Genomic DNA, 140,893 nt, shown 5'->3' with positions numbered 1-140,893 from the left:
GCCGACTACGGACTAGCGGGATTAAGTCCTAACGCTTTTACGGCTACGCGGGATATGCTAAATGTATAGCAGGAATACTAGCACGCGTTAGGCGTAACGATCTACGGTAACGATAACTAGGCAGACTAAATCGCTATAGCGGTCGAGCGGTACCCGGAGCTTTTTACGGATCGCTAAATAGTAGTCGATATTCCCGAGCACGATTATATGCCTATCCTAACCGTGCTAAATTACCTAGATCTGTTACCGCCCCCCTGTATAATTAACCTAGGTAAGAGGGATCGTAAAGTAGTAGACAAGATATATAACGACCTATACCGCTAGGGGAAGATGTAGTATACAACCGAGCCTACGCCCTTCGGCTTTCTAGTGTTTGTCGTATAGAAGCGCGTTACTAACGGTAAAGGTAGTATAATTAATAAGCCGCGGGCGGTAGTCGACATATGCGCCTTAAATAAGGTAACGATCCCCGACAGCTATTAGATACCGCTCTAGGCGGATCTCTTTGCACAGTTAGTAGGGTGCTAGTATATTAGCACTATAGACTGTCTAACCTTCTTCTACTAATAGGGCGTAAAGCCGGAGGATCGTTATAAATTAACGATTAATACTTATCGTAGCTAGGAATAGTATAAGGTCGCTATTATAGGATATTCGAACAGTGTCTAATTCGTATAGCGGAAGCTAGATTAGATCCTTCGCGACTGTCGTAGCTTTGCGCGAGCTTATATCGACAATATCGTAGTGTTTTTAAAGACGTTGCCGGAGTATCTCGATTATCTAGAAGCGGTCTTCTAGAGATTAGACGCCGTAAGGATTAGTATTAGTCCGAAGAAGACTTTCTTAGGCTTCCCCTCTGCGACCCTTTTAGGCTAGTACGTTAGCGGCCTCGGTCTAGCTACGAGTAAGGAGAAAATCGCGGCGATTACCTTACTTTAGTTCCTAGAAAACGTATAGAAGTTAGAGTATTATCTTAGTCTAACTAATTGGTTGCGGCAACACATCCTATACTACGCGCAGATAGCGGCGCCTCTATAGGCGGAGAAGACGCGCTTATTAAAAGGGGCGCTAGTTACCGGTAATAGTCGTCGCTAGCACGTCGCCGTTACGACGCTAGGTGAAAACGATTAGCACCGCGACGAGCTAGTAAAAGCGTTTCGCTTATTATAGTCGATGTTCTACGAGCCCTCCTTCCTATACTATTTCGACCCTAACCGTCGCTTATACGCTAATATAGATTCCTCTAAAGAGTTTAGCTATAGCGCGGTACTCTACTATATCGATAGGGACCTAGACCCTATTCTATCTAAGGGAAAGGCGCAGTTGTTTCCTTATTACAAGGTTTAGCCTATTTTGTTCTTAAGCCGAGGCCTAACTTAGGCGGAGACACGATATTAGCCGACAGAGCTCGAATACTCGGGAATCGTATAGATAGTAAAGAAGGTAGGCTATTTAATATATACTTTATCGAGGCCGACGACTATCTTTACAAACTACTATACCGCGGTCGGTCTTACTAACTCGGTATCGATAACTACGACTACCGATATAGGCAAGTAGAACCTGAAATTAGTAAGGGTATCGATGTTTCTTTCCTAATATCGAGTCGATATAGTTTACCGTCTAGGGCGGATATACCTAGTTCTAGACGCCCTTAGCCGACTTCTAGGGGATACGGAGTCGCCTAAGCTAACGCCGGACGAGGAGAACTTAGACCCGCTCTCTTACTATACCGATACTACGCCCTCTTCGGCCGATCTAGAGGAAGTAGCCTACTTCTATACGATATTAGTAGAGCTAGATCCGGATTTCCGACGTCGGTTAAACCGAGCGTACGATAACGACGAATATTAGTCTAGGGTTTTGCGACTAGTTCGATAAGCGTAGGCGCGGAATGCTTTAGAGCGTCTCTATTCGGAGAGAGCTAATATACCTTCGGTAACGAAAACGCTAGTTCGGTATAAGGGTAGCAAAAATCCGGACCTATTCGTAGGTAATAAGTTTAATAGTCCGCTAGATATTCGATTCTTCGAGAGGGACGGCCTCTTGTATTTCTATAACTAATCTTTAGGGCGCGAGCGACTCTATATCCCTCGAGCTTTAATAGGCGAGATCTTCGAGTAGGCTTACGATAACCGTTGCTACTAAGGCTTTTAGCGCGTCTTCGACCGCATTTAAGCTTCCTTCTTTATATATCGACTCGCTCGCTACCTTCGCCTCTATTTAGATTATTGTTACTAGTGTCTCCTTTTACGCACCCCCCGATACGCTCCTTACGGCGAACTTTACCCGATCTAGAATACGGAGGGCCTATACTATACTATAACGATAGATCTTGTAACCGCCTTACCGGTTACGACCGATAGATTTAATATACTATATACGATTACTTATAAGACGTCTAAGCGGGTAGTAGTCGTCTTAGGCAAAGAGAACTAGAAGGCCTACGACTAGGGCATCGCTCTAATCGATAGGCTTTACTTAATAGATATAAGTATGCCGGCAGTGCTTATCGCTAATCGTAATCCTCGCTAGCTAAGCGACTTCTTTAAGGGCGTTTTCTCGCGCCTACGCACGAAGCTAGCTACGTCTACGGCCTACTACCCTTAAACCGATAGTTAATCCGAGCGAACTAACTAAACGGTCGAGACGGCGATTCGTTACTAGTTAGCGGATTATCCTAGCGAGGATTAGACGACGTTTATCCTATAGCTATAGGCTACGCTTAACAACTCCCGCAATACGACTACCGGTTAGTCGCCGAACGAGGTTGCTACGGGCGTAAGGACGAATCTCGACTCGCTCGATATACTATACGACTATCCGTATAATAGGGCGGTAGCGCGTAGCTATATCTAGAAGGAAGTCTAGGACGCGATTGCTTAGGCGAACGTAAAAATAAAAGAACGGTATAATAGCAAGTATAAGCCCCTGTTTCTTAAGCTAGGTAACCGTATTATACTTCGCCTATACCGTAGTTACGAAGTGCTAGGTTAGTCGTATAAGTTTGGCTACCGTTTTAAAGAGCCTTTTACAGTTCTTAAGAAGGTCGGACGACTAGCCTACCGTCTCGAGTTGCCGCTATTAATGCGTATCTATCCGGTAATATCGGTTTCGTAGTTAGAAAAAGCTCCTAAAGACCTAGATCCTTTTAAGAGAACTATTAATTACGAGCCCCCGCCTGTCGTAGCTAAGGATAGTCTAGGTTCTAGCGACGAGGGCGACTCTTACAAAATCGAGCGCTTTCTCGGGCGACGGACCGTCGTCCGAAGAGGCTAGCCCGTTCTCTAATACCTAGTAAAGTGGAAAGGGTATAGGAGCGCCTATAATATATAGTATAATGTCGACGACTTAATAGGCGCGGACGATCTACGTAAAATCTACGATAACGTATACCCTCTAGAGGAGGCACTGCTATCCCGTACCCTCCGTAGGGTAGTAAAGCGGACGAGAGCTCGCTAGCCTTTTTTAGAAGTTGCTAGCTCCGCCGATAAAGGCGAGGCTAGACAATCCCTCGTAGTTCGTCGCAAATCGATACGACTCCGCGGCGCGACTCCTCCTTTAGAGTCGTAATCCGCCTAGGCGTGCCCTTATATCGTTATCGTAACTACGTTACTTAGGCAACCGTTATACATAGACGCGGGCTATCCCTTATTTAGCATCGATCTTTCCGGACGATAAGAGAGCTTTCTATTAATTACCGACGATAATTAGAAACGGCCCTCGAGCGCGATAACCGCGTCCGTCGCGGGGAACGTAAAGTAGTAGCTTTTCGGCAAAAATTTCTATAGTACCGATCGCGACGTAAGCGCCTAAACGTTATATTATACGAGGCGGAGTTATAGCGCGCGTCTCGCCTATACCGTAAGGCCGACACGCTCGACCTCCTCTAAGGAGCAATAGCTAAGGAATATTATAGAAGCGAGGATCGAGACCCTTAGGACACCGCAATAGGGAACAGTAAGATTAACGCTCCTCGCGGGGAACTACTACTATTAGACGGTCTAGGATCGGCCGGACAGTCCTTATTTGTTACCGGCTCGACGCCTACGCTTAAGCTAGAGAGTAAGGCAAGCAATAAGGATATAGTATTAGATACTACGGTTAAGAATTATACGGCCGCGCCTAAGCTAGAGGACCTAACGGACGAGGCGAATATAGTATTAGATACTACGGTCGAGAGTCGTACGGCCGCGCCGGAGCTAGAGAATGTAACGAATAAGGAGGATACGGTATTAGACGAAACGGTCGAGAATCGTATAGCCGCGCCGGAGCCTAGGGCCGTAACGAGTAGAGAGGATATAGCCTTAGACACCCCGATCGAGATTCCTACGCTCGCGGCTAAGCTTAAGAATATAACGAACAGAAAGGATATAGCGCCTAGCGCTACGGTCGAGACACGTACGGCTACGCCTAAGCTAGAGGATATAGAGAACTCGATAAAGGATTCGGTAGGTAGAGAAGACGTAATAGCGGATTAGATCGGCGAGCATCGTAGGGAGATAGATAACGCTACGCTTAACCCGCAACAAACGCGTCTAGAGGAATACGGTATTAACCTAGCGTAGACGTTAGAGGGCTTTACGATCCTCGCCGCGGCGGAAGGCAATCTTCGATAGACCTTTCGTAAGGCGCTATCGCTTATTTCTACTAACGGCAGTTTAAGCACTAGCGAGGTTTAGGCGGTATTAAGCTACGCTACTAAGAATAGATATATGCGGCCTTTCCTAATGTTTATCGAGGACGGATTAGATATAGAATTGTACTACGTATTAACGGACTCCGGCCGATAACTGTTATAGCGATACGCACCGTTATTCTTAGGCCGTAGTCGCATTAACGATACGCTAATAGCGAGCTTAGCACTGTTGCCCCCGGCTAATAATATAGACAGATCCGATTTCGACTTACTCGAGGTAATAGCTCGCCCGCAATCGTAGGGGACGCCGGGTAGCGAGTTTAGTACTATATAGCGTTAGACTATTGCTAGCCTGTCGATAGTGCTTCCGAATCTAGACTATCCGCTCTCTAATATTAGACGATTTTCCTTTCTAAAATATTGCGTACCGGCGGTTATCGCGGTAGTTAATCTAGATTACGTTTTCGATAGGAAGTCGTTTATATAGGCGGTTACGGCGCTTACTACGAAGAAGAAATAGTTAGCGGAGCTAGCGAAGGCGTTGCTAGGCGAGGGCCGACAGACGGGCCGAGCGCTCTATAAGGCTATAGCCGACTACTTTATCGATAACGACGACCCTCCGCCGTACTATTTAGGTAAATAGGAGTTTGTTTAGAAGGGCAAAGCGTTATAGGTCGAGATCCTAGAGGCCGAGAAGCTATAGGACATCGTGCCGGGCTTCTTTGCCCTTTACCGAGACGCCGCTACCTACGCGTCTAGTAGCCCGGCTAACGGTACGGAAAGCGGCCCGATTAATCCCGTTAGCGCGTAGCCTCTTAATGCGCCTTCGGCTTTAGAATCGGTACTACCGTTAACAATACCCGCAAATCGACCGGCTTTACTAGAATTACTATCTCCGCTAGCGCGTATACTTCCTAATTTACCGCTACTATAGGCAACCGCCTCCCTAACGCAGGCGCCGAGTAACGGCTCGCTATAAGCGCCCGTACTAGCTCCTCCTAAGCTCCTAGCTACTCCGATCGAGTCGGTTTTTAAGGAACCTCCGGTCCTATCCCCTAAAGAACTTAAGTTCGAGCGGTAGCGGCTTCGAGGCTAGCGCGCGCGCTAGACTTTAATTAATAAGCGTCTCCTTCGCGCTAACGAGACGCCCGAATAAGCTATAATCCGGTAGTACGTAGAGTACGAGGACTATAATAAGAAAGTCGATACGCTAATCGCCGCTAATCCTATAGAGCGTAATAAGAATAGAGACGTACGCTTTATCTAGGCCGCGAAGCTCGTACGTAACGCGTACGCTAAGGACGCTAACGGTCGGCTACCTAATCTCTTTCGCCTACGCCTATATAAGCGAATAGTCGAACACTATTTAGTAAGGCTTTAGTATTACCTACATTATCTGTACCTTATAGCTAGCGATCGGCGCTTCTAGATTCTACGCGAATTGTATTAGTATATAGGCAAGCTAGTTACCGATTTTGAAAACCTACTCTTTACGTAACCGTGCTCCTTCCGAATCGTAAACGACGATCTCGCTCGTAAATACTCTATCTTTAGGACCGACCTCTACTCGGACGGTTACGATACGTAGTAGGAGATTTACGCGATACGCTTTAGCGAGTACGTAGCGCTTATAACGGCGGGCGAATTGAAGGAGCTTCCTAACCTAGCTAACCTCGATACGAATTTTCTACTAACTATTACTTTCTACTACGCGAAGTTGTAGTACCGACTCCTAGTAAATATTACCCGCTTACGCGAGAACTTCCTCGGCTTAAGTACCTATACCGGCGACTTACGATTCTAGCTAGCACCGTCTCTAATCCGTAATAGAGCCGTCGGTCTTGTAGTACGCGCTATCTTGCACTTCCTATAGACGGTCGACCTCGTATAAGAGTAGTTCTACCGCTTCGTCCTAAAAGAACATCGCGATAGCATTATAGTAGGCGGTTACCTAGTCCTATATAAGCGTAGCGAGAACGGTAAGGATGTCTCCTACCGCGATTACGGTAAGGAATACTAGAAGACGGGCAAGCGACCTGTTAGTAAATACGTCGGAGCGACTAAGCATTATAAGATCGACCTAACTACTTACGGCGAAGTCTAATTCTTATAGATAGTAGCTACCGGACGACTCTTAATAGTGCGCCTGCCTCTACTAGACTCCTAGCTTAAGAACTATACCGTTTAGCTGCTACTAATCGGTATAGAGCTTAGTGCCTAGTCGGCTATATAGCTCTATAAGTAGTATAAGTCCTCCCTAAACTCTAGCGGTCTGCCCTACCTATACCGTCGCAACCTAGGTCGCCTAGCTATTACCTAGGATGTCGTCGCTTACACCTAGCGGTATATTACGGTCCGTAACGCCTATACGCTCCGCGGCGAGGGCTATACATCCGCCCTCTGCACTAATAAGGCGCTTGCGGATACGAAGGCTACTAATACGTCGCGTACGGAACAGTACGCTTAGCTTATAGGTAGCGGTCGCTACTAGAACGGTACCTACGCCGCTAATAAGGGTAAAGGTATGCCTCTGCTACTCCTTAACCGTTAGTGCCCGGTAGACTTTAGCCTAGTCTACTAGCTAACGTAGATCGATCCGGTATACGCCTTATCTACCTTTATCGCCTATATCTAGACGCTTAAGGACAGCGCTATCCCTAATAGATTATAGCCCGCGCTAACGCTACAGTTCTATAAGTTACTATAGACGGCCGCTACCGATCTAGTCTTTGATCCTTTAGGCGTCTAGGAGCGTATTATATAGGGCAATACCATTTTCAAGTACGATAAGATAGTAACGAATAAGAATTACTAGTAGTACAATATCGACTATACTTAGGATCCTATAGGCGTATTCCTAGTGCCGTTACCCGACTACTCGCTAGACGAGACCGACCTTACTAACGCGCGCCTCTTTAGCAAAATCATCCCTCCTAAGCTCGCGGCTCGGGCTAAGCCGCAACCTCCGGCCGTTGCCCCGCTAACTAAGGCGATCTAGCTAAATTCCTCGCGCGTATTACTATCGACTAAGTTAAACACTTACTAGAAGCTAACCGCTAGCCCGTTCTTAGCGCCTCGCCTACCGTCGAAGATGCCGCTACCGTCTAACCTATTCTCTACGCCTACGAGGGCTCTAGTTGCAGCTTAGCTACTACCGCCTAACAATACGGTTGCGTAGCTATAGTACAAGCTCCTATCGCTTCCGATACGCTTACTACCTTTGCCCGCCCTATAAGAGAATACTATAGGCGCCTACGGACAATACTAATATAATGCAACGGCAATTAGTATACGCACGCTTAACTTATAAGCTCTCTACTATATACGCTAGTCCGAGTTAGCAGCAACTGAGGTATACTAGCTTTAATAGATACTAGCTAAGGTACAGATCCGCGAAGCAACTAAGCGCTAGATAGCCTAGTAGTATCGTCTTTCCGCTACGGTCTTAAAGGAGTCGCTTACGCTATCGCTAACCTATCTTTACTACGATTTCTTACGCGTCGCGCCGTAATAGGCAATCCCTATACTATACCTAATCTACGAGGACGCTTTTAAGCTGCTCGGCGGCGTATAAGGTAATACTACTAAGGATAAGATCGCGAAGCTTAACGCATAGATAGCCGACTACTTTAAGCTATACGGTGCTATGCGCGACGCCGATACGCTACTGTTACTAGGTACCGACTTCCCTAACATCCCTATCGATTAGTTAGACCGCGCTGCTACTATAGCGGACGCAGTTAACACCTCGCTATCCGATAATAAGACTATGAAGACCGTCGCGCCGCAGCCGTAGCTAAAGGCGGTTTAGACTATACCGACTAGCTTACGCGACGCCCTTCGTAACCGTCGCAATAAGTAGGTATAAAACCGACGCAGTTATTACTAGAGAGACACGATTCTGCACCTAGCATTACCGTTCTAGCATACTGTTTAGGCTTAGCCTTTATACGACGCTATTACGCTCTTTTGCCTTAAACCTTCCTACGGTGCGGCCTACTAAGGACCTTTGTTTTAGGACACTATAGACAGTGCCGACCTTTTTTGTAGAGGGGGAGGCTATTACGATATAACACTATTGTATATACGATAGCAGGCAGCGGTCACTATCGACCGCTGCGGTCGCTATTGCTACTAATAGTAGGACTATTATATAGATAGCTTGCCTCGCGGCACCTTAGAGAATGCATTAACTTTTATACCGCACAACCGTTACGATACCTTCGTACTATGACCGTGTGCCTAGCACTCGCGTAGGTAATATAGCTTAAGGAGGGATATATAGAAGGTGTTATAGATAGTATAATAAGGAGGAAGCTACAACTAATAGGCCTACGCGGAGGAGCCCTTAACTTCTCGAATACGGAATAGACTAATGTATCTTAGTACGAGCTTTGGCCTTGTTTTGCTATTAGGGGATAGGTGCTTGCGGATACGGAGGTTCTTAGTACTTAGTATAACTATATCGCCCTACTTAAAGGTTATCGGTATGTAGTATTTGTCGTAATAGGCCTTCTAATAGGCCTAGGCCTTCGCTAGTTTGTTAGCTATCTTAGCGTAAATCTCTCGCATCTTTTGAACCCTCTTAATAGCCGCTAGTATCTTAGGTGTTAGTACTTAATACGCTTCCCTTTCCTTGCGCTCGGCCTCGAGCGATAGGGGGTCTTATAGTAGCGCAGGGTTGCTTCCTATTATAGCGAAATAAGGTAATACCTTAGTAGATAAGTAGACACTATTGTTGTATACGAATTCGGCTAGTTATAGGAGATTAACCTAGTTATTAGGGTTCTTATTAATGTAGCTACGCAGGTACTGCTGTAGCGTAGCATTCTGCCTTTCGGTCTAACTATCTATTTATAGATAGAATGCTATAGACAGGCGATACTTAAGTCTTAGCTATAGGCAAATCTCACTCTAATAATAAGATATAAATGTCGAGCCTCGGTTAGAGACTATCCCTTTAGGGGTCCCCTAATAGGTATAGAAGATATTGTTCTATAGCGCTTCTGCTATATTAATAGTAGTCTAGTCTTTCCGCGCCGGGATGTATCGAGCGCCCTTAGTAAACCGGTCTATAACGGCTAGGATAGCGTTAAAGATGTCTTTACTTCCTCTTCGCTTAGTAGGGGGAAGACCTATAATAAAATCTATTATAAGCTCTACAAATAGCTTATAAGGGATTAGTAAGGAGGACAACTCGCTAAAAGGCTAATACTTTAGTACCTTAACACGTTAGTATACGGTATACGTGTTAACGTATTCCTTTATATCCCGCTTACTATTTAGCTAGTAGTATATACGCGATAGTAGCTCGTGCGACCTCTCTATACTATAGTAACCGGCAAGCTTACTATTATAGTGTCGCTTAAGAAGTTCTTATCGGATCGAATGTTTAGCGGGGACATAGTATCTGCCCTTAAACTTCAAATAACCTTTGTTATCGATCGACTAGTTACTCTTGCTAGATCGAGTCTTTTGCCTACTTACAAGCCTATCGATACGTTTAGTAGCAAAGGCGTCCCTCTGCTAAGCACGTAACAGCTCGTCTATAAACGATTAACTATCCCTATTTGTAAGGTTATTTAATAGCACCCTCGCTATTAAACGAGGTACGTATTATATATATCTAATAGCACTAGCAGCCGGATTAACTATATTAGTGCTTTAATCGCTGTTACTATATATAGCGATATCGACTAGGGAGTTATTATAACTTCTCCTGTCTGTGTCCTTAGCCCTTGCCTTAACACGCACTGTTAATATAGCAAGAGCATTAATATGCTTTAAGCCGTCGCGGAGTCCGGTAAGCCGCTTATCCTACGCTTGCTTATTAACAATACGGGCTATAGCAATCTTATGCTATAGGGTTAGAAACAAAGAATTAATATATTAGGTTTCGCCGTCGTAATCAGGTCGCCTCGATAGGCTATTAGTAGGGTTGCTTACGCCTAGCCGATATAATATATTAAAATCAAACCTAGCGAGGTAGACGGCCTATCTAGCCTATCGACCTATAACCCTAGTAACCTTAGTAATGCTACGGAGGTTGTTATAGTCTATATAGACCTGAATTGTATACTAAGCACTATTAAGATAGTAGCGCTAATACTTAAAGGCCTCGACAATAGCTAGGAGCTCTTGCTCGTAGGTCTTATAGCGACGCTCTATATCGACTATCTTTCGTAAAAAGAAGGCAATTAGGTGCTAGTAATTGTCCTTATCTGATTGCTATAATATAATAGCCGATATAGCGAACTGTAAAGCGTTAGTCTTAATACGGATCTGCTTACTTAGTACGAAATAGTATAATAAGGGGACTTCGGTAAATCGCTTCTTTAGACCGTTAAAAGCGGCTTATGTTTTGTTAGTCTACCTAAACTCTCTAGAAGGGTTTGCCTTAGTCTTAGTAAGCTTAGTTAATAGCATTACATGCCTCGAATAGCCCTTAATAAAACGGCGGTAGAAATTAGCGAAGCCGAGGAACGATTAAAGCTCCTTAATAGACGTAGGGACAGGCTATTTAGTAATTGTTTTAATCCGGTTAGGATCAGCCTTAACACTATTAGTTAATACGATAAAACTAAGGAAGGCTACCTCCTTAGTAGCGAAGGTGCATTTAGAAGGCTTGCAATATAGTCTATAGGCTCGTAGGCGGTCGAGGACCTTGCGTACTACGGCCTAGTGTTCTGCAATATTAGGTGAATGTATATAAACTAGGATGTTATCTAGGTAAACTATACTGAGATAGTCTAATAGGCCTAAAAGGGCCCGATTAATATAGGACTAGAATGTTGCAGGGGCATTAGCTAGGCCAAATAGTATAACTAAGTATTCGAAATAGCTATAACGAGTACGGAAGGCTGTTTTCTATTTATCGCCCTTACGAATGCAGATACGATAGTACGCATCCTTAATGTCTAATATAGTGTAGTAGTAGGTACTAGAAAGGCGGTCGAGGGTCTTATTAATAAGCGGGAGTAGATAGCGGTCTTTGATAGTAATAGCGTTAAGCCTACGATAATTAACACATAGGCGTAGGCTACCGTCCTTCTTTAGTACGAATAGGATAGGTGTACTAGCAGGGCTGTTACTGTATCGTATCCGGCTATTAGCTAGGTTTTCCTCTAGATACTTACGCAACATAGCAAGCTCTCGTTTACTAAGGTTATAGAGGGGGCTAAAAGGAACCTCCTTGCCCTCTATAATATTAATCTTATAATCCGTCTCTTTAAACATAGGCAACGTCGATACTAGGCAGTGTTCAAACACATTAATATAGGTCTCTCGAACAGGCTCTAGTATACGCTTAAGCTATTTAGGGTCTATACTATTAGGGGGCATAGGTTTATCGTTATTACTACCGAGCAGGTCGGCAGTTAGATTAGCTAAGGCGGAGGCTAGTATTGGGTTGCTAATAGGTAGGACCCTAATATTATTAGGACACTCGCTAATATTAATATGTTTAATGTCCTCTTTTCTAGCGATTCTAAATCGCTATTGCTAACTGCCTAAGTCTATAACTATAGTATAGTACTTAAGAACAGGGTTACTAATAACAATGTCGGATAGGAGGCTGTCTATGTCTACCGCGTAGGTAGTAAAGTTTAGTAGGCGTTTATTTCCGAGGTCGTCTTTTAGAACTATAGGAATATAGTAGGCCCTATAGGTTAAGTGCCGAGCGTTATTAAACTAAGCAAGGGTTAGCAGGTTAGTCCTAGGCAGTTGTCGAAGGTCTAATTGCTTAGCTAGGCGATAGCTAATAAGGGCACTAACTGAATTTCCTAGATCTAGTATAACCTTAGTTTAATAGGTAGTACCCTTCGTATCCTATACAAGGCAGGAACGTATTATAGCTAGCACAATGTCGATAGTCTTACGCCGTACAAGGCTAATAGTTAGTACGGCGCTTATTCTTTTTTCGACTAATAAGAAGGTTAGCCTATAGGGGTAGCATTAGCGGCTAAAAGGTGCTTATAGTGCTTAGCGGTAGTACGGTCGATTCGGGCCTAGTCCTTAGGTTTGTCGCATTAGCCTAGTAGATAGCTAGTGCTGTTATAGTTAAAGCACTTCAATCCGGTTAGTAGACTGCCGTAGCTGTTGCTGCTATTATTAGCCGAGCGGTTAGTATTATAGGGATACGAGCCCCTTCTACGGCCCCTATCGCGGCCTCCTCTATATAGCCGCCGGCTACGGCCTCTTCTACGATCGTTACTGTTCCTATTGTTAGCATTGTTGTCTTAGTAGGAACCTTAGTTTCCTCCGCGGCTACGGTTGCTACGGTTAGTACTAGCTAGTCGGATCCTCGATTCTAGTCGTTACTAAAGCTAGACAGCTCGTTTAGCTATTTCTACTTTAACTATAAATTGAATACGTATAAGATTAGCCTATTCAAACACACGGCGGCGGTCTAATTTAAGGACCAATTCCTATCTCAATTTAGGGCGTATTTCGGAGATCTAGATAGAATTAGTTTTAGTCGGGAGGTTATCTTCGAGGGTCTTTAAATAGGCCTTAAATAAGCGAGCCGATTAATTAGTCTTTTGTTTAGCTCGAAGGTACTAGTCCTAAGCGTATTATTGCCTTAGTATAGGGTTTCTAAGGGTGTCTAGCATAATAGTTTTGTAGGTCTGCTACTAAACAGTAGTCTAGTTATTAAGGGAGTCAAAATGGTTATTCTAGGTGCGTTTTAGGTCGCCGTTAATGTACTACATAGCATAGACGACTAGTAAGTAGTTATTTAGTAGAGCCCTTAGTACGTTTCGTTAGTTAAGCTTACAGTTACGAATGTAGTCGTTGTATTGTTTTCGACTAGAGCTATTAAACATAGTATAGTCCTTAAGTTTAGCATCCTTCTTCTAGACTAGGACTAGTAGTAAGGAAGGCCCTGCTATCGGCTTAGTATTAGTTGTTAGGGCTTCCTAAAGGCGGCGAATTTCGAGGAGGTTATCCTTTAGCTATTGTTCTTAACGTAGGGCAGTAAGCCTGTTTTAGGTAGCTTCTTAGAGTCTCCCTACTAGTTAGGGGCTAAAGGCTAGCTAGCTATATCGTCGATTAACAATATTGTTAAGAATGTTGTTAACAGGCAATTCTAGATTATTACCTAGAATTACAGGTTCTTCTTTAATAGGCTCTCCGGTAGGCTCTTTAGTAGGAGGCACTTTAGTAGGCACTTTAGCGGGGACTGTGCTACTAGCGTTGTTATTGCTAGCGCTGCTAGCGGCAGTACGGTTGTTATTTCGTAATAAACCGGCTATTATAAGGGGCGACACTAATAATATATTATTAGCCCCTAAGATGCGGATATAGCGGAATTAGTAGATATCGGCTTAGTATGCTTAACTTAGTATAATAGGCCGTATAGAAGGCCTTGCTTAATAATTAGTACGGTTGTTTCGATAGAATAGTACGTATAGGTCCCGTTCTTCGGGCGCAATATAGTTAGATTAGTCTTATTCGTAGCTATACCGCTAAAAGCTTGAAATAAGGACTATCTAGCTGCTGCCCTTAAAGGGTAGATCGAATACTATATAAGAAGGGTATATTAGTAGGTAGATAGGGTAGTAATAGGTATAGGTAGTATTCGATAAAGATCTAGGAGGAGAGGGAGGAAGGTAGGAGAGTTAGCCTAACGCTAAGCGCTAAGCCCTGCCTAAGGCATTAAGACCCTAGCTTTACTCGGCCTAGTTACATACTAATTACGTGTAGCCTCTTTAGCCCTAACAATATACCGCTAGCGCTAGTATTTAAGGTCGTCGACGTAAGGGAGGTACGCGAATATAGTACCCTCGAGCGGTTTTAATATCCGGGACTTCGTACTACGCCGAGGGCGTTTATTAGAGGAGTTATTACTAGTTTCCTTACTAAAATCGTCGCTTTCTTCCTCTCCGGGCGCGTCCGCTATATCCTCGTCGCCCTTAAGCGCGAAATCGCTCTAGGTAGCCTCCGCTATAACCTCTGCCGCCGGCGCTAGTAAATTCGATCGAATAGAAGCTATATCGTACGAAGAGGGGGCAATATCGATAAATACTAGCAATCTTAGTAATAGAAACGATAAAAGAGCTAGGTCTATAGATACGGAAGAGTATTAATAAAACAATAGTACGCGTCGCGCGTAGGAGAAGCTAGGCGGAAGTCGGGCGGACCTTTAACTATTTACCGATACTGTACGTACGGACTATATACGCATGCGGTATTATATTCGCCTCCCGTATATCGTCGTATGTCGTCGTAGTTTAGTCGGATTTTCTCGGAAACTAGCTTAGACTAGCGGGGTAAAAAACCAAACCGGAACTAAACCGGAGGGGTACTACTAAGAAACTAAACTATATACGTTCTATAGTTCGCAAACCGAACTACTACGGGGTCTAAGAGGGGCCTAAAAGGAACCTCCTTACCCTATATAATATCGATCTTATAGTCCGTCTCTTTAAATATAGGCAATGTCGATGCTAGGTAGTATTTAAATATATTAATATAGGTCTCTCGAATAGGATATAGTATGCGAGTAAGCTAATTAGGGTCTATGCTATTAGGGGGCATAGGTTTATTATTATTACCGAGTAGGTTAGTAGTCGGGTTAGCTAAGGTTAGGTTACTAATAAATAGGACCCTAATATCGTTAGGGCACTCGCTAGTATTAATATGTTTAATGTCCTCTTTCCTAGCGATTCTAAATCGCTACTATTAGCTACCTAGGTCTATAGCTACGGCGTAGTGCTTAAGAATAGGGTTACTAATAACAATATCGGATAGAAGGTTGTCTATATCTACTACGTAGGCGGTAAAATCTAGCAAGCGTTCGTTGCCGAGGTCGTCTCTTAGAACTATAGGAATATAGTAAGCCCTATAGGTTAAGTGCCGAGCGTTATTAAACTAAGCAAGGGTTAGTAGGTTAGCCCTATTTAATTATCGAAGGTCTAATTGCTTAGCTAGGCGATAGCTAATAAGGGCGCTAACTAAATTGCCTAGGTCTAGTATAACCTTAGTCTTATAGTTAGTGCTATACGTGTCCTATATAAGATAGATACGTATAATAGCTAGTACAATATCGATAGTCTTACGCCGTATAAGGCTAATAGTTAGTACGGCGCTTATTCTTTTTTCGACTAATTAAAAGAGCCGATAGGGATAGTATTAATAGCTAAAAGGTGTTTTCGGTGCTTAGCGATAGTACGGTCGATTCGGGCCTAATCCTTAGGTTTGTCGCATTAGCCTAGTAGATAGCTAGTACTGTCGCAGTTAAAGCACTTTAATCTAGTTAGAGGGTTGCTATAACTGTTATTACTACTATTATTAGTCGAGCGGTTAGCATTATAGGGATACGAGCCCCTTCTACGGCCTCTATCGCGGCCTCCTCTATATAGCCGCCGGCTACGGCCTCTTCTATAGTCGTTGTTACTATTCCTATTATTAGCATTGTTGTCTTAGTAGGGACCTTAGTTTCCTCTACGAGTACCGCGGTTGCTACAGTTAGTACTAGCTAGTCGGATCCTTAATTCTAGTCGTTACTAGAGCTAGATAGCTCGTTTAGCTATTTCTACCTCGACTATAAATTAAATGCGTATTAGGTTAGCCTATTCGAATACAGGACGGCGGTCTAATTCGAGAATAAGCTCCTACCTAAGTTTTAGGCGTATCTCGGAGATCTATATAGAATTAGTCTTAGCCGGAAGGTCGTCTTTAAGGGTCTTTAAATAGGCCTCGAATAAGCGAGCCGATTGATTAGTCTTTTACTTAGCTCGAAGGTACTAGTCCTAAGCGTATTATTGCCTTAGTATAGGGTTTCTAAGGGTGTCTAGTATAATAGTTTTGTAGGTTTGCTACTAAATAGCGGTCTGATTATTAAGGGAGTTAAAATAGTTATCCTAGGTGCGCTTTAGGTCGCTATCGATATAATATATAGCGTAGACAACTAATAAATAGTCGTCTAGAAGGGCCCTTAGTGCATTTCGCTAGTTAAGCTCGTAGTTACGAATATAGTCGTTATATCGCTTTCGACTAGAGCTATTAAACATAGTATAGTCTCTAAGCTTAGCATCTATCCTCTTCTAAACAGATAATAAAGGCTCTACTATTAGTCTAGTAGTAGTTATCGGGGCTTCCTAAAGGCGATAGAGTTCGAGGAGGTTATCCTTTAGCTACTATTCTTAACGTAGGGCAGTAAGCCTGTTTTAAGTAGCTTCTTAAAGTCTCCCTACTAGTTAGGGCCTAAAGGCTAGTTAGCTATATCGTCGATTAACAATATTGCTAAGAATATCGTTAACGGGCAATTCTAGATTATTACCCGAAATTATAGGTTCTTTATTAATAGGCTCTATACTACTAGTGTTGTTATTGCTAGCGCTGCTAGCGGCGCCGCGGTTATTATTACTTCGTAATAAGCCGGCTATTATAAGGGATAATACTAATAATATATTATAGGCCCCTAAGATACGGATATAGCGGAATTAGTAGATATCGGCTTAGTGCGATTAATTTAGTATAATAGGCCGTATAGAAGGCCTTGCTTAATAATTAGTACGGTTGTTTTAATAGAATAGTACGTATAGGTGCCGTTCTTCGGGCGTAATATAGGTAGATTAACGGTTTTCGTAGCTATACCGCTAAAAGCTTAAAATAAGGACTATCTAGCTACTACCCTTAAAGGGTAGATTAAATACTATATAAGAAGGGTATATTAGTAGGTAGATAGGGTAGTAGTAGGTATAAGTAGTGTTCGATAAGGATCTAGGAAAAGAGGAGGGAAGGTAGGAGAGTTAGTCTATTACTAAGCGCTAAGTCCTGCCTAAGGCATTAAGACCCTAGCTTTACTCGAGCCTAGTTACATGCTATTTACGTATAACCTCTTTAGTCCTAACATAGCGCGACACTATTATCTTCGTTACCGTTATTCGTACGCGCGCGCGCGTATCGCCCTTATCGATCGCTTAGGCCTTAGGGCCTCGATAGAATAAAGGAATAAGAGGGGGCGCTAAGAGAAGGGTCTTATAGAGTGCGCTAGTAAAGAGGTAGATTCTATAGTAGTATAGTCTTATTGTCCTTTATTGCTAACAATTGCTTGCCTCTAATTAGTTAGCTAATAGTACCCTAGGGGTAGCATTAATCCTAGGCTTTTCTAGTAACATTATAGCCCCTTAGCCTTCTTCTTGTTCTTTATACTAGTCTAATACTCGTCTAGCAACTTAGTTATATCCTTAAAGGAGCCTTTAGCTTCCTACGAGTCCTATTTAGGTAAATAGCCTTACTATCTTAATAGGTATTCCTTCTTACCTTACCTAGTCCGGTGCTTTAGAATACGTTCTATAGACTATAGCTCTTTGCTATTAGCTAAGACTTCTTCTAACTTAGCAGGCGCTTTATCGCCTCCGCGCTAGTAGTATAGTTTAAAAAGGGAGATATAGAAGGTATTATAGATAGTATAATAAGGTAGAAGCTATAACTAGTAGGCCTAGCTATTACTCTTCGGTTCTCGGATATAGAATAGGCTAATGTATCTTAGTGCGAGCTTAGGCCTTGTTTTGCTATTAGGGGATAGGTATTTGCGGATACGGAGGTTCTTCGTACTAAGTATAACTATATCGCCTTACTTAAAGGTTATTAGCGTATAGTGTTTGTTATAATAGGCCTTCTAATAGGCCTAGGCCTTTGCTAGTTTGTTAGCTATCTTAGCGTGAATTTCTCGCATTTTTTAAACCCTCTTAATAGCTACTAGTATCTTAGGTTAACCCGCTTCCCTTTCCTTACGCTTAGCCTCGAGCGATAGGGGGTCTTATAGTAATATAGGGTTGCTGCCTATTATAGCGAAATAAGGTAATACCTTAGTAGATAAGTAGACACTATTGTTATATACGAATTCGGCTAGTTATAGGAGGTTAACCTAGTTATTAGGGTTCTTATTAATATAGCTGCGTAGGTACTGCTACAGCGTAGTATTCTGCTTCTTAGTCTAGCTATCTATTTGTAAATAGAAGGCTATAGACAGCCGATGCTTAAGTCTTAGCTATAGGCATATCTTACTCTAGTAGTAAGATATAAATATCGAGCCCCGGTCGGAAACTATTCTCTTAGGGGTTCCCTAATAGGTATAGAAGATATTAGTCTATAGCGCCTCTACTATGTTAATAGCAGTCTAATCCTTACGCGCCGGGATATATCGAGCGCCTTTAGTAAATCGATCTACTATAATAAGGATAGTATTATATACGTCCTTACTATCTCTACGCTTAGTAGGCGGAAGGCCTATAATAAAGTCTATTATTGTTAGAGGTTATACGTAATTAGCATGTGCCTAGACTAAGTAAAGCTAGGGTCCTAATGCCTTAGGTAGGGCTTAGCGCTTAGCGTTAGGCTAACTAGCCTACCTTCCTCCCTCTCCTCTTAGATCTCTATCGAATACTATACTAATTTACTACTACCCTATCTACCTACTAATATAACCCTTCTTATACAGTATTCGATCTACCCTTTAAGGGTAGCAGCTAGATAGTCCTTATTTTAAGCTTTTAGCGGTATAGCTACGAAAACTATCGATTTAACTATATTACGCCCGAAGAATAGGACCTATACGTACTATTCTACTAAAAACAACCGTACTAATTATTAAGCAAGGCCTTCTATACGGCCTATTATACTAAGTCAAGCACATTAGGCCGATACTCGCTAATTCCGCTATATCCGCACTATAGGGGCCTATAATATATTATTAGTATTACCCCTTATTACAATAGCCGGCTTATTACGAAGCAATAATAACCGCGGCGCCGCTAGCAGCGCTAGCAACGACAACGCTTGTAGTACAGTGCCTACTAAAGTGCCTACTAAAGCACCTATTAAAGAACCTACTACTAGGCCTACCGAAGAACCTATAGTCCTAGGTAATAACCTAGAATTGCCTGGTTAACGATATTCTTAACAACATTGTTAATCGACGATATAGCTAACTAGCCTTTAGCCCCTAGCTAGTAGCGAGACTCTAAGAAGCTACCTAGAATAGGCTCGCTACTCTACGCTAAGAACAAGAGCTAAAGGATAACCTCCTCGAGATTTACCGCCTATAGAAGGCCCTAACAACTAATACTAAACTAATAGTAGGACCTTCCTCGCCGCCTGTCTAGAAGAAGGATGCTAAACTTAAGGACTATACCGTGTTTAATAGCTCTAGCCGTAAGCAGTACAATAATTATATACGTAATTGTAAATTAAACTAGCGGAATGCACTAAGGGCCCTACTAGATAACTACTTATTAGTCGTCTACGCTATATAGTATATTAATAGCGACCTAAAGCGTACCTAGGATAACTATTTTGAATCCCTTAACAATCAGACCGCTGTTTAATAGTAGGACTACAAGACTATTATACTAAACACCCTTAGCAACCCTATATTACGCTAGTAGTACGCCTAAGACTAATACCTACGTGCTAAACAAAAGGCCGACTAAACCTCTCGATCCTTCGAGGCCTATCTAAAGACCCTTAAGGACGATTTGCTACCTAAGACCGACTCTATCTAGATATCCGAAATACGCCCTAAATTGCGATAGGAATTAGTCCTTAAATTAGACCGCCGCCGTGTGTTTAAGTAGGCCAACCTAATACGCATTTAATTTATAGTCGAGGTAGAAATAGCTAAACGAGCTATATAGCTCTAATAACGACTAGAATCGAGGATCCGACTAACTAGTACTAACCGTAGTAGCCGTAGTAGCCGCGGAGGAAACTAAGGTTCCTACTAGAACGATAATAACGCTAACAATGGAAATAGTAACAACGACCGTAGAAGAGGCCGTAGCCGGCGGCTATATAGAGGAGGGCGTAATAGGGGCCGTAGAAGGGGCTCGTATCCCTATAATACTAATCGCTTAACTAATAATAGTAGCAATAGCGGCTATAGCAATCCCCCTACCGGATTGAAATGCTTTAACTATAATAGCACTAGCTATCTACTAGGCTAATGCGACAAACCTAAGGACTAGGCCCGAATCGACTATACTACCGCTAAGCACCGAAAGTACCTCTTAGTAGCTAACGCTACCCCTATAGGCTAACCTTCGAAAAAAGAATAAGCGCCGCACTAACTGTTAGCCTCGTACGGCGTAAGACTATTAATATTATACTAGCTATTATACGTACCTATCTCGTATCGAACTCGCATAGTACTAATTATAAGACTAAGGTTATACTAGATCTAGGAAATTCAGTTAGTGCCCTTATTAGCTATCGCCTAGCTAAGCAATTAGACCTTCGACAATTGCCTAGGACTAACCTACTAACCCTTGCTTAGTTTAATAACGCTCGGCACTTAACCTATAGAGCCTACTATATTCCTATAGTTCTAAGAGACGACCTCGGCAATAAGCGCTTACTAGATTTTACCGCCTACGTAGTAGACATAGACAACCTTCTATCCGATATTGTTATTAGAAACCCTATTCTTAAGTACTATGCTGTCGCTATAGACTTAGGCAGTTAATAATAGCGGTTTAGAATTGCTAGGAAAGAGGATATTAAACACATTAATGCTAGCAAATGCCCTAACGATATTAGGGTCCTATTTATTAGCAATCTAATACTAGCCTCTGCCTTAGCTAATCCGACTGCCGACCTACTCGGTAGTAATAACGATGAACCTGTGCCCTCTAATAGTATAGACCCTAACTAACTCGCTCGTATCCTATAGCCTATTTGCGAGACCTATATTAACGTGTTTAAATACTACCTAGCATCGACGCTGCCTATATTTAAGGAAACGGACTATAAGATTAATATTATATAGGGCAAGGAGGTTCCTTTTAGTCCCCTCTACAACCTTAGTAAACGAGAGCTTGCTATACTACGTAAGTACCTAGAGGAAAACCTAGCTAATAGCTACATTCGGTATAGTAACAGCCCTACTAGTGCACCTATCCTGTTCGTACTAAAGAAGGATAGTAGCCTACGTTTATACGTCGATTACCGCGGACTTAATGCTGTTACTATTAAAGACCGCTATCTACTTCCGCTTATTAATAAGACCCTTAATCGCCTTTCTAGCGCCTGCTTTTATACTATACTAGACATTAAGGATGCCTACTACCGCATCTGTATTCGTAAGGGGGACGAATAGAAAATAGCCTTCTATACTCGTTATAGCTATTTCGAGTATTTAGTTATGCTATTCGGCCTAGCTAATGCCTCTACTATATTCTAGTCCTATATTAATCGGGCCCTATTAGGCCTATTAGACTACCTCTATATAGTTTACCTAGACGTTATCCTAGTCTATATATACTTACCTAACATTACGGAATATTAGGCCGCCGTACGTAAGGTGCTCGACCGCCTACGGGCCTATAGCTTATATTGCAAGCCTTCTAAATGCACCTTTGCTACTAAAGAGATATTATTCCTCCGTTCTAGCCTATTATAGCGAAATAAGGTAACACCTTAGTAGATAAGTAGATACTGTTATTATATACGAATTCTATAGGCTATAGGAGATTAACCTAATCCTTAGGGTTCTCGTTAATGTAACTGCGTAGGTACTACTATAGGGTAGCATTCTGTCTCTCTGTTTGACCGTTAGTCTATAGATAGAAGGCTATTAATAGCCGATGCTTCAGTCTTAGCTATAGGCATATTTCGCTCTAATAGTACGATATAAATATCGAGCCCCTATCGGAGACTATCCCCTTAGGGGTTCCCTAATAGGTATAGAAGATGTTAGTCTATAGCGCCTCTACTATATTAATAGTAGTCTAATCCTTGCGCGCCGGGATGTATCGAGCGCCTTTAGTAAATCGATCTACTATAATAAGGATAGGATAGGCTAGATAGCATTATATACGTTCTTACTGCCTCTACGCTTAGTAGGCGGAAGGCTTATAATAAAGTCTATTATAAGCTCTATAAATAGCTTATAAGGGATTAGTAAAGAGGACAACTCGCTAAAAGGCTAATGCTTTAGTGCCTTAATACGTTAGTATACGGCATACGTATTAACGTATTCCTTTATATCCTGCTTACTATTTAGCTAGTAGTATATACGCGATAGTAGCTCGTACGACCTCTCTATACTATAGTAACTAGCAAGCTTACTATTATAGTGTCGCTTAAGAAGTTCTTATCGGATCGAATGTTTAGCGGGGACATAGTATCTGCCCTTAAACTTTAAATAACCTTTGTTATCGATTAACTAATTGTTACTCTTACTAGTTCAAGTCTTTCGCCTACTTATAAGCCTATCGATACGTTTAGTAGCAAAGGCGTCCCTCTACTAAGTACGTAATAGCTCGTCTATAAACGATTAACTATCCCTATTTGTAAGGTCATTTAATAGCACCTTCGCTATTAAACGAGGTACGTATTATATGTATCTAATAGTACTAGTAGCCGGATTAACTATATTAGTACTTTAATCGCTGTTACTATATATAGCGATATCGACTAGGGAGTTATTATAACTTCTCCTATCTATATCCTTAGCCCTTGCCTTAACACGTACTATTAATATAGCAAGAGCATTAATATGCTTTAAGCCGTCGCGGAGTCCGATAAGCCGCTTATTCTACGCTTACTTATTAATAATATAGGCTATAGCAATCTTATGCTATAGGGTTAGAAACAATAAATTAATAGATTACTAAGTCTCGCTATTGTAATTAGGTCGCCTCGATAGGCTATTAGTAGGGTTACTTACACCTAGCTAATATAATATATTAAAATCGAACCCGGCGAGGTAGACGGCCTATCTAGCCTATCGACCTATAACCCTAGTAACCTTCGTAATTCTACGAAGGTTGTTATAGTCCGTATAGACCTAGATAGTATACTAAGTACTATCGAGATAGTAACGCTAGTGCTTAAAGGCCTCGACAATAGCTAGCAACTCTTGCTCGTAGGTCTCGTAGCGGCGTTCGGTATTAATTATCTTCTTCGAGAAGAAGGCAATCGGGTACTAATAATAGTCCTTACCCGATTGTTGTAATATAATAGCTAATATAGCAAACTGTAAAGCGTTAGTCTTAATGCGAATTAGTTCGCTTAGTACGAAGTAGTATAATAAGGGGACTTTAGTAAATCGCTTCTTTAAACCGTTAAAAGCGGTTTGTGCTCTATTAGTCTATTTAAACTCCCTAGTCGGGTTAGCCTTAGTTTTAGTAAGCTTAGTTAGGGGCATTACGTATTGCGAATAGCTTTTAATAAAGCGGCGATAGAAATTGGCGAAGCTAAGGAACGACTATAGCTCCTTAATACTAGTAGGTATTAGCTATTTAGTAAAAGTTTTAATCCGATTAGGGTTAGCCTTTATACTATTAGTTAATATAAGGAAGCTAAGGAAGGGCACCTCTTTAGTAGCGAAGGTGTATTTAGAGGGTTTGTAGTATAAGCTATAGGCCCGTAGGCGGTCGAGCACCTTACGTACGGTAGCCTAATATTCCGCAATATTAGGTAAGTATATATAGACTAGGATATCGTCTAGATAGACTACGTAGAGGTGGTCTAATAGGCCTAATAGGGCCCGATTAATATAGGACTAGAATATTGTAGGGGTATTAGCTAGGCTAAATAGTATAACTAAGTACTTAAAATAGCTATAGCGAGTATATAAGGCTGTCTTCTATTTATCGCCCTTGCGAATACGAATGCGGTAATAGGCGTCCTTAATGTCTAATATAGTATAGAAGTAGGCGCTAGAAAGGCGATCGAGGGTCTTATTAATAAGCGGAAGTAGACAGCGGTCTTTAATAGTAATAGCGTTAAGCCCTCTATAATTAATATATAAACGCAGGCCGCTATCCTTCTTTAGTACGAACAGGATAGGTGCACTAGCAGGGCTATTGCTATACTAAATTCGACTATTAGCTAGGTTCTTATCTAGGTACTTACGTAGTATAGCAAGCTCTCGTTTACTAAGGTTATAGAGGGGCCTAAAAGGAACCTCCTTGCCCTATATAATATCGATCTTATAGTCCGTCTCCTTAAATATAAGCAATGTCGATACTAGGTAGTATTTGAATATATTAATATAGGTCTCTCGAATAGGCTATAGGATGCGAGCGAGTTAATTAGGGTCTATACTATTAGGGGGTACAGGTTTATCGTTATCCCCTAATAGGTCGACTATTAGGTTAGCTAGGGTTAGGTTACTAATAAATAGGACCCTAATATTATTAGGGCACTTACTAACATTAATGTGTTTAATGTCCTCTTTCCTAGCGATTCTAAATCGCTATTGTTAACTGCCTAAGTCTATAGCGATAGTATAGTGCTTAAGGACAGGGTTACTAATAATAATAGTAGCTCCCCTATATAGGTTGTCTATATCTACTACGTAGGCAGTAAAGTCTAGTAGGCGCTCGTTGCCGAGGTTATCTCTTAGGACTATATAAATATAGTAGGCTCTATAGGTTAAGTGCCGAGCGTTATTAAACTAAGCAAGGGTTAGTAGGTTAGTCCTAGGCAATTGTCGAAGGTCTAATTACTTAGCTAGGCGATAGCTAATAAGGGCACTAACTGAATTTCCTAGATCTAGTATAACCTTAGTCTTATAATTAGTACTATACGAGTCCGATACGAGACAGGTACGTATAATAGCTAGTATAATGTTAATAGTCTTACGCCGTACGAGGCTAACAGTTAGTACGGCGCTTATTCTTTTTTCGACTAATAGGAAGGACCGATAGGGGTAGCATTAGCGGCTAAAAGGTGCTTTCGGTATTTAGCGGTAGTACGGTCGACTCGGGCCTAGTCTCGAGGCCTATTACATTTGCCTAGTAAATAAGTGGTGCTATTACAATTAAAGCACTTGTATCTAGTTAGGGCACTACTAGGTCCGCTCGAATTGGTGCTAGAATTAGATAAACGATTAGGGGTATATAGAAATAAGCCCCTTCCTTGCCCTCTTCCTTGCTAGGGGTTTCTACCGCAGTATCGGCCCCTGCCTCTTCTACGTTAGTAGTTGTTACTATTTCTATTGTTAGTAGTATTCGTTTAGGGAGTACTCCCTTAGTTTCTACTACGGCTACGGTTATTAGCGGCTAGCCGTATCTTAGATTCTAGTCGTTACTAAAGCTAGATAGCTCGTTTAGCTGTTTCTACTTCGACTATAAATTGAATGCGTATAAGATTGGCCTATTCGAATATACGACGGCGGTCTAATTCGAGGATAAGCTCCTACCTAAGTTTTAGGCGTATCTTAGAGATCTATATAGAATTAGTCTTAGCCGGAAGGTCGTCTTCTAGGGTCTTTAAATAGGCCTCGAATAAGCGAGCCGATTGATTAGTCTTTTGCTTAGCTCGAAGGTACTAGTCCTAAGTATATTGTTGCCTTAGTATAGGGTTTCTAAGGGTGTCTAGTATAATAGTTTTATAGGTCTGCTACTAAATAGCAGTCTAGTTATTAAGGGAGTCAAAATAGTTATCCTAGGTACGCTTTAGGTCTCTATTAATGTATTATATAGTATAGACGACTAACGAATAGTCGTCTAGAAGGGCCCTCGGCGCATTTCGCTAGTTAAGCTTATAGTCGCGAATATAGTCGTTATATTGCTTTCGGCTAGAGCTATTAAATACGGTATAGTCCTTAAGTTTAGCATCCTTCTTTTAGACTAAACTAGGTAGTAAGGAAGGCCCTGCTATCGGCTTAGTATTAGTTATTAGGGCTTCCTATAGGCGGCGAATTTCGAGGAGGTTATCCTTTAGCTATTGTTCTTAGCGTAGAGTAGTAAGCCTGTTTTAGGTAGCTTCCTAAAGTCTCGCTACTAGCTAGGGGCCAAAGGCTAGTTAGCTATATCGACGGTTAATAATATTGCTAAGAATGTCGTTAATAGGTAACGAGGGGTTATCCCCTTCGATTATAGCTTCTTTAGTAGGCACTCTAGTAGGCTCTTTAGTAGGAGGCACTTTAGTAGGTACTTTAGCAGGCACTTTAGTAGGCACTGTGCTACTAGCGTTGTCGTTGCTAGCGCTGCTAGCGGTAGCACGGTTGTTGTTTCGTAATAAACCGGCTATTATAAGGGGCGACACTAATAATATATTATTAGCCCCTAAGATACGGATATAGCGGAATTAGTAGATATCGGTCTAGTATGCTTAACTTAGTATAATAGGCCGTGTAGAAGGCCTTGCTTAATAATTGGTACGGTTGTTTCGATAGAATAGTACGTGTAGGTTCCGTTCTTTAGGCGTAATATAGTTAGATTAGTCTTGTTTGTAGCTATACCGCTAAAAGCTTAAAATAAGGACTATCTAGCTACTACCCTTAAAGGGTAGATCGAATACTATATAAGAAGGGTTATATTAGCAGGTAGATAGGGTAGTAGTGAACTAGCATAGTATTCGATAGAGATCTAAAAGGAGAGGGAGGAAGGTAGGCTAGTTAGCCTAACGCTAAGCGCTAAGCCCTGCCTAAGGTACTAAGACCCTAGCTTTACTCGGCCTAATTACATGCTAATTACGTATAGCCTCTTTAGCTCTAATACTATCTCGACTATAAATTAAATGCGTGTTAGGTTAGCCTATTTAAATATACGACGGCGGTCTAATTCGAGAATAAGCTCCTACCTAAGTTCTAGGCGTATCTCGGAGATCTATATAGAATTAGTCTTAGCTGGAAGGTCGTCTTTAAGGGTCTTTAAACGGGCCTCGAATAAGCGAGCCGATTAATTAGTCTTTTACTTAGCTCGAAGGTACTAGTCCTAAGCGTATTATTGCCTTAGTATAGGGTTTCTAAGGGTGTCTAGTATAATAGTTTTGTAGGTTTGCTACTAAATAGCGGTCTGATTATTAAGGGAGTTAAAATAGTTATCCTAGGTGCGCTTTAGGTCGCTATCGATATACTATATAGCGTAGACAACTAATTCTAGCGAAGCGGGAGGCTAAAAAACAGGCACCTAGAGCAACCGAGGAGCTTGCGACGAGTGTTATAGAAGGTGTCTGTTTTAGCCTTACGCGAGCGCGAAATAACAATCAGACTCGTACTTAGAAGGAGTATATAGCACCTGCTTATAGGTGCGTATCGCGAGGGTTCAATTAGTAAAAAGGCTCCCTATATAAATCTTAGCGCGCGATCTGATTAGTAGAAATCAAAAAGAAAGGTTACGTGCCGCTCTAACTTTACTGCAACTATAATAGCAGCACTACTACTATCCCTATATGTCTCGTATACGTACACGCATACGCATATACGGAAGGTCGTCGAAAGCACGCCGAAAGTACGCACCGAAAGCACGCACCGAATGCACGTACCGAAGAGAAGATTATACTAAGAAGAGATAGTTAAAAAGAAGATCCTACAATGCGCTAATAGCATAATGCGCCAATAGCATAATACGCTAATAGCATAATACGCTAACAGCACAATGCGCTAATAGCACAATGCGATAAAAAAACAGCAATATGCTACCCCTACCTACCTAAACCTATAGCGACCTTCTATAGCAAAACAAACCATTATCTATAGCGACCTTTAACAGTAAAAGCGCAATGTAGGAAGAGCAAGGATATACAATAAAGGACATAGAGCAATAAAGGACTTAGTAAAAAAAAAGAAGAATACTAAAGGGCAAAAAACTATAGACGGGCAATACCCGGAGTTACTCTTGCGGATACGATATAAACCTCGAGCTTTTGACCCTTTAAGACACGTTACGAATCAACTAAGTGAATATGCCTACTAGACTTCGACCTTATACACTTCCGAAGAAGTGCCGCTATAGAAAACCTGTCCCGGAGAACTAATTTCTTTAGGTTTAGACAATAGGCAGTTACCTCTACTAGTTTATTAGGCTGCTAGCTGCCTTAGAAAAGACCATTAAATAGCCTAAATCCCTTAGGTTCCCTACGTAACTCGATAACTAGGCGTAAAGGATTACTACAACTCTAATACCCGGTTGTAGCTAGGTATACGCTTCGTTATAGTCGATTGTTATTAGTTAATAGTCGTCTATTCTCGTAAGCTAATATACCCTTATTACTGCTGCCTACAGTAATAGCTTAGTTAGAAGGAAAGATAGCAGGTAGGTAGGTAAGGTTTAAGCACTATACTAGTTAAGGGTTTAATTCCGTATCTAGAAGCTATATTATCGACATTAAGTTAGTATCGACATTAACATCGCTACGCACTAAACTAGCACCTCCGAAGCCGATATAGTTAAGTCGATTAAGCGCATTTCTAGCAAAACCACGCTAGCAAAAGTAATTAATACGATAACGACGGCTGCCTTAGGCTCCGAGAACAGCTTCCTTTTAGCTAGGAGACTAACGTTAGCAAGATGCGGATACTAAAGCGGTAGGTATAGGGGGTTTAGGAGGCGTGCCGACTATCCCCTCTGCCCTAAGCGACAAGGCTAGTAAAAGAAGGGTACTAAAGTAGAGGGCAAGTTAAGACCGAGCCTTAGCGAGTGTTTAACTTGTCCGGAACGCTAACGTCGGACGAATAAGGGTACTAAAGTAGAGGGCAAGTTAAGACCGAGCCTTAGCGAGTGTTCAACTTGTCCGGAACGCTAACGTCGGATAAATAAGGGTACTAAAGTAGAGGGCAAGTTGAGACCGAGCCTTAGCGAGTATTTAACTTGTCCGGAATACTAACGTCGGATGAATAAGGGTACTAAAGTAGAGGGCAAGTTAAGACCGAGCCTTAGCGAGTGTTCAACTTGTCCGGAACGCTAACGCTAGTAAAAGTAATACGGATATCGATAGCGCTTACAAAGATACGATAAGGTATATAGTTAATTAGCAAGCGGATAGGTATAGTACTTTACTAGAGTCCGTATATTTACATATAAGAAGCCGCGCCCTACTTCTATTCCTAAATTAGTATAGTGCGAGGTTCTAGAAACAAATAGACAGCTAGAGCTTCTTCTTCTCCTTCTCGTACTCCTTTCTATACGCTTCGATATTTATCGCCCCTGTCGCGATACTATATACTACTAAATCGGCTAACACTCGATCGCTCTCTATCAAATCGCCCTATACGACGCCCTATACGAGCTATAATCGCATCGTATTAAGACGGTCGTACCCTCGAGTATGTTACTTAAGCCGCCTCTATAAGCCGATCGTACTAGCTACGCGCTTTACGGACATTCTAGCCGCGACCGGAAGCTATACATTCGCGGCTATCGCTAGCTTAAATAGACTATATGCGAGCAGTCGAAGCTACTCGCTAGTAAGAACTTCGTCGGTCGCAACTTCCGACGTACACTCGATATTATGCTTAAGAAGCTAGAAGCACGCTTAAACGCTAAACTAGTAGAATTGAAAGAGTAGATCTAGACAGTTAACCTTAGCGACGAGCAGGCATACAACTAGCTTATTTCCGCTCTTACCGACACTTATACTCGCCTTAATTAGGTTTAGAGTATACGTATAATAATACGCACTCGTTCTGTAGTAGCAACTAGCGGCGGACCCCCTAGTAGTAGTAGCGGTAGGCCTCCGAAGAAAAACGTTCTAGTAGACTGTATTAATATAGGGGAGGATAGTAATAGTAAGGTTAATAACGATTATAAGGGCGAGATAGATACCTATACTAATTGCGGTTATTAGAAGAAGCGGCGATGCTTTATAAAAGGCAATAGGAAGCTAAAGACCTATTCGAAATACCGAGCATAGACTACTATAAGCAAGAACAAGGGTAAGAGAAAGCTAGATACTAAGTAAGAGACACCTTTAAAGTGTAAAGGAAGTCGGATCGGTAGTAGTCGGCTATTATTAACGCCTGCTCTCTCTAACCCTCCGATTAGTATTTAGTCGACGCCGACTCCGCCTTTAAGCATCAATCCGAGCTTAGCCCTAAGCCCTATACCTCCCGATCGCAATATTACGGTCGCTCCTCGTATCGGTAATTTATAGTAGCTGTTACGGCAGGCACGGAACGCCGGGCCTATATATACTTCCGCAGGACCGTAGATACTCTTACTAATACTATACTATTGCCTGACTACTAATCGTCCCTCGCGTAACAATTAGTAGCTTCGCTTTAGTTAGATCCAAATCCGTTTAAACAGTATCCGAGTACTAGACGAACGGGCACCTTAAAAAACTAAAAAACGCGACTGCGAGGTCCCGTACTAGCGGCACCGACCTACCTACCTAACTATAATAACTACCTACGCTCGATATAGAGACGATTACGATAGTCCTCTAAATTCCGTATATTATCTTCCGTATATATACAGCTATACACCGATAGCCCTCTAATCGACGGCGCCCTATAGCCCTCTAATCGCTAGACTAGGCGGCCCGCCTTCCTTATCTAGGTTTGTTTACTCTATACTAGCACCTACCGAAGCGGGCACCGGTCGAGGCAAGAGCCTATAAGCACCCTAACAGTTTCCCGACTTTAGTCTAGTTCCTTAACTCTATACTTATCCTACATTTTTATAAGATTACTAAGCCTACGCTTATTCTATAAATACGCTAGCTTCCGCACGCCCCGATTTAGACGCCTACTCGTTAAATATCGCTTTTTGCTTTAAGGAGTTCTTAGCTAACGCCGGTTACGCTAAGTTAGTATACTAGAAGCAAAGAGACTAGCTTATAGCAGTCGTTACGAAAATTACTACGTATTATTAGCCCCTAGAAGAATACATACTACGAAAACTCTCGGATACTAGAGGCGGTACTACCCTTAGTTTCCCTTAGGATTAGGTAGTTAACCGCTCTTTAGTTACGGTAGTAGCGAAGACGCTGCTTGCTCTCCGTAACGAACTTACAGTTTTAGACACGATAGGACCTAACGACTTAGCGGCCCCTACTCTAGAGCTAGTACCGCCGTTACTAGACACAGTAGTGCCTACAAGTCTAAGTCCGGATACTAGCCTATAGCTACGTCGCCGTCGGACCATTTTAGTAGCTAGTATACGACGAGTTACGCATATACGTTATAGGTCCTTACCGATTGTGTTTCCTCTAGGCCTACGAGAACTTAGTACCTTAGAGCTGTTAGTCCCGAGTAGTCCTAATCTGTCCTTACCGGTTTTAGTCGGCCCTGAATAGCAGAGTCCTAAATAGCAAGGTCCTAAGCAATACGGTCCTAAGCCCGAGTACTAGGATACGGAGTAGCGGAGTCCCGATTAGTAAGCTCCGGAGCAATAGAGCCCTAAGCCCGAGCAGTAGGAGCTTCCGGCTACGAGCAGTCTAGAGTCCCTTTTATTAGGTACTAAGCCTTACTAAGAGTCCTCTCTATTAGGTCCTACGCTCTAGTATCGAGGTCCCGAGATATAGTAGTAAGGACCCCGATAATAAGAGCCGTTAATCCTACCCGCTTCTACTAAAGACACAGCCGACATGTCCTAAAATATAGACCTAGAATTCTAGCGTACGGACTTAGTATACGTAGAACCTAGTATCGAGCGAGACCTACCTTCTCGATAGTAGATATAGCGCTGTAATAGGTTAGTCGACGCTTTCCTAGGCACGGAGGCTAGACGTCTAGTCGCGGACCGCTAGCGTATACGCAATGCTAGCGCGGGACTATCCTCCTAAAACTAGCGAAACGGCAAGCAGCTAGCTTACGACAATCCCTAGCCTCAATGCCTACGAGAAGGCGCGCTACGCGAAGTTCTAGTACGCGAGAACTAGAACGCCGCTAGCGCTAACGCGGCCGCTAAAGACGCTAACGGCGAAATCCTAAATGCCGCTAATCTAGCCGTCCTACGTAACGAGATACGCTAGCTGTTTAGACAACTATCAAATTAATAAGTTATATAGACCTAATAGCTTAGGGACGAGATCCGGGATAAGATCGACTAATTACGCTAGAGTATCCCTTCGAGCTTAGTATAAGATAGGCTAGACACTAGAAGAGCTAAGCGCCTCGCGCGTACAGGTTTGAATAAACAGGTTCCGTATAAATAAGTTCTATTAGCCCTACTACCTAACCTAGTCGAGGCCTAGCCTTATTAGTTACGCCGTAACGTGACACGCAACGCCGAAGCTAGACAACGCCGCTATAGCTAAGGCGGTGCGGCTAGCGGAGGGCCTCTAAGCCCGAGCCTAGGTAATTCTAGTACCTAAGGCGGGAACTTTAGCCCTCGAGGTTACCGCTTTAACCCGTACTATATCGATAACTTTTAGTTTAGCCGCTTACCCTATTATAGCCCGTAGCGTTCTTAGCGCTTAGAGAGGTTCGACCCGACAGACATCGGGTACTTCTACCCCGACGCCCTATACGCGGACTTAGATAGCTAGGACATCTATACGTACGGCAATAAGGTTACATTTACCTTAGTATACCTGTTCTTAGACGCAGCTTGCGACTACGCGGCGGTTAATTACGTCCGTATAGTGCGTACTTAGCTTACGAAGTGCCTACGTAGAGCCGTATAGTAATAGTTTATCTACGAGCTAATAAGCAATAACCGCGATACTATCCGCGGAGGAGAGGGCATTAAGCGCTAGTATAAGGCATTAAGGGACAAGTTTAGTAGATCTATCGTCGAGGCCTAGGACAAGCTATACGCCGAATCCTATACGGTATAGGACGTACGCAACCGTAGAGCACCCTAGTAATTCATTATAAACTGTATCCGCTACGTACGTAAGGCAGGTCTCGAGACAGACCCTAATAGACCGTACGCCCTTCTCTACTAGGCATAGTTACGATTCGAGCCCCGCCTATAGGACAAGCTCGATAAGCCTTTACTAAGCGATACGATTCACACTTTTATACGAGCCGTTAAAGACAAGTATAAAGCATAGTGCCGTAGATATATATAGTCCGATAGCTACGGTATAGTACGAGGCCGCAATAGATATAACGGTAAGTTATAATACCGAAACGCTCGCAATAGCGACCGGTACGCCGATTCTTCGGGCGCGTATCGCGATACTTCTAGTCGCGGTTACGCTAGTAGGTTCGACGATCGGTACGCCGTAGTAGTACGCGGATATCGCGACAATTTAAGTCGCGGTTACGCCGGCGGCTACGGCAATAAGCGCCCTAGAAATAGTAGCTATACTAATTAAAACTAGTATTAGCGCCGGGATTAAGGAAACGATAGGTAAGCCCTAGCGGGGGAGGGACGCTAAAAAGAGTACGTTTCTAACCGTAACAATCGGGTAGAGCTACGTAATAATAATCGGGGCTACGAAGTACGCGGTAGCAAGAATGCTAATCGTAGACGACGACAAGATAGGGGTACGCGAAACGACATACGCGACACCTAGGGTTAGTAAGAACGCGGCCGCTAAGGTAATAAGGCCCCGCGTAACTATTACGCTAATAAGTAGGCACCGGAGCCTCTAGTCGAAGAGCCTATATCTACCCTATAGCCGCGCTTATACTTACGCCTACGATCTAGCTTACGCTACTCGGCGAGGCTAGTAAGCCCGCACTCCGTACTAGCGTACTTTAACGACTAGGTAGACATCTACTATAGATTAGACGACGTAGATAATAACGCCTCTTCTTAGGACTCCGTATTAGTATACTATAGCGAAGTTCCGCTACTATCGCCCTTTTCCCTATATATCGGCAAGCACCTTCCTCTAGCTATAGAACCCTTCGCTACAATACGGCCTTTAAAGTTCTTATACTCAAATTGTAGCGCGAAGTTCGATAGCAATAATCTCTTATAGGACTATAGGCGTACTAAGCACGCTACGGAGCTAACGCCTAAGAAGGATAGCGTAGAGGAGGACGCTAGGCTTATTAAGTCCGCTATATTGCTAAAGGTTAAGGGAGGATACGCGTTTCGAAGCTATTATTATCTACGTATAGTCGTGCGCCTATAGAAGGACGGCACGGAATACGCGGTTTGCCTAAATACTAGCGCTACCGTATTACTTATCGACGAAGCCTTCCTACGCTAGACGCGCCTAGACATCGAGCGTAAGCGTCTAGTAGCCCTACTTAAGGTTAAAGGCGTAGGATTAACGGACATTACGGAGTACATAGACCTCGATTTTTAGGTACCGGGAATCGTTAAGGGCTCTAAGGTTATCGCCTATATACGGCATAAGGTACACGTCGTTAAGAAGCTTAGCGCTAAGTTCCTTATAGCGATAGACATTATCGGCCCGAAGGGCATTAAAATTGATATACTATACCGTACCGCGACGATTAATTCTTATAAAAAAGCGAAGATTCCCCTACTAGTAGGCCGCAAAGATTACGTTAAGTTCCGTACGGTTATATACTCCGGCGATAAGAACGTCGTTCTAGTACCGCAGACTATAACCTTAGTGCCTATCTAGTTTAGAATAGACCTTCTAGCAGATCGAGACGTAGCATTCTACCCGCAAAACTAGGAGCTTAAGAACAAAGCCCTAACTATCTACGCCGCCGTCGTAGACGCCGTAGTAAATTTCGTATAGGTCCGTAACGATATAGATTAGCTACAGACTCTACTACAATATACAAAGATAGGGTATATACGCGAGTGCGACTACTATAGCTGCTACTATATAGCGCTCGAAGAGTACGCCGTAGCCGGCCTTCCGCTACCGGACCTACCGAACCCTACGAAGGAGAGGCAGCTTTTTAATAGAGTAATAGCGTATAGTACTAAGGAGCAGGTATAACGCATCGAGGCCGTAGTAAAGAAGCACGAGGACCTATAGAGGGACAAGGGCACTACGGTAGACATCCCTAAGTCCGATTTCCTAGAGGTTACGCTAAAGCTAGGCTACGAAAATAACAAAGTCCCTACGGTAGCGTACCTACTCTACGGCCCCGACGAAGAGGTCGTAAATAAGACCTTCGACCCTCTATACGTATAAGGAAAGATATCCTTTACTACTAAGCCTACTTAGTTCGGGTTCCTAGTTTTCGTAGTCTAGAAGACGACTATAGTAGATAGCAAGCTAGTCCGTAAGGGACGTACGGTCGTAGATATTAGAGGCCTAAACAAAATTATAGTTAAGGATTCTTACCCGCTCCCTAGATAAGAGGACATTATTAAGGCACTACGCGGCTCGACTTATATTATAACGGTGGACGCAGTATCGTTTTTCTATTAATAGGCAGTAGCCGAGAAGGACCGTAGCAAATTTGCGATTAATAGCTACCGCGGCTAGGAATAGATATATATAGCTATTATAGGTTTCTCGAACAGCGTACAACATATCTAGCGCTAGCTTAATAAGATACTTAAGTAACACAAATCCTACTGCCGCGCGTATATCGACGACATTGTTATCTACTCCCGTACCTTCGAAGAGTACCTATAGTATCTAAACGCGGTATTCGAGTACCTAGCAGGCAAGAACATTAGTATCGCACCGCATAAGTCGTTCCTCGCGTATCTATCTACGAAGCTTTTAGGCCAACGAGTGTTAGGACTAGGATACACTACTTATAAGGAAAAGGTCTAGGCTATCCTAGACTTGAAATTCCCTACGACCCTAAAGGACATCGAATTTTACTTAGGGCTTACTAGATAGCAACGATAGCATATTCTATACTACTCTACGATTACGATGCTATTCGAGAACCGCAAGAAAGAGCTCTTGCGCTTTAGCCTAGCTAATAAGGGCAATAAGCGAAAGCGCTACGTAGCTAGGACCCTAGCCTTCGACGTAGACGAGGCACTAGAAACCGAGCATAAGGCCTTTAATATCCTAAGGCAGATATACCGCGATATTAAGTTCTCCTATTACGCGGACCCTAATCGCCCTATATATATCGACCTAGACGCCTATATAGGAGGATTCGTAGCGGTAGTGTACTACGTTAAGGGAGATCTAGAGCCGACTATCGAGAATAGCAAGGCTGCACGCTTCCCGGCAGATTAGGTACAAGTTATTATATACCTTAGCAAAGCCCTTACGGACGTAGAAAAGCGGTACCTAGCTACCGAGCTTAAGGTTGGCGGACTAGTCTAAACAGTACGGAAGGTACGAATAATCCTATAGGCGGCACGCAAGCCGGTATATGTGTTTTCCGACTACATTGCGGCCCTAGGCATTACTACGGTAGCGAGCCTAGCGACGACTACGTCTACGGACAAGCTTAACCTCCGTCTAGTGCGGGCTAGTTAGTACCTCTCTTAGTATCCTAAGCTTAAGGTACACTACCGCCTAGGACGCCTCTATAGAATACCGGACGCCTTAAGTAGGCTCGTAGCGGACCTCGACCGAGCGGCAGATTAGGCATACGATACACTAGATCCCCTAGCATACGACGATCCGGCGCCTACGAATAATATAATCGACGCGTACTATATATACCTATACGAAAGCGAGGGTGCGATTTACTTTTACGCTACTATAATCGACGAGCACTCCGGCCGAACGTATACCTCTAACGAGCCTATAGTTTTCTACTCCGTACTCGTAGAACTCGCTACCGAATTTAAGGACGACTTAAAGGCGGGATATGCTAAGGACCCCTATTAGTCCGTAATCCTAGCTTAGCTAAACGCCGTAGAAGAACGCCGCCTACGAGCCGCCGCTAAGAGGACCTTAGACGCTAACGATAGCCCTAATTATAAGGAAGCTAACATTATAGGCGAGGCCGAGTCGAGCCTATTAGGACTTTGTTTTTTCTTACGCGACGACCTTATCTATTTTAAGGACGATACCGACGGTAGAGAGAGACTATACATCCCCCGCTCCTTATATAAGGAGGTCTTCTAGATAGCCTACGATTATTATTACTACGTAGGTTATTACCGCACTTACGCTCGCTTATACGCTAGTTTCTATATACGCCGGCTCGGACGCGAGGTCTCTAAGTACATCGCTTATTACTCCGAATACATCCTAAACTAGACGCTCCGCTATCCTCTATACGGCGAATTACAGCCGATTAAATGTTAGCCTATTCTATAGTACGCTATTACTACGGACTAGGTTTACGGCCTGCTACCCGACAAGGATAGCTACGATAGTTTCCTTACTAAGACGTATAAGTACTCTAAGCGCGTTATGCTACGTAAGTGCAAATTAACGTAGACGGCGTAGCAGCACGGCAGCGATTAGATCTAAGGACATATCGAAATAGAGCGCAACCTTCCGGCTATTATAATCGGCGACCGGGACCCTATTTAGCTTAGTAATTTTATAAAAGCAGCCTTTAAGAAGTTAGGTACGAGGTTCTTCGCAACGACAGCGTACTACCCTTAGTCGGACGGCTAGTCTAAGCGAACTAATTAGACCGTAGAGATCGTACTACGATTCTTCACCTCTAATTATCCGGACGCTAATTAGACGGACGCACTTCCGTATATCTAGGCCGAGCTTAACAACGCTAGAAACGCCTCGACTAGAGAGGTACCTAATATTCTAATTTAAGGATTCAAGACTAACTTAGACGCGCTAAACCCCCTTACCGAGCTCCCTACTAAGGACTACTTAGTATTAAAATAGGAGGTACGCGATTAGGCTATAGACTCTCTCGCGTAGGCGGTAGCAATAATAAAGGACCGATACGACCGCAAGCATCGCCCTATTTCCTTTAAGACGGGCTAGAAGGTACTGCTTAAGCTATATAAGGGATACCGCCTACTAGGGAACTCTAATCGCAAGCTCTCCGTATAGCGTACTAGACTATTTAAGGTGCTACGCCTAGTTAGCAACCTCGCGTACGAGCTCGATCTCCCCCTAGTAATGCGTATCTACCCGGTAATCTCAGTTTCGCAGCTAGAACTATACCCTAAGGGCCGTAACCTATACGACCGAGAGATGCTAGAGCTAGGCCTAGTAGATAAAGCACCCTTCGATAACGACTACCTATACCTAAAAGCGCTACATTACGAGATTGAAAAGCTCCTCGGACGTAGAGTCTCTAGAGGCAAGACGCAGTATCTAGTTAAGTAGCGTAGCTACGGTTACGCGTACAACGTTTAGTACGATATCGATAATCTCCGCGACTCGGCGGAACTTGTCTAGGAATACGATCGCCTCTACCTATAACAAGCGTTACGACAGTAAGCGTTACGTTAGCAGGCGGCACGTTAGCAAGCGCTATAATAGCAGGCACCGACAGCGCCGTCCCTAAGCGCGCCGTAGTTAATAGTAGGAGAACTGTAGGCTTAGCCTTCTCGGAGGCCTAGCTTGCGTAACTTCTAAAGAACAGCTATATAGAAGGTTAACTAAGCAGCACTATACGCAATAATAGGCATCTCTATCGCGGTATATTACGTTATAGCATTATTATCTATAATTGAATCGCACTCTACTTTACTTCGTTTTGAAACGCAAATAGTTTACTTTATTGTTCCCCCCCTATTATCGCTCTAAAGCGCGCGGCGACGCGCCTTATTATTATTATTAACGCAGGACGCGTCCTATTATCGGACGGGCCGTACCGCATATATAAACGGCGCGGCGCAAGCGAGGTAAAGTTTGCGTTATAACAAGCGTAGAACGCCCTAGCAACGCCGCAAATTCTTAGTTGCTACGTATACGCAATATACTAAATTCTCTCCGCTTATTTATTAGCATTACTAACATCCTTACTAAGTATACGCCGCCTTAACGACTAGCCCCGATAACACTATCTATTCCTAAAATAGAGCGTACTAAGCGCTACTGTCCGCTAGCGGGCGAGCGCGGCCCTCCTATATAATAGCAATACGCCTATAAAGAAGACGAACTCTTAGAACTAAGCTAGTAGTAGCTACCTTAGCGTCGCAAGGTTAGCGGCCTGCTATTTACCGTAGCACTACTACAAATCGAGTACTACGAGGACTACGTTAGCTCGCCTAAAAACATCGCGTAGGCGAACCTTAATAACATCCCTTATAATAAGGTCCCGGTAGAGTTGTACCGCGAGCTCGACCGGCCGCTACTAGAAAACATTAGTAACTTCGTTAACGCTACGGTGTAGGTACGAATCTATCGTACGCTAGTGCCGCGCCCGCTATTACGCGGAAGAACTATACGGGTAAACCCTATTACCTTCGAGGACTTCTTCCTAAAGCACTACGGCTCCGATAGGGTATATATTATACGTATTCGCTTAGTCGACCTCTCCGAACTTACCTACCTACTACTACTACTACTCGACCCCGAAGCTAATCTAAAGGACCGTAACACCTTACGCCGCATCGCTATCTTATTATAGTAGGGCGCTAGCATTAACGGCTACGAAATAGGTAATTACGCTAGCTAGGCTACGTTTTTCGGCCTGCCGCAGTTCTATTAGTTCCTAGACGCTAAGCTAGACGTCGCTTAGGACGGCTAGCGATACTGCGTTATTGTCCCCGATCCTTAGTACGCTAAATTGTTTTGCGACCTAGTAGAGATCCTAGACTAGGTCCGCAACTACGACATCTACTACGCGATCCGGACGCTCGCTAAGCTCGACCTTACTCTAACGTCTTATAAGGAGAACGGTATACCCTTCGCGGTACCCTATACCTAGACCGCCTTTTAACTTATAAGCGCCTTAGCTACCTACGGCTTCGTAAAGAACGCCCTCGATAAGCTATACGAGATCCTTACTAGTATACTAGGCTAGGACGAGACCGAACTAAACCTTATATCCGTATACGTATAGATTATACAGATTGTAGTACGTACGGTAGATAGACTAGAAGACGAAACACTAGAGTAGGCCGACGAGCGCCTTAATTAGACTACTAATTGCTACAACTTGCTAGGCTAGTTCGAGGAGGAATAGGACGTTACTATAGAAGCGATAGTCTAGTAGCAGACAGCCGCGATATACGTAAAAGTATAAGAGAAGATTATTATACTCGAGCCCGTCGACCTAGTTATATTCGATAGTACCGATTTACTAGAAGCCTACCCTAAGTAGTACGCCGCCTCCGCGCGATTCTAGACGGAATACCGTTACTAGAAAGAGCGCACCGTAACTATAGTACTTAGCCCTACTAAGATTGTTAAGATAGTTAAGCCTAACACCTAGTAGATAGACTACTATAACGATTAAGGACAGGTATAGGGCGATAAGGACCTTCCTAAGCGTCTCGGAGAAGCCGCAAATTAGTACTAATATGCCTCGGACGCCGTAGCAGCACGCGACGCTACCGCGCTTAACGCCGACACTAGCGCCGCAGAGTTAGCTACTAAGCGCCCTAAGGGAAAGGCGGCCCTACGCCCTAAGGGATTACCTATGCTCTAGCGATATAAGAAGGAGCTTAAGGACCCTAACGACGCGGCATATTAGGATACTATTATAGTAGAAGAGTAGGAACTAAGAAAGGTAATCGTAGATAAAAAGCAGGACGTAGAAAAGATAGACGTCGATAGCGAGAACGTAGTAGGGAAAGAAGAGTAGGAAGTAGGAAAAGTAAGCGTAGATAGAAAACAGGACGTAGAGAAGATAAACGTCGATAGCGAGAACGTAACGGAGAAAGAGTAGTACGAAGTATAGAAAGAGAAGGCTATAGGAAAGAATATCGGTATAGGTAACTCTAGAGCTAAGGACGGCGATAGCCCCGCTCCGCTAGATAATAAAGGCAAGGACGAACTTTAGAGTAAGGCGATAGACGCTATCCTTATCCGCGCCGACGCCCTAATAACCGTACGCTAGGTCGTAGACGCCGTTTAGTTAGCCTTCCCGAACCTCTACGCTACTAAGAGCGCGGAAGATACTAAGGAATTCCTTAACGCTAATAGTGCCGACGTAGGCTTAGATCCGGACTTAATCCGCATTTCTAACTTAATCCGTAAACAAGACAGCAACGGTATATACGTCTATAAGCTTAGCACCTTTAGCCGTAGAGCCGCACTCTTACGCAATACTAAGCCCGCCTTTAGTCCTATATATAGATACGATATTACCGTATACCTAGTAAAGAACTCTACCGCTAGGGACTCCGCTCGAGATAAGGTAGCACCTCCGTAACAATACCCTACTAAGTAATAGCAAGGTAAGACGCAACCGACTACGCTAGGTAAGGCAAAGCAGCGCGACGGAAGCAAGTAGAACGACGAAGGCGAATAGAATAGCTCCGACGGAGACGAGGACGACGACGCCCTACTAAAGCCTTATCGTAAGCGCCTCCCTTTAGCATCCCTAGACATTAGTAAGGAGGTACGCGATACAGTTACGGCTTTAGGCGCGCATTAGCGCGCGGCAAGCTACGCCTTTACGGCGGCCGTAGTAGCAATTATTAACGCCGTACGTAAGGACGACTTAGCTATAGACCGCCTTGTTTAGGTTAACAACACAGTACGCTAGACCTATACCGCCTTAAACCCGGTACGACAACTTAGCTTTACGAGACGTACGTATAAGGAGGACACTACGTAATAGCGATATAAGAACTTCCTAGTAGAGTATACCGATTCTCTAATAGGCTCCGACCTACGTAGCGCGCTTATAGCGATATTCTATCGCGTATAGACTATAAATAAGGGCAATATAGAGGAGGGCACTTCCCTACCTTTCCTCGGATAGAACGCTACGCTATAGCTATTACGCGAGGCAACGCCCGACGTAGGACCTAGAGACGCTAGCCTATCTTACCGATAAGAGGACGACGAGATTCTAGAAGAGGCACCTATAGACGTCGACGCTTAGGAAGAGGCCCCTACGCGAGTTATAAATATCGAAATCCCGATCCTATTATTAGCTACGACAGCTACGCTAACGAGCGCACAAATCGCTACCCCGATAAGCGTACGCACGCCGACAGATAAGAAGGTTCGTTAGGGCGCTACTAATATAAATAAGGACACTTACCTATAGCGTTCTAGAATGCAATACCCCGACGTCGAGTAATAGCTCAAGTCTAGCTACTAAGCGGATACTACGGTACCGATCTATAATATACTAGGCTTCGTTACGATTAATTGTATACCGCCTACGGGTACGCGACTCTTAGACCTCAAGCTTAGTAATATGTTCTAGATAATCGACGACGCTACGATCTCGTTAAAGGAGCTCGGTACCTAGTATACCTATTTAGTAGAGGCGTACGGCTTCCCGCGTACTAAACGCAAGCTAATCGGCCCTCTATACCTATACTATATAGCAAACACGGACGGCAGATACAAGATCGCTCTAATCTATAGCCGGTATATCCTTATAGGCAGCGCAGTTTTCCGGCGTAAGGTAGCGTACTAAGTCTAGGTTACCTCTATCGACAATGCCCTAGATTAGGCGATAATCTCTTAGGTCCCGATAGACATCCCTAGTAAGACGGAGCCGCTAACAGCCGTACGTAACTAGTAGAAGCGTTAGAAGAAATACTGCGAGGATCTAGTATACCCGCTCTACGGTAAGTAGCTAAAGACTATCTCGGCCGGACAGCTAACCTTTAAGGACGACTAGGTTAAGTAGGCTATAGAAATTAACATCGTCGCGGTGCCGGACTACGTCTTAGAGAACATAAAAGCAGCCCTTAACCGTAAGGCAGACGCCGGTATTATAGACACGGCCCTAGACTACTTCCTCCGGATAGCGCATCTATAGTTATAAATAGGCTGTATACTACGAGAGGATCGAGACTAGATACTAAGAACGGCCTATAAGAAGGACGCGACGCTACGCCTAAACGATATCCTATATAACTACGACAAGGAGGACGACGACCCTATCTCCCTCTATCGAGGACTAGGACTAAAAGATATCGCCGGACGCTACGGAGCGCTTATACCCTAATAGCAAGCCGATCCGTACCTATATATTCTAGACGAGCTCGCCGTAGCAGTAAAAGCTATAACCTACGTTAGTACTGTAGCAATAGACGAGCCCGGCTAGCCTCTATAGAAGACTCGCGCTATACTAGCGTAGGCACTAGTACCGCAGCTACCGACGCTAGGCCTATCTAGACGCAAGTCTAAGTACGCGGCAGTACCTAAGGACAAGCTCGCCCTACCTATAAAGCTACCTACCCTATAGGTGCTACTAACAACTAAGACAAAGGCGCCTGCACCCTAGCTGTCGCCGCTAAAGATCCCTATATAGCTAACGGGCACGCGCTAAGCTAAGGCTGCCCTAGCTAAGACCGCGGGCACGCGTACATCTAAGCGTAAGGCGGCCGACGGCGACTCGTCTATAAAGAAAAAGATGCGCAAGTTGCAGAGCTTTACGGAGAGCAAGGCTACTAAAGCTAAGGCTACTAGCTCTAAGACGGAACTAGAATTAGTTAACTCCGATAAGTAAGACTAAGCCGATACGATACGAGACTAAAGAAGGGAGGTAGAGATACCCTAATATATATAAAAAGGCATAAGCTATACGAGATACATTAGGCGAGGAGAACGGAATTCTAGGAGGAGTACGGGCACGGCTGTCTTAGTACGCTAGCTTTCGTTCTATCGGACGGGGGTGCTATTATAGCAGGCACGGAACGCCGGGCCTATATATACTTCCGCAGGACCGTAGATACTCTTACTAATACTATACTATTGCCTAACTACTAATCGTCCCTCGCGTAATAGTAGCAGTCTTCTATACTACCTCCGCCTCGACCTTCGCAATTGCTATCTTCGTCTTAGCGAACAGAATCTTCTATAGGTGCCGCCGGTCGCCGCCGACATAGCTAGCATAGCAGTAATAACCTAGATAGGGCTACTATACGAACTACCTAGTACGATATCTCGCGGTCCTATCGTTAGCGTCGTCGTACTAGAGACAAGGATATATTACAAACACTAAGTATTAGCGATATACTCGCTAGGTATACTAAACGCGTATAGAAGCTATCGTAATACGGCGACAACCCTAGCAGCGACAACTTTAGTAGTAACAACTTCGGTAGTAATTTTAATTTGCCTAAGACCTTCGGTAGCAATGCTAGCGATCCTAACCTAGATTAGCGACTAGATAACTAGTTATAGTTCTAATACGAGATCTGCGATATTCCGCGTGCAATTGCGCGTATTACGGCTCCTTACGCATCTACCTGCTAGTATTATACCTATATAAATTTCGACCGAGAAACGCAGATAAAGTAGTATTAGTTAGGTATCTACGAGGTAGAACGAGTGCTATTCTTCGATAAGCATAACGATAAGATAGAATATAAATACAATTGTCGACTATGCCGCCTATTACTAGATAGCCGTACTACTAGACGTCGCGGTTAGGGTTATAGTACTCGGCTTATACGTACTCGTTCGGAAGAAGATAAGACATACGATAACTACTTCCTAAATAGTAAAGATCCTAAGCTTATATTCGATCGAGACAACCTCTATACGCCCGCTTTGTACGACATCGATATAGAGTTAGTTAAGGAGTTCTTCGGCAAGCTTAACAATAAGAAGATAGAGCACTACTAGAATAAGTATATATAGAGAGGCTACAAAGAGCGCTAGTTTAATATAGAGTTAGATACGAACCCGGAATCCGAAACCTTTAAGGTCTATAAGCGTTGCCGTGCTTCGAGGGATTATAACAAGCTAAGAGGCTTACCTAATCTTATATCTCGCAGTAACTATATAGACCCTAGAGCGTAGCCTATTAATATAGACACTAGTAAGCCTTTACTAACGTTGTTAGGCATAGAGGAGATACTTATTGCCTGTGTCTATATATACGTAGAGATGCGTCTCGTTAAGGGTATATAGTAGCGTTATAAGAACAACGTCGTTAACTTTCTTCGGGATATTAGCAAGGTCTAGAAGGAGCTACCTCTCGTGCCTAAATACCTCGAAACTGTCCTTCTTCGACCTGCTAACGGCGACGACACGACTAATCGTATCTTCGTTACGGACTTTACTATACGACGATAGGTAGTAAAGGCGTAGCTCGATTACTTAGTCCGTAACAATCTAGAATATGCTAGTGTTGCTATTAGTAAAGAGCGCCTATCGCAACTACCCGACAGCTAAGAGGGTAAGTTAGTTATATATAGACTAAACGCTCTTAAGGAATACGACGAAGATAAACTGCCCCCGCTACTATAGAGCGAGCTTAACTAAGATTAGTAAGACAATGCGAGTACCCGTTCAAATCCGGAAGCAGGCACTTAGCCCGATAGTCGCCTAGGCACGTAGCAAGAGCAGGACAGCCTTGCTAACTATCCTTTCGAGGTAGCGCTACTATAGGCTTATATTCCTAAAGGTGCCCGTACTACTATCTCTAACATCCTAGAGGAATAGGAGTAGTAGCGACAAGCATAGGCCGATCGTGCGAACAATAATCTCGCCGCTATATAGATAGATACGTCGTCCGAAGCACCTCCGCCGCAGCAATACTAGCTTACACTGCCTAACTTCGATCTAATTCCTCTTAACGAATTTAATAACACTTAGAAGCTCTATACTCGTGCATTTCTAACGCTTATACTATAGGGTATTAGCGACTACGTAGAACCTCGACTACGTAAGGTTTCCTACGACGATTAGATTAAATATATAATTAAGTAGGATAATAGTACTAGCCCTATCCGACACTGTTTTGCGAGTTATTCTCGATTCCGTTATATAGCTCTTAATACTCTTATAAGGAAGCAGACTCGCAAGAAGGCCGATTATATTATATAGTAGAACCCGGATTTTAAGGAAATTACCCTTAATAACCTCCGTAACGCTATTAATAGCGATAATAAGGAAGCTAAGCGATTGCTGTCTACTATCGTACGCTACGGGAATACGCTGCGAGGCATACGCGCGTATTAGATTACGAAGACGGCTAAGTTAGAGAACTATATTAAGGCTATTAGCTGCCTATACCTCTTCCTTACCTTTAGTGCTATAGACTTATACTAGGCCTACTAGCAAAAGCATATGCCGACAATACTAATAGGTACTAAGCACGAGCGTGTTAAGACTGCCCGTAAGAATCTAAGGCAAAATCCTGCTATCGCTATATACTACTTTTATCGGCGTTATTAATTTATTATAGAATTGATACGAAAGAAGTTTGGTATTATAGACTACTAGAATCGCTATAAGTTCTAGGCTCGTAGTAGCTCCTATAACTACGGATTAGTATAGCTAAAGCCTCGCGAAGGACTGCCTCTCCCTTAGTCGTTTACGGAAGACGATCGCAGTGCCTTTACTCGATTTTGGTCTAAGCATATTACTACGAGGAATCTAGACCCTACGCGTACTAGACTAGTTGCTAGCGAGCCTATAGTACTCTAGATAAAGACGTCTAAGGTCGATAGTAGTTAGTACTAACTAATGCTTAATGTTAACCGAGTATAGCGTTATATATACGGCTATAAGTATTGTTAGCGCAAGAATAAAGACACTAGCTAGATTATATACCGTTTCTATTTCCCTCGCGATACTTACGATAAAGGCATCGTTACGAAAGGCCTCAACCCCCGATATTAGATATACGATAGACCTCGTAATAATACCCGTATAAATAGGTACAATCGCACTATCTAAACCGCCTAGCTTAGTAACAATAACATCGCTGTTTGCACCGATAAGGGTACTATAGTAGACTACCTTAGCAAATACTACACTAAGCAAGAGAAGCGTAGTAAGTTATTCTTAGAGATTAGTAGGAAGGTCGTACCTAAGATTAATATAGTAGGTACTCGGCTAATAGTGTCCTTTTTCGTAAAGATGCTTAATAAGCTTATCGGAGAGCGGGATATCTCTATATAAGAAGAGATGCACCTACTCTTAAACCTTCCGCTAGTATAGGGTTCTCGATTAGTCTAGAAGTTCGACTGCCGCAAGCCTAAAGACTAAGCTAAGGCTAAGCGTTTCGATAAGGAGGTAGGCGAGCTTGTTACTTAGGGCAAGTCGCCGTTGCTAAAGTATATCGAGCGCTATAGTATCGAGGAGTCGAAATTTGCTAAGTCTAATCTAGTTAGTTAGCCTAATCTAACATTGTTTGAATTTCTAACTAAGTAGGACTTCCGCACTTATAAGAAGCGCCTACGCGCTAAGCTAAGAGTTATTAGTTAGTATCTAAAGTATAGTAGTATACCTAACGGCGAAGATAGAACCTACTAGGATTAGTGCCGGACTAAGATCGCCTTATACTATCCCTTTAATAGCGCGTACCCGTTACTTGAGAATAGCTATATCTTTGCAGATAATACTAGCGATACTAACAATCCTCCTACGATGCACACAACATAGTCTAGTGCCTATAATTAGTATAAGACAAACTATACCTATCTAGACGACTATATAGGCGTAAGCCTACTAGACCCGACAGCAGCTTTGTTCGAAGAGGAATATTATAACGAAGAATTAGAGCGAGTAGATAAGGCCTTGCTCGCCGCTGCATTGCCTACGCGTCGCCTAGGTAAGCAGCTCGAGGATCTTAACGACCTTAGCAACCGACAGATTAACCGTAAGTATAACTAGAAGTCTTATATTAGGCGATACAGTCTTAGAGCGTCCGATGTTAAGGACTTTTAGAAGAACCTCCGTAGTATAGAGCGAGCCTAGCGTGTTAGAGTTCCTATAGATCTCGCTTAGCGCATTGCTAGCTTAGCTCCTACTTAGAAGCTACTATTTAACTACATTGTCGGTTACTAGAACGACTAGCTTACTTACCCGACAGATCGCTAGTTCTTGCTTAATATCGATAGTAAAGCGGGGGTTAGGAAGTTATTCGTTATCGATACGTTGTTGTCCGAAATCGAGCATATTATAGATTAGTTTAATTAGACTAACTAGCGGGAATATAGCAGTGCTACCCTTACGGTCCTAATTCCAATTATTCGCCTAGCTCTAACTAAATCCGCTGCTAACGGTATTAAGGGTCGTACGATACACTCCTTCTTTCGACTTCTATTAACGTTAAAGGAGTATATCCCCCTCGAGGGATAGGCACTTAATTAGTTCCGATCCGCGGTTAACGATGTAGTATACATTATTATTAATAAGAAGTCTATAATCGACTTAATACTACTCTTTTAGATTGATTAGCGCCTACGACAAGTTAGTACTCTTAATAAAGCTAGAGATAATGTACCGTTTAGCAGCCGAAGTATTGTTATTATAGGCGACTTTTACTAGTTGCTACCTATTAGCGGTCGACCTCTGTTTTCTAGGCTTGAAGATCTTTATATACCCGAGGATATCGCCGGATACACTTTGTATTAGCTGTTTAATTAGACTATTTAACTTAATGTAATTTAGCGATAGCAGGGCACAGATGCCTTATCTTATACATTCCGTAAGGCTCTCGAGGGCCTTCGCAATATTCTAGGGAGCATTACGATCGCATATTAGGATACGTTAGTTACGCGTCTTAAAGCTAATCTTTCGCCTATAGAGCAAGACTTATTTAAAGATGCTCTCCGTCTCTACCTATATAAGAAGCAGGTAAACGCTTTTAACTAGGACGCTATATGCGACAACAATACTCCGATCTCTGTTGCTACTACCGAACACTCTAGCAGTTTATATATAGCCTAGGCATCGTACGATGTTAGTAGTAATCTTTACCTACGGTTACCTCTATATATTAGCGCCCGTATTATAGTAACCTAGAACCTATAGGTAGAGGGAGGTGTTATTAACGGTAGTATAGGCACTATTCGTAATATTGTCTAGGAGGACAATAGTAACGATTATAATAAGATTGTCTAGTATCTTCCTACCGTTCTACTCGTCTAGCTCGATCGATATAATAGTCCGATATTAAACGCGCAGTACGACCTAGACAACTAGTATAATCTTCTAGCCGGTGTTGTACTAATAGTTCCCGTTCGTCGCGAATAGCTCTACAATTAGCGATAGGATATACGTTGTATACGAACACAATTTCCGGCTACTATTGTATACGCCGTTACTGTCTATAAGTCCTAGGGTATAACCCTAGACAAGGTTGTTCTAGATATATCTAAGAAGGACTTTACCCCTAGCCTGTCTTATATTGCTGTCTCTAGAGCACGGAACATCTATAACCTAATGTTTAATAAGCTATTTAACTTCTATAAACGCTTTAAGCAAGGCAAGGCTTAGCGGTTAGTAATCGCTCGATACGCTAACTATATACGTCGCCGCCCTTAGCGCTTACTCCCTCCTAATAACCTTCTCTCGTCGGAAGCCCCGAATCCGGCCTAGTAGCCTTCGCGCAACAATGTTTCTAATCGCAAGGAAGTATAGAAGAAGCGCTAAGATTAGCTAGTTCGGTAGTAGGCCGTATAGTAAGAGCAGCGTCGATAGCAAGAGATAGCGCGCCTAAGAATAGATCTATAGGCTATCGCTCGTGCCGAATAGATATAGAAGATTCTTTATTAGAATCTATAGCTTCCCTTTAACCTTAATCGTCTAGCTTGTAACTTTACGCATATACCGCTAGAGCTATACGATTATCGCTAGCCCTTACGAGATAGAACTACTAATACACTATTAGTTGCGGGATTAGTAGAGGCCTTTAAGCAGCAATTTCCTTAGTAGGCCCCTCTATATATCTCTTAAGGTTAACAAGGTTAATAAGGTTAATAAGGTTAATAAGGTTAATAAGGTTAACAAGGTTAATAAGGTTAATAGCTACCCGGAAATAGCGGCTACCTAGCATATAGTCTTCCTGCAATATAGCTAGCCCTAACTAATCCGCTAGCTATAGACTTCTTTTAGCGAGTCGCGGCAAATCGGAAGCAAGTCGAGTAGGTACGAATACTACGGCAACAAGGCTAGCAGCAATCGAGTTAGCTAAGGCCGGTCGCTCCTCGAGACTATATCTCTCGCTATGCATATAATTTAATGTAACTAGGCGATATTCTTAATGTTGCTTAATTAGCCCGTTGCTTTCTTAATTAGTATCTATAGTACTAGCTCGATTATAAGTTCGAATATAGACTAGCTTTAGCACTAGGTGTTACCTTATACTTCCGCCGTAGTGTTAAAGTCTTTATACGCGTAGAAGATCGCAATACATAGGAGGAAATAGCATACGAGGCGATAACTACCTAATAGGCTGCTACGTACGACAATCCGTAGGATGTAATAGGCATCTAGGAAGCAATTGCATTATAGGAAATAGACATAGCGGCTACATAGGATAGTAAGCAAGAGGCAACTTAGCAGGAGCACTATAGTAACGAGGTTGATATAAGTAGGACTTGAATAGCTTAAGTGTATTCTATTAAACAACAGCTGCTATAGGGCTATAAGCGATCGCTAGTATAAGCGTATCGCTTATATTAGCAATCCGTACTTATAGCGACTATGTGCCGTAGCTACTGCCAATTAATAGGTTGTATGTATACTAATAGTTTCTATAGATTAACGTGTGCTTATAAACAAGCCCTTTTAGCTTAAGTTGCGTAGAGGGTACTAACAGCTTGCGTAGATTGTTATTTCGCGCTCGCCCGCTTTGCTAGACTTATTAGCACTCGCAGGGCTATAAGTATATCCTTATAAATAGTCGTCTAGAAGGGCCCTTAGTGCATTTCGCTAGTTAAGCTCGTAGTTACGAATATAGTCGTTATATTGCTTTCGACTAGAGCTATTAAACATAGTATAGTCTCTAAGCTTAGCATCCTTCCTCTTCTAAATAGATAATAAAGGCTCTGCTATTAGTCTAGTAGTAGTTATCGGGGCTTCCTAAAGGCGATAGAGTTCGAGGAGGTTATCCTTTAGCTACTATTCTTAACGTAGGGCAGTAAGCCTGTTTTAAGTAGCTTCTTAAAGTCTCCCTACTAGTTAGGGCCTAAAGGCTAGTTAGCTATATCGTCGATTAACAATATTACTAAGAATATCGTTAACGGGCAATTCTAGATTATTACCTAGAATTATAGGTTCTTTATTAATAGGCTCTATACTACTAGTGTTGTTATTACTAGCGCTACTAGCGGCGCCGCGGTTGTTATTACTTCGTAATAAGCCGGCTATTGCAATAAGGGGTAGTACCGATAATATATTATAGGCCCCTATAGTGCGGATATAGCGGAATTAGTAGGTATCGGTTTAGTATGCTTAACTTAGTATAGTAGGCTATATAGAAGGCCTTGCTTAATAATTAGTACGGTTGTTTTAACAGAATAGTACGTATAGGTCCCGTTCTTCGGGCGTAATATAGGTAGATTAACGGTTTTCGTAGCTATACTACCAAAAGCTTAAAATAAGGACTATCTAGCTACTATCCTTAAAGGGTAGATCGAATACTATATAAGAAGGGTTATATTAGTAGGTAGATAGGGTAGCAGTAGGCACAAGCAGTATTTAATAAGAATCTAGAAGGAGAGGGAGGAAGGTAGGAGAGTTAGCCTATTGCTAAGCGCCAAGCCCTACCTAAGGCATTAAGACCCTAGCTATACTCGAGCCTAGTTATATACTAATTACGTATAACCTCTTTAGTCCTAATAGACTATTATGCCTTTTACGATTAATTTATAATCTACTACCTTACTAAACGCATTTACAGTCTTAACGATAGTTATATACGTATAGTTACTATTATACTTAGTCTAGGCGCGCCGCTTTGTATCTATTATAATAGTATACTCGTTACTACTAATTTTAATCTAAAAGATAGTTTTATCGAAAGTCTATATATTCCGCAGCTTTATATTTAGTCGCTTTATTATTACCTTAAAACAGTTAAACTAGCTCCCTATTATAGAAGGGTCGTAAGCTTCCTTCTACTATACCTTAATCGGCTTCGACTTAACCTTACTAAGCCTATAGCGCTTTAGAAAGCGGTCTACCTAATCTATACTAAATAGCGGTATTATATCCTTCGATATCTCTTCTAGTAGTAGGCTTACTAGTATATCTATCGCTATAATAGTAATTAGCGGTACTAGTAAGAATATATCTATTTCGTCCCTTTTTTAATAATAATCTACTAGCGCTATCTCTTAAGACTCGCGTCTAATTTAGCATTAGTTAATAGACGACTAGATAGCAACCTACGGCCTCTTAACTACTAGCAGATACGAGAATATAGGCGAGTTACTTTCTTACTCTTATAGAGCGCTCGAATACTAACCTTTTTATAATCCGATTTAGCTACTAATTCGTAGTATCTTAAAACGACGCGTTCTACTACCCTCTCTATCCTCTCTACCTCGGTTAATCGCTTAGCTTATACCTTCTTTACTTTTTTATCCTTTTTACGCCTTATACTAAGTTTTATATATAATCTATATAGTAGAATTATAAACATAAGAAATAGGAGGAATATACGCTTTAGAATAAGGTAGACGCGACTACTAAGAATTATATAAGAAATAGCAATAGTAAGGTCCTATAGCTACTATATACTTAGATAAACTAGCTAATATAATACTTAGACTCGCGGTTTAATACTATATATACCTAGATATCTGTATAGGCCTAGAATCTACTACTATATCGAGTTTTACGTATAGCCTACTAAGAAAAAGCGATTTTACGTATGGCCGGAACCCCCGCGAACAGCGGGGAGGAGTGTGTGACGGAACCCCGGATACGGCGATACGGTCCAGGTCCGCGCGTGAATGGCTATTTATTAATGCCTGCAACACACCATCTTGCGGTATACGCTTCGAGTCCTCCTGTTCTGGTCGATGAGAGCAACCTGATCAGGCGTTGGCATGTCGCCTCTGTATGGGATGTAGCTGGTCCTCGTGATTATTGCTGCCCATCCCCATCCACCTTCACTTCATCTTCTGCAGAAGCCAACCAGTCACACTGGTTGATGACTGGGAGTCTGGGACCTTCAAATTAGCCTCGCACTCTATCAGACCACTGCCGAACCCGCTTCTATTCTAAGCGTTGTCAATGTCAGCAGCAGATGTCCATATGCATCTAAACCCCCTTCCTGCCTGCCTGCGTCATGAGGCAATCTGGCAATCAACATCAAGCCTGTTCCGAACCCTTGATCAGTGCCTTGTGCCGCCGTGATCTTGACACATTCACGTTCACGCACATTTCCCCGAAGCATGTGATCCTCGCCTACCTGGAGCGTGGATCTAGGTGAGTCGCGCGTGGCCGATCCAGATTCACAGACCATCTCAATGCTGGCTTGTGGTGAACAGGTACTGAGCCATGTCTTTCAAGCGCTCCAGAGCTGCATTTGAGTCCGACCGAGAGGCTCCACCTCACCACGCGCCATTCGCTCTATATGGCACTCCGCTGCCCCCTTTCGAGGAGAACGCTCGCGACGATGGAAGTTACGTCCCTGTCTGGAAACAGGAAGTGACGGATGAGCGTGGGCGGAAGAGATTACACGGAGCCTTTACCGGTGGCTTCAGCGCAGGGTACGAAACGTCCTCCCTGTATCTTGAAATGCCTTGAAGTGTTTGCTGACACATCTGCTAGGTACTTCAACACTGTCGGATCGAAAGAAGGCTGGACCCCAAGCACATTCGTCTCCTCGCGCAGCAACCGCGCCAAGCCTCAACAAGATGGCGCACAGCAGAGACCGGAGGACTTTATGGACGAAGAAGACCTCGCCGAGCAGGCTGAGTCGCAGAAGCTGGAGACGCAAGGAGCCTTTGCTGGCCTAGGCAACACAGCTGGTGCGAATGGCACCAGAGGCATGATCTCAGACTTGTTCAGAAGTACAGGTGAAACGAAAGGCATAAAACTGCTGCAAAGAATGGGCTGGCGCCAAGGACAAGGCATCGGTCCAAAAGTCAGACGGCGAGCTGCTGGAGACAAGACTGGCGAGACTCATCTGTTTGCACCAGATAACTCACGCATGATTCGATTTGTACGCAAGACAGATCGCAAAGGACTGGGTTTTGCAGGTGAAACCGGCCTTGATGGCATGGGCCGTGCTGCTGGTAAAGACGAGGAAGACGATGACAGCGACGTGGACTCGAGAATCTTGAGTCGCAAGTCAAAGGTGGCTACAAAACCAAAACCGCTGAACAAGTCTGGGGTTGGAGTTGGCGTGCTGAATGATGATGGCTCAGACGAAGAAGATCCGTACTCGATGGGCCCGAAAATCAACTACAGCAGAATCATTGGAGGCGACAAGAAGGGGAGGAAAGGTGGTCTGGTGGCGAGCAATGCCAGTTCAAATGTGGTGAGGCCGACTCTTCAGCAATCCAAGAAACTTGCGCAGCGAAGTGCTGATGTGGCCAACTTCCGGAAATGCCACGATGGACGAATACCTCTCGACGGGTTTGTGCTTGCGACTGCATCATTAATCATTTCAGACCATCACTACTCGCCACCTGATGTGCCATCCGGTTGGAAGCCAGCTGGTCAGAGTGCCGCAAACACAACGAAGGCAACTTATCAGTCCACCGCTGATGCTGCCCAAGCGTCGACGTTGGATCCCAAAGCTCGAGCAGATTTGCTCGGTGAAGAGCAATTGCCCGGTAAATCGATTTTCGATTTTCTCACTCCAGCTCAGCGCGATAAGCTTGCTGCGGCCAGCGGGAAGACTAATCTGCCTGCTGCTCTAGGCGAAAAGGCACCCAAGGGCTACGAGCAGAGCGAAGCTGAGAAACGACGCACCCTCTGGGATTTGGTGCCGAGCCTGAGCAAAGAAACAGCCGCTGCTGCTCTGAATCGAGGTAGGACTGGATGGATGCCGTATTCGGAAGATCTAGAGAAACGTGAGCGCTACAAATATTACCTCGAGCTGAATGCAGGTTTGCAGTCAAACTTGCCACAACGTCCCAAAGGCTCTAGCCTAGAAGAATGGGCACAGGAGATGAGAGAGTTCGTCGAAGCAGCTGAGATCTTCAAGCCAGTCTCGGGCCTCATGGCGTCGCGATTCACTTCTGGCAGCGATACTCCCCAGCTTGCATCAGACCGACCCGACACTATTCCAGAGGCCCAGGAAAAAGAAGAAGATCCTGCTGAGAAGGCCGCCAAGATGAATCTCTACGGTCCTCTGACGCGAAAGACGGAATCGTTTTACCCAAGCCGTCTACTCTGCAAGCGCTTCAATGTCAGACCACCTCCAAATGTGGCAGCTGGCAGCGCAGGTGATGATCGTAGTGATACTGTAGAAGAGAGCAAGAGATTGGGTATCGTCAGCCAGGCGAGCATTGATCGCATGATGATGGAAGCAAACTTCCAGGCCAGAGGAGGCAGCGGAGAGGGAGGCGTGTTAGCTGAAGCCTTGCAGGTGCAAAGGGAGAAAGCTGAGGTCGACGTTGAGAAAAATGACGCTCTCGAAGGCAAGAAGGCTGGCGAAGAAGTTTTCAGGGCTATTTTCGGGGATGACAGCGATGATGAGTGAGAGGTGATATAAGTCGCCGCTTGTCAAGTGCAGTCTACAAAGCAACCCGACGACAATAGAACGTTTTCCTTACTCGAGGCCCGAGAAAGGCACATTACTACATTGAGCTATTAGCAGCCAAAACCACCGAGTCTTCGTGATTTTGATCCTTCTCTTCAAGCCTCCAAGCTGCCGCAGCGAGGCACATAGCACACCGCGAGATAGTGTTTCGGGCAGACCGCGACAACGCATTATTCTGAGTGCCACGCGTAGAGTGCTCGCCGAGATCAAGCAAGAAAAGATCCCCAAGCTCTTTCCTCGATGCCGCGTGTACACGGCATCTTTTCTGGCACGAATGTTTCCTTCTCCAGCGCACCCTCCTCATTCAAGGCCACACTGATGAAAGTCGACAAAGTGTGTAGCTGTAGCGGCCATCCCACAACCCCGATCCAAAGAGAAGATTTGGACTTGACGCGGTTGGTAGGAAAGACGGACGCGAAAACATCCTTCTACAAGGCCGGGAACGGAAGAAAACCCATAGAGAATATTGGATAGCCCTCAGCAAGCTGCCGTAGCAGAGCCTTGATGTTGACGTGTAGTCAACTCTACTGATGTCTTTTCGAAGGAGGAGCGCGAGGGAGCAGACAAATTTATGCGCGGAAAAACGCCAAGAAAATGGTCTGTGCTTGCCGTTCCCGCTGGACCGATCGAACTGGAACCTCATCCGATACTGATGCCTTGCTACGAAGCGGAACTTGACAAAGGATACAATGATAGCACAGGGCAGAGAAGGAAATTTTACCAATGAGACGGCACGACAGAAAGACTGCCAGCAAAGTCGTCTACACTTATAGCGCTGGCGAGTGCTCGATTTCATCAGCCATCACCCGGAAATAGTCTACGGATGCGGATTGCTCAGGTCATGTTATGTTCTCGCGCCATTATTGTTCCAGTTCCGGGTCGTCGTATGGCTACAGAAAGCACTATTCATGGGCAGCGGTGAGGTCCTGCGAGTCGGCAACGACCTCAACCCTTTACCATACCTCTCTCCCTCTGTTGCCAATATAGCGTACTCCGGTATGCTACTGAATGCAGCAGTTCCCCAGAAACTTGAGACCACAGTCATCGAAAAGATCCCGATGACGATTCCACCATGAAAGGCGAAACAGAGAAAGCACGCCTTGAACGATGAGGGAGCCCCTGGAATCCGTATGGAAAGAAGTTGGCTTCGTATTCTCCGTCACGGTCTCACGCCTGCTGAACGAGTACTTCGTCACCAACTGTCGCCGATGCCTTACACATACCAGCTTCATCAACTACCCGGCCTGCGAGCGCCTTCTCGGGCCTGGTACGCCTGCCTGGCATAGTAGGCTGCTTTCTCGCCATCTCCGGTGGCTTCTTCCTTCACATACTATCGCCACGAATACTCATGCTCATAACGGGCGTTGCGATCATTATTGAATCTCTGCTTTTCCCTCTCTCTCCAAGACATGCATCGTACTGGGCTTGCATATTCACGTCCACGGTCGCAGTCCACTTCATCTTCAACGTCGCCGACATCTACTTCTCGACATCATTGCATTCCCGACAGCAGGGCCTGGCCGTAATGTGCTCATGCAGCTTGGCATCGCGCTCTTGTCGCACATCAGGGTCAAAAGCAAAGCTACCAGAACGTTTTCTGGCTCAACGGTACTACGGCCGATGAAAGAGAGGAGGAGCTAAGGAGATAGATCTTGACCACAAGCACCAAAATTGTGATCCAAAAAGGAGCTTCAATCCAGCAAAAAGCGTGGCGTGGATATGGATCAACAGGTCCCGCTGCGAATCGAACGCAGGTCTTCGGATCTCAGGGAGACACCCTGAAGACAATCGCAATGGTTCAGTTGTTGAAACTGAGCCAAAACTAAGCCAACATGAGTCCAGATGTGCTTGCCACTGCACCACGGGACCAGATTTCGTCAGTTATGTAGCATCACCTGTTGTATGTACATAGAAAAGAAAATACTATTGATGTATGCTTGTCGCTTTTCAAAGGTACAGACAATTCATCATCAGCATGTGGTCGCAGTGAGTCTGCCTTGATCATACATCATGGGGCTTTAGCTGGATATCGATGCATTGGTTTATGCTCGATCCTGGTTTGAAAGCATAGTTCAGCTACTGCTTTGATTATCTTTCGATCCTAAGCGGTATCTCCCAGCGCCCAGACTCCAGAACCACCCCAGAAATGCATAGATCCTCCTCTTTGGCTACGCAGCTGTGACTCCAGAAGACAAAGTACGATCATCGGACTCTCATCATATGGCTTCCCGAATGTGCCCAGGGGTACCTAGTGCGTCCTGACTCGAATGTTCACCATGCAGGCGCGCTGCGAGGCTGTGCGATCTCGAGAGCCCTACTCATAAACGAGCAGTAGCATCGCTTGATCTAGAGCCGAGTAGTACAGGAGCTCCACGAAATGTGTGCGAGATGTATTACGCCTCAACCTCCATCTCTCCGCCAGCATTGGAAGGCTCCTCATCACCAAAGAGTCCCTCAATCTTGAAGGCTTCTCCCAATTTCTCCACCACAACCACATCACCCACTTTTCTCTCAGGTTCTGTACTTAGGCCCAACTTCAGTCTGCCTTCATTCAGATCTCCCAACACAGCCAGCGCAGCACCGTTTAAGCTCGGCACACCGCCAGGTCCCAATCTTCCCTTCTTTCTTGCCACGTCTATGAGGAATCTCGTCGTGGTGTCACTTCCTGCTGTGACAAGTGGAGGCAGTTTGTAATAGTCCAATATCTGCTGGACCCCAGTCTGTGTGCCAGACAATTTCGTAATGAGGCGCATGACAGGTTTTATTGGATCTGCGAGGACCGACTTGGGCAGTGGTTTCGCTTTTGGCGCCGATGGCCGGACACCGGCCTTAGATTTTGTGGATGTTGGTTTCCTCTTGTCCTGAAACCCCGAGAATTCTTCTTCTTCGTCCTCATCCTCATCATCGTCCTCATCGTCGGCGGGTGCGTAGGTCTTTGCTCTCGCTTGTGCCGAAGCTACGAGCGCAGCCATGGGATTTGAGGAAGCACCGCCCTCACCCTCGTCCATATTCTCATCGACCTCATCCTCGACCTCGTCTGCATCGTCCATTTGCTCCTCAATTTCCACTTCGTCCGCAACAGCTTGGCCTTCTCTCTGCGCTCGTGCCAACTCGCGCTTCCGCAGCTTCTCTTCCTCCTTCAAACGCTTTGACTCCTCAATCTCTGCGAGCACTTTGTCCTTGTATGGAAAGAGATTGGGAATACCAGGGTCCTTCTTCAGACGACTTCGCCATTGTGGGTTCTTTTTCGCATCTTTCCGTGCTTTGCGCTGTTTGTTCGCCGAAGCCTTCTGGATCTTGTGCCGCAGACGCACAGGCACGCGCTTGGATTGAGGCTTGCCAACCTTCATGCTGGGCGCTTTGGATGGTCTGAAATACAGAGATTGTGTGGTCGCAAAGTCCCGGAGATGGGAGATGGAATTTCTTCGTGCTGCTCGTATCGATAAGCGGGAGGCGGGAACTCAAAAAGCATGGGTGTCTGTATTCTGAAAAGCATGAATCTTTGGCAACGGTTCACTCAATCTGCCATGATGCGCGAACGGTCAATCAGCTCATGGGCCTGTTGAGAAAAGATGATAGACGCCTGGATGTTCGCTGAAAGGAGAAAGGACCAAACTTTGAAATCATTCTTCGATTTTTGCTTGTCCCAACGCTATGCATATGTGGGACTGGGAATCGTCTGCACCTCTAATTACTCTCGTAGCGCCATGCTTGCCTGAACATGAGCATTTTGAACACCAAATACCAATGCCTCATGGCTCTCATGCTTTGAACAAAGTAGCTTCGGGAAACTTCTTGAGAGCTGCATCAACATAGCTTTTCCGCTCCGCCTCCGAAACGCCAAGATCTTTCAGAAGTTGTAAACCATGCTGTGCCTCCTCAATTGTGATGTGTGGTGCGGTGAGCGTGGTTTGGAGATCCTTCACGGCTCTCGTGCGTGTCGACTCATCGTTGGGCTTAAGAATGTGTCTGAAGTAGACGACTGATTGGATGTGAGGGACACTGCTGTTGTGCTGTGTCAAGTACTCCTCGTTACACTCTTCTAACGATTTTGGCGACAGTTTAGAAAGGTAGTGTTCTTGTATTACCTTCTGCACCGGCTCAGGTAGTGATTTCAATGTGTTGTTCGTGTCGAGGGCGAGCTTGAAGCGACCACCAAGCTCGTGGCATTTTGGGTGGTCAGGCTGGAGTTTGTGAGCTGCGAGGAGGCATCGAAGGGCAGGAAGGTATTTTTCTGTGGTATGGTCAGCAAGAATTCACCACGCATCCGATCGCATGTTACTTACTTCTCCGGAGATAGACCTCGAAACCTGCGATCTGAGCATTGATGTCGTTCGGGCTCAGATCAAGGAGAGGCTGAAGGAACTTCATGGCCTCCTCGAGCGGCTTCTCGGTCTTCAGCAACTCTAAGCCTTCTGGATCCGGATCTTCTTTTCTCGCAGTCTCCTCGCCATCTTTCGGCGCCGGGTTGGCCTTCTTGGCTGCAGCCGCTTTTCGCTCCGCTTCAGCCTTATCAGCTTCTTTTCTCGCTTTCTTCGCAGCTTTCTTCTTGTCTGCAGCGCTCTCTGCGCCATTTGCTCCACCTTTCGCTATTTCGGGCCGATCGTGAAGGAGACAATACACCTTGATTGCCGATAATGCTGCTCGCGAGAAGAATGGATGCTCGCGGAGCTTGTCTTCCCATCGGACCATGTCAATGTATGCTCGGATCATACCTTTCCGGAGTGAAAAGGTGTGGAAGTCAAATTGATCTTCTTGCCACACATCAAAAACATCATAGAGTGCCTTGAAACGCTTCAGCGCTAGCGAGTATTTTCCTTGTCGAAGGTAGGACTCGCCGTCTTCGGTGATGAACCAGACGCACTGCATGTCGAGGAGGTCACCGAGTGGGCCCCCAACAGCCTCTTTGCGTGTGAACAGGCCCATGGTATCGAGAGCGGCCTGGTTCTCATCATTTCGGAGCTGATACTTGGCGCATTTAGTGTTGATGTACCGGTCCTTTAGATCCATTTCCCGCGCCTCGTTCATCGCCTTCGATGCTCCTGGGACGTCGCCCTTGTGCTTCAATATCCTAGCGCGAGTCATATGGTACGTGTAGTCGGTCTTGCTTGGGTTGATTGCTATCGCCTTCTCGCTGTAAGTGTGTGCTTTTGCGAGGTCGCGAGACAGGTGATAGTTGTAATGCTGAGCCAGGAAGTAGTTCACGCTCAAAGGCCAACTATGCTTCTTCGATGTGGTATTCGTCTTGTGAGAGCCATCGGCGCTGCCATTTTGTTCCGCTCCTCCGTTTGCCTGAGGTTCTTCGTTGACATATTCTTCGACAAGCTGCTGAATGGTGTCACGTTTCGCAGAGTCCGAGTAGAGCTGCTTGACATTGGCGAACGTGCTTGGAACACCCTTCGTGAAGGCCCTTCGGAGGTATGAGTCGGCATGCTTTCGGAATGAGTCGCCGGTCAGGAAGTCGAGTGGTATCCGCCTAGCAGCATCACTTCGAATATTCTTGTCCGCATAGTATTGATACATTTCCTTCAGCTTCTCCTCGTCTTCTGAACTCGCACGCTCGAGTCCGAGCGACTTCTCCAAGCCATTATAGTATTCTCTCTTCTCCGCGTTCCTATCCAAAAGTGCGCGATATGCCTTTTCAGCTTCAGCCCTCTTGTCAAGCTTGAGCAGATATGCCGCCTTGTACTCCATGACTGCCGTTCGATCCAATGCTGTTCTGTATATTGACTCAAGATGCTCCAATGCTCGCTGGTAGTCGCCCTGTTCCGCGATGATCGTATTCTTGTACAACACAGCCTCTGCGTGTTCAATATCACTCTTGGATGGCGTGGTCTTCAGCGTCTCCTCGAATCGATGCAAGATATTCTCTGCCTTGTCAAGATCGCCGCCGAGATGATGTGCGACGGCCAAAGCTGTCCAATTCTGCCGCATTTGGGGCCTAGCCTGCAGCATCTGGTGTCTGCTTGCCGCAAATCCTGCATAATCTCTCATCTGCACCTGCAGCAGGGCGAGGTCTCTTTGTATTTGCTGACTCTCCGGGTCCAGCTTCAATGCGAACCTATACGCCTTGATCGCTTCCTCGTAATTCTTAACACTGCGCCAGAGAAGACCGTAGACATGCCAGCACACATGCGATTTCATGGCATTCTTCAGCGCTTGCTTGCAGAGATCGAATGCCTCGTCTGACTTGCCCTGAGTGTTGAGGATCAGCGCCTTCATCGCTTGTGTATCGCCATGTGTCGGGTGTTTCTTGAGGATCTGGTCGGCGCCTTTCAGACCTTTCTTGTACTGCTTCGATTCGTAGTTCTGGACAAGGTGCCGAAAGAGCGTTTGCTCTTTTGATGGGAGTTGTTGCGACATGTCTGCGAGCAGTATCAAACTAGGCTAGGACCAGTAGCGTGCGAGAAAATGGATTGGCCAGCCAGATGATACGGTCGGGCGTGAGGAACGATTGAAGGGAGAGGCTCGGCTTCTTGAACTTGATGGATGTCTGGCTGCTGTCGTGGGTGAGGGACGAGTCGACACTGGAAGCTTAGTCTTCTCAGACCATGGAAGATATACTGGGCACGAGAGCGCTGCAGTGTGAGAGGTGGAAGAAGCCCTACAGGGCGTAAGCGAAAGATTTCGCCGATGGAGTTGTCTGTTTGCACTTTTGCGCTTTTGGCACTTCAGCAGTCGCATCGAGCTTCGATGCTTCGCCCCACCTTCGCCCATGCCAAGCCAGGCACACGACATCACACACCAACAAGCAGAGGCGTATGTACAGGACGAGCGACTCGACTTCAGGGACTCCATGTTGCTCTGTCGCTTGGCCAGCGGTCTGAAATCTGTCAAGTCGTCGTTCGGTCGGACATTACTGGAACCCACAAGCGTCAAAGGAATACGTTACGGGGCACTTGCGAAATTCTTCAAATGCAAACTTTCATACTCCTAGACGCGGCTCCTTACACATGACGAGATCTCCCGAAAGTAGAAGCAACGCCTTGCAAAGAAGCACCGCCAGTAATGCAGCCCTCAGCCCGCGAAAGCAGCATCCACGTGTAGAGAGATATGATCAAAACAAGATACACGACTCCAGCATGCTAGCTAATCACCAAGAGGGCAGAGACAACCAGTTTCCCAGTCTGCGGCCTTCCCATGAAGCCTCCAGCGCCCTTCTGTCATCCCATTCTCTCTGCTTGTCCTGCTGCCGCAAACGTGAGTCTAAGGTGTGGCAATTCCGAAGCACGGGAACCATGTGCTGTCTGTGTTTATATCCTTGATTCGTGCTTTGTCATACGTTTCGGTGGGTAGAGTACATCTAGTTGTGGCCAGCCTTGCGCAGCGAGTTGCTCAGCCACTCGAGACCCTCGTAGAGACCATCTCCGGATGTAGCGCAAGTTGATTGGATGTACTAGCTCACTGTCAGTATTATCCCGTCTCCGTGCGTAGCGTGTCGACTTACCCAGGCACGTTGCCTCAAGCTGTGCAGACCGAGCTTGTCGGTGATCTCGGCGGCGTTCATGGCGTTTGGCAGATCCTGCTTGTTGGCGAAGACCAGGAGAAGGGCATCTCGGAGCTCGTCTTCGTTCAGCATGCGCTGGAGCTCCTCGCGAGCCTCAACGACACGATCACGATCGTTGCTGTCGACGACGAAGATGATACCCTGGGTGTTCTGGAAGTAATGTCTCCACAGAGGACGGATCTTGTCCTGTCCACCGACATCCCAAACGGTGAATTGGATGTTCTTGTACTCCACAGTCTCGACGTTGAATCCTATTTGCCCAAACTGTCAGCCTCGGCCAGCTTCTTCATCAATTCCTAGCACGCACCAATGGTTGGGATGGTGGTAACGATTTCACCGAGCTTCAACTTGTAGAGAATAGTTGTCTTTCCTGCAGCGTCTAATCCGACCATGAGGATACGCATCTCCTTCTTGCCCCAGAGGCGATCGAAAAGCTTCGAGAATGTGAGACCCATGTTGGCGGTACGTGTCGGGGTTCAAATTGGAGAGGTGAGAGAGGTGGTTATGCTTCTGAATCAGTGCTACTGCCGAGAATGCGTCAGCGTCCGTGGTAGATGCGTAAACTTATTGCTGTCGTGACCTCAAAGTCATCGCCAGTGAAAGAGCAATATTCCCGAGCCATTGCGCCGCAAGTTGTATGCCATGCAGAGAAAGTGACTGCCTTGGCGGTCGTGCACAGGTGTTCTTTGGGGCCATTGCGACATTCTGTTGAATTTGAACCCAGGCCAGGCCAGGCCAGCGATACCGTACGGCTGACCGCCGCCAGGCCCGAGGCGCAAGGCAAGGCAGCAGCAATCAAAGAGCGTGCGAGACTCACCAATATCGGCACTTGATCCTGCGATGTGATGGGTCGCGCGTGGAGCAACGGGATTTCGGATTGTTGTGTGGTTGTGGTGGTGACCAGTTCAGAGGCGGCACTCAGGTTGCGACCAAGCACCAGGGTCCAATAATGAGTGGAAAGAACAACTTGCTTGCGAGGCCACCCGATTTGGACTAGCACTGAAAGTGCGCTAACGAAAGGATGGCTCCCGCTGCCCTCTCACCGTCTCTCCAGAAATGCGCTCTGGCCTGCGTTCAATACTGTCCGACCGTCGACGTCGCAATCATCAACCGCGTTCTTCGTGGACGGCGTTGATGGGCAGCACTGGCGCATGGTCGACACCGACACGTCAGATTTGGAGCGCTCCGATGCTCAAAGGGATGCCATCGACGCGACCAGTGCACAATAAGCGATGCTTTGTACCCCCAAAGCTGTGCGAAGGTGATGCACATGAAACCCGCAGCATTCACTCACCGCAGGCCTATTTCACGTGCCCACACGCGCCTGCACGTTTCTGTCCCGAATGCTTCCCTTTCTGCTGCCCCGTACTGGCTTTGCATGGATCGCAAGAGCCTGAGAATCTCCCATTTGTTGGTCATGAAACCGTGACCTGGTCTTTTCACGCAGCGGTGTCACCCACACCGCTTTTCACTGCACGCACTTTCCATATAACTACACGCCTTCCTCTCACTCCCTCATCATGTGTATCCTTAATTTCCTACCTTCAGAAGCTGCTGCAGGTCCAGCATGCCGTCGAGATCTGCTGTCTATTCCTCAATCGCAACCCAGGCTCCCAGGCCATTCTTCGGACCACCTCGGCCGCGGCCACGAGTCGCCCTGCTTCAACTGCAGAAAGAGTCCTTCTTCGATGATCAATATGCAAGACTTCTGCAAGGCTTGAAGGCCAAGGCAGACGTCGATACCATCACCTCAAGGTCCGCAGCAAGCGCATTGTTCAACAGCAAACATCGGCCTGTCGTCCTTGCAACCGACCAGGTAGGTTCTCAACGTTGTGCGTGGCCTCACGCCTTGAGTTCCCATTCGCGTCTTCATGCAGAATCGTGCATTGTTGTCGTTGCTGCATGATAGGCTGCCAATACAATGGCATGATTTCAGGACCCTGTCTAACACATCCCAGGCCTTAACTGAATCCAAGAACTCCACGCTGTGCGGCGAAGCCAGTAATTTCGTTCGAAGTGGTGGCACGCTCGTTTTCTGCTGTCATTTCCCAAGTTACTCCCAGCAGTCAGATGTCGACAGACTCTTCTCCAAGTTCGACCTATCATGGGAGTGCGGCGACTATCATCGCACGGAACACAACCTCAACGACTATATGGCTCGGGTTGACACCACTGGCTTGATATCGCACTACAGCCAGAAGGCCTTGCACCTGCAGAATGTCAACAGATCGGACGCCGTCTACCTTCCTTCCAACACGTCGCATATCGAATCATCAGTCTTTCCGCCTTCGCCGATCGAGGATCTCAGCCAAACACCAGCTGCATTTACGGCATGTGGACGCGGCAAAGTAGGGTATCTTGGCGATGTTAATGCTGAAGACGCCACACACAACGTCGTCCTTGCTATGTGTGGCCTGCGTTGATCTCGCATCGCGTTTAGAATGTGCCAAGGCTTTCCATCGCTAAGCGTGGACTGCTGTGGCCTCGAAGGTTACCAGCTGGGTGTACGCTTCAGAGCAAGTCCCGTGTGTACGTTTACCCGTCGCCGTTCATTCTGTGACCATATCGCGACTGGACGTAAGACACGTGTACCGCACGAGGATGCATACTCACCTCGAGATCGTCTTCTGACGGGCTTGCAGCGAGGATAAAAATTGCAAATTGGGAGGACTTGCATTGTTCAAATTGGAATAGATAGACATTTGCCTCACTGGCCGGATATGAATGTAAAACAGCCTAGTAGCGAAGCGAACTTCTATGCTGATTGCACCTCACCATGTCTTGCCTGGTAATGACGTCTGGAGACCGAGGCGGCATAATTCACGTGATCAAACGCAAAAAGAGAGATGTGAGACAGAAGATTGGATGACTCGAGGCTCTATTGTCTACTCAACCAGTAAAGGCGAGCAGCTCCGACTATCAACGGGGACAGCTACACGCTCGATGAAGCCCATCCAACCCAGATGCATGCATGCATGCTCGTGAAAGAAAGCGTGTGTGCATCTAGTAGAGACGCTTCGGCGGGGACATGCTGGCCTTGATGGTCAAGCTGCCCACGTTCTGCCAGCCCTTCTTCAGCAGGGAGACGAGGTAGTTGATAGCCAACATGATGTTGCCGATCAGCTCATCCTCGGTCATGTCCACATTTCCCACGGCGACGCCCATGCACAGCACCTTCTTCAGCTGGAACTTGATGGTCGACTTGACTTCGGTGATCTTGCCGGAGAGGTCGTCGGCGTGGGAAACTGGAGTTGGGAACTTGCCGGCTACGTGGTTGTTAGCTATTGCGATCGAGGCACGACCGAAGTAGATTTGCGCTTACCCTTGGATAGACCTGGACCCAAGAGACGCGGGATCTGCTTGATGAGGGAGTCGGAAGCGATGAAAGCATCGTATTTGCGTGCGAGCTTCTTGATGAGCTTCTTGTTCTTGTTGAGCTTCTTCAGATCGTCCGAGGACATGGCGTCGACACCACCGTGCTTAGCACGATCGATATCGTGCTGGTCACCGAGAATGCAGATGCTCATGTTTGGGCGCGGGACCTTTGGGAGCTTGACAGTTCCAGAGAAACGCTTGTCACGCTGTGGGTCATAGTTCTTGAGGCCGATCTGGAGCTCGACGGTCTCGAGGAAGTTGCGCTTCTTCTCCTCGTTGGAGTACTTGAGCAGTTCTTGTACGTTCGTACGCACACCGGCGACCGTGATCTTCGACATGCTTGCGGTCTTCCAATTACTCGCTGACAGTGGCAATTGGTGTGGCTTTGCGTAGGTCCGTAGTTGCGATCGTCCGATGTGACGGTGGTGGTGGTTTGGATTGGATGCAAGAAGGATGGCGGGTGCGAAGTGGCGGACGGTATTTTGAGTGCCGCTGACTAAAGTGTCGTGGGGTCTTGGCGCTTGCATCTCGGCATGACTCAGCAAGATCGATGACCACTTCCGCAGCATATTGCTGGCCGTGACTGGACCTGCAGCTGCTCACCCGTCTCAGCTTGGCCTCCAGCACATGATATCTGTCTCAGCGTTGCCCCATACGCCGCGCACCATATGCTGCATGATACCTCCACGCCTTTGTCGGTAGCAGTACACTGTGTCACAGCTGCCCGACAGCATGACAGAGGCATGGTCATTGGCACTGCTTGCCGGGCATAGAAGTATGCTCGGCAATCCCGTCCGTCCATGCATCCCGTCACTCCTCCATGAATTTCTTCGGAGATGGAGCACCCGGACGGCACAGGATCGGGAGATATTGCAGATGCACAGACATACTACTTGTCTGTGGGAGATGTCGATGTGCAGCGCTCTTTCCGTTGCATGGACAATCCATCGAATTTGGACGGCCTGATGCAAGCGGTGCAGACGCACACCGCAAGAAGCTTCATCGTCGACTTCTCTGACGATACCGCTTGGGCAGCTTTCGATCTATCCGTCCAGAGCATTGCGAGATTGCTCGAAGCCCCTCGACCTTCAAGTATTAGCAGCCGCTGGATAAATCTCTGGTATCCATTCGCGCATGTGCCGGTGCTTGAAGAACTGGGCAAGCGATACGACTTCTCGCCACGGCTCTTAGCTCTGATCTGCTCCGATCCAAAGCAGCCAGCATACTCGCAATCAAGGACGATACTCTCCAAGCAGGTGAGAAAGAGATCATTATGGGGTCGAAAGCTCGTCACCTTCGAAATTAAAGATCCGGAGGTGGAAAAGCTTGCCAATGACGAGCTTTCTGAGCATTCTTCCATCACGAGCAAGGCCTCCAGTGTTCGCGGTAACCTGTACAAGATCGCATCAGACATTTGGCATTACTCTTCGGTGGACTTTGGACGAAACTATGTGTGCTTAGGGTTCAACTCACTCTACGGCAACAAGACGGCGAACTCGAGTCACTCCGATGCTGGAAGCTCGATTAGTGATCACCCATTGCTTCCCCAATGCACACGTGTGTGGACCTGGCTTTTGCTGTGTGAAGATAACACGGTGATCTCCATCCACGAAGACCCTTTCCCATACGCAAACGGGCACTTTACCTCCCTCCAACGCCGGATCCTCACAGAGACAAGAAGGAATCTAGTCAACGTCTTTCGATCTTTATCCACAGTGACATCCGCGCCTCTTCTTGCACACAACCCTCTTACCCTGCTCCCGATCCGCACACGCATAGGCAGCACGCCCGAAGAAACCGCCCATCGCGAATCTGACGCCCCGGGGCTGCTCTTCTACTACCTGTTCGAAAACTGGCACAACTCCTATACCCTCATCGCCCGCAAGGAGTCCCGCTATGGCGTCGAACTCTCCTCACTGCGAGAATCAATGTTCCAGCAACCTACACTCGAACACATCGACCGCCTTGACAGCATCGGAAAGGAATTAGGTGTTCTTCGCAGACATTACGAGAGTTACAACAGGATCATAGATCGTCTGATTGAGCCTCAACCCGCGACTCTGGCCTCTCTACAAAACAGCCAGGTGGTCGGTAGCGAGGACTCTGCGTCCCTAAACACAATACGCGCAGGCCCTGGGGGCATCATTATTCGCGAGAAGGACAGCTTGTTGGGCGTGAGCCTTTCGTCGGCTGCAAGAGTTCGGTTCAAACGTCTACGAGACCTGATCGATCTGTACGCACTTTCTGAAGTCGAGGAATACTTGAAGCAGAAGGATTCTTTGGTTTCGATGGCAAGTTCATCTCCTACCTTCCTGCTCAATGCTCGCAGCAGTCCGGAGCTGATGTTCAGATTAGAACTTTAGCCTCATTGCTATCAAACAATCTCTGGATGTCGACCGTTTGACGCGCATCACTTTGCTTTTGACGAAAGCTACCATTCTTTTCCTGCCGGTCAGCTTCATGACCGGATACTTTTCTGTGCCGTTGGATGATATCAAGTACTCTGCGAGGACGTTTTGGATTGCGTTTACTGTGATTGTAAGTCCGTTGTGCTACTCGAATTAGACTTGCGCTTTACTGACGCATGGGACAAACAGTTCTTCCTGTCGTATCTGGCATTGTTCCTTTTCGGCGCTATGAATGGAAGTCTGCAAACGATGAACGTAATCGAAGGCATATGGAAGAGCGTTGCATCGACTTGGACGGGCGTCATTGCCATTCATCGTCGACGCAAGGCAAATGGTAAAAAACTTTGAGAGACGAATGCAAAGCCGATCAAATCTCGGACTACATAGAATCGAAAACAGATTGAAGCAGGAGAAAATACGACTGGACCAAACCACGCTTACCTTAGGATGTTTTCGAAGAGCGAGCTCCCTTCAATACCGATCCACGCTTACACAGCACTACCCTACCTAGCAAACGTCCTGCCCAAAGCCTCAATGGAATCCACAATCCTCTTGAACTCATCCCTCTGCTCAGCAGCCAACTCATTGATCCTCTTCGCAGCGGGGTCCTCATCTGCGGTTTCCCCACTGAATATCGAAAGTCGTGAGGTCGAGTGTGGCGTCTAAGCCGTATACGTCTTTGCTCGGATGAGATGGAAAGCCGCGAAGCGCGGAGACGAGGCTCATGAGTTCGTTGACATCGTCCCTGGTGACCAGAGTCAGCATCTATTGAGTAATAGAGGTGGGATCATCAATACTGACTTTGGAACATCGCCAGACTTCTCTGAAGACTTGTTGTTGCCATTTTATTGAATCATGCGGATTGATGCTGGCCTGTTTGGCTCGCCGAGAACTTCGACTGAGTGAGCTGAGTGAGTTGGTGCGCCTTAGATTATTTCGATCAGTTCCTCGGACTCTTTGTATCGATATCGCGGGTAAGGTGTTCTATATTCCTACCACTGAATGGCTTCTGAATTCGCCTGATGGTGGTGGAGCTACTTGACGTGGCATGTTTGTGAATCTTTCGAATTATCGTGTGTTGTTGGGAACGGATTTCTGCTCGATCGACAAGCGGCAGCTGTTGATGTGTTTGAATTTTGAATTTTGAATGTGAGCAGCTCTGGATGTCATAAAAGTGCTTTGGAGGTTATGCAGGTCCAAGAACTTGAAGTCATGGCGGAGTATAGCGTCATGGTGGCATACGGTGCCTCATAATGAAATGAGTTTCTGTCGAGTCTGTTGAGCACTTCATTGAGATGTGACGCGATCTGAGCTGCCAACCAATTTCTCCAGAATGCATGGGTAATTACATAGGTTCGACGACGAGAACGGAGATGGACTTTCGACATGTATGATGCAGGGTATCAACTTGTGGCTTCAATACAGGATATCTGATTGTGCCGTCGTGTCTAATAGCACCATTTGTGACCAAGAACTTCGTGAAGATTACCAGTGTCCCTAGAATATGGTTGTCATAATTCGTGCTTTTGGCCTGTTCTCCATAAATGCCACCAACAGTCGCAATTGAGGTCATTAAGTGCCAGTCTCGGTTTCCTGCAAGCGTCATTAGCAACGAATGAACGACAATGTCGTGATTGGGACATTGACTCACCACTCCAGGCTGTCTTCCGTCAAGACCACCAGTGATCTTGCCCTTGAGCTTCCTAGCGCCAATTATGGCCTCATCCTTTGCGAACTTGAAGTTGCGAGCAGGTTTCCATTGCATGAGACCACGTTGCTTGCGCTTCTCGGTCTTCTTGTTTTGTCTGTTGACATCTTTCTGTGACATGGCGGTATCAGAGGTGCCGGTGGTGCCTGCAGTCCAGCCGGATTCCATAGTACCAATCGATTGACGTCCGTCGACTGAGCCACGACCGGTGTTGGTGGCATCGACAATGCCCAGATCAGAGTCATCATTGTCGTCCTCATCCTCTTCGGCAGTGAAGCCATCATTATCCGTATCCTCGTCAGGCTGGAGAGGCAGGTCACGACCAAGCTCGCGGCGCTTCTTGCCGTCTTGGTCCATGTACTTGGCCGGATCATCACCGAAAGCACCAGACCAGTCAGTGCCGGTTTTGGCTAGCCACTTCTTCTTTTCCTCTTCTGGCGCCTCCTTCAGAACATCGCGGCCTTCCGTCAGGGACTCATCGTGAAGTGTTTGAACACGTTCAGGAAGCTCCTTCTCGACAAGCCTTGTCCGCACACCTTCGGCCAGACATGCCTCCCAAGTCTCGAATGTCTCTCGCGAGTTGTTATCTGCAACGAAAGCCTCGTGAGACTCGTCCATGCCTGCCTTGAATCGACCAGTGAATTGGAGTCTTCCAATCTCCTTCAAATCATCAAGGCCCGGCAGCTTGTCCTGTGCAATGATTTCGGGTGTGATGTAGTTCTGAGTGAGGCGTGCTGGTGCCGCAGTCTGATAGATCGGGATATCAACCTCTTGATCCTCGTTGTCGACCAGCTCATGCAACCAGAGAACAGCATAGCCATCGGCCTTCCGCTTGTTCGCGATGTGCATTTCGAACACAACAGGAGAGCGGTAACGGTACTTGACAGGAAGTCTGATCGGTTTGCCTTCTGGGTCAGCTTTTGTGAGATCCCAGTAGTAACCGGTTTGTCCTTCTTCGAGCTGGTGGCAGACACTGCGGCTGATTTTCCCAGAAGAGCCACCTGTTCGCATCTTGATTCTAGCATGATGCGTGTAGCCAGGCGCCTTAATGTTTTGGGACGTGAACATGAATGTACCGACATCCCAGCCGAGTTGTCGCGGTGGCAGACGAGTCTCGACGGAGCGGAAGAGGAGAGAGATGCGAATGCGACCAAATCCGATACCGCCATCGAGCGGGTACCATCTTGTGACTTGGCTACTGGTCTCGAGGATGTCCGACAGCTTTAGAGGGACCACACCCAGTATCGGATCGTGCTGACGATTGCGGCTATCGCGAACAGTCACAGTGATGATAGCACTGCGCCAGTCGCGCACAAAGCGCTCGGTTCCAGCGTTGAAGATGGGCTTGCTGCTCACAGCCTTGGCTCTGGTGCGGTAGACAAGTTCATCGTTGTACAGAATGGTGCAATATGAGGTTGGAAGGTCGCCACCCTCTTCTTCAGTGGCCTCGCCGTAGGGCTTTGCGGGCTCATACTCACGACCGTTACGAGTGCCTGTGGTACCTTTCACGTTCTCCAGCTCCAAGTTGACAATCTGGTGAATGATGATCGAGCAGACACCACTCGGCCAAAGGGGATCTGGTGGGGTGTGCTGCACAGCATCGTCGGTAGCAGTGTTTTGCACACCCTTCTCATCTTGAAGCTCCGGGTGGTCCTTGAGGTTGTCAGGCAATGCCTTGTTTTTGCCATCAGTCCGCAGAGCTGGGCGAAATTGAGGCTTGCCGAAGAAGCCAACTTCCCAGTGAAGCTCGCCAGGCATTTCTGAACCTTCATCCATGCCAGCTAACTTGGAAACTTGTGGGTACATCTTGCCTGGATGCTGAATCATCTTTTGCATGCTCAATTCGACTTTTCCGACGATGTCGTCTGCGGAGTGGCGATCACTGTCCCAAAGCTCTACGCTCAAGTTCTCGTCGGCCTTGATCAGCTCAGGCGTCACCAGAAGTGCTGTAGTCTCTTCCCAGATTGGATTGAGGTCGTCTGTGATTACACGTGTGCAATACATTGGCTTGCCGTACTTGCTGAAGGTAAGGGTGATATATGGATCGGATCCGCCCCATTTGGAGCCACGCTTGTCTTGCTTGCTGAGGCCGATGGCTTTATGGATGCGAATCCAGAGAACCCCTAGTGCCTGTACATCCTTGGTAATATCATCCCCTTGCAGCATGGCTCGCATGTCGATGGACATGGACTTGGGTGCAACGTACATGCTCGCTGCCGCGCCGATGGCATAGTTAACGAACTGAGAAATCAAGGGCAAGTTGAGGAGATTAACACCCTTCTCGACCATTGGTATACATCCAGCTGCAACGTGCGGTACGCCCATCAGGGTGAAAGTGAGCGTCTTCAAGAAAGGCGGCTCTGGTGTCATGGCCATTCGTAGGCGCACTGTGCCGACCAAGCTTTGAAGCTCTACGAAGATCGGGAGCGGTACGCCGAAGAGACCTTTGATACCAAGATAGAAAACAAGCTGCATGTGCATGTTCCTGGCCTTGTCGCTCGCACGCTTGCCACTAGGTTCTGCGTGGTATGCGAAGCTGATTTCGAGATTGTAGTAGTCGCCGCCTTCCTCATCAGCAGCAGCTTCTTGTGGGTCCTTGCTCTTCTTGTTTTCCTCATGAATAGCTTGCTTGACATCCTTCATATGGTCGTCAGGAAGCGCCCTCAAGCTGAGGATTCGAATTGGGTTGCTGCCCTGGTTGATCTCGGCGACGCGAACGTTTTCGATGATACCAGGCACTGAAGCTTGCATCACGTCCTCCAGAGTATCGGCGACAGCTGTGAACATGTCAGGGTTGACTAGACCCCACACGATCCCGAGCAGTGTGTTCATCCATTCGACGCTCTCGGGCAGCAAATTAGCGGTGGCAGTCTTGCCACGCTCCTTCTCGGATTCCCATTCAACCTCTCGACCGGACCGAACGAGCTCTCTGATCCAGAGCCAGATGCCACTAGCTATGCATCCGGCCAGAGGGATCATGCCAATGTAGCGGCCGCCGAATGTGCGGCCCAGGATGACGATAGCGAAGAAGACGCCGACCACGAGCCATAAGCCTCGCTCTTCCAGTCTCGCAAATGTCGGCTCGTAGCTAACGCTTGGTGTCGGGTGAAAGAGGATGTTCGTCTTCTCGCCATGAATGGGAACATCGCTGGTGGAGCCCTCAGCGATGGGGTCTGGAGGGGCTGTGATGTCCTGCTTCTCTTTGTATTCTGGGTTCTTTTGCGAGGGATCAGTTTGCACTGTTGTGTCTCTGCCCAGGTTCGCATTGGGCACAGAAAGTGAGGGATTCTTGGCTCGCTCAATAAAGGCATCGTTTACATCCTCGATGACGACCTGTTTCCCGGTTGTCGGATCTGTAACTGTCTTGCCTTTGGTTGATTTCTTCTCGTTCCGATGAGGCTGCACATCTGAGCCGACTGTGCCCTGTTTCTGCTCATCAATCTGTCGATCTCGGTCCTTCTTGTCTTTGTCCAGACGCTCAATGAATTGTCCGACTGTTGGAATCTTATTCTTGCCAGAGTACACGCCGCCGGGAGCAACGTGCTGTTGCTGTTGCTGTTGCTGTTGCTGTTGCTCAGGATCCGCCATGTTCTCGCTCAGTCGCGACTGCGATGCGCTCCAGTGTCCTTATGCCCGCGCAGGTGCCCAGGAGGTGTTGTATTGGCGTCAAGTCAAGGGAAGAGAAGGACATAGGGACGAGGAAGAGGAAACTCGTGTGCACATGTCATATGGACAGGCAATCATGGCTGGGCTTGGCTTGGTGCAACTGCACGACGAGCCACCAACCAAGGCACAAACACAAAGCGGCACATATTCTTGTGCCATCTCGCAGGAGAAGGCAAGGCGCGCGTAGCGATATGCAATCGTGACGTAGTGTGGCAGGAACGAGCCGCTTTGTGGCTTTGAGCTGTTGCGAGTTCCAGAAGCTCCGTTCAAACACCTCCCTCCCTTTCCCTTCCATTATTCACTCCATCATCTGGACAAGCCCAACCTTGAAGCCTTGGCAACGACGAGATACGCCTTCGCTTGCCCTCTCAATATCGCTAGGCAGTGCTCAGCTTGGGCGTTGAGGCCGTCATCTAAGGTCTAAAACGCAACGCGTCGATATGCATAGAGAGTCGCTCAAATGCTGGACAAGACCAAGAGCATTTTCAAGTCCGCTTTTCATCATCACCATCACCATCATTGTCATCACCATCACCATCATTGTCATCATCATCACCACCATCACCATCATTGTCATCGCCATCACCATCATTGTCATCATCATCATCACCTCGTACCGTCGTCAACGCTTGTTCTCGTCAATTGTAATTTCGTGCCTGCGTTGCGGCATCGGCATCCCTGGCTGCGACATTGTCTCGCGCCGTCTGAGCCAGAGTGTTCGCTTGTGTTTGCGCTTTCTGAGCGTCAAGCTGCTTGCCGAGCTTTCCCTTGCCTTGCGAAGCTTTGAGCCGTTCCTGAAACGCACAGTTATATGTCAGCTCATGCTCTGGCTGAGGCGATCGTGTTGACGCAGATGCAGGTGACCATTCGACTGCCAGCTGGGCTGGTTGTGGGCTTTGTGGAAGTGGTTGTAGAATGTATTGAACGCACCTCTGCTGCTCTTGCTGCTGCTGCGCCAGGGCTGTCCGACTCATTGGGAGCTTGCGGATTCTTCCCTAAGACCCGCCCTCCTTCTGGCGAGCTTATCTTTGGCGCCGCGGCCGTACGCGCTTTGGTTCCCGATGTCGAGGTGTTTGCAGGTGTTGCACCGAGCGTGCGTCCTTGGCCACTGAAGTTGGCATCTGAGCTTTCCTTGCCGAAGCAATTGCCCATGCTCGGAGAGGTCGATAGGGTACGAGCGGATGGAGGTACGTTCGCGAGATTGACTTCTGAGCTCACTGGGTGTGGTGGGATACGAAGGATACAGTAGGAACATCGATGCAATGCCAGCCAGTGCCAATGCCACGCCACGCGTCTTGGTCTCTGAGACACGTGAATGCCCTGCCCTGTGCATGGCGGCGGCGGGGAGCGAACACGTGCATCGGAAGCTACCGCGGGCTCACAGGACCTTATCACGCAAGGATTGTCATTGTATGCGGCAGGGCGACCATCAAGGTGGTTTTCAGATGCGCTCTGCGTGGGATGCCGCCTCGCCTCCTCCAAGCATGACCATGACCATGCCATCAAGGTGCAACAATACAATACCTTTACTGGAAGCTGGAGGGGCTTTTCGACGTCAGACCGACTGGAAGACTCCTCGCAGACATCGAGGCCATGAGCATTGCTTGAAGAAGCATCAATACGATGACCCGCTTTGAAGAGAGCGCGCTCCGAGACAGCGCGACCAACCCATCGGCGCTGCCTTACTGGCATCCACGGAGCCACTTCTCGTGCCTGATCAATCCACAGCACGACGATGGCGACCTCCACGCATCGGGAAGCAGCGACGCGGCATTCGCTCCACTGGGCAGCGACGACCTGCACCCGGAGTTGTTGCCAGACTTCTGCAGCTCCGCGATGGCAATGTCGCCGCCGCCTCCGCCGCCGCCGCCGCCGCCGCCTCGGTACCACGTCAAGACACCGACGGGAGCGCGATGCATGCGGAGACCCGGCCTTGCGGGAGCACCGGCGCTCGTGAACGGGCAGTACCTGTGCCACTGGTCGGTCGACGGCATTGCCTGTCGCCACAAGTTCATCGACGCCAAGTCACTGAACGACCACATTCGCTCTCACCACGTTCGAGGCGCGGCCTCCTTCGTCTGCCAATGGAGCGGCTGCGACAAAGGCAGCTTTCCCACCGCCAACAAACTCGTGAGGCATGTCCACAGCCACACCGGCTACAAGCCCTTCCCCTGCCCCAGCTGCACGCACGCCTTCGTCACCAAGGACCAACTCGACAAACACCTCACCACCCACACCGGCGCCAAGGATTTCGTGTGCAACTGGCCCGGCTGCGGCCGATCGTTTGCCGTCAAGCACGCCCTGGACGGTCACATGAACAGCGTGCATCTCAAGGCCAAGAAGCACATCTGCCCCTACTGCACGCAGGCATTCGACGACTCGTCGAACTTGTCGAAACACAAGAAGCAGGTCCACAACCCGGACACGGGAATCAAGTGCCCCGCGCGCAGGACGCATGGCTGCACATATGTCGACAGCCGCAAGGACAAGATGAAGGAGCACTGTGAGCGCGAGTGCCACGGCCTGGAGACCGTCACCGATCCACACGCGTGGAACTTGTGGCTTCAGCAGTTCAAGTCAGCGTCGAGAAAGGCCGAGTCTCGTCGCTCGTCTTCCCGAAGTGTGTCAAGCACGCCCATCTCACGCGCTTCGAGTCTCAGCATATCCTCATCAACGCCCTTCTCGTCGGCGTCGCTCCTTCGACCACCGTCCATCGAGTGCAGCAAGCAAGGTTGCAACATACCTGTATGCCTTCCGTGCAATATCTTATGCAACGATTTGTTCCCTGCTCATGACGCCTTCCAGCCGTGCGACGACGCAGGATGTGATCCCTGTGATCCATGCGACGATGAGGACTGCGATCCTACCACTCGTCAACCGTGCAATATCCAGCCTTGCACGATACCGCACTGTCGAAGTGGTACCACTACGCCTTCTCAACCACCGACGCCCCATGGCCCTGCAAAGATGCCTTTCTACTCCTACCATGGCATAAGTGGTGCCACGGAACCAGACCCATTCCAGGATGCGGAACATCCTTTCCAGCTGAATGAAAGCCAGCTGAACGATTACATGTTTATGAACCAGTGAAGCCCCTAGTTGCTGAACGAAAGCTGCTGCTTCGTATCACTCGGCACTTGTGCTAAAGCTTACATCACAATGCCCATCTGGCCGCGAAAGATAGAGGATATTGTGCGCAGGTGGGAAGACGGACGCATGGTAGAGGCGGCGGAAGCTTTCTCGCCACGAGCATGCGAAACTACTTGATACCCATTGATAATGATGCAAGGACTTGCCAAGATAGAGCAGATGATCGACGCACGTAGATGCCACAATTTGCCGCCATCTCGACGCCTCCTTCTTGTTTTTGCCACGAAGCTACCGTGATTCCTCATCAAACCACAACTCCCGCAGCCCACTCCCTCGAAAAATTCCCACAACCAGGCAATTTATTGCCAATGGTTTCAACCCTAGTAATCCACTTCCCCCGATCAACCGTGCGCTCCCCATACCATTTCCTCCGGTAAGCCTTGCTCGAAACCTCTTCCAGTCGTGCAGGATGATGACTATATTCGATGGATCGAACGTCCTCGGTCTTTTGAGTCGTTTCTCTCCTAGCCCTTGCAAAGCCGCTCGATTCCCACGATTGCCTTCCCAGGCACATTTTGTCATCCGGAGAGTCAAACATTCGCGGTAGTTTCTTGCATGACAAGCAAGGACTGTGAATAGCGGGGTGAATTCCAAATCTGGTGCAATGTCAGCAGCAGAATGATAGTGCCATAAGGAAAGACCACATTCCTTCCCAGGACAAGCTAGCATTACTCTGATTCCTCATTGATCTCCGTTATCACCATCCTCGTCGCTCTCACTCTCACTCGCTTGATCATCCACTACAAATCCCCTATCCAACCCGCACCTCTGCGCAACCTCTTTGGCCCATTTCGAAAGATCAGACTCGTTCCTAGGATAGAAACTGATGGCCAACAAGTCCTCTATCCTTTGACGACCTCGTGCAAACCCACCTATCATCAGCCAAGACACGGAAAATGAGCGGTCTAGCTTCCCTCATCAACCCCATATTGACCTCCATCAGCCGATTGACAATCTTGCTACAATTCAGATCGATGAATCGAATGGGTCTCAGTTCCAATCTCATAGATTCTTGATAAGTCTCGGTGCTTCGAATCGTATGAGTATTCCACTTATAGGGAAAGTCATGTCTAGGTTTCGGAAAGATCCTGCAACGGCATAGAACAGACAACACACAACATCAGTATTGCGTTCTTCAGTAGCAGAGGGAAGTGCATGATTGCCTTCATTACAGCTCCCCTCATGCTCCAAAGTTGCCATATGGATACCGCCGTCTGATGCTAGTTCAGCTCGAAAAGGTTCGTAGCGATCGCCCAGCGCAGTAGCAGGAAGCAAAAAAACATAAGAAAGCACGTTGTTTGATCTGCTCAAAGGCAGAGTGCTCACCGCATTCACACCGTGATGATCGTCGTCTCGCAATGGCTGGCTGGAGGAACCCAGAAAGCCGAAATCGTGGAGCTCGAGAAGATAGGGCTGAGAGGATGGGTCTCAGGACTGATCTACCAGGAGGATCCAGTATCAGCGTGAAATTTCGAATCGGATATTGCTTTACATTGCATCTGCAATATGGTGAGCGAGTCGTCTCGCCGCGGAGAAAGGCTCTATTCGCATCTAGGAAGTCGTTCCAATTCTCTACGAAGTGCCATGGATATTTCCACTCGTCTTTGTCGGAATGCTTGGTTCCCCCCGCCTTCGAGCTTTTGCAGCAACAGGCTCCCTTCATTGGGCAACGATGCTGCTGAGATTATCGATGGGTGGAGAGGAGGAATCATGCTTTTTCTCTGATGCTGCGCAGATTGCTTGTGGATGTCCCCTTTCAGGGCCACATGGGCAAGCAAACCTGTCGCAGATGGGTCCTTCGCGAAATCGAAGCCCGCGATGATGCCGTAAACACTGTTCGGATACTTGGTTCAGTGTGACTGCCAGCCTCCTATCTCTTTCCCTCATCTTCTGCGCTGGCCGTATAATGAGAAATGGAAACAGTAACAGCGAAGGAAGGGTAGCGGCGCCCTTAGTAAGACGTTATTGGTCATGTTCACTTCGCAAGCTTGTGGCGGATAACAGCGGCGTCAAGGAACGTGGACGCGCTTGGCCCAGCAGCCTTTTGTTCGTCATACGTGCAATTTGGGTATCTATACATTGGACCGACATCTACAGCTCAATCAAACTTTCCTCTTTGACTTGTGGCGCATGTTGCGGTGCCGACGGAAACGCCTCTTGTCCATAGCCACCAAGAGCTGCAGGCGCTTGAGGCCATTGCTGCTGAGGAGCCCGTTGTCTTGGCGTCTGCTGGTGGTAATGCTGCTGCGAAGGTTGTCTTTGCAGAGGAGGTTGTTGTGGTGCCTGCTGGGGATATGATTGAGGAGGTATTGACTGTTGCTGATGAGGCGGCTGTTGGTATTGCTGAGGAGGTGGTTGGTGATACATCTCGGGGCTTGGCGGCGGCTGTTGCTGTTGCTGCTGGGACGGAAGTGCTTGTTGATGTGGCGCCGATGTGGGAGGCTGTTCGCCGTAGTAGAAGTTGGCATTGGGATCTGCGGGAGGGGAGGAGACAGCTGGATTTGACTGCTGAGAGCTATGGCTGTGCGCATATTGTGAGTTGGTCTGCGGATGATATTGCGTGGAGGGGCGTCGTTGAGGCTGCTCAGGAGGTGGTTGATGCTGCTGTTGATATGGTGTATGAGCCGGCGGCTGCTGCTGCTGCTGTTGCTGCTGCGGAGGTTGGGGTTGAAGAGGATAGCCTTGCTGCGGCTGTTGGTAATATGACGCTTCAGGCGGAGGTGGACCATGCGAGGAGACGCGCTGCTTGTCAAACGAAGGGTAGGGAGCGGATGGTTGTTGGTAAGCGCCATATGCTGCCTGAGACGGTGGCGGAGCATAGCCATCCATCTGCGGGGCATTCCCGGTGTAGTAGCTCTCGACACCGCTGGGTCCATCAGATGCAGCAGACGGTATGTTTGGGTACATGCTCGTCCGCTGTGGAGCACCGTACCTGCTCGATGTATAGGCACTTGCCATGCGTTCTTCCAGCATCCGGTCATAATAGCGTACTACTGTTGCCAATTTCGAGTGCAGATCTAGCAGGGTGTCATGTTTGCTCATGGTCTCCCCATATGTCCTGGCCAGTTTGGGGCGCAAGGTGCCTATGCTTTCGTACAGCTCCTGGATTTGAGGTTCTCGCAGTATGGTGCCAGGCGGCTGGTGCTGTAGACGATCTACAAGCGTGGCAAATAGATTGATGTTCTCAGCCTCCACAGGCGTCAACTCAAACTGGTTGTTGGGCTTGTATTGAGATGCAGCTGCAACGGGCGAAGAAGCCTGTTCCTTGAGCTCCTTCGCATGTCGCTTCTTTTGCTCCTCCATATCCTGCATGCTCGCCGCAATGGCCGCCTTGAGATCTGCATCCTCCTCCTCTGCATCCTGCTTCGGCGCGCTCTTGCTGTTTCCGTTGGTCTGCGGCTTCGGCGTAGGCAGCTGCGACTGCGACTGCGGCACGTATCCTGCTCCCGCGTGACCCTTGCTCTCCTCCAAGCTCATCTCCAGCGCGCGCTTCAAGTCGGCATCGAAGCTGTCCTCTGTCACGCGAGCACCTCTTGGCTGCATTCGTTCTGAGCCACTCCGACCCATGCCAGAGTCCTGCCAGAGGGTCCTCTTCGCACCTGCCGGGCTCTGCGGCGCTGGCGCCAGCGCGGCGCGGCTCTTCTCCGTAAGCTTCACGTAGCAGCCATCATCCACTCGCACCGGCTGCATGATTCCCAAATGTGGCAGTGGCAGGCTCTTGCTCGAACATGTGCCGCAGAAGACACCGCCGCAATTTCGACAGTGGTGCTTGCGGTTTGTGAAGGTGAATTTCTCGCGACATCGCAGACAGACGTCGCTGTCCGTCCACTCGGGCGGGGCAGAGGAGTCGAACATGCTGCTGGCGACGTCCTGCTTGGGCGGAAAGTGGAAGCCTTCGTACTGCAGCGAGCGATAGGTGTCGGAGATGTAGGTCAGGCTTTCGCGGCCCTGGGCAGCTGCGGCCCAATTTTGGATGAGCTCGAGGATCTTGGCTTTCACGTCGGCGTTGGTTTCGGCGGAGGTGTAGGCGTAGCCAGCGGCCTTGAGGATGCTGGTCAGATTGTCCATGAACTCTCTGCTGGCAATCTCGGCCATGAAATGCGAGCCGCCATTCTTGACGCATGTGTCTGTCAGATTGAGCGCGGCGAGCTGCACGTTGGGGTTCTTGTTGCCGATGCGGCGCTTTAGGCTGCGCATGGCCTCTCGCGGCTGCACCGTCTTGCTGCGGATGACATCGCTGATTTCGAGGTTGAGCGCGATGTCCTCGAGCGAACTGGATGTCGCTCGTTCGATCTGCGCATCGAGCTCGCTGTTTGCCGCATTTCCAAACCAGGACGCCATCCTCAAGCAGCTTTATCCCCGGCGGCAGCTTGATGGGATGGATGTGTCGAAGGGCGGGACGTGGAGGTGCACAGGGCTATGGCGAGGACTACAGCTGGAGAGGAGGCAAACACCAGCTGCCAGTGCTCCCATCGGCGTCGTGCAGTCGGTAGCGGGGAGGCGTATCAACGAGCGTCTGTTCGGGCCAGGCAGTCACGGCTGCTGGTTGGATTGTGGGTAGAGTAGTTGTTGTGTGAGAGCGTGGGAATGGAACAGGAACAGGAATAGGAATTCTCCGTAGCAGCAGCGGCGGCAGCGGCAGAGGGGCATGGCATGTCAGCGACTGAACCCTTGTCCTTGTCCTTGTCGCATGACGTGAATCGGCTCAGGCTCTCAGCAGTAGTCAGGCTCAGGCTCAGGCTCAGGCTCAGTTTGTGAACACCACTGAACATCTCCCGCCCTGCACACACATTCGTCATCCCAAATTCCGTCTGCCTAGTGGCCGAGCAGGCGCATCCGCCTCCGCCTCCCTCTCTGTCTCAGTTCCGCGCACACTGAACATGCTGTGCGCGGAAACTACACCTCCTCCTCCTCCACCACCATGAGCGCCGCCGTCGACACCTTGCCGAGCGCACGCCTTCCCACTGCGAACGGAGGCACGGCCGCGGGCAATCACGATGGCGGCGGTGAGCGCGTCTTTGCGCACATTGACGATCTCAAAGCCGACGCGCAGACGGGATACAGCCAGACACAATCAGTCAGCCAGCTGTTCGCTTTCGCCGAGCGATCGCTGCAACAAGCCCAGTCCTATATCGACTTCCGCCGCCCAGACCTGGCCTTTGTCGACTACCTGCGAGCCTACGAGATTGCAGTGTCCGTCATTCCTCGACACAAGGACAAGGTCCATTTCATGCACGATCAGCATGGAGATCAGAAGTTGAACATACTCCAAAGAAGGATCACTGCCTTGGACGACAAATTCGCCAAGATCAAGGAAGATATCATCGCGAACAACGCCCGCTCTGGCGTCTTGTCCCGAGATCAACGAGCAGGTAGCGGTGTCCCGCATGCACGTGCCGGCTCGGAAAGTGCTATGGCAATGGCAGTGCCGGTGCCAGCCTCCGGAGCACATAAAGTCAAGCCATCTGTCTCACCGAAGCCGGAGAAGCTCCATGCCAGAGCGATATCATCTATCAATGGCTCGACGTCCTCTCCTGGAGCAGAGTCGATTGCAGATAGATTTGCCAAGCTACGCGCTTTTGGTGCTGAGCTTCCGAACGGGAGACCGCGCTCGAGAGATTCTACTTCGTCCGTTCAGAGTCTCGTGATGCCTTCTGCGAGTGATTTTGGAGGAAACTCAGATGCCCCGCAGAAGTCTGCCTTGACCGCCAGACCTTCTGGACCCCGAGAGATGCCTGAGAATGGCACTGCGCCTGGACCTCCGGCGAAGTTGCCGTTGGACACCCTGATAGCTGCGGCCATGCCCACACCACCTAGTCCGACCTACAGCCCTGCTCGGAACATGCAGACGACCGGTAACATCGCGCCACCTAGGCACAGCGCCAGAAGTTTGGCAGGTCCTAGCCGCAAGTCGTCCTTGGTCCCTTCTTCATCTGCCTCGTACGTGGCTCCCAACGGGACAGGAGACTACTTTGGCAATGCTTCGACGAATGGCGCAGCACCAGTACCAGGCCAGATGCCTCGAAGGAAATCAGTTCACATGCCAAAGGAGACTCGCATTAGCGCCGAACGATTGTATGACTACCGGGAACGATTCAACATTTTGCTCATCGACTTCCGGCCTCGCGATGAATTCGATCAGGGTCACATATACACCAGGAATGTAATATGTATTGAGCCAGCTGGACTACGCCAGGGCATGAGCGCCGAGGAGCTGGCTGATCGTCTCGTAATATCTCCCGATGAAGAGCAAGAAATCTTCCACAACAGAGATAAATTCGATCTCGTAGTGTACTACGATAATCATACGCAGTCGGAAAGCTACCTTTCGCATCCGCAAGGCGAGGCCCAGACAAAGCTCAAATATCTACATGAAGCTCTCTACGACTTCAATCAAGATAAGCCGCTGCAGCGTCCTCCAATCTTACTGATTGGAGGTATCTTGGCTTGGGTCGACCTCTTGGGCAATCAAGCTTTACAATCAAGCAGCACTCAAGCCCGCGTCAAGCCCGGCCGACCATTGCAAAGGCGTGTGCCGAGAGATGGGCAGATGCGGCTGCCGAAGCGCCGATTGCGCGATTACAATCCCCTCGATGCGGAAGAAGAGAAGAAGTGGCGCGACCGAGCGCAAAGTGAAAGCATGCCAGAAGCTCCTGTACCGCAAGGCAGCGATGATGAGGAGGAGTCTGATGCAATGCAGAAATACCCCAACATCGACGAGTTCAATGCACGCTTCCCTGAAGCTGGTACCCTTGGACAGCAGACCATCACAAAGATGCCATCTCGTGATGCACCACCACGTCCTCAGTCTGCTGGGCTCCAGTATCCAGCTACGCCCGCACATTCGGTATATCCTCCCACGCCTGCTCGACCAGCACCAGCAGCACCGCGTGTGAGCTATACTGGTGTCAGCGACCGTGCAGTGTCACAAACGACGCCGACTACCAGGTCGTCCAGCCAACTGCTGCCATACATTCCTCAGAGATTCTTGTCGCAGAATATGCGCATTCCCAAGACAGGCATCCAGAACTTTGGCAATACGTGCTATATGAACGCGACGCTGCAAGCTCTATCTGCTACCACACCCCTCACCATCCTCGTGCTCGATGACGGTTACAAGAAACTCGTGCAAAAGGACAACTGGAAGGGCAGCCGCGGTTTGCTTCCGGAAATTTATGCAAATACTGTGCGCTCACTCTGGGAAGGCAAGTACGACTACATCAAGCCGACGACACTGCTTGGCTTCTGTGCACGTTTGAACAGCACATTCAAGGATCCGAATCAACAGCAGGATGCGCAAGAATTTTTCAGCTTCATTGTCGATTGCTTGCATGAAGACTTCAACGGTCAGTGGGCGAAGCAGCCACTACGCATGTTGACCGAGCAGGAAGAAGCGAAGCGTGAACGTATGCCTAGACTGGTCGTGGCCAAGACCGAATGGGGTCGCTATATCCATCGCGAAAACTCATTCTTGACATCATTATTTTATGGACAGCATTCTTCGAAACTAAAGTGCCCAAAGTGCAGCTTCACAAGCACGACCTACGAAGCTTGGGCGCTTTTGCAAGTCGAGATCCCAGACACTCGGGAGATCAGGCTACAAGAATGCCTGCGACAGCACTTCAAGGACGAGTTGCTCGACGACGAAAATCAATGGACGTGTCCGAGCTGCAAAGTGCCTCGACGAGCTACGAAAAAGCTCACGATGACTCGTGCGCCTCCCTTCCTGGTCGTGGCATTGAAGCGCTTCAAGCAGAATGCCAGGGGCGACCAACGAAAGATTCACACCGCAGTGCGTTTCCCGTTACAAGGCTTAGACATGGAGGAGTTTGTGCTCCCGCCCCCCTCACCTCAAGAAGCTGTCGATATCGCCACACACCACGGTGCAGATGCATTGAAGACGGACGTAACGTTGACTCCACCATACATATATGACGCATACGCTGTCGTGAGGCATCTAGGTGACACTACGAAAAGTGGCCACTATACCTGTGCAGTGAAGGACAAAGCTCGAGGTTGCTGGAGATACTTTAATGATACAAGACACAGCGACTTCCACCCTGAGAACGTCAGTGCAGGGCAGGCCCTTGACAACGACCAGGCGTATCTCGTCTTCTATCAGAGACGGAACGCGAATGAGACGAATGGCGCGGCGAAATAGAGCCTCCCGCCAAGCGATGTGATTGTTGCTGAGCGTTCCGAGCGTGTGATGCATTACGAAATGTTGATCATAGAGTTATGTATTTCTTTTGAGGCCAATCATAAAATATCAGTCCAGAACATCCCCATAGTCATCATCGCAGACCGAGAGATGCTTATGTCTTGCTTGCTCATGTTTGCTGCCCTCGCGCGAATCGGTCCCCTTTGGTCCGTGAACCTCTAGAGGAAGACTGCAACGATTGCAAAGCTTCGCGCAGTTGTTTGTTCAGGTACATGTTCGCTTTCAAGAAAAGGCAGTATTGACGAGCTCCTCCACTGTTTGCTGGCGCTTGGGGTAGCAGATGCCTACCTGCCCACCTCCTTCAAGTTCACAACACGATGCGGCCTATTGGATCACGTCAATTTTGCTTCCAGAATTTGGGCAGAACTCTTGAATCTGTGAGCGTGACAGAGCAAGCCCGCTTTTCATCCAAATTTCCTTCGGCTACTCTTTCATGAAACACGGGTCCCAGAGTACCCGAGACTAATAGAGTGGAAAGGGGTAATGGCCGGGCTAACGTGTTGAAAAAGTTCTTGGCTATGACGGTCGGCAGCCAAGGTGAATCAATGGATATGTATGCGGCTAGCGGTACCTCGGCTTTCTACCTGGATAATGCGAAGCTTGCCACATCTCAAGGCTTATCAGCCACGGCGTAGCCTTTGCCAGTACCCCATCACTCTTCAGCACGAAATAGCAGCGGGGCCCTGATGAAGACGCTACCTCGACCGACCTCCGCCAATATCCTGACCGAGCTATACAGATGTCAGTAGGCTGTAAATGAAAGTATGCAAGCAAGCATGACTCACCCGATATCCTCCAATCTTCTCCCACTCTACTCTCTGCCTCGTGACCGGGAGCTGTCGTCTTAAAGACTTGAAACTTCCCTCTGCCAGAGTGACGAAAGCCCTATTGAGTTCCTCTTGAAACTTATTCTCCGCCTTAGCAATCTCTCTCACCACGCTCTCGGCATTTCCAGTCCCAGATCCCAATTCCAACTTCTTCGACGTAGACATCCTCACATTGCCATCTTCATAGTAATGCACATCCGCCTTCACAGTCCCAGAAAGTGAGTTCGAAGAAGGATTGAGCAGGTACGTACTCCTCCAACGTCCATTCCAGAAATTCTGTGGGCTATACTTATTCGCTACCAGCACCAAAGCCACTGTCGAATCATTATCCACGGGGTAGACCCCGATGGAGTAGGAGGGGAAGTGCTCGGCTGCAGCAACTTGGAATGCTTTCAGGAGAGAGCGGACGAGATCTGCGTGCGAGGATTCGAGAGGATGCTGCTGGGCGCCGGAAGCTTTTTGCGAAGCGTGATCGAAAGCGAACGAGGTTTGAGTAGCGGAGTCGAAGTATCGGCCGCCTGCCAACACATTGTGCTCGCTGACGATGACGGAATCGCTACTGCCGGGCAGCTTCGCCGTTGTGTATTGTCCCTCGTTGTATTTCTTGAACGCAGAGTCGAGGGATTTGAGCAGGTTCGGCTGGCTACTGGCGAGCGCTTTGATGTCTATGTCTACCAATTAGTCACGTCCCGTGAAGACGGCGACACTTGTTCGAGGATTGTCGCGTACCATTGACGACATCGGCGAGCTAGATATTGCGTATTCTTGTCAGCCTAAGCAGTCTCCTAGGCCGAGCGCTGCTTCCTACCAACCTCTCCTGGTGGTGCTGACTCGATGAACGAGGCTACCGTCGCCTCTTTCGATCCCATTGTTGGTGCTGTGAAGACGATGTCAAGATGTTGTCGTTACTACCTGGAGCTCAGTTCAAAGAGGTCAAGTGGGAGGTGGGATGGGAGAAGGCGCAAGGCAGGGACGGAGCTCTATACATACCAGATTGTTAATGGAGGTTTGGCTTTACTTTAGTCTATTATCGCTTCCTATTATTGCGCCTTCCTTACTAACCTTACTATGCCTATTGTCGCGACAAACCTTACTTAGACTCGCTATACTTTCGCGCCTTGCCTCGCAATATTCTTCTTCTATCGATACCGATAGCGATAGCGATAGCGATACCGATACCGATACCGATAGTAGTAGCCGCTATAACTAGTATTCCGCGAGACCTTATTCTTAGCGTAGCTTTAGTAGCTTTAGCTTCTTTACTAGTAGCGTACTTACTAGTAGGAGGAGGAGAATATTTATTATAAGTCGTAAGGCGTATCGCTATAGACTCGCTACTAACTCGCTCTAGACTTCGACGCCCTACGACTATAAATACCTACGATTTCTAGTATTGTAGCGCGTAGATATAGTAAGAGCTACTCGATTAAATAGCGATACCGGATAAGAAGAAGGCGGTATTAAACAGACTACGGAAATATAAGGCTACTAGACTTATTATAGAAACGGACTCTAGTAAGCTTGTACTAGCGCTATGCTACTACTATATACGCTCTAATAACTTTAAGTATCGTATACTTAATACTAAGGGCGAGCGTATCTACGCTTATTACAAGTATAAGGGTAAGTCTAGCTATACGGCTAGTATAGAAGAGGTTAAAGAAGACGATAGAAACAGCGAGCTAGCCGCGATATAGGCGCGAGTCGAGGCCGTAGAGGTAAAGAATACTAAACTAGAGGTAAAGATTAAGGCATTAGAAGCTAGGTTCGATAAGTTAGAAGGATATTGCCTCTCGTAGTTTAAATAGCTTAAGAATAAGGCTATTATTAAGTCTAAGGATATATATACGATATAGAAGGAGCTATAGCTAAATAGCGATCGCGAGCTACTAGTAGATAATGTTTAAGGAGCGAGTCTATAGCGAGTCTACTACGAGTCTACTATTCTATCTCTTCTTCTTTAGTCGTTAACTACGCTTTGTCTTCTTAGCCTCTCCGCCGCTATTAGCCTCTCCGCCGCTATTAGCCTCTCCGCCGCTATTAGCCTATCTACCGCTATTAGCCTATCTACCGCTATTAGCCTATCTATTAGTAGGTTACTAATCGCTCGACCCTTTCGGAGTAGGCGTACCTCGCGGTATACTCGCGGTAGTATCGCCGCTTAAGTTAATTATCTCGGGCGGCTAATTCGTATCGATAACCTTCTTAGTCTATAGCTTTTCTTTCTTAATCTTAATGCTATTAACTACCTTTTGCTAACTCGCTATATTACTCGTACTAGTACTCGTAGTAATAGTACTTAACCGATGTTTCCGCTTTTATTGTTGCTGCTTCTCCTACTTAGTCTAGATATAGAGCTTAATCTCGTAGACTAATAATAACTTTGTTGCTAGTTTATAGACCGTTAAAGCCTATCTAAGTAATCGAAGCGCCTTACTTGCTAGCTTCTCTAGTTAATTAGTTGTTTTACTAAAGTCTATATAGAGGAAGTAGTTAAAATAGTCCTAGGTCCGATCGATACTACTATCTAGTAGCTCGTAGGCGTTAATCCGGTCGACAATCTAGTCTATAAATGTTATCTCGGCTTCGAGGAATTCTTAGTTAGTCTAGGCATCCGTAATAGTAGTATATAGGGTAGGTTTACTATAGAACTATATCTTAGTTGTACTCGTAAGCTTAACTTCTATATACTAAGTATAGATTAAATAGCGGCAATAGTATCCCTATGCTTTTAGGTCTAATAAAGCTAAAGCTAAAGCTAAAGCAGGTATTAGTAGACGTTGCGAGAGGCTCCGAGATCTAGCATTTAGTATTCGAGTTGCTAGCTTATACTAACTAGCAGTATTACGTATAGCATTAGCCGCCTTAGGTATAGAAGGGAACGCATTAAAGCCTCGTACTATACTCGCGGAGCTACTCGTAGCAGCGGCGGCTACTAATTGCTCGCGAATAAATTGCTCGCTTAGTAGATCGGGATTAAGAAGGCCGTATTATAAACAGAATCGGTATTTACTATATATCTTTGTATAGTCGACGCCTGATTTAGTGCAATAGGTGCCCCAATTAGTAGCTATTATTAGATTAGTAGGTATTGTTAGATAAATAGAGGTAGAAATAGTAGAGGTTTAAGAAGGTTATAGATAAAATCGAACTAGAAAAAGCGACTCGCTATATACTCGCGGCCGGCTCGTAGATCGCCGATTAGTATAAATCATTTGTAAACTCAATTATCCTAGCTTCCTAATTCCGCGCCGCCGCTAACTAACTACGTGCTACTAATAGCTTATCCAACTCTATTAGTTCCGGCTCTAACCCTATAGCTATATACTCCCTAGCTAGCCGTCGAAGAAGTAAGTAGGTAGAGCGGTAAAGGCGCTCTATATTATCGCTATTCTCGCTACTACTTACTAGATACGAGAAGCTATAAATCTACAATGCTATCTAATACTAAGAAAGCGTAGCCTCGGGCAGGTAGGCTTTAAGATCTAGGAAGTAGCGAGTCTATTAGCGAGTCTATAGCGAGTCTATAGCGAGTACTATAGAATCTAATATATACCGAATCCTTAAAGGTCTTCCTCTATATTATTAAGTACGCCGTTAGGCATAGGAATACCTTAATAAGAATGCCCGCTTAGCTCTAGATAATAGTATAGAATATACGGAATACCTAGTACGACGTATAGTCGATTAGCCTGCTTCCTAATCTAATAGCTATTCTAGAGGTAAACAAATTCGAGGACTTTATAGTGTATAATTAGTATATAGACTATAAGGAAGGCAATCCGATCGGCTAGCAATTTAGTATCGTATAGTAACTCGCGTAGTAACTCGTAAAAATAGCCCCTCTAGCTATTTAATATAGGTGCTTACTAGCGCTACTATGCCTCGATCCGCTAGTTTATCTTACTCGTATCGTATTTGAAGCAGTCTTCGAAAGCTAGTAGTTCTAGTTCTAGTTCTAGTTCTAGTTCCGGATCCGGGTTACTACGAGTCGTAAGGCGAGTCGCAAAGCGAGTCGTATAGTAAGCGTCCGCGGCTAGAATCGTTTCCGCCCTACGGTCTAATCGGATAATCTATAGCATTATACTACTATTCTTAATCGTTGCAATATATTAAGCGAGTACAGATATAACTGTCCGGCTAGTAATGCCTATATAGATCTAGATAATATAACGCGAGTAAATATTAATCGCTACGTAGATCTATATCCCCTAATGCTCGAATTTATAGTAAGCATCTATTAATATTGCGTAACTAGGGCCGGGTATAATAATCGCTCTATAGTGCTCTCGCGCCCGCTCGCGGCGGACTCGCAACCCTTTAGGATTTAGTAAGGAAGCTATACGATATAGCCGATCTCTGCTAATAATATTGTATTTAGACCTAATATAGGTATATAGGTGCTATCGGCCGAAGGACTCTACCGTAGACTTCTCGAGCTCTTCCTATAAGACCTCTACTATCTCCTCTTCCGCTTCTATCTATCTATCTCGCGATAATGCCTTCTTTAATCTAAGCTCTTAACGTATCCGTTAATATCTCCGCTAGCTAATATTAAATCTATCTATCTTTAGTATTTTAACCGCTTCTTTATTAGTTAAGCGTAAAGCGGAGAAGGTATATACGACTTAGATCTTTAGTGCCTCGACATTATTAACTCGGTTATAGTAAGCGTAATAGCTATAATTAACCCCCTATTCCTTAAGCCTCCGATAAAGCGTAGAAAGAGCTATCTAGTAACTAGTCTCTTATATAAGGTACTATAGGATTTCGCCTTATATAGTGCCGCTATTAACTTGTAAGGTTATCTAAGCCCTCTATAGCGAGAGATCGATACGTAGAGGCATTTTACGAGTCAATAGCGAGTATAGTGCGAAGGCAAACATAGAAAGTTGGTCGTAGAGGTGGGCTAGTAGAGGAGGCGGTGAGAACCTCCATTGACAATCTGGCATGTATGGGCCTCCCTAAAGGCAGGTGGGCCGAGCCGCCGTTTCAGAAAGTCAGGCTGAGACTGTCGCAGATGGGCATTAAGGGAATATGTGTGTGTTTGTATATAAGTGTGGGAGGGAGAGAAAGTGGGCGACGGAGGCCAGGAGCTCTTCGTAATGCAGTCGTGTGATCATTCAAAGTACCACGCTCTGCTTCGAGGCGTGTCCATTCACTCCAGACGCCATCGCTAGACTACGCATACAAATCTCATAGATGCATCTTCATCAAGCCGTCATTGGTATCGGCCATTGGCTGCAATCCCAGCTTCTTTCCGTGATTCACTAGATGTCCTGTTCCAATGGTGCCCGCAGTACTGCCATTGCTTCCAGAGCGATGGCTTTGACCACCAGTCTCGCCACTTGTGGATGGTGTATCTCTGCCTTCCTTGCGCTCTGGAGGTTGTCCCCACCCGCCATTGCTGTCCCGAGCAGAGGGTGATTGCGTCAGTACTGGACTGTTCTGAGCACTCATACCTGGTGATACCGCTCGCCTTTTGATCGTCGCAATATCGAAGTCGTCCTCACGTCGTCGTTTGAACTTTTTCAGATGCATATCATCGTTCACGCCCGCCGCCATTGCACCACTGCTGCTGTTTGGTTGGAAGGCTTCAGAGGCATCGGACGCTGACGACCGTGCTCGAGGTCTTCTCCATATGCTGAAGTCACCCATAGGCGAGTCCATGTTGACATCTGACATTGCACTACTACCCTGACGGGCGAAGGCAGGCGGCGGAGGAGTGCGCATTGAGGTGTCGAATTGGTTCCAGTAGTCGAGACCGCCGCTGTTACGACTTGCGTGTTGTGCAAAGTTGGTCCCCAGACTAAAGCCACGATCAGCGTCGAGATCACGACCAAAATCTTCTTGTGCCGACTCCGGCACTGCTGGCAACAGATTTGGTGACGAGGCTGCCGTCGAAGTTGATGGACGATCATTAGACAGATCCAGATCTCCGACACTGTTATCTCGCTCTCGGACCTGTCGCATGGTCTCAGCCTCTCTACGTGTCTCGCTGTCGACGGGTGCGCCTTCTTCCGCCAGTGCTGCTCTGATACGTGCGAAGCCTTTTGTCTTTGGCAAAAGATTGCCGCGACGCGTGACAGCTCTTCGCACGACACCAGGCGTGGAGGGCGCTGTCAGTTGTGCTTCATCGCCACTATCGTTCCCGCTCGACAGGTGAAGTCCATCAGTGCCCATTGCCAAACTCTCTCGCCTGCTGCGTGCGGCGTGTACAGAAGCAAAATATCCACCATTTCCAGCAGCAGTCTCGATGCTTCGCAACGGGGGCGGTGATGTCGCGCGAGGGGAAGCCACTGAGCTATAGCCGCTACCACTTGCACTACTGGAGCTCTTACGACTTCTCTTGCCGTTCTTGTGCAGGCGGGTCCGTCTGATCGTTTTCATCAAAGATGCTTGCGCAGGCGAGAAGTGAGCACCACTGCCCCAAGTCTGCTGACCGGGAGTGGCAGGACCAGTGAAGGGGGTCGGTGCAGCGGGATTATGGAGCTTTCTGACGTGTGGTGTGGTGAACATGACATCGTCTTCGCCTCCCATGCTGGCATCATCGTCGCTGTCCGTGCTTTCACTTTCCGACAGTATCATGTTGGCGCTGCCCACCGAACTGCTCACGGTGCTCTTCTCCTGCCCCAGCGTGTTCCATGGAACGCTACTCGGCCCCATCAAGTTCGGCGAATCCAAGACCATGCTACTTACGGAGAGCCTCCGACCTGGAATGGCCATTGGCTTCTGAGCTATGACGGGCGATGAGTCCGGGCTGCTCTGGTCGGCGAGAGTGGAGTGATGAAGAGTGGTGCAAGCACGTGAGAAGTCGAGACCCCGTGAATGTCGCGGCAGACTGGTCGCAGGCGAGTGATTGGGACCAGAGGGTTGCATGTAGATGTTGTGGGCATCGAGCTTGGGCGATAGCGATAGCGGTGTCACAAAGGCTGGTGCTTCTGTCGTTTGAACTCGGGGCGGTGGGAGCTGCAGTGTCAGGCCTCTCGAGAGAATGTCCGGTCGTCTCGCCGTCGGCGTAGTGGGTATGGCATGGTCGTCCCGACTTCCTCGACTGCGTTCTTTGAACTCTGGAGAAGGCGCCAGAGCGTGGGCGACGTTGCTGCCGCTGCTATTCAGAGGCGGATCTGAGAAGGATCGAGATTTGCTCGTCGAGACTGCTGAGACGGGTGTCTGTTCTGGTGCACGCGTGACAGCCGCATCGTCCTCCAAATCCTCCATGCTCTCCATCGTTCAAGGTACAGCGGTACTGGCGTTGGCGTTGGCGTTGGCGTCCCATACAGCCCGGACTTCGGTTCGCGATTCACGACTCGAACATCCGCCACGAGTCTCCTGACACTGACGCTGGAAGGTCGGCTGACGTCTAACAATAAGACTGGACATGTGATTCTGCACAGGAGCACGTACACGCGGATGATAAGTTAGACTTGATAGACTTGAGTGTGGCTTGAAGAAGCGGGCAGAGAGCGCGACATCAATGCTGCCCTGCCGTCACTCGCCTGATCCCTGTCGCCTACATCCCATCCCAGATTCCCAATGGGAGATGCGGAGATGCGGAGATGTGGAGGAAGAAGTATATCCGGCCCAGACTGCACACTCTCTACATAATAAATCAAATATAACAGACGGCAGCATGGCCCCCATACCTCCCTTTGCTGTAGAGCAGGCGAGTGAGCCACAGTCTCCTGCAATGCCTATCTAATGTTTCTGCAGTGGATGGACGAGTACGAAACAACATGCAAGTACAACATCGCCGAAACCTGCTGTGCCAGTATCTCAATCAAACATCTTGTCGACCTGTGCGAAGACAAGCGCACCAAAGCAGAAGACCTCATCGACCTTGAAGCGCCGCAGACTTATGGTGAAATCCGCGGCACCACAGAACTTCGCTCCAATTTAAGTCGTCTCTACTCAACCAAAACCGGCACACCTCTGCCAGCCGACAATGTCCTCATAACTCCTGGAGCTATCTCCGCAAATCATCTCGCACTGTACTCTCTGGTCGCAGCTGGTGACCATGTCATCTGCCACTACCCAACATACCAGCAGCTCTACACCATCCCTGAAACCCTGGGCGCATCTGTTTCCTTGTGGAAATCAGACCCTTCGAACAAATGGCTGCCCGACTTCGAAAACCTCAGAACCCTTGTCAAAGACAACACAAAACTGATCATCATCAACAATCCACAGAATCCCACTGGCCAAATCCTACCCAAATCCCTCCTTCAAAACCTCATCGACTTTGCTGAGTCCAAAAACATAGCCGTCATGTCCGACGAAGTCTACCGCCCTTTATTCCATGGCATCGGTCCGATGGACCTGGAGTTTCCTCCCTCAATCCTTTCAATGGGCTACCGCAACACGATCGTTACAGGCTCACTGTCAAAAGCCTACTCTCTAGCCGGCATCCGAACCGGATGGGTCGCATCAAGAAACCCAAATTTAGTAAGTGAAATGGCCAAGACGAGGGACTACACCACCATCTCCGTATCGAAGATGGATCAGAGTGTAGCGAACTTTGCATTAGGACCGGATACCATTCATGCTCTTTTGGGGAGGAATATCGCGCTCGCGAGGACGAACATTGAGATTTTGGAACGCTGGGTAATCAAGCACGATGACTTCTGTTCTTGGACGAAACCTGTCGCGGGCACGACGGCTTTTATCAAATTTGAACGGGACGGCAAGAAGATTGATGCGGAGGCGTTTTGTAAAGACGTGCAAGTCAAGACTGGAGTGATGGTTTTGCCTGGCACGTGTTTCGGACAAGATGAATTCGAGGGATATGTGAGGTTCGGCTTTGCTGGTGGCACGGAGGTGCTCAAAGAAGGGCTGGAGGAGTTGAGGAAGTATATGAGGAAGGAGTTTGACGGTATTCCGTTGGCGAAAGAGTAGTCGGACGCTGGTCCAAGCGACGGCACTGCGGAGCAAAATCACCCATTCCACAATTCCAATGTCACTGTGTGCACACAGTCCACGCGACGAGGCTGCGAATTAGACAATTCAGTTGGGCGTAAGGTATGATATATCAGCTCGGGTTCAGCCGCTAAGAACCTGTGTCATCTTCATACACTGGGTTGATTTGACATTGCAAGCACGCTCATGAGAGTGGCACTTTCATATATCAGAGCGACGCGATCATGTTCTGGTGACTGACGTGTTTCCACAACGACGGGTCTAGTCTTCTACCTCAGTCTTGATTCGGCTGTATCCAGTCACGACACTGTGAGGGCACTTATAGCACCGTTACCCAAAACCTCAAAAGTGAGTCCCGGAAACTGATAAAGCTTGGTATTACCAAGCCATTGCTCACTACCGCCTCCTTCCACGAGGTCCTGCTCCGCATCCGGTAAAAAGAAGCTACTGTCACTGGGATTGGCGCCCCAGGTACGGTTGATGACTTTACCACGCCCCATTTCTGATCCAGGCCAAATAACTTGGAAAGCTTGTATGAGGTCAGGCTTGATTTCATCAAAATTGTGCTCGGAGCTGGGGCTGGCGGTGGTGTTGCTGAGATGGAGCTGCCAGCGTAAGCGGCGATGCCGATTGAATGCGTAGCTCCCAGGGACATTGCCATGAATTATGACCTTCAGAACGACCAAGTGTTGACTGCCAGATAGCGGAGTGACGGGTAGACTCTCCTTCGCAAAGGAGGTGGGCTCGCTTTGTGGGCCCAAGAGAATGTCCATGCCGTGAGTGAAATAGCACCAGAATACTTCTCGACTCATTCGCTCAGCAGCATCATCTTCGGCGTCTCCAGAATCGAAATCTGTGTCAAAGGTATCTGTGCCTGTTGATGAGTAACTAGACGGCGGTGTTGGGTGATGTCTTCCGTTCGATATTGACCTTGAAGTACTTCTCGGTCGTGGATGCGTAGGCTGGTCCATGGCATTCTGAATTTCCCGCTTGTGAGTTGTATCTGGTGGACCTAGCTCCGTGAGGAGGTCTTGTGGAGTGGTCTGCCCAAGGACGATATGCACGGGCGGCGCTGGAGGCGTGCGCACGAGAAGAACTTTTCCAGCATCATGTATGCTCACATGGTCTATCTCGGGCGGTAGGTTGTCACGCGGCTGCGAGGTGATTGCCGATGTTCGAAAAGCAGTAGGCGCTTTGGTGAAAAGTGTCAGGCGTGCGTCCGGCCAGGTGTTGCCCTCAAACAAGGCCATGTTGGTCGCGGGCGATGCAGCGTGAGAGCCGAGCAGCGACACATGGTCTTTTTCCGGCGCATACGCAGAGTGCTGCAGAGGAAAATTGAAAGCTATGCCCGGCCAGGAGAGAGTATATATTCCCGCCTTGCCAGTGCTCGGCGGCATGTACTCGCCGGGATATGATGCGCCAAACAGCTGATAGATGCGTTTGAAGGTGGCCAAGCCATCTTTAGTCAAGTCACTACCCTTATACACTAGGCCAGCTCTTTGAAAGTCCAAGACCTCGATCAAGCGCAGTCGCTGATCACTTCCATCAAAGCGCAAGCGCAGACCATTCTCCGGTAAGCTCAGCACGATGGGCGTCTTGAGCGGGCTCGATTGTGAGATGGAAAGGTCGATCTTCGGGTAGCGCGTCTTGTCTTCTTTGACAGCGGTGAGAATGCTATGCAGAGATGCTCCGAGGCCTATATGGAGTCAGCTGCCTCGTGCTATTTGTCGCGTGTGCGGGCGGGTGGTTGGGAGTCCTACTCATGGAGCCTACGGAGTGGCCGGGCACTACGGAAATGGGCTCTGCTGGCATTGTGCATCGGCGCAGAGAAGGAGGAGGAGATGGGCAGTGAGGGATGTGTGGAATGTGAGAACGACAACTACTTTGAGCGCATGAGACTCAGCCTGTTTCTGCTGGCGCGCATGCCGTATGCCTATGCCTGAGCTCGCGCTGGGGTCATGTGGTTGAAGCCATGACGGATCTGCCGCGGAAGGAGTTTGTCTTTGTGTGGTGTTGGAAGCAGAAAGCGACTTCCACGCCAGGCATAAACTGCCACTATGGGATCCTCGCTTGCAGATATCACCTAAGGTACGGCATGCCCAGACCAGAGACTGTGTAGAGTTGGAGCAGGTGTGACGCAGCGTCTCCAAGGTTCCTTCTTCCAACTTGCAGGACAGGCCAGGGCAGGCAGGAGCTTGGACTGCAGCGCGGCGCAGGCGTTTTGTTGATTTGTTTACACTTGCCGCACTTCGCGCTCAGCGCCCAGCGACGCTTCCCTGTCGCTGTTGCCACTGCCACTGCTATTGCTATTTGTGCCTCGTCTGCCCCGACACACCTCTCTGCCGGCGCAATGACAGGAACCGGGCCCTCGAGAGGCTCCAGTCAGACGCGAAAAGTGCCCACAATGCGACCGAACATCGGGCGACCCGGCCCAAATAGAGCAGCAACGGCCACCCCGACATTAACAGGACGAACATCGCCAGCTGACAGCGTCGCGTCCTCGAGGAATAGGACTCCGAAGCGGAAAGCGGTATCGAGCGTCGACGAGAATGCGGGCGAAGAGACCAATATTAACGTGGTGGTGCGGTGTCGCGGCAGGAACGAAAGGGAAGTCAAGGAGAACAGCGGAGTCGTGGTGTCCACCGATGGCATCAAAGGCAAGAAGGTTGAGCTGTCCATGGGACCCAGCGCGCTCAGTAACAAGACCTACCAATTCGACAAGGTCTTCTCACCTGCTGCCGACCAGGGCATGGTCTTCGATGAGGTAGTCGCGCCCATCCTCGACGAAGTCTTGAATGGCTTCAATTGCACCATTTTTGCCTATGGCCAAACAGGAACCGGCAAGACGTATACCATGTCCGGCGACATCAGCGACACACTTCCTATTCCAGAAGCGGCCGGCATCATTCCACGTGTGCTGCATACTCTTTTTGCGAAGCTCAACGATGACGAGGCCGAGAAGAGCGAGCATAGTGTAAAGTGTTCTTTCATCGAATTGTACAATGAAGAGCTGCGCGACCTTCTGGCTGTCGATGACAGCACCAAATTGAAGATCTTTGATGACGCGAACAAGAATGGCCGCACGACGACTCTGGTGCAAGGCATGGAGGAAAGCCACATCAAAACAGCGAACACAGGCATTCAGCTCCTTCGAAACGGCAGTCACAAGCGCCAGGTGGCTGCGACCAAGTGCAATGATCTATCATCACGGTCACATACCGTATTCACCATTACTGTCTACCAAAAGCGGACCACAGACACCGGCGAAGACTACGTTTCGTCCGGAAAACTGAACCTGGTTGATCTTGCGGGCTCGGAAAACATTCAGCGTTCAGGCGCGGAGAACAAGCGCGCTACCGAGGCCGGCCTAATCAACAAGTCCCTGCTCACCCTGGGACGTGTCATTAATGCTCTTGTCGACCGTGGCAGTCATATTCCATATCGAGAATCAAAATTGACGCGGCTCTTACAGGACTCCCTAGGAGGTCGGACCAAGACTTGCATCATCGCCACCTTATCTCCTGCGAAAAGCAATCTGGAGGAGACCATTAGTACTTTGGACTATGCTTTCCGCGCGAAGAATATCCGCAACAAGCCTCAGATCAATCAGATGGTATCGAAGAAGACCCTGCTGAGGGAGTTTACAGCCGAGATCGAGAAGCTCAAGTCGGAGCTGATCGCGACACGTCAACGCAATGGCGTGTATCTTACGGCTGAGGCTTATGAAGAGATCACCACCGAGTCGGAGTCGCGGAGGATATTGAGCAACGAGCAGCGCGACAAGATCGAGACGATGGAGACGAATTTGCGCAACAAGGTGCAGGAGCTGTTTGTACTCACAAGTAACTTCCAAAGCCTCAAAAAGGACAACGAGACTACAAGAGTCATTCTCGAGAGCACGAAGAATGTACTGGAAAAGACTGAGCTTGTCCTGGAGCACACGAAGACCACGCTTGCGGAAGAGACTGCTTTGCGAAAAGCCCACGAAGACACGGAAGAGAAGCTTGCTGAGGTTGGCGGCGATCTATTGGGCACACTGGAGATCACCACAAGTCATGTCGACAAATTGCATTCCAAACTTCGAAGAAGATCCGATCTGCAGCATGTGAACCGCATGCGATGGACAGACTCTCAAGCTCATGTAGCGGATGCGACTGCGAGCATTGAGGGCAAGGTGGAAAGCCTGCGCCAACAACAAGAAGGACTGATTGCCTCTCTTTCCGACCGTATGCAGTCTTTTGTGGCAGACGAGCTGAGAGAGCTTAAGACTTCTCAAGATTTTCTCAAGCAGAGAGCGGGCGCGTTTGAGACGTCTCAATCTGAAGTCAATGCCCAGAACAAGAAAGCCAATGATGACATGAATGATGTCTTGCAAGAGATTGGTACTTTGAGGGAAGATGTCAAACAGAAAGTCGGCGCCGGCCTGAGTGACCTTTCGACTGCCGCGCAACGCATAAGTGCGGGCATCGCGTCGGAGCTGGACGCTTTCCACGGACAGCTTCAAGGCTCCTTCGTATCCCTTGGCCGAGAGTTCAGGACCCTTTTCGAAGATTTGATAAGACGCATGAACGAGCAACAGGCAGAAGCGCAAAGGCTGCGACAGGAAATCATTGAAGCCAACTCTTTATTTGTCGAAGCAACCCAGTCGACGCATGACCACTTGAAGGAAGCCGTCGAAAAAGAGAGGGAGATCGCCTCGAGTGAGAGAGTGGCGCTGATGGCTCAAATCACGAACCTCATCAACAACTCTGCAGCAGCGCAGGAGACTCGGATGTCTGGTTATCTCGAGACAGCTAACAAACGTGTCAAGACGTCTGCAGACACATACCGGATTTCCCAACAAACCTACGGAGATGGAATGGACTCATGGTCGACCAACGGACAAGCTCTTATTGACTCCTCAGTGAAGGCACGGGAGGCGATCAAGTCTAAGCTCAAGGCGGACTGGAACAGTGCCAACGATCAAACGATCAAAATCACCGAGACTACAAAGGCAGTTCACGGTGAGACAGTACGAATCGTTGGTGGGCAGATGGCGCAGATGGACAATCAGCTTGTCGCACTGGATGAGATCGTGTCAAGAGTGCGTACACAGAACCAGGAGCATCACGATGCTCACACAAACAGTCTGGCGCAACTGGTTAGCAACGTCCAGGACAGCTATCGAAACATTGGCGACCACTTCGAGACGTCCTACAGCCGCACTCAGGCTCTAGACATCGACATGCAAGACCGCGCGAGCACTTTGACACAGACATTGCTGGCTTTGTCTGAAGATGGAGAGGTCCGTGGCGCTCTTCGAAGTCTCCGAGATGATACTGGCGCTTCGCAGATGGTCGAATATGCAATCACGGGTGAGACACCCGCTCGCGTGCAATACTCGTACCCGAAAATGTTGCCGCGAACCGAGAACCATGAAAAGTTCCTCAATCGAATGCGTGGTATTCCTGAAAGCCCTGGGAAAAGCGGGCCAAGATCTCCTTCCAAATCATCACCTACCAAGTCTCCGGGCAAGCGATCCCCCACCAAGACTCGCAGCAGTCCGGTCAAAGCATCGTCTAGCCCGACCAAGACCAATGTGTTCGCCGACACCCCGCCCGCACTGGTATTCACAGCGGCTGCTGCCAATTCAGCTCCAGTATCCCGACCCCAAACGGCAAGTAGCCAGAACAGCAGCCTGCGCGAACTTGACGTTAATGTCGGAGCAGCCTCAGGACTCCATTCAAATCTCGCCGCTGGCGATGAGAGTTCTGAAGCGGGATGCAAGGTGCCCATTCCACCTCTCTTGAGACAGAAGACTAATCCGCTTCCCCAATCGCAGGTCGAGAGCAAACTGCCAACGAAGCGTAGTACGAGGATGACAGTCGCTGGCAATCTCGCTGCGGCTGAACGGGACAGTGGCGGAAAGGAGAACATCAATTTGAGTGCGAGTGTAGGACATGGGATCGGTAGGAGGTTGAGGAGTCGAGGAAGTGATTGATTGAGATGTGCTATCAGGGCTGTATAGTAGACCCCTCAAGAGGCATTGATGTATGTATGGCAGACTCGTGTCGGATTCATGGCACATAGCTTCTATTCTCAATTTTCGATTATGAGACGTTCTTAGCCGCCCTCGCTTGAGTTCTCGCCCAAGACAAGAGATCGGTGTTGCTCATGGCAAGTGTAGCATGATAACATGGTCCCGCCAAATTTGTATGCACAGCATTGTTGATGGACACCCTAGGAGACTATTGCACACCGGATCACCTCACATATGGCATGCTTCTCTGAGAGCCGTCTATATTGAGCAGATGTCATCTCGTCCGTCATCGCGTCGGCGCATTCTAGAAGCCGTCCGAATCAATCGAACGGGGTCAGGATGCGTGTTTGGTACCCTATTCCCGACACTCCTCCATGGTCCCCATGTCTCATCGTCGTTCCAGAGACCGCACTAGAAGCCTCATATCCACACCGATTCTGCCTCCTGCTTGACCTGCCTCTCCTCTCCTCCCTGGGAACGGAATGATAGTGGCGTCTTGAAGTCGAAATCTGAGAAATCGAATCTGAAGGAGCAAGATCGTCGTCCTCTTCTGTAATGGCATAGTATGGGTCGTATGGGACGAGCGCTCGCTGACGAGAAGAATGGGAGGAGGAGCTGTGCCTTGAAATGTATGGGCTCGGTCCTCCATGATGGACTGTATGGTGAGACGCTCTGCCAACGTTGACTACGGATTCACGTTTGCGCGCTGACGGATAGTGGTACTTGATGGCTCTAGGCGTGGGTCTGTGTGCTGTTCCTCGTGAAGAGGCAACTGATTCGTAGTCATGTTGTGGTTCGACATAGCTATCAGTATAGCTTGGCTGTTGCGATGTCTGAAAATCTCCCGAATCAGCGCCTGGGTATGCGTGTATTCGGGGCTCCGAGATGAGAGGATGGCTGATAGCATCGACGAAGGAAGTACTGGGCTGTACGAAGCCCAGTTTGGCGAAGGATGCAATCGCATCGTCTATTCGCAAGTCTTGAGCGTCCGGACGCCATTTCGAAGCTGAGTAGCTCACGCTGTAGCGAGAGCGGTCAGGCATGGCGCCAGACACGGAGTAGGAGAGTGATTCGAGCATGGCGATTTTGGAAGAATGTGCTTGGATGCAGGAGATGGGGGTGGTCAAGGGCAGCATCAGAAAGATGTTGTTCGAGTCTTGCTTATCAAGACCGGAAGAGTCAAGCTTGTGAAGGCAGCGCATGGCCGGCGCGAGGGCAACAAGCAGGCAGAGATGCGTGGTAGCGACGGCAGAAAGGCTGAAGGGCGGAGCTGTTCTAAGCTCTTCCGCCATAGGCAATGGGAAGGCTACCAATACCAATGGGACATGGCTTGCTATGCGTATGCGCTGTGGCTTGCGCTAGTGCGGTGCGGTTCGCAAGGCTGCAGGTGCACGGCGGCTAAGCTGCAGCGGGGCGAAAGATGTATCCGGGGTTGCGTCAGCCCACTTCACCCCTCGCCCGCGCTCGGGGATTTAAACTATACGTAAAATCGCACTTTCTTAGTAGGCTACACGTGAATTTCGACGATAGCAATGTTATAGAGCATATATAATAGGAAACTAAATATAAGTAGAATAAGAGATAAGAAATAGTAGATTTCCGGTATATTAGTAACTAAATTGCGACCGTAGGACCTCTCTTCTCGGCCTTATAGAGTGCGCGAATACTAACCTTCTTAGCCGATTTAGCCTCTATTACGCGGTACCTCGAAACGATACAATATAAGAAGGGTTATATTAGTAGATAGATAGGGTAGTAGTAAATCTATTTAGTATTCGATAAGGATCTAGGAGGAGAGGGAGGAAGGTAGGAGAGTTGGCCTAACGCTAAGCGCCAAGCCCTACCTAAGGCATTGAGACCCTAGCTTCACTCGGCCTAGTTACATACTAATTACATATAGCCTCTTTAGCCCTAATATACGCTTCTCTTCTAAAGGCCGCGCCCTCGTAGCCTACCTATATTCCAATCCCGACCTCTATTACCGCTAACTTAGCAAGTCTAATAAGCTGCTTAGCCGCGCTAAATTAAACACTTAACTACCTAATTATATAACTATATTAAACCTTACCTCTAAACAATATAATGTGTAACTCTAACTGCGCTATCCTTATATACAATAAAGTAAAGGGATATAAAGCTACAAGAATTAAGGACCCTCGACGAATTATAATACAAGCGCGTCTTCCCTACTATAATAGGTAGATATACGAGGTATTGTAGCACTACCTCCGTTCTAAGTAATGTCGTACGAGTTCTTTGCGTCTACTCTAATAGACCTAGAAATGTCCGCTCCGAGGGTTTGTCCGCTTCCGAGGGTTGTTCTTGTTATTACGAGGGCTATTATTTACTATCGTAGTTTCACTAGCCTAAATTAGTTAGGTTTAGCAGCCTTTAAGTATTAACTAATTATATCTTTTCAAAAAACTCAGTTCTTCTAGTTTCTATAGATAAAGGCTATTATAAGTGCAGTAGTAGAGGTTCGCTTCGCTTAAAGGGTCGGAAAGATCGAGGAGTAACCTATTGTCCGCAAGATCGACCCCGGCTAGCTTAGCTCTATAGTTTTGCCCTTAGTTAGTCTATTAGTCGCTTAATCTTTTAACTTAGTTAAAGTTTTAACTTAGCCTTAAAGTTTTGATTAAACCTTTAATAGGCTTAAAGCTTTGATCAAAGTTTTAATTAAAGGTGCCTTAGGCTCGTAGTGTAGGTAAGGTTGTATCTATAGGCGTAGCGACAATAGCAAGTAATATTAACAATAGTAGCGCTAGTCGTCTTAGCGCTAACTTTACCTTCTTTAACTAATAACAACTCGGCAACACCGTTACTAACATAGCGGTGTCCTTCCTTTCTTAAATAGCAATATACCCCGTAATACTGTTACTAATATAGCCGCGCCGGCTACGCCGATTGCCTAGGCCTCGAGGCCTCGACGGAATAAGGGAACAAGAGGGGGACCTATAGGGCGCGTTAGTAAAGAGGTAGAATCCTTAAAAGAGTAGGCAATTAGTTAACGCGTCGTAGCGCGCTTATTAACACTCGGTGCGCGTTTACTATAGTAGTATAGTCTTATTATCCTTTATTACTAACAATTGCTTGCTTCTAATTGGTTAGCTAATAGCACCCCGGGAATAGCATTAATCCTAGGCCTTAGTAGTAACATTATAAGCTTTTAGCCTTCTTCTTGTTCTTTACGCTAGTCTAATACTTATCTAATAACTCGGTTATGTCCTTAAAGGAGTCTTCGGCTTCCTATAAGTCCTATTCTAGTAAATAGCCTTGCTATCTTAGTAGGTACTCCTTCTTGCCTTGCCTAGTCCGGTGCTTTAGGATACGTTCTATAGACTACAGCTCTTTACTATCCGCTAGTATGTCTTCGTGTTTAGTAGGGGCTTTATCCCCCTCGCGTAGGTAATATAGCTTAAGGAGGGATACATAGAAGGTATTATAGATAGTGTAATAAGGAGGAAGCCACAACTAGTAGGCCTATACGGAGGAGCCCTTAACTTCTCGAATACGGAATAGACTAATGTATCTTAGTACGAGCTTAGGCCTTGTTTTGCCGTTAGGTAATAGGTGTTTACGGATACGGAGGTTCTTAGTGCTTAGCATAACTATATCGCCTTGCTTGAAAGTTATTAGCGTATAGTGTTTATTATAGTAGGCCTTCTAATATACCTAGGCCTTTGCTAGTTTATTAGCTAACTTAGCGTAAATCTCTCGCATCTTTTAAACCCTCTTAATAGCCGCTAGTGTTTCGGGTACTTAACGCGCTTCCCTTTCCTTACGCTCGGCCTCGAGCGATAGGGGGTCTTATAGTATAGCAGCGTTCTAACCTATTATAGCTATATATAGCGAAACCTTAGTAGATAAGTGTACACTATTGTTATATACGAATTCTGTAGGCTATAGGAGGTTGACCTAGTCGTTAGGGTTCTCGTTAATGTAACTACGCAGGTACTGCTATAGGGTAGCATTCTGCCTCTCTGTTTGACCGTTAGTCTATAGATAGAAGGCTATTAATAGCCGATGCTTTAGTCTTAGCTATAGGCATATCTCGCTCTAATAATAGGATATGAATGTCGTGCCCCGGTTAGAGACTATCCCCTTAGGGGTTCCCTAATAGGTATAGAAGATGTTGCTCTATAGAGCCTCTGCTATATTAATAGCAGTCCAATCCTTCCGTACCGGGATATATCGAGCGCCTTTAGTAAACCGATCTACTATAATAAGGATGGCATCGAAGATGTCCTTACTGCCCCTGCGTTTAGTAGGTAGAAGGCCTGTAATAAAGTCTATTATAAGCTCTATAAATAGCTTGTAAGGGATTGGTAATAAGGACAACTCGCTAAAAGGCTAATGTTTTAGTGCCTTAATACGTTAATATACGGCATACGTGTTAACGTATTCCTTTATATCCCGCTTACTATTTAGCTAGTAGTATATACGCGATAGTAGCTCGTGCGACCTCTCTATACTATAGTAACCGGTAAGCTTACTATTATAGTGTCGCTTAAGAAGCTCTTATCGGATCGAATATTTAGCGGGGACATAGTATCTGCCCTTAAACTTTAAATGACCTTTGTTATCGATCGACTAATTGTTACTCTTACTAGGTCGAGTCTTTCGCCTACTTATAAGCTTGTCGATACGTTTAGTAGCAAAGGCGTCCCTCTGCTAAGCCCGTAATAGCTTATCTATAAACGATTAACTATCCCTATTTGCAAGGTTATTTAATAGCACCCTCGCTATTAAACGAGGTACGTATTATATATATCTAATAGCACTAGTAGCCGGATTAACTGTATTAGTACTATCGCTGTTACTATATATTGCGATATCGACTAGGGAGTTATTATAACTTCTCCTATCTATATCCTTAGCCCTTGCCTTAATACGCACTGTTAATATAGCAAGAGCATTAATGTGCTTCAAGCCGTCGCGGAGTCCGGTAAGCCGCTTATCCTACGCTTGCTTATTAATAATACGGGCTATAGCGATCTTGTACTATAGGGTTGGAAACAAAGAATTAATATATTAGGTTTCGCTATCGTAATTAGGTCGCCTCGATAGGCTATCGGCAGGGTTACTTACGCCTAGCCGGTATAATACATTAAAATCGAACCTAGCGAGGTAGACGGCCTATCTAGCCTATCGACCTATAACCCTAGTAACCTTCGTAATTCTACGGAGGTTGTTATAGTCCGTATAGACCTAAATGGTATGCTAGGCACTATCGAGATAGTGTCTCTAGTACTTGAAGGCCTCGATAATAGCTAGGAGCTCTTACTCGTAGGTCTCGTAGCGACGCTTAGCGTTAATTATCTTCCTCGAGAAGAAGGCAATCGGGTGCTAGTAATTGTTATTAGCCTATTATAACATAATAGCTAATATAGCAAACTATAAAGCGTTAGTCTCAATTCGGATCTACTTGCTTAGTACGAAATAGTACAATAAAGGGACTTTAGTAAATCGCTTCTTTAAACCGTTAAAAGCGGCTTGTACTCTATTAGTCTATTTAAACTCTCTAGTTAGGTTAGCCTTGGTTTTAGTAAGCTTAGTTAGGGGCATTATATACCGTAAATAGCCCTTAATAAAGCGACGATAGAAATTAGCGAAGCCGAGGAATAATTGAAGCTCCTTAATACTAGTAGGGGTTAGCTATTTAGTAATAGTCTTAATCCGATTAGGATTAGCCTTAACACCCTCGGTTAAAATAAGGAAGCTAAGGAATAACACCTCTTTAGCAGTAAAGGTGCATTTGGAAGGTTTGCAATATAGTCTATAGGCTCGTAGGCGGTCGAGGACCTTGCGTACTACGGCCTAGTATTCTACAATATCGGGTGAATGTATATAAACTAGGATGTTATCTAGGTAAACCATATAGAGATAGTCTAATAGGCCCGAAAGGGCCCGATTAATATAGGACTAGAATGTTATAGGGGCGTTTGCTAGCCTAAATAGCATAACTAGATACTCGAAATAGCTATAGCGGGTACGGAAGGCTGTTTTCTATTTATTACCCTTACAGATGCGGATGCGATAATATGCATCCTTAATGTCTAATATAGTATAGTAGTAAGCACTAGAAAGGCGATCGAGGGTCTTATTAATAAGAGGAAGTAGATAGCGGTCTTTAATAGTAATAGCGTTAAGCCTACGATAATTAATATATAGGCGTAGGCCACTATCCTTCTTTAGTACGAATAGGATAGGGGCGCTAGTAGGGCTATTACTATACCGAATGCGACTATTAGCTAGGTTTTCCTTTAGGTACTTACGCAATATAGCAAGCTCTCGTTTACTAAGGTTGTAGAGGGGGCTAAAAGGGACCTCCTTACCCTCTATAATATTAATCTTATAATCTGTCTCTTTAAATATAGGCAATGTCGATGCTAAGTGGTGTTCAAACACATTAATATAGGTTTCTCGAATAGGCTCCGGTATGCGAGCAAGCTAATTAGGGTCTATGCTATTAGGGGGCATAGGCTTATCGTTATCGCCTAATAGGTCGACTATTAGGTTAGCTACGGCAGGTATTAGGTTGCCGATAAATAGGACCCTAATATCGTTAGGGCACTCGCTAACATCGATGTGTTTAATATCCTCTTTTCTAGCGATTCTAAATCGCTACTGTTAACTGCCTAAGTCTATAACTATAGCATAGTACTTGAGAACAGGGTTGCTAATAACAATCTTAGATAGGAGGCTGTCTATATCTACCGCGTAGGCAGTGAAGTTTAGTAGGCGCTTATTGCCGAGGTCGTCTCTTAGGGCTATATAGATATAGTAGGCTCCGTAGGTTAAGTGCCGAGCGTTATTAAACTAAGCAAGGGTTGGCAGGTTAGTCCTAGGCAGTTGTCGAAGGTCTAATTGCTTAGCTAGGCGATAGCTAATAAGGGCACTAACTGAATTTCCTAGATCTAGTATAACCTTAGTCTTATAGTTAGTCCTATGCGTATCCGATACGAGACAGGTACGTATAATAGCTAGCATAATGTCGATAGTCTTACGCCGTACGAGGCTAACAGTTAGTGCGGCGCTTACTCTTTTTTCGACTAGTTAGAAGGTTGGCCTATAGGGGTAGCGTTAGCTACTAAGAGATGCTTTCGGTGCTTAGCGGTAGTACGGTCGACTCGGGCCTAATCCCTAGGTTTGTCGTATTAGCCTAGCAGATAGCTAGTACTGTCGCAATTAAAGCACTTCAATCTAGTTAGTAGACTACCGTAGCTGTTGTTATTAGTTAAGCGGTTAGCGTTATAAGGATACGAGCCCCTTCTACGGCCCCTATCGCGGCCTCCTCTATATAGCCGGCGGCTACGGCCTCTTCTACGGTTATTATTACTATTCCTATTGTTAGCATTGTTATTATAGTAGGAACCTTAGTTTCCTCCGCGGCTACTACGATTGCCGCGGTTAGTACTAGCTAGTCGGATCCTCGATTCTAGTCGTTATTAGAGCTAAACAGCCCGTTTGGCTATTTCTACTTCGACTATAAATTGAATGCGTGTTAGGTTAGCCTGTTCGAATACACGACGGCGGTCTAATTCAAGGACTAATTCCTATCGCAATTTAGGGCGTATTTCGGAAATCTAGATAGAGTCGGTCTTAGCTAGCAAATCGTCCTTAAGGGTCTTTAAATAGGCCTTAAATAAGCGAGCCGATTGATTAGTCTTTTGTTTAGCTCGAAGGTATTAGTCCTAAGCGTGTTGTTGCCTTAGTATAGGGTTTCTAAGGGTGTCTAGTATAATAGTCTTATAGTCTTGCTACTAAATAGCGGTCTGATTAGTAAGGGAGTCGAAATAGTTATCCTAGGTACGTTTTAGGTCTCTATTAATGTATTGCATAGCATAGACGACTAGCGAATAGTCGTCTAGCAGGGCCCTTAGTGCATTCCGCTAGTTCAATTCACAATTACGTATATAATCATTATACTGCTTGCGGCTAGAGCCATCAAATACGGTACAGTCTTTAAGCTTAGCATCCTTCTTTTAAATAGAAGGTACTGCTACTAGTTCTAGTCTAGTAGTAGTTGTTAGGGCTTCCTATAGGCGGCGAATCTCGAGGAGATTATCCTTTAGCTATTATTCTTAACGTAGGGCAGTAAGCCTGTTCTAAGTAGCTTCTTAAAGTCTCGCTACTAGTTGAGGGCTAAAGGCTAGCTAGCTATATCGTCGATTGATAATGTTGTTAAGAATATCGTTAACAGGCAATTCTAGATTATTACCTAGAATTGCAGGTTCTTCTTCGGTAGGCTCTCCGGTAGGCTCTTTAGTAGGAGGCACCTTAGTAGGCACTTTAGCGGGAACCGTGCTACTAGCGTTGTTATTGCTAGCGCTGCTAGCGGCGGCACGGTTGTTGTTTCGTAATAAGCCGGCTATTATAATAGGGGGTAACACTAATAATGTATTATTAGCCCCTAAGATGCGGATATAGCGGAATTAGTAGATATTAGTCTAGTACGATTGACTTAGTATAATAGGCCGTATAGAAGGCCTTGCTTAATAATTAGTACGGTTGTTTCGATAGAATAGTACGTATAGGTCCCGTTCTTCGGGCGTAATATAGTTAGATTAGTCTTATTCGTAGCTATACCGCTAAAAGCTTAAAATAAGGACTATCTAGCTACTGCCCTTAAAGGGTAGATCGAATACTATATAAGAAGGGTTATATTAGCAGGTAGATAGGGTAATAGTAAATCCGTTTAGTATTCGATAAGGATCTAGGAGGAGAGGGAGGAAGGCAGGAGAGTTAGCCTAACGCTAAGCGCTAAGCCCTACCTAAGGCATCGAGACCCTAGCTTTACTCGGCCTAGTTACATGCCAATTACGTGTAGCCTCTTTAGCCCTAACATACAATCTACTACTCTATCTACTCTCTCTACCTTAGTTAACTACTTAGTGCGTACTCTCTTTATATTTTCGCCCTTTTTACGCCCTATACCGAGTTTTCTATACTCTTCGTATACTAGAAAGAAAGAACACGAGGAATACGCGCCTTAGAATAAGGTAGACGCGCTTACTAAGGATTATATAAGAAAACGGCGGTAGTAAGGTCTATAGCTACTATATACTTAGATAAGGCTATATATATAATATTTAGACTCGCAGTTCCTTACTATACCTACTTAGACATCCGAATAGGACTAGAATATACGATTATATCGAGATTTACGTATAGCCTACTAAGAAAGTGCGATTTTATATATAGTTAAAATCCCCGCGACCGTAGGGTAAAGTATAACTAACGAAACCCTAGATAATAGTATAATAATTAGCATATTATTGTTATTTAGCCTTAGAAAGTGAAATTCGTCTGTTTATATAGTAGCCTATATATTAGCAACTCGCGCTAATTAGCTCGACTTACTTTTACCCTAGTCTTACCCCTTACCTCGAGTTACTAGTAACTCCTCTAATAAATTTAGTTAAAATATACTTTAAATTTAAAAGGTTTTTAGGAATATAGTAATTTCTACTAAGGTCGCTAGCGATAACTTAATAAAGCTATAGTTAACGTATAGTATAGCCGTTACGCTAAATTCGAGGTATATCTACTTACTCTTACCTTATTAGCTATAACTACCTTAACTATTATCGCTACTACTACTACTACTACTATAGTATAGATTACTACTAAAGGTCCTACTATTAAATAGCCGCCGCTATTCTTCTAGTAAGTATCGCTAGTCGTTAATAAACACCCCTACCTACTAACTACTAAGTTATAATATATCTATTAGCGACTATTATTATAGTATATTACTATATATATTTTAATAGGTTTAATAGCTATAGTATCGATATATTAGCGGCTACTATAGAGTAACGAAGACCGCTCGGTATAGTAGGTATATATAGAAGGCGCTATTAGCAAAGGACCTAGCGTATTACGTCTATTAAACTACTATTAGCCCCTATCTCTATATAGGGTATTATTATAGATAACTTCTTAGTAGAATTCCGGATATATTAATTACTATATAGTTTCTAGATTAAATTCTACTTATTAGTATCTATTTTAATATCTTCTATAAGTTTAAATACTCGTTATCGAAGCCGCTAAAGGGTAGCGACGTCGTTAGGCGTAGATAGGTCTATTATATAATATAGAGGTTATTAGAAGAGATTATATAGAAAATTTAGGCTAAGCAGAGGATGTAGGTTTGCTATAATCACGATCTGTATAAGGTTTAGCGGGGCTTAGTAGGGCTGGCGTTGCTAGCAACTCCGGCTGCCCCGTGCCACCCCTGCAGTTGCTAATATATAGCTAATTGTCTGCACTACCGCTGCACACGAGCCGCACGCCACGCCATGAAAGCAGTGCGACGGGGGCTTTGAGCGGCCTCCAACGGCTGTCAGAGTAAGGAAGTCTTAGTTTTTCTCGCACTTCTTGAAACGCGGCACAACGATCAGCCATGGAGGTCGGCTACATTGCAATTTGACATCCGTGCTTGTGTGTTGGAACGTTGAATGGGACAGAGAACGGAGAACTGAAGGTGAGAAGGTCGTCGTGCCTCCTTGCAGTCCCATCGACATGAGATGCACGCTACTGTCGCACGCGCACGCGCTTGCTGGCGTCCTTGCTGTTGTTACATTTATTATTAGTCTGCACAAGGCTGCGTCTGCCTCACAGCTCGTCGCGACGGCCCTCGAATTTCGAAAGCACACTCTGCACATCGCCCTGGTTCTTGGGCGGCAACACGTTGCCCTCTTTGAGCGACTTGAACGCCAGATCGAATCGCGCGCCGAAAAACCAAGCCGCTCCAATCTGAAAGCTCCTGTCAGCACATCAAAAGCCCATGGACGTGACATCCCGTGAAAGACTCACCATGCACAATGAAATGAACCCCAGAGTGGCCACAATGGCAAGGACAAGATACATCACATCTTTCTTTGCTTCGGCCTCCTCCTGCTTCCGTCTAGCCTCCTCTGCCGAGTCGACTGGCACTGGCCGTGCCTCGCCAGGTGTCGCGCCAGGCGGCAGCGTCCTCGGTGTTTGGCTTGGGAAAATGGTCTCAATGAACCGTTCAATTTTGCCGCACGCGACACTGATGTCGAGGAAGTGAGGATCGCTAGGCTTGTTCTTCCTATGGATCTTCCTCGCATACGTCCTGAAGACGTCGCATACGAGCTGCAGGTTCTGCGTGGACTTCATCATGAGATCACACGCTTGGCCCTTTGTGATTTTAATGTTACGGTTGAACATGTCGTAGTTCTGGAAACAAAGCTCGAGCGTTGCAATAGCCATGGTCTGTGGGATGGCCACGAAGTTGAACACCGACTGCTCCTTGACACCCGCCATGTAAAACAAGCACTCGTCCGCTCTATTCAGCGCGATGAGCACCATCTCGCTGCTGCATTGAAGCGCTTTCTCCTTGTTTTCGGGCAAGAATAGATCGCTGAATGTGTCGACGTACTTCGACCAGACTTCCTTGGGCCAGAAGTACCGCTTGTCCTCATGATCTTCGCGAATGTCTCGAATGATGTTTGTTTGTTGCAGGAACTGGCCCATGCTCTCCATCAGCTCTGGTCTTTGAAGCAAAGCGGGATTGGCGAGCTTGGCTTCCACGAAGAGTCGCGTAAGACCCTCGCCAACAAGGCCGGCAACGTAATGGCAGTACAGCTCGTAGTCCTTGATCGTCTTGACGCCATTCGCGTTGTGGTTGGCATTTTTGGCGTAGTCGGCCATGCCATTGCCCATACGCTTTGTGATGTCCCGAATGATGACCTTGTACTCCTCCTTGATCTTGTTGAACTCCCTGCTCACGCAGTTGAATTTGACGAGCAACTCCCTATCCTTCTCATCTGGACCGTTGCCATTGTACGTCCAGCTCTCATCATCGATGTAATGGTCGAACTCGCGCAGGAGAGGCTCTTTCTCGCCAATGTCGATGGTCATGTCATCCTCGATGGTGTCGAGCGCTCGCAGAATGAGGTAGAAGAGCGCAACAGGGACCAGGAGCTCAGGATGGAGTTCCTGGATGACGGAAGCAAAGGACCGCGAGGTCAGGTTGAGTTGGCGGAAGCATTCTTTCAGTTCTGCCGATTCCTTGCTCTCGTCGCGTTCGTGAACGGGATTGTGCCATGTCTTCCACTGGATGATGGCGCGTAGTTCGGACGGGTGGAAGAGGTAGTATGCGACGCTGCTGACAGACGGCATTTTGGCGGAGGAAAAGAAGAAGGTTTTGGTTGGCGGCCAGCACAGCGCAGGCTTGACACGCTCCAGGAGAAAATGCAATCGAATTTACTGCGACATGCGCCCAGGGTGAAGCGGCGGATCGTTCGCTAGCAATTCATTGGACGAGTCGTGCGTGAGTCGTGAGGACTCTGCAGTGTGAGTGGGAGTGGGAATGAGGGAGGCAGGTTCAATTCAATGGGGGCAGGGCAGGGCAGGGCAGGGCCGCAATTCTCGAACCATTTTACGCCTCCCGCGACTCCTTCTCCTCCACAATCCGAACATGGGCATGAGAACGGCGACGACGAGAGATCCATCACGGCACATGGCGTACAGCCACAGCGTATATGCAGCACGTAGTTGCTTGACAGCGCGAATGTCTCGACGGCTGGAACGATGCGAAGCCGTACGATAGATAAGTGTCAAAATTGAACCTCAGCAAGACGCTGCTGTTTGTGTAGCGTAGCTCGCAATTGAGGCGCGAAATGAGAGTGGATTTCGCACGGAGCGACTGACATTATCGAGTGCACAATAGGAAATCTGAGCTACAACATCGCTCCTACCTCCGTGTTCGATCATAAGATCCAGCAACATCTCCTTCTCCTCCTTAGCATACTTCGCAAACTTCCCCTCAGCTATCCAGGGTTCCGTCACACACTTCACGCCCGCTGATCGCGGGGTTTCCAGCTATACGTAAAATCGCACTTTATTAGTAGGCCACACGTAAAACTCGATAAATGGTAGTTTCCGGTCCTATTCGGATGTCTAGTTATATACAGTATAAAACCGCGAGTCTAAATATTATATATATAACCGTGTCCGAGTAGGTAGTAGTTATAGACCTCGCTACTGCTATTTCTTTATATAATCGCTTAGTAAGCGCGTCTACCTTATTCTAAAACGCGTATTCCTCGTGCTCCCCCTATTTCTCTTATTCCTTCTATTCTACTATACGTATTATATAGAAAATTCGATATAAGGCGTAAGAAGGTCGGAAATGTAAAAAGAAGGGTACGCGCCGAGCGGTTAACTAAGACGGAGAGGGCGGAGAGGGTAGTAGACCGCGTTATTACGAAATACCGCGAGTTAGAGGCTATCTTATTAGTTAAAATTAGCCTTCGAGCGCTTTGTAAGAGTAAGAAGGCAACTAACCTATATTTATATATATACTAGCGGATTAGGGGTCGTAGATTACTACTAGATCGACCGGCAACTAATACTAAACTAGACTAGTCGTAGGAGCTAGCGCTAGCGGATTATTGTCGAGAAAGAGACGTAATAGGCATATTCTTACTAGTAGCGCTAATCGTTATAGTAGCGATAGATATACTAGCGAGTCTACTACTAGATTATATATTAAGAGATATAATCGCGCCGTTTAGAGTAGACTAGGCGGATAGGTTTCTTAAGCGCTATAGACTTAGCAAAGTTAAGTCTAAACCGATTAAGGTTTAGCGTAAGGAGGCTTACGACCCTTCTATAATAAGAGGCTAGTTTAATCGGTTTAAGGCGATATTGTTACGACTAAAGGTAAAGCCGCAGAACCTATAGAACTTCGATAAGACTAGTTTCCGAGTTAGAATTAGTAGTAACGAGTATATTATTATAATAGATACTAAGCGCCGCGCCTAGACCGAGTATAATAGCAACCGGACGTATATAACCGTCGTCGAGACTATTAATGCCTATAGTGTAGTAATAGACTATTAGTTAATTATTAAGGCGGTAATAGTTTAAGAGAGGTAGATTCCTTCGTAAGGTTAGTCTCGTAGATTGCCTTAGGCAAGAACAACGTTACTACTAGCAACGTTACCTACTAACAATAATAGGCAAAGACAACTTCTTAATTACTATTAACGAGTCTAGCTACATAACAGATAATACTGCTATATATTATATCCGCTAGTTTAAGCGCAAGATAAGGCCTAAGGATCTAAACGAATAGAGGATGCTTCTATACGACAATTACGGCTCTTACTGCTTTAAGGAATTCGCAGCCTTTGCGAAGCGATATAGGATTCAATTATAGGGCCTATAACTATACACTTCGCACTTTATATAGCCTCTAGACGTTATATTATTCTAAGTATATAAGTTAAGGTATAGATAGGCGGTTTTAGAAGCTATATACCGTAGCGTTAGCGAGTTTAGTATACCTAAGTTTATAGAGGCGCTAGCATCTATTCGGGCGAAGACATTTACTAACTATAACGTATAGTCGGCATTCCGTAAGACAGGTATATTTCTAACGAATAGGGAGGTGCCTTATAAGTACATTCGAGATTAGTATAGTGCTATAGACTAGAATTAGAACTAGCAAGTAATTAAGGGCGAATTAGTATAGGAGGAAACCTAGTATATAGAATCGCTAGTAATAGCGGAGATTACTTAGTAGGAACATATCGCCTCGGTCGAGTAAGGCTATTCCGCCGAGCCTACTATTATCGATCTAGATAGCCTATTTCGCGCTAATAATCGTTACTACCTAGAGGATCTCGAGAACATAATTGCTTAAGGTATGCCGTCGTTACCTCCTTAGCGAATCCGGACCCCTACCCCCGAATTGCTATAATAGCTTCTAAATACTACGACTAGCCCTCGTACGATTAAGGCGTCTCGTAGTACTATACAAGCTCGTAAGGACTTTCGACGCTCGCATCTAAAGCTAACTCTACTCGGTATCGACTATATATTTAACCTATTTTCCTCTTTACCTATAAAGGATATAGAGAGGGCATACGAGTTGTTAGTTAATACGGCTATTTATAAGGGCGAAGAATATAAGCGTAAATATTAGTCTATAAGCATCGTTAAACGCGCAAAGAAGCGACAGAAGGAGCAGCCTAATCGGCTTATAAGAGCAGGTACTATCGAGGCCGATAAATTGCGCTCGTAACTTACTTAATAGGATAAGGACCTAGCTAATAACGACCGCCGGAAGATGCTCTAGGAGGTAGAGAATGCTTGTAACAAAGCACGCACCTATCGACTTAAGTATAGTAAAGCCTTCCGAGTAGTATTTAATAATAATAGTAAGACTAAGTAGATAGACGTTAAGCTCTAGTCTATCGATAAGCCGCTACGACGAGTCTTTAACCTACGACTTCTCGCTACCGATAACAACCTTATATTAAAGAAGACTAGCGATCCGTACGCTAACGTTATCTACTTCTATAGGCGGTATACTAATACTACTAAGAGCGGCAATATTACTTACACTTAGTTACTAATAAGCACGTTATTACTACCGACTCGCACTTACGACTACGAAGACGATATTACGGTATAGACCGTTAAGTCGAAGCGACGACTAAATAGCCTATTCGCGTAAGAACCTAATACTCGGTTAGACTAGCTATAATAAGACGAAGCGCTGCTTAATAAAGATACTATATATACTATAATCTAGCCTTATTTAGTACCTCCTCGCCGCCGCTACGAGTCCGTATAAAGCAAGCGCTACTTCTACGAGCCTCCGAAGAAATCTAGCCGTTATAATAGCGCTATTGCTAGTAGTAAGAATAACCTAATTAAGCTAGAAGAGGTAGATAGTATAGATAGTAGATATAATAGCAATAGGCTATTTACTTAGTAAGAAGAGGTAGTAGTTATATAATAGATATATAGGCTAACTAGTAAAGTAGTTAATTATATAGTAGACTCGAGGTTTGCTAAGAGGCCGGATTGAGGTCCTATAGTCGTAATTTGGTCGCTAATATACCGGAAATCTACTGTCTCTTAACCCTTATCGCACTTATATTTAGTTTCCTATTATATATGCTCTATAACATCGCCGTTATCGACTTTTACGTATAGCTTACTAGGAAAGTGCGATTTTACGTATAGTTTAATTCCCCGAGCTAAGGCGAGGGGTAAAGTAGGCTAACGCAACCCCGGTAGACCCCGTAGTAGTTCGGTTTGCGAACTATAGAACGTATATAGTTTGGTTTCTTAGCGGTATCCCTCCGGTTTGGTTCCGGTTTGGTTTTTTACCCCGCTAGTCTAAGCCGGTTTCCGAGAATATCCGACTAAACTGCGACGACATGCGACGACATGCGACGACATGCGACGACCTCGGATCGGGTCCGGGGGCCCTATCTACACGATTGCATCTGTATTTCGGGCTGTTTGGACGTATTTTAGGTTGGGTTTTTGTCCGTAGCCGGCACGTGGCCGGCAAACCGGTCCGTGCACCGGTTCCTTAGCAAACCAAACTAAACCAAACCAGAATTTCGGCTTAGCAAACTAAACCAAACCAACCCGGACTACTGCGGGGTCTAAACCCCGGATAGACCGTCGACTAATGCTTTTAACTCGCTACTTCTACGCTTCGCAGTGTCTCTAGAACTAGTCTACTATGCGATTTTAACTAGTAGCCTTCGTATAGATAGCGACTAAGGCGAAGAAGGTCTATATATAGGATAATTATCGAGCTAATTCAAAGCTAGTACTTATATAGCTAGCTAAAGTCTTATCTAGGACGCCTATAGTAGGCCTAATCTAAAACGCGTATAGTAAGTTATATCTAAGACGCTAATAGTAATATTAATCTAGAACGCGTTATAGGTATTAGAAATATTATAAATATACCCTAACTTTTACGCTTCTTATCGATAAGGAAGCTAATATAGTCGTGTCTCTCTTAGTAACTCTTCGTAGAACTATATAATAACTTATCTACTAAACCGTCTACTCGTTCCTACCGCGATACTTTATTATACCTTATTAAGTTACTACTACGAGCGTAGAGAGCGCTACGTAAGACGCGCCGACGCGTCTACGATTTACGACTTTATAAAACTATAGTATTCGATTATTTACGACTACTACCTTTTATATAGTATTATAACTATCTAGTATTTAGAGTCTATATCTTTACAAGTTACAAGTTACGATTACGAGCGTTAGATTACGCTTTTACGAAACTGCGTTAAGCGCCGTAAAATCTTCCTAGTTATACGCCTCGCTAGCATCGTAATATAGTAACTAGAGCGCTCTAGCTACCTATATTATAGACACCTATTATTTCTATACGCCCTACTATATATTCGTAACTAACGTAATACTATCGAGCTTACTAAAACCTAACTAATTAGTAGTTAAGAACCCTTCGACCGGACCTAGCGTTAAAGTCTAGATAATCGCCCTTATAGTCGATTACTATACAATCTTACTGTTTCTTAGTACGATTACTTAGTCCCCTCGTTCCTTACTAAATCGTTTAGTATAGCACTTGTTCCTCTTCTTCCTTTTATATAATCTCGTAGATCTTCGGACTTCTAACGTATCTCTAACCTATAGCTATAGCTCGACTCTCTAGCTATAGTAAGCTCTTAAGCGTTCGTACGTCTATTCTTTCTAAAGATCTCCTTAAGTTCGGTAATACCTAGATATAAGGCCGGTACGCCGACTAGGTTTAGGATATACTAGGAGAAGGATATAGGCTTATCTAGATCGTCGAAGAAGAGAAGCAGCTAGGTAAGGAAGCCTAAGCCGTATAGTAAGTAGCTAAGGAAGGTAACCTAGGTTATATCGACTTAACTTAGTTCTTCGAGAAAATTAGCACTAATACTAAGGCTAAGAAGGATTATATCCTCCTCGAAGATAAGGATACTAAACGCGAGGACCCGGATCTAGATAATCTCGATACTATACCGGCCCTCTAGTATAAGAAATTCTAGGTTAAGGATATTAACGAGCTCGACTCTACTAACTTCGAGAAGCTCGTTAACGACAATCTAAAGACCTTCTATACCCTAATTACGAGCATCTACTATAACTACCTCCGAGCTCTCCGTTATATTAATATTATATATAAGCAATACGATCTATCTAATAAGAAGTCCGCCTATCTTACTTAAGAGATCGCTAATAAAGAGAAAGTCGTTATCGAGTTAAAGGAGCGACTTAAGGACCTCGCTAGCAAAGAACTAGCGGCTACGGCTACTAAGAAGTATATAGACTAAGCCGATAACTAGTACTAAAAGACTAAGAAGGTCGAGGCTAAGTATACTACTATAAGCGATAAGCTAAAGGAGCTAAACTTAGCCTATAAGCGTCTTCGTAAAGAACGTAACACTAAGATCTCTCGAGCCGAAGTTAATAAGTCCTAGAACGTATAGTTAGAAGGCACCGAAGCTAACCTTAAGCGTAAGATCGCTAAGCTAGAGGCTAAGATTAAGAAGATATCGTCTACCGGACGAGGCTACGACTAAGAGAAGTCTAAGTACGCTTACTTTAACTCCTTCTACTCCTAGTTAGTAGACCGTCGTCGCCGCGATAGTACTCGCTTACGTTCGCCCTACCTACTATTCTATAAGAATAAGAACAAGGATAAGGAATAGTGCTATAAGCGCTCCCTTTTACCCTCTAACTTATTATCTTCCTTTTTATCTTCTTCTAATAACGATAACGACGAAGATAGCACTATAAATAGTAAGTCCTCGGACGACAACTATCGTAAGACCTCTAGGAAGAAGACCTCGAAAAGGACTAAGGATAGGCATATACTTAATCGACGCTCTAGACGCTTAGGCTGTTTCTACTATACTAACTAGACAGATACTACTAACGTAACCGAGTTCGATCCTAACTTAGGTAAGGCGTTTAAGACTAATCGAGCTATCGACAACCCTAAGAAGTTTAGTAATAAGAGCTCCCTACTACTATAACGTTAGAAGCGACAACTTAAAAGCAAGCTTGCTATTATAACGTTCCGTAGTATAGACGATCTGCTTATATACGTCTATAGCTGCCTAAAGGGTAACCCGTAGGAGATAATCGAAATCTAGGTCCCTTCTAAGCTTAGTAACGATACGCTATAGGATCCCTTCGAAGACTTAGACGAGCTACTCGAGTTCCTAGATAACTACTATAGCGAGCGCAACCGCAATAGCAAGGCTTATAATAATATAACCTACTATACCTAGTAGTAAGGTAAGAACTTTACTAAGTTCTATAACCGTTACTAGACACTCCGCGTACGTATCGAGTAGTCGCCCGAGGTCGAATTCTACTAGCTTAAGTAGAAGCTTAACCTTAAGTACTACGCCTAGTTAAAGAACAATATACCTAAGACTATTAAGAAATTAGTTAAGAAGTGCTACGAGATTAAGGACGAATAGCGTAACCTCGACCGGAAGTTCCCTTATAATAGCGATAAGGATAAGAAGCTAGCTAGTACCCGCCGCTCTAATAATAATAGCAGTAGTAGTAATAGCAACAACTAGCGCGGTAATAATAACTCTCGTACTAGTGCGAATAGCGCCTCTACCCGCAAGTAGTTGCCTAAGAAGTACCGGAACCTGCCTCTACTTAGTCCTATAGGTAGCCCTAAGCGCCTTCGTTACTAACGCGAGAACTGTTGCTTCTACTACCGCGAGGTTAGCTACCGACCGAAGGACCCTCTCTACCTAATAACCGGCTTTAATAATAATAGCTCTCTAGTTAATACCTCCGGTATAGACGCCGACGTAGAAGCGTCTAATAATAAAGATTATTATAGCTACTACGATTCCGACTCTAAGTAGGGAAATAGTGCGTCCGCTGCCTAGGCGAGAAAGTTAGTAGATAATATAATAGCGTCGAATAATTGCGAGTATTAAAGGCAGCCTAGGAAGCATTATTACCCTTAGTATCTTTATTATCGGCATTAGCTACTTCTGTCTCTCTTAGAGATCCTATAACTCTAGACATCTAGCCTTATATAGTCCTCTAATCTAGAGTTAATAATAACTATAAGACCTGTTCCTTCCTTAATCCCGGCGCTACTTCTGTCTTCGTTAAGACTACTACTACTCGCGCGCTTAAATTGCTATTTATACCTCTCTCCCGGTCTCGTTCCTTAGGTCTTACGAATAGGCAGACTATAGCTAACCGTATTACTTACGGCATATATCTTAACCTTAATATTAATAGTTATTGCGAATAGGTTATCGCCTTTATTACGGACGTCTAGTATAATATTATCCTTAGACTTCCTTAGTTCGCCTTATACTAACTATTTATATACTTTACTACGGGACGCATCGCCTTTAGCTCTCTATACTATAGATCTATATATAACGACGCAGGTCGCATTATATAATCTTAGTTACTAAGCTATACGCCTATGCCGTCCCTTATCCCTTATAAAATCCTCGGACTACTACTAGGGTTGTTTGTCGAAGATAAGACTACCGGCCTGTTTTAAGACAATCTAGCCCTACGAGACTAGTAGCAGAACCTACCGAATCTACTAGTAGTACCGCTACTACTGCTATTATTAGCTATTTAATATAAATATTACTAGCTCGATAATCCCGAGATACTAGAGATCTCTACGTATACGCTTAGCTTACTCGCCTATAGGCCTAATATAGACGTTGTTATATTATAGCTTATACCCCCTTAGGTTAGCCGCAACGATTAATTGCAAGCTTATACTATTACAACGGAAGACTATAACAAAGCAATAATAATACGTAAGAATAAGGACCCTCGTAGCCTCCTACCTTAGTACTATTATTACTTGTTAGATACCTTCTCTCGTGCCGCTACTAACGCACTGCTGCCGCATCGCCTAGGTATTAACTATAAGATCTATTTAAAGGAAGGCGCCGAACCTCCTTTTAAACGACCGTACCTACTCTCGACTCGTAAGAACGATATTATTAAGAAGTAGGTAGACGAACAACTAGCTAAAGATATAATCTAGCCTAGCTCCTTATTAGCTGCGGCCCTAGTTATCGTCGTTAAGAAACCTAGTAGCCGACTTCGAGTCTATATCGACTATCGCGGACTTAACGCTCTTAACGTTAAAAACCGATACTCTATTCCCCTAGTATAAGATACGCTTAACCGACTTAATAGTAAGAAGTTCTTTACTAAACTCGATATAATCGCTACGTTTAATCGCATCTGTATTGCTACTAGCTATAAGTAGAAAACAGCCTTTACTATACGATATAGGTTATTCGAGTGCCTAGCGATACCCTTCGGCCTATATAACGCACCCTCTACCTTCTAGAGCGCGATTAATAGGGCTCTTTATAAGTACCTTAACGATTTCGCCTCCGCCTACCTTAACGATATACTCGTATTCTTAGATATACTAGAAGAATACAAATAGTACGTCTATAAGGTCCTAAGTCGGCTTCGTAAAGCAGGCCTTTAAGTCGATATTAACAAATACGAGTTCTATACCGAAGAGACTAAATATCTTAGCTTAATAGTCGGAAAGGACGGCATCCGAATAGACCCTATTAAGGTCTAATATATCTAAGAATAGGAAACCCTACGTAATATTAAGGACGTTTAATCGTTCCTAGGTTTCGCTAACTTCTACCGACGCTTTATTAAGAAGTTTAGCAAGATAGCGTCTCTACTTACGGACTTTACTTATATCGCTAAAGATAAGGACGGGAACAGACCTAAGTTTATCTAGATAGAGGCCTATAAAAGTGCCTTCTAACATCTAAAGCGATTATTCCTAGAGGCGCTAATACTAGCCTACTTTACGCCTAGTTTTAAAACTATCCTCGAGACTAACGCCTCTAACTTCGTTACCGCCGCCGTATTATCGTAACGCGGTAGTAATAGCCTACTCCGACCCGTAGCCTACTTATTAAAGAAGATGTCCCTTACTAAATGTAACTACGATATCTACGATAAGGAATTAATAGCTATCGTAAAGGCCTTCGAAGAATAGCGCCCTAAGCTCGCGACTAACGACTTGCTAGCGGACGGTAACTATATACCTATAAAGGTTTACTCCGATTATAAGAATCTAGAGTACTTTATGTCTACTAAGCTCCTTAACCGTAGACAAGCTCGCTAGGCCGAATACCTCTCTTGATTTAACTTCACGATTATCTACTAACCCGGCAAATCTAATACTAAACCTAATGCCTTAACTCGAAGATCCTAAGACCTTCCTACTAAAGCTAGCGACCTACGTTTATAGCACTAGCAACGAGTCGTAATTAAACCTTATTAGGTCCTTCGTATCGCCGGTATAGAAGTTAAGTAAGTAGAGAGCATCCTTAACGACATCCGTACACTCTACGACAAGCCCGCTCGCTAAGTAGTAGAGCAACTAGTATATAAACAACCCTACGTACTATACTTAGCTAAGCTAAAGTATTACCGCGACGATTGTAAAGCACTCGACGGTGTAATCTATATTCGCAACCGCTATAGTACCTAGAGCCTTTTTATACCTAGAGAAGACATACCTCTACGTACCTGTATTATTAAGGACTACTATAGTAGCCCTACTGCTAGCTACCTAGGTAGAGCGAAGACATACGAGTTAGTTAGCCGCAACTTTATCTAGCCCTAAATAGCTCGTATAATCGCCCGCTTCTACTATAACTATCGAATGTGCTATAATACCTAAATACTTAACCGACCGTTATAGTCCCTCCTATATCCTTTACCGATACTAACCGCTCCTTAGTAAAGCATAGCTATCGACTTTGTTACGGATCTTCTAGAATCTACTAGCCTCCTCGATAATGTTACCTATACTAATATTATAACTATTATATACCGACTTACTAAAGAACGCTATCTTATACCTGTTAAGTCTATAAAAGCCGAACACTACACTCGCGTGTTCTTACGGTATATCTAGAGTTGCTATAGATAGCCGGAGGAGATTATTTCCGACTATAGGAGACAATTTATATTATTATTCTAGAAGCGACTATACGCGCTACTCGAGTTAAAACGAAAGCTCTTATCTACGTACTATCCCTAGACTAATAGACAGTCCGAGAACACTAGTGGGATTATAGAATAGTATCTCCGCGTATTCTACGTATATAATTAAGCCGATTAGGTAGACTAGTTGCCTTTAGCCGAATTCGTAGCTAATAACTACGTTTCCTCGACGACTAGAGTTACTCTATTCTTCGCAAATATCGGCCGTTATCTGTCGTTTGCTAATATTAGTCTCGTGTTAGAGATGCCGACGGTCCTTCCTTATAAATAGCGCCTAGATATATAAGCCGCCGACGCGTTTGCTACTCGTATAAAGGCTATATATATATATATACGCTAAGAGATTAAGTAGGCCTAAGCGTTATACGCAGACTTCGCAAATAAGAAGCGCTTCTCGCCCGCCTCCTACTAAGTCGGCGATCTAGTGTTTATTAATACCTATAACTAGAAGACTACCCGACTAGCGAAGAAACTCGACTTTAAGTTTATAGGACCTTATAAGGTTAAGGAAGTCCTACCCTATAGCGCATACTAGCTAGAACTCCCTAATACTATTAAAGTTGAAAATGTCTTTAGTGCTAACTAGTTGTAGCCTACCGCGACCGACCCTCTACCTAGATAAGAAGAGCCGCTACCGCCTCCTATTATCGTACCGCCTAACACTTCCGATAAGACACTCGATATCTCCGATAACGCCGACCTACCTAAAGGTATAAACTACGAGGTAGAAGAAGTACTAGATATATAAGTAGAGAAGTGTAAGGGCAAGGGAGCGAAGGAGAAGAACGCGAGGGGTCCGAAATACATATAGTACAAGGTTAAATAGAAGGGTTATCTACTAGAAGAGGCGACCTTAGAGCCTAAAGAAGAAATAAGGAAGTACTTAGCCGCCTCTATTATAGACTTCTAGTATAATAACCTAAAAAGGTCTATATAAGGATATACTCTACTACCGCTACCGAAGGATTAGATTCCGAATAAATATCGCACAGGTCCGCGTAGACAAGCTAATAACGCTTAATAAGCTTAATAACTGCAAAGGTGCTCTGCCTCTAGTAGTAAGAGGTTATAGCTCTTTTATTATCTTGAGTCGAAGTCCTTATTATTATACTACGGGATAGCTAACGATTAGTACATGCCTGTAACGCTTTATCGTAACTATTCTAGAAGTAACGAGTTACAGACCTTATACGCGTACTCTAGATAACTGCGTGCCTGCCTCCGAAAGGTAACCGATATTAAGAAGGTACGTATAACACGCGAAGCATTAAATATAGCTAACCCTTGTAATTATACTAGTAACTCTAAAGACCTACCGCACCGGTCTTTAACTATAGTAAGGGGTTGCAAGCTCTTCTAGACTATAGCAGATAAGACGGTAGCGTAGCATTACTAGTGTCTACTCGCTTCTAACTAGCAAGGTTAAAGCGCTCGTGTCGCTATCGCTTAGGTTACTAGCGCCCGTACCGCCTTATAGGAAGCATAATACATTATATAGTTATAGAATATAGTTATCTTAGACAAGGAAGTCCTTAAGGGACTAAGGACATTAGAGAGAGGGTAGTATTATAAACATACCCTAACTTTTACGCTTCTTATTGATAAGGAAGCCGATATAGTCGTATCTCTCTTAGCAACTCTTCGTAGAACTATACGACAACTTGTCTACTAAACCGTCTACTCGTTCCTACCGCGACAAGAAAGTACTATTTAGAAACGCTTATAGCGAGTACTAATAGAAACGCTTATAGTAAGATAGTCTAAAATATCTATAGTAGGTACTTTCGGAATACGCCTATAGTATAAGGGTTAGAGGCTAAGTAGTAAGAATATATACGAAACTTTAAACTAAACTAAAGGGAGTACTAAATTAATATAGCTACTATCTATATAAGACGAACTACGAAGAAAGGAAGAAAGGTACTTTAGAAGGAGAGCTCCTTCTTTAGTATCCCGCTTTACGGGCGTTTAGCGCGTCCGACGCGTAAGCGTAAGTATATATATCCTACTTACTAACTTCTTAGTAAACCTCTACTTTTAGGTCCTTCCCTACGCGCTAAGCGCGTACGCGCGTATCCCGCTTATCCGCTATCTTATAGCGCCTTTATCTCCTAGCTAACTTACGTAGTACGCGTATACGAACTCGTTTAACCGCTTTTAAGTAAATATATTTCTCCTAGCTCTTTCCTATCTTCCGGTTCCTTCCTACTACTCGGATCTATCCTACGACTCTATATATCTCGCTTACTATCGTCCGTATACGCGTACGCGTAGTTTAGTATAGTCCTATCGTTTATATATTAATATATAACGTATTATTCTACTATATACGGCCTCTACGGGAGTCCCTAAGATATTACGTTATATAGCTAAATAGGCGGCTAACTAGGCGACCTACTTTGCTAGAGGCCCCTACTACTAAGGCAACTTAAATCCGATATTACTTTATAGTATAGCGGCTAGCTTATAGGACTTATCGGTGCTTTCTAGGTAGCTACTATAATAGTAGCCCCCTCCCTCGTTTTACGTAGAGTTCCTACGACGCTAAAGGAGGTCTATATATAATAGGTACTAGTATTCTTACCCTAGTTCGGGTCCGAGACCTTATTCTAAATTCTATTCGTATACTTCTTAGAGGAAGTGTTCTAGGATAGCTCCTTCTATAGTAGTATAGTCGGTATAATCTCGTAGGAATTCTTCGATTACTTCGCGGGCAAAGATAATATAGCGTAGAGGTTCCTAGGTCGTATCTTCGTCTAAGTATCCCTCCTACTATACCTCTTCCTATAGTCCGGGAGGGTTAAGATTACCGAAGTTTGTATTACTAAAGCTCTATCCGATAATTGCTCGTACTATACCTAAGGTAGATTCCGGATCGTCTTCGGTCTAATCGGTAGCTTCGGTAGCTTCTAGAATCGGTAGAATATCTTCGGAGTCCGCGATTTCTCCGGCGGTTCTTAGGTTAATAACGTGTTTAACCGGGTAAATATTAAGATTCTCGGGGAGATCTAGTTCGTATACGTACGTACCGATTTTCTTTATAATTCGAAAGAGTTCTAGATTTTTCTAGTCGAGCTTTTTTAAAGGTCGGTTAGTTCTAATATACCGTAAGTCGAGGTAAACGTAATCTCCGACCTAGTAATCTAGCGCGGCGCGTCTACGCTAATTAGCGTAGTACTCGTATACTTCCTAGGTATATCTTATCTCGTCCTAGAGCTCTTAGTAGGTCTAGGCTATCTAAAGAGCGAAGGTATCGGCGTCTCTTTCCGGATTGTTTACTAGGGGCTCTAGTTCGATTTCTACTAGTTCTATACCGGTTCGGGGGTAAAATCTAGTCGAAGCGTAGAAGGGCGTAGTCTAAGTCGTAGCTAATCCCTAATTGTTAATAGTAAATTTAATAGAAGGCGTTAATCTTAGCTAGTTATTTTAATAGTAATTATAGAAGTACCTAATAATTTGTTTAATCTAAGCGTTAGCCCGTTCGGTTTGCCCGTCGGTCTATAGGTAGTAAGCCGTTAAAAGGCGCGCTTAAATTTTTAGTCGCTCGTAGAGGCGCTTCTAGAAACGGGTAACGAAATTCGGGCCGCGATTAGATACAATTAATTTAGGTAGGCCTATATCTTTCTATATATTTCGGTAGAAGACCTAAGCCGTATTCTTTGCTATTAGGCTACGGGCATTTAATACCTTCTTACGTTTAGTTAGGCGGCAGACTACGACTAGTATATTTTAAAACTAGAGGCCGTTAAAGTCTAATTCTTTCGGTAGGCCTATAATAAAATCTATTAAAATGTACTACTACGGTCGTAGAGGAATTTTAAGAGGTTTTAGTAGTCCTTACGGCTTACGCGTATTTGCTTTTACTCTACGGTATACTATATAGTTCTTAACGAATCGGTCGATATCTCGGTATAGATTAGGCTAGTAGTACTACTTCCGGAGCTAAGATAGTATCTTAGCTCGGCCGGGATATACTATTCTAAGAGGGTCGTAAGCGGAACGTATAATCTAATCGCGTAAATCTTCGAAATCCGGGACGTAGAAGGCATTCCTAAACGTTATATAAGGCGCTCGGGGTAGAATTCTATAGAGTTTATACTCCGAGAGAGAAAAATTCTCGTATAACCGTTCTTCGTTCTATAAAGCGTAAATTAGGCCCTTAGTAAAAGCGTCTTTAGCGTACGCTATCGTAAGCTAGTACTCGAGTTAGGTAGGTTCGAGGAGGTTCTATACTTCTTCTCTGCTTTCCTAGTCGCTATCTAAGTTTTCTAAGCTCGTATCTTCGTCGTCCGAGCTATCGTTATCTCCGAGAAAGGCGGGAGCGGCTATTAGTACGAAGGATACTACGAGAGGCTCCGGGCTAGTAAAGTCGTCTCTAAGGAGCTCGTATAGTTCCTAGCTTAGGTTATACTCTTTAAGGATAGACTATTCTTTACGTTATAGGCCTCGATCTAAAGGCGAGTCTCTATTACGCTTTATAAGTACGTCTACCTATAAGTTTGCTTTACCGGCGTATACTAAATTACGAAGTTAAACCGGGAAAGAAACTTACTCTAGTATACCTACCTACGGCTAAGGATTTTGCTTTTAAGAAAGTAGACGAGATTCTTATAATCCGAGCTAACCTAGATCGGCGATTTAGAACCTTCGAGCTCTAGGCGCTATTCTTCGAAGGCTTTAACGATTACGAGGAATTCTTTATCGTAGAGATTATAATTATATTCCGCGGAGGACATTTTCTTAGAGAGGTAGACTATAGGTAGCTACGTATCTTCTAGGGTCGCTCGCTAAAGGAGAACGGCGCTAGTCGTACCGTCGGAAGTATTAGTTTCTAGACGCGTTTCCTTATTAAAGTCGAAGTATTATAGAATCGGTATAGTCGTAAAACTTTATCGTAGCTAGTCGAAGGCTTCTTAATAGGCCGGAGACTATTCGAATTTAACGTCTTTCTACGTAAGTACTATAAAAGGATAGGCGATTCCGCTAAAATTCCGTATAAATCTCCGGTAGAAGTTAGCGAAACCGAGAAAGCCTTAGACTTCTTTTATATTTCGTAGTACTACCTAGTTTAGAACGGCTTCGATTTTACTAGGATCTATTCGGATACCTTCTAAGGAGATAATAAGGCCGAGGAATTTTACCTCTTACTTATAGAATTCGTACTTATCGATATCGATATATAGTCTAGCTTCTTCGAGTTTCTAAAGTACCTTTTCGATATATTCGTAGTATTCTACTTTCATTTTACTATAGATTAAGATATCGTCTATATATACTAAGACGAAGGCGTCTAAGAATTCTTTAAGCGTATCGTTAATATATAATTAGAACGTGCTAGGTCCGTTATAGAGCCCAAACGGTAAGACTAGGTATTCGAAAAGGCCGTAACGGGTTCGGAAGGCTATTAGCTATTCGTCTCCCTTAGTAATATAGATCGCGTTAAAGGCAGCGATTACGTCGAGCTTCGTAAACTAGCGGGCTTTCGAAAGACGTTCGAGCGTTTCGTTTACGAGAGGAATTAGGTAGCGGTTCTTTTTCGTTAAGGCGTTAAGGCCCTAGTAGTCTACGTAGAAGCGGAGACCTCCGCTAGGTTTCTAGGCAAATATAACTAGTACGGTAGCTTTAGAGGAACTAGGGCGGATAAAGCCTTTTTATAAGTTATCTTCTAGATATTTCTTTAGTATAAGGAGCTTATCTCGAGATATAGAATAGAGAGGGCCGTATAGCGGCAGTTTACCGTCGATTAGCTCGATTTTATAGTCGATACCTAGCTAGTACAGTAGTAGAATATCGGCGTTCTTCTTCGAAAACTAGTAGAGTCGGTACTAATATTCCTTTAGTAGTTTCCTTCTTAGATCCGTCGGTTCTTCGTCGAACCTTCGGATAGCTTTCTCGATATCTTATATTATTACGGCGAAGATCTAAGTGCGTTTATCGCAGGCTGTAGGCAAGATATAAGAAGGTAGCCGCGCTAATAGCAAATATAGTACGATCTCGGGGAGTATCGGGGGTAGAACTAAATTCGCTAAAATAGTACTCTACGTAATGCTTGCTCGTAAATAATGCAGATTCGGAGGCCTAGTCGATAACTAGGTTATACTTTTTAAGCTAAGGAAGACTAAGAATAATAGGGTAAGTCTTTAGGAGTTCCGTAAGAAAAAACATAATATATTCGGTATACGGGCCGATAGTAATAGATAAGTAGCAGATCTAGGTTACCTTACCGGTAGCCGCGGTCGTATTATTAAACATTTCTAACTCCCGAGCGTACGTAAGGTCTTAGAACGTTAAGCCGAGCTCTCTCGTATAGTCGTAATCTATAAACGAGTAGCCGGTTACGCCGTTATTAATAAGAGCTATGGTTTTTAATAATTTCTTTTAATTTCCTATTAAGGTTTCTACTACGAAAGGCTAGTAAACTAACTCTTTCTCTATAGCTAAGCTAGAGAAAGGGAAGGTAGTAGCAGATACTCCTAGCTCTAGAACGAATAAACCTTATAAGCGACTATATATAAGGTTTAAGCTTTTCCCTAGCTACTTAGAGTAGCGCTAGCTAGTAAAGGCGTATCTAGAGTCGTAATATTCGTAGCGGCGACTCGCTATATCGTTAGTGTATTTAGCCGGCCGACGAGAGATAGGTAGAGGCGAGTAATATATCCTTTTACTCTGTAGTAGATTTATTCTCCTACTATATAGTAACGCTACTTCTTTTCTTCCGAAAGCTTACCGTTTACTAGGGGCGCGCGTAGACGGGCGCCGAGCGAGGCAGCGCTTAAATCTATCGGTTCGGCGGTAGGCTAGGCGCCTAGCGGTATTAGGGCTACAGTAGGAGCTAGTGCTAAAGCCGGCGTCTAAGGTATCTATAACTTCGATAGTAGCGTAGCGAACGGCGACGTAAAGCGGCTAGTATTCGTATAGGCGCCTCTGCGGTTAGCGATAATTTTCGCGAACTTCCGAGTCGTATTATCGATATATATAAGTAAGGCGTATAGTTCGGTAATGTCTAGAGTCTCCGTATCTTTATCGCGGACTTGTAATATTATTTCTTCGCTAAGACCGTATACTAAGATCTACTTAGCGACGTCCGGGAGGTATTTAGCGTATCTAATCTCGTATTAGAAGGCGGCGTAGTATTCTTAGTAGGTCTTGTTTACTTGCTTAAGTTTGTCTAAGTTTAGGCGCGTAGTTTATTTACGGTCTAGGTCGCCGAAGCTAGCGTCGAGGGCCTTCTAGATACTAGTCGTCGTAGTAGTTTCTACGTTTTTTAAAAGGCTATAGTAGAAATCGAGGGCGGAGCCGCCGAGTAGAGAGAATATAAATCCGGTCTTTAAAGCTTTAGTTAGATAGTAATTAGCGTTAGCGAGAAAGCGGATTTTAACTTAAGTCTTAAATTCTTCGTATACTTCGCGCTTACTAGTAAAGCGTTCGAGTCGCTAAGTTTCTTACTTTTATTCGAAGTAGGCGTAAATAGGTAAGAAGCGGGTACTATAGCGCCTAGGCGAGTAGAGGCGAGCTACGACTAGAGGCGGCCTACCTCGTCTTCTTTTTCTATAATAGAAGTATTAGTATCGTTAAGAGTAGTACTAAGGCTTATACGAGAGACCGAGAGGAAACGAGTAGTATCTTTATAAGCCTTAAGCAGGTTAGCGAGTAGTTCCGGGTCGGTAGTATAAGCGTAATCTAGCTACTCGCGTATAGCGGGGATATCCTTCTATACTAAACTTAAAAAATCGGGTATTTCGTTAGGTCTTATATTTTAAATCTACTCGTCGGGAGTATCTATCTTAATAGAGGCGTTTTTAGAGGTAGTTCGTAATATAAGGGTTAGAGGCTAAGTAGTAAGAATATATACGAAACTTTAAACTAAACTAAAGGGAGTACTAAATTAATATAGCTACTATCTATATAAGACGAACTACGAAGAAAGGAAGAAGGGTACCTTAGAGAGAGAGCTCCTTCCTTAGTATCCCGCCCTACGGGCGTCTAGCGCGTCTAACGCGTAAGCGTAAGTATATATATCCTACTTACTAACTTCTTAGTAAACCTCTGCTTTTAGATCCTTCCCTACGCGCTAAGTACGCGTACGCGTATCCCGCTTATCCGCTATCTCGTAGCGCCTTTATCTCCTAGCTAACTTGCGTAGCGCGCGTATACGAACTCGTTTAACCGCTCTTAAGCAAATATATTTCTCCTAGCTCTTCCCTATCTTCCGGTTCCCTCCTACTACTCGGATCTATCCTACGACTCTATATATCTCGCTTACTATCGTCCGTATACGCCTACGCGTAGCTTAGTATAGTCCCGTCGTTCGTATATTAATATATAACGTATTGTTCTACTATATACGGTCTCCGCGGGAGTCCCTAAGATATTACGTTATACGGCTAAATAGGCGGCTAACTAGGCGACCTGCTTCGCTAGGTGCCCCTACTACTAAGGCAACTTAAATCTAACATTACTTTATAGTATAGTAGCTAGCTTATAGGACTTGTCGGTGCTTTCTAGGTAGCTACTATAATATATAGTAATTACTATCCGGAATAGCTATAGCGAGTACTATTCGAAATATCTCTAGTAAGTAGTTCTTTCTAAGTCGGAACGCTTATAGTAGGTACTACCTATAAGGCGTATATTAAGTCTAATCTAAAACGCCTATAGTAATTTTAATCTAAAATACTTATAGGAATTCTAATTTAGAAGGCTTATAATACTAAGTAGTATATAGAACGCGTATAGTAAGTCTAATCCGCAGCGCTAACAGTTAGTACTACTATCTATAACGCCTTCGTTATAGAAATATTTTTACCGATTACAAGGATCCTATTAATCGGAATCCTAAGAAATTCTAGGATCGCTTAGGATCGCTCGCGATCGCTTAGGATCGATAGGATCGATTAACTTAATAATAAAAGTTAATATATTATACTATACTAAAAATAGAACATTTTTGTCTTACATTACTAAGCCGTAAACCTTCTAGATAAAAAGATATTAAAGAAAGAAAATATCTTTTTTTAGTAGTTTTAACTTTATCTGTCTTTTTGTCTAGAAGGCCTACGGCTTAGTAATATTAAATAAAAGTGTTCTACTTTTAGTATAGTTCTAGGTTAAAGTCTAAGTTTTATAGGTTACCTATTTAATAAAAGCTAAAATAATAAAAGATAAAAAGAGTGCTCTTAGCTTTCTCTAGATCCTATTATACTATTTATAGATTATAAAGTATAATATCTCGTCCTCTCTAGTATAATAATACATTTATAGATTTTTAAATCTTTATATCTACTAGTTCTTTTAAATTTTAAAAAAGAATATATAAAAAACTATTATATAATTATCTAGGATTAATAGGATCGCTAGGATCGCTTAAGATTAATAGGATCGATAGGATCGCTAGGATCGCTAGGATCGCTAAGATCGCTAGGATCGCTAGGATCGCTAGAATCGATAGTAACAAGGGGCGGAAGTGTATAGGTACGTTTAATATCGAGTACTTGCTACGAAGAGCCTATCTAAGTTGTAACGCGAGTTAAAGTACGCGAAGCCGATAACTAAGCTATAACTAAGCATGCTAAGCCTTATATAAATAGGGTCTAGAGAGGTTACCCCGTAACATTACCTCACTTTTAAACTAGCGCTTAGCCCTCTAAGACGCTTATCTATCTGTATAATATCGCTTAAAGTAAACAATTAATTATAGGGTATATCCTTGCAAACTCTATCGTAAATCGTAAATCGTAATATATGTAAAGACGGCTAGCGCAGCGACTAAACTATACCTAACAGGTCAAAAGGACCTCTATTCTACGGTAGCAAAGCTAACTATATCTCTAACTTGCAACAGGACCGTTTATCGTAACTAAGCGGTACGCCTTATGCCCGTATAGCTGTTTATTATATCTAAGCGGCATACCTTAAGCTACGTCGCAAGCTAGTATTAATAGCGCCGCTAGCGGGCCGGTCTGTAGTAGTACCTATTATAGCAGGTATAGGTGTCTCGGTCGTATCGTTCTTAAGCGTTAGATTAACTTTATCCGTAGTAGTAGAAGTCTTAGCGATAGGTATAATAGTGTCCTTAGTACCGCTCTCGGCATTAGTAGTTGTGCTAGCCTTAGCTAGATCCTAGTCTATAGGCGGCTTCTAACTCTTTAGCTTCGGCGCTTGCGGGTTCTTATAATAATAGTTAGCGATTAGATCGGCTACGCTATTCTTTAAGTTAATATAGGGTTTAGTCGTAATAGCGCCGCCCTTCTAGCGAACGGTATACTTAACTCCCTTATGTACTAGTCTAGTCTATACGCTATCTAACACCTCCTCGACTTCCTAATGCTCTTTAATAGTGCCGTTATCGGCCTTAACTAGGTTAGGCTCGGGTTCGTGCTACTAGTTCGGGAAGGCGTCGGCGGCGGTTATATCGGAGAGTCGTAGGAGGTTAGTATAGAAGACGTCGTAGATGCGTATACTACTTAGCAGCTCGAGGCGATATATATCGGTCGCAATAACTTTAGTAATCTTGTAGGGTCCTACAAACTTATAGTTAAGCTTCTTGCTAGGGCGCTTAGTCTTAATATTACGCGTATCTAGCCAAACCTTGTCGCTAATCTTATAGCGCCGCGCTAGCTTGCTATTGCCTTACGCTTCGCGCGCTGCTTAGATATATATAATCTAAGCGGCGTAGTAGTCGTATATTCGTTTTATATATGCGGCGAAGTCGTCGGTAAGCTGCTTATTAAACTTCTATATAGAGAGCACGTACTCCTTAGCGCTCGAGCTCGCTTATATACCTATATTCGGATACCTACCGATAGTAGCATAGAAGGGTAAAATACTAGTTATAGCCGACTTGTAGTTATTTAAAGCAAACTCGTATAGGTAGATATAATTAACCTAATCGTCTTATATATAATTAACGAAGGTACGGAGGTACTGCTCTATCTCCTTATTCGTTTCCTCCGACTGCCTATTAGTTATCGGATAGAAGGAAGTAGATATACTGCGCTTAGCTCCCTATCGTTTATAGAGAGTCTTCTAGAAGCGACTAGCCTACTAAGTGCCTCTATCCGAGAAGATATGTTTAGGGAGGCTAGTATCCTTAAACACGCGCTATACTAGTGTCTAGGTAGATGTATTAGGTTCTAGGTCTACGACCGGTAGAAGATGCTTACGCTTCGTTAGGCGACAAGTTAGGGTAAGGATGTTCTCGTACGGCATACCCTCGAAGCTATAACTCTTAGGAAGCTAAACAACAAAGTTAATCGTAACGACGCTATAAGCTCTATTAGGAGGTAGCGGTTGTTTTAGTAGTCCTTAATACCCTTCTCGGGAAGATTTGATTCTCTTATAGATCTAGCAGACCTTTATATATTTAGCAACGTCCGCATATATGCCTAGCTAGTAGTATAAGCGGGCTATTATGTCGTAAGTAATCTCTCTGCCCGGGTAGCCGGCAAGGGTAGAGTCGTATATATCCGAAATCACTTCTCCTTGTAGGTTGTTAACGTCTAGTACGTACGTACGCCCTCAAATACAGACCATATTGTTCTTAAGTTTACACTTACTTAAGTTGAATCTTAAGTCGCCGACGCCGTTAATGTAGTATAGAAGGCGTTTTACCCCCTCCTTTAAAGCGGCTTTAATAACCTTAGTAAGCTTATCCTTCGCGTACGCCGCGGAGATTATTTCTTTAATAGAGGCCTCGTTTGCCTCTAAAACAGCTAGGGCGCAACGATACTGTTATTAAGCCGTTATAGTAGGTTCGACCGAGACCGCAGCGACGGCGAGAGACGCCCGTACGTCCGGCGACAGGTTGTATAGCTTTAGCAATACCTGCTGTCGATGTTTCATATCCTTAGATATATCTATATTTTAATCTTAGCGAGAGAGTGCGTCGGCTCGGTTATTAAGCCTACTAGGGCGGTATTTAATCTAAAAGTTAAAAGATAATAGAAACTCGGACTAGCGCGCCTAACGTCGGTTAAGTTGCTTAGTCGTTATAAAGTATTAGAGATCCCGATAATTAGTAATTACTCGAGAAGGGTTGCTTATTAGTTCTAGGCGCTATTCCTCGAAGGCACGGATAATAGCTATAAGCTCTTTGTTATAGATCTCGTAATTGTATTTAGCAGGGTTTATCTTGTTAGAGTAGAAGGCAACGGGGTGTGTCTGCCTATCTTTACCGACTTGCGAGAGTATACCTCTAGTATATATATCGGAGGAATTAGCCTTAACAACGTAGGGTTTAGCAGGGTTATAGTGCATTAGCACTAGCGCTAAAGTAAAAGCCTTCTTTAAGGCATTAAAAGCCTTTTAATACGCTTCAGTCTAGATAAAGGGTCTAGGAGGTACCTTCTTCCCTTCTTAGTTCTTCTACTTCTAGCCTTTAGTAAGCTTAGTTAGCGGGTATACGATTATCGAGAAGTTACGGATAAATCGCCTATAGAAGTTAGTAAGACTAAGGAAGGAAAGTACTGCCTTAACGTTGCGAGGAGGCTGCTATTCGACGATAGCCTTAATCTTTTCGGGATCTATTTCTAAACCCTTGCTAGCGACAATAATAATACCGAGGTACTTAACGCGGGTAACAAAGAACTTAGACTTATTAATGTCTAATAGCAAACGTGCCTTCTAGAAGCAATCTAGAATCTTCTCTATATATGCAACGTATATAGTATAGCCGTTAGTATAGTCTTTACTAAAGATAATAGCGTTATCGAGATACGCCGTAACGATATTATCTAAGTACTATTTAAGAGTCTTGTTAATATAGGCTTAGAATACACTCGGTGTATTGCATAGACTAAATAGTACAACTAGATATTTATAGGTGCTAAAGCGGGTCGTAAAGGCTATCTTCTACTTATCTCTAGCGCGGATACGGAGTTCGTTAAAAGCAGCAATAATATCTAGGACTATAAAGATCGTAGCCCTACTTATATTCGATATAATCTCTTATACCTAAGGAATCGGATATCGGTTCTTAATAGTAATAGCGTTAACTGCGCGATAGTTAACGCAGACCCGCAAGCTACCGCCTAGCTTCTTAATAATAAGTATAGGTAAGGCGACGCGCGAGGTTAACGGCTTAATTATACCCTTGCTTTCTTAGTCGCGAACGTATTTGTACGTCGCTTCTAGTTCTTGTCGTCCTATAGGGTATAGGCGCGTATAAGGCAGTTTAGTACTAGGCTTAAACTTAATAGCTATGTCTATATTAGGCCTATGCGGCGGCAGAGTGTTAGTAACCTTCGGATCGAAACAGTCTTTATAGTCTTTGAACTATTCGGGCAGGAGAGAGTCGATATCTAGGTCCGGTTTCTCTTTTATAAACTTCTCGAAGTCTATAGTAGTAATAGCGTTCAATTTAACGTCTACTATATTGATTGCTACTAGCTTATCTATACTAGCAGGAAATTCCTAAACTAGGTATCCTTCGGCTAGCTCTTCTTTAGTAAGGCTAACGGCTTCTTCTATGTCTATCGATGCTATACTAAGGGGAGAATCCTTATTACCTTTCTCGTAGGTTTCGTATCGTAAGATAGTAGGGGTGCGAGAGCAATGCTTATTATACTTAGGTCGGAACGTTAGTATTATATCTCTCTAACGGATCTCTAGGTTATGCTTTTGTATCTAGTCTATACCGAGGATTAGGTCTCGATTGCCCGTATTAGCAATATAAAGGTTATAGTTTTCGATATAGCCGTTTAGGTCTAAGCGTATAGTAGTGCATTCGGTAGCGTAGCCTATAGTATTATTTGCTATAGTAAGACGCTAAGCGTTAGGTAGGAGTTTGCGGTTTAGTATCTTCTTCGCGAAGTCTATACTATAAAAGCTAGACTTAGCGCCTAGATCGATAAGGACGCGTACCGTAATATATATTCTATTAGCTATTATAATATAGCTATAGACGACAAAGTTCTTAGTACGTATAGGAACGTTGCTAGCTTCTATTGCTAAGATTACGTTTATCGCAACTGCCGAGTGTTTACGTACGACAAGCGGTAAATTACCTTCTTCGGCGAGTTCTTAGGATATAGGCGTAGAGGGTTGTAATCGATAATAATCGGGTATAGGAGGATCGTTCGGCAAGGCCGGTCGTAGTAGGTCCTTACTAGACGCAATTAATAATAAAGTAGACCTCTAATCGCTACGTCGCGCGTTAGAGGTTACTCGTTTTCCGGGTTCTAGGTAAGCTGCTTTACGCCGTTATCTTCCTTAACTATAATAGCGCTTACGTTAGTCTTCCGGAACGGCTTTATTAGGTAGGATAAGTGCTACTTGCTATAGCCTATCTACTTATACGTAAAGCAAACCTCAACCTCTTTCTCCTTAGCCTTAGCTAAGTCCTTCTTAGTTAAAGTACGGTATATAATACTAGCCTTCTTAGTAGCGGCAATATTATATTCCTCCTTAATCTTCTCTTCTAAGCGCTACTCCCGCGGCTTACTAGGGTCCTTACTACTAGTAGCGGCATTCTTCTACGTAGCCGGCGTAGTAGGATTCTTTAGTATAGTAGGCTTCTTAGCCGTAGGGTCCTAAGCGCGATTAGGGATATTATCTAGATCAACCTTAATCTGCTAAAGGGCATCCTTTATATCGGCAAGACTACTAAAGGAGCGGCCTGCGATCTACCTACGTAGGTTAAACTTAACCTTCTCGCGTAGGAGAGCTATTGCCTCCTTATAGAGGTCTTCGGTCTTTATATAACTAAGGTAGATAACGTATCTATAGAACTTCGTATAGAAGTCGTCGAATGTCTAGTTAGCAGACTAAGTTAGGTTATATAGAGCCTGTCGTCGCTAGCGCTTCTTATAGTAAGTGCTATAACTACCGTTCTCTAGAGTATCGATCGGATCGCGCTAAGTCTTAAAGGTGCCTATATTCTTATACGGAAGAAGGAGCAGGCGGGTATTACCGGTAGTGCGATTGTATATAATAGTAAGTAATTTATCTTTATCGCGGACCTTGGATTCGAAGAGTATATACTATTTAACGAGGTCCTTCTATTCTTCGAAGTCTACCTTGTCTACCTTCTTATTACTAGAGTACTTCGGTAGAAGATTACAAGGGTTCTTCCGGTTAGTAGTATAAGTCTATAGCGTATTCGGTACGCTCGCGGAGCGATTTATATTAGGAGCGACAGCTCTAATAGGACTAGCGGCGCTAGGCTCCTTAAGAGCTATACGCTAAGTACGCTTGTTAAGTAGGATAGAATCTATAACTCCTCTAAAACCCGCAGTCGGCGACCCTAGCCGCGAAGCAGGTAGTATCGGCTACTTCTTTATATCGAGTAGCTAGCGTAATCGTAATAGCTTAGATGTCGAAGCTTCCTTCGCTAGGCGGGCAGCGTTAAGTTTATTAAGACGTGCCTTCGTTAATCTACCGCTACCGGGTGTCTTCGGTATACCGGTCCTAAACTAGGCGTCGTAGTAGTTTAGGGCATACTTCCTAGTAAAGACTACTAACTCGTATACCTAAGCCTCTAAGTCTTTACGCTTATTGCCTAGGTTCTATATACGGCTCTATAGAGACTAAATCTCCTCTACTACCTTCTCGCCCTCCTTTTCGAGTTCGGCGATACAAGTAGCCTAGTTAAGGTTCGTACCTCTAGTTTCGAGGGCCTCTATAGCCTTATTAGTTTTAAGTTCTAGACGCTCGTTCTCTTCCTCGAGCTCTGCAATATATGCCTTAGTATCCTTTAGGCTACTCTTAGTAGTCCTACGCTTATTGCGCTAATTAATAGCAAGGTCCTTATTATAATCGAAACAAAGCTTAAATTCGTCGAGTATATCTATCTACTTATCCTTGTACGCCGTAACTAATATAACTAGCTCCTTAGCGTCCTTTACCTTAAAGTAGCTTAGATTATATATACGCTTATAATCGTATCCCTAATCTTTATTACCCGTACGCTTAATCGGTATAAACGGGGTAAGAGAGAGAGAGTCCCCCTTCCGAGTAGTAGTGCCTTACCTACTATCTCTAGCGACGCGGCGGTTATATTTATTTTGCAGTTCCTTCTACTGCTTAGCTATTTAAGCGGTGCGCTAATTTCGGCGCTCCTACTCCTACTAGGTATTAGCTAGAGTGTCTTAAGTGCTACCTCCTCGAGGAGCCCTAAACGGGTTCTAAGATAGTCCTCCTCCTACTCCGCTAAACTGCCTAAAAATGCCGTCTTCTATATCGAGGAAGGTGTCTTCGAGTTTGCCGTCTACTTCGTATAGAGCTAGCGCTCCGTTCGGGTTTAGTATAGGAATAATTAGTTTTCCTCGATTACTACCTACGTATAGCTACTTAGCAAAGTAGTCGGGCTTCTATACTAGAAAGGGGATCCGATTGTCGTCGGTCGGATAGCTCGTTATACGCGTTCTCCGGAGTACGATACGCGAAGGGTAAGTCGAGGGTAGTATCGGCTCGTCGTATACTACTACGAAAGTGCTAGTTGTCGTAAACAAAGGACTAAACTGTTTCTTCGAGTCGAGTGTTCTAGCGGCTACTTAGCGCTTTATTGTGTCCTATACGGCGGTCGCTAAAATAGCTTCTAAGCTTCTAAGGGTAGCAAGTAATAATAAGGGGCGGAAGTATATAAGTACGTTTAATATCGAGTACTTGCTACGAAGAGCC

The 140,893-nt window shown here is 45.7% G+C and overlaps 22 protein-coding genes across 22 annotated transcripts; 9 read left to right on the top strand and 13 right to left on the bottom strand.

Annotated features, from left to right (window-relative positions):
* Positions 1-53,389: 53,389 nt before the first annotated feature.
* On the top strand, positions 53,390-55,544 carry MYCFIDRAFT_115350 (uncharacterized protein; the record flags this gene model as incomplete). The annotated part of the gene is made up of 2 exons (XM_007923857.2): positions 53,390-53,601; positions 53,663-55,544. The coding sequence occupies 2 exons, from the start codon at positions 53,390-53,392 to the stop codon at positions 55,542-55,544; spliced, it is 2,094 nt and encodes a 697-aa protein (XP_007922048.1).
* A 629-nt stretch (positions 55,545-56,173) lies between these two features.
* Positions 56,174-56,400, bottom strand: MYCFIDRAFT_170867 (uncharacterized protein; the record flags this gene model as incomplete). The annotated part of the gene is made up of 2 exons (XM_007923856.1): positions 56,174-56,277; positions 56,304-56,400. 2 exons carry the CDS (start codon positions 56,398-56,400, stop codon positions 56,174-56,176), a joined length of 201 nt encoding a protein of 66 aa, XP_007922047.1.
* A 27-nt stretch (positions 56,401-56,427) lies between these two features.
* MYCFIDRAFT_170866 (uncharacterized protein) lies at positions 56,428-57,928 on the top strand (the record flags this gene model as incomplete). Its single annotated transcript, XM_007923855.1, has 11 exons — positions 56,428-56,442; positions 56,477-56,578; positions 56,630-56,644; positions 56,684-56,795; positions 56,831-57,212; positions 57,268-57,408; positions 57,442-57,480; positions 57,517-57,557; positions 57,596-57,674; positions 57,724-57,838; positions 57,887-57,928. The coding sequence occupies 11 exons, from the start codon at positions 56,428-56,430 to the stop codon at positions 57,926-57,928; spliced, it is 1,083 nt and encodes a 360-aa protein (XP_007922046.1).
* Positions 57,929-57,997: 69 nt separating this feature from the next.
* On the bottom strand, positions 57,998-58,954 carry MYCFIDRAFT_76744 (uncharacterized protein; the record flags this gene model as incomplete). The annotated part of the gene is made up of 1 exon (XM_007922293.1): positions 57,998-58,954. One exon carries the CDS (start codon positions 58,952-58,954, stop codon positions 57,998-58,000), a length of 957 nt encoding a protein of 318 aa, XP_007920484.1.
* A 269-nt stretch (positions 58,955-59,223) lies between these two features.
* MYCFIDRAFT_55822 (uncharacterized protein) lies at positions 59,224-62,231 on the bottom strand. Its single transcript, XM_007921995.1, has 2 exons — positions 59,891-62,231; positions 59,224-59,838 (listed from the first exon to the last, which is right to left on the bottom strand). The coding sequence occupies exons 1-2, from the start codon at positions 61,965-61,967 to the stop codon at positions 59,366-59,368; spliced, it is 2,550 nt and encodes an 849-aa protein (XP_007920186.1). The 5' UTR covers positions 61,968-62,231; the 3' UTR covers positions 59,224-59,365.
* A 275-nt stretch (positions 62,232-62,506) lies between these two features.
* Positions 62,507-64,025, bottom strand: MYCFIDRAFT_49010 (uncharacterized protein). Its single transcript, XM_007921870.1, has 4 exons — positions 63,929-64,025; positions 63,419-63,635; positions 63,052-63,362; positions 62,507-63,000 (listed from the first exon to the last, which is right to left on the bottom strand). The coding sequence occupies exons 2-4, from the start codon at positions 63,564-63,566 to the stop codon at positions 62,908-62,910; spliced, it is 552 nt and encodes a 183-aa protein (XP_007920061.1). The 5' UTR covers positions 63,567-63,635; positions 63,929-64,025; the 3' UTR covers positions 62,507-62,907.
* A 653-nt stretch (positions 64,026-64,678) lies between these two features.
* On the top strand, positions 64,679-65,534 carry MYCFIDRAFT_128438 (uncharacterized protein; the record flags this gene model as incomplete). The annotated part of the gene is made up of 2 exons (XM_007923854.1): positions 64,679-64,927; positions 65,070-65,534. The coding sequence occupies 2 exons, from the start codon at positions 64,679-64,681 to the stop codon at positions 65,532-65,534; spliced, it is 714 nt and encodes a 237-aa protein (XP_007922045.1).
* A 438-nt stretch (positions 65,535-65,972) lies between these two features.
* MYCFIDRAFT_71496 (uncharacterized protein) lies at positions 65,973-66,930 on the bottom strand. The gene is made up of 2 exons (XM_007922139.1): positions 66,434-66,930; positions 65,973-66,377 (listed from the first exon to the last, which is right to left on the bottom strand). Exons 1-2 carry the CDS (start codon positions 66,822-66,824, stop codon positions 66,115-66,117), a joined length of 654 nt encoding a protein of 217 aa, XP_007920330.1. The 5' UTR covers positions 66,825-66,930; the 3' UTR covers positions 65,973-66,114.
* A 443-nt stretch (positions 66,931-67,373) lies between these two features.
* MYCFIDRAFT_97362 (uncharacterized protein) lies at positions 67,374-69,024 on the top strand (the record flags this gene model as incomplete). The annotated part of the gene is made up of 3 exons (XM_007923853.1): positions 67,374-68,374; positions 68,489-68,768; positions 68,842-69,024. Coding segments are annotated over 3 exons (1,464 nt in total), but the record flags the coding sequence as incomplete, so codon positions are not given.
* A 373-nt stretch (positions 69,025-69,397) lies between these two features.
* Positions 69,398-69,944, bottom strand: MYCFIDRAFT_185716 (uncharacterized protein; the record flags this gene model as incomplete). Its single annotated transcript, XM_007923852.1, has 4 exons — positions 69,398-69,458; positions 69,523-69,639; positions 69,696-69,724; positions 69,891-69,944. 4 exons carry the CDS (start codon positions 69,942-69,944, stop codon positions 69,398-69,400), a joined length of 261 nt encoding a protein of 86 aa, XP_007922043.1.
* A 295-nt stretch (positions 69,945-70,239) lies between these two features.
* On the bottom strand, positions 70,240-74,261 carry MYCFIDRAFT_206340 (uncharacterized protein; the record flags this gene model as incomplete). Its single annotated transcript, XM_007923851.1, has 1 exon — positions 70,240-74,261. Exon 1 carries the CDS (start codon positions 74,188-74,190, stop codon positions 70,240-70,242), a length of 3,951 nt encoding a protein of 1,316 aa, XP_007922042.1. The 5' UTR covers positions 74,191-74,261.
* Positions 74,262-76,341: 2,080 nt separating this feature from the next.
* Positions 76,342-76,710, top strand: MYCFIDRAFT_7747 (uncharacterized protein; the record flags this gene model as incomplete). Its single annotated transcript, XM_007921446.1, has 1 exon — positions 76,342-76,710. A coding segment is annotated over one exon (369 nt), but the record flags the coding sequence as incomplete, so codon positions are not given.
* A 2,799-nt stretch (positions 76,711-79,509) lies between these two features.
* MYCFIDRAFT_150005 (vacuolar protein sorting-associated protein 27) lies at positions 79,510-81,990 on the bottom strand (the record flags this gene model as incomplete). Its single annotated transcript, XM_007923850.1, has 1 exon — positions 79,510-81,990. The coding sequence occupies exon 1, from the start codon at positions 81,757-81,759 to the stop codon at positions 79,510-79,512; it is 2,250 nt and encodes a 749-aa protein (XP_007922041.1). The 5' UTR covers positions 81,760-81,990.
* A 349-nt stretch (positions 81,991-82,339) lies between these two features.
* On the top strand, positions 82,340-85,709 carry MYCFIDRAFT_55813 (uncharacterized protein; the record flags this gene model as incomplete). Its single annotated transcript, XM_007921994.1, has 1 exon — positions 82,340-85,709. The coding sequence occupies one exon, from the start codon at positions 82,340-82,342 to the stop codon at positions 85,577-85,579; it is 3,240 nt and encodes a 1,079-aa protein (XP_007920185.1). The 3' UTR covers positions 85,580-85,709.
* Positions 85,710-86,127: 418 nt separating this feature from the next.
* On the bottom strand, positions 86,128-87,335 carry MYCFIDRAFT_201917 (uncharacterized protein; the record flags this gene model as incomplete). Its single annotated transcript, XM_007923849.1, has 4 exons — positions 86,128-86,370; positions 86,425-87,131; positions 87,196-87,214; positions 87,279-87,335. 4 exons carry the CDS (start codon positions 87,333-87,335, stop codon positions 86,335-86,337), a joined length of 819 nt encoding a protein of 272 aa, XP_007922040.1. The 3' UTR covers positions 86,128-86,334.
* A 4,229-nt stretch (positions 87,336-91,564) lies between these two features.
* Positions 91,565-93,710, bottom strand: MYCFIDRAFT_213645 (uncharacterized protein). The gene has a single exon (XM_007923848.1). It carries the CDS (start codon positions 93,694-93,696, stop codon positions 91,663-91,665), a length of 2,034 nt encoding a protein of 677 aa, XP_007922039.1. The 5' UTR covers positions 93,697-93,710; the 3' UTR covers positions 91,565-91,662.
* Positions 93,711-94,167: 457 nt separating this feature from the next.
* Positions 94,168-95,361, top strand: MYCFIDRAFT_27203 (uncharacterized protein; the record flags this gene model as incomplete). The annotated part of the gene is made up of 1 exon (XM_007921609.1): positions 94,168-95,361. One exon carries the CDS (start codon positions 94,168-94,170, stop codon positions 95,359-95,361), a length of 1,194 nt encoding a protein of 397 aa, XP_007919800.1.
* A 320-nt stretch (positions 95,362-95,681) lies between these two features.
* Positions 95,682-97,194, bottom strand: MYCFIDRAFT_193316 (uncharacterized protein; the record flags this gene model as incomplete). The annotated part of the gene is made up of 2 exons (XM_007923847.1): positions 95,682-97,078; positions 97,143-97,194. 2 exons carry the CDS (start codon positions 97,192-97,194, stop codon positions 95,682-95,684), a joined length of 1,449 nt encoding a protein of 482 aa, XP_007922038.1.
* A 592-nt stretch (positions 97,195-97,786) lies between these two features.
* MYCFIDRAFT_26179 (uncharacterized protein) lies at positions 97,787-101,362 on the top strand (the record flags this gene model as incomplete). Its single annotated transcript, XM_007921546.1, has 2 exons — positions 97,787-100,884; positions 100,921-101,362. 2 exons carry the CDS (start codon positions 97,787-97,789, stop codon positions 101,360-101,362), a joined length of 3,540 nt encoding a protein of 1,179 aa, XP_007919737.1.
* A 122-nt stretch (positions 101,363-101,484) lies between these two features.
* MYCFIDRAFT_170850 (uncharacterized protein) lies at positions 101,485-101,691 on the bottom strand (the record flags this gene model as incomplete). Its single annotated transcript, XM_007923846.1, has 2 exons — positions 101,485-101,601; positions 101,629-101,691. 2 exons carry the CDS (start codon positions 101,689-101,691, stop codon positions 101,485-101,487), a joined length of 180 nt encoding a protein of 59 aa, XP_007922037.1.
* Positions 101,692-112,024: 10,333 nt separating this feature from the next.
* Positions 112,025-113,557, bottom strand: MYCFIDRAFT_26282 (uncharacterized protein; the record flags this gene model as incomplete). Its single annotated transcript, XM_007921554.1, has 2 exons — positions 112,025-112,172; positions 112,233-113,557. The coding sequence occupies 2 exons, from the start codon at positions 113,555-113,557 to the stop codon at positions 112,025-112,027; spliced, it is 1,473 nt and encodes a 490-aa protein (XP_007919745.1).
* Positions 113,558-113,651: 94 nt separating this feature from the next.
* Positions 113,652-114,269, top strand: MYCFIDRAFT_170848 (uncharacterized protein; the record flags this gene model as incomplete). The annotated part of the gene is made up of 8 exons (XM_007923845.1): positions 113,652-113,662; positions 113,703-113,708; positions 113,737-113,760; positions 113,791-113,902; positions 113,944-113,978; positions 114,012-114,027; positions 114,063-114,096; positions 114,118-114,269. 8 exons carry the CDS (start codon positions 113,652-113,654, stop codon positions 114,267-114,269), a joined length of 390 nt encoding a protein of 129 aa, XP_007922036.1.
* Between the last annotated feature and the right edge of the window lie 26,624 nt (positions 114,270-140,893).

This window comes from Pseudocercospora fijiensis (genome assembly GCF_000340215.1).
Source record: "Pseudocercospora fijiensis CIRAD86 unplaced genomic scaffold MYCFIscaffold_1, whole genome shotgun sequence".
In the NCBI taxonomy this organism is placed as follows: domain Eukaryota; kingdom Fungi; phylum Ascomycota; class Dothideomycetes; order Mycosphaerellales; family Mycosphaerellaceae; genus Pseudocercospora; species Pseudocercospora fijiensis.
This window is presented reverse-complemented; position numbering and strand designations above follow the sequence as displayed.

Excerpts from the sequence above, each read along its gene's own strand:
- MYCFIDRAFT_213645 (XM_007923848.1), bottom strand. The coding sequence starts at position 93,696 with ATGGAGAGCATGGAGGATTTGGAGGACGATGCGGCTGTCACGCGTGCA.
- MYCFIDRAFT_49010 (XM_007921870.1), bottom strand. The coding sequence starts at position 63,566 with ATGGGTCTCACATTCTCGAAGCTTTTCGATCGCCTCTGGGGCAAGAAG. Across the intron at positions 63,363-63,418 it reads TACCACCATCCCAACCATTG|GATTCAACGTCGAGACTGTG; the intron begins GTGCGTGCTAGG and ends TTGGGCAAATAG. Across the intron at positions 63,001-63,051 it reads GCTTGAGGCAACGTGCCTGG|TACATCCAATCAACTTGCGC; the intron begins GTAAGTCGACAC and ends ACAGTGAGCTAG.
- MYCFIDRAFT_55822 (XM_007921995.1), bottom strand. The coding sequence starts at position 61,967 with ATGTCGCAACAACTCCCATCAAAAGAGCAAACGCTCTTTCGGCACCTT. Across the intron at positions 59,839-59,890 it reads CGAGGTCTATCTCCGGAGAA|AAAAATACCTTCCTGCCCTT; the intron begins GTAAGTAACATG and ends ACCATACCACAG.
- MYCFIDRAFT_71496 (XM_007922139.1), bottom strand. The coding sequence starts at position 66,824 with ATGTCGAAGATCACGGTCGCCGGTGTGCGTACGAACGTACAAGAACTG. Across the intron at positions 66,378-66,433 it reads GGGTCCAGGTCTATCCAAGG|CCGGCAAGTTCCCAACTCCA; the intron begins GTAAGCGCAAAT and ends ACAACCACGTAG.